General features: G+C 43.4%; 1 protein-coding gene and 1 long non-coding RNA gene across 2 annotated transcripts; one reads left to right on the top strand and one right to left on the bottom strand.

The window, feature by feature from the left end:
- Nucleotides 1–74,887: 74,887 nt before the first annotated feature.
- LOC119920816 lies at nt 74,888–121,904 on the bottom strand. Its single transcript, XM_038741039.1, has 6 exons — nt 121,882–121,904; nt 121,569–121,766; nt 119,786–119,965; nt 98,459–98,656; nt 96,660–96,839; nt 74,888–75,161 (listed from the first exon to the last, which is right to left on the bottom strand). The coding sequence occupies exons 1-6, from the start codon at nt 121,902–121,904 to the stop codon at nt 74,888–74,890; spliced, it is 1,053 nt and encodes a 350-aa protein (XP_038596967.1).
- Nucleotides 121,905–128,971: 7,067 nt separating this feature from the next.
- Nucleotides 128,972–130,152, top strand: LOC119920916. Its single transcript, XR_005448443.1, has 3 exons — nt 128,972–129,159; nt 129,623–129,679; nt 129,973–130,152. It is a non-coding gene; the product is annotated as an uncharacterized LOC119920916 (long non-coding RNA).
- The last annotated feature ends 14,027 nt before the right edge of the window (nt 130,153–144,179 follow it).

Below are 144,179 nucleotides of genomic sequence, written 5' to 3'. Positions count from 1 at the left end.
AAGAGAAGTGACTTACCTAAGGTCACATAGCAGACAAATGGAAGAGTGGGATTAGAACCTAGATCCTTCTGACTCCCAGGTCCGTGCTCTGTCCACTAAGCATTGCCACTTTCATTCGTTCATTCAATTGTATTTATTGAGCGCTTACTGTGTGCAGAGCACTGTACTAAGCGCTTGGGAAGTACAAGTTGGCAACATATAGAGACAGTCCCTACCCAACAGTGGGCTCACAGTCTAGAAGGGGGAGACAGAGAACAAAAAACATATTAACAAAATAAAATAAATAGAATAAATATGTAAAAATGAAATAAATAAATAAATAGAGTTAGAAATACATACAAACATATATACAGGTGCTGTGGGGAGGGGAAGGAGGTAGGGCGGGGGATGGAGAGGGGGAGGAGGGGGAGAGGAAGGAGGGGGCTCAGTCTGGGAAGGCCTCCTGGAGGAGGTGAGCTCTCAGTAGGGCCTTGAAGGGAGGAAGAGAGCTAGCTTGGCATTCCAGGCCAGGGGGATGACGTGGGCTGGGGGTCGACGGCGGGACAGGCGAGAATGAGGCACGGTGAGGAGATTAGCGGCAGAGGAGCAGAGGGTGCAGGCTGGGCTGTAGAAGGAGAGAAGGGAGGTGAGGTAGGAGGGGGCGAGGTGATGGAGAGCCTTGAAGTCAAGGGTGAGGAGTTTCTGCCTGATGCGTAGGTTGATTGGTAGCCACTGGAGGTTTTTGAGGAGGGGAGTAACATGCCCAGAGCACTTCTGGACAAAGACAATCCAGGCAGCGGCGTGAATCAATCAATCAATTGTATTTATTGAGCGCTTACTGTGTGCAGAGCACTGTACTAAGCGCTTGGGAAATACAAGTTGGCAACACACAGAGACGGTCCCTACCCAACAGTGGGCTCACAGTCTAGAAGACTGGAGTATGAAGTATGAAGTGAAGTATGGATTGAAGAGGGGAGAGACAGGAGGATGGGAGATCGGAGAGGAGGCTGATACAGTAATCCAGACGGGATAGGATGAGAGCTTGAATGAGCAGGGTAGCAGTTTGGGTGGAGAGGAAAGGGCAGATCTTGGCAATGTTGCGGAGGTGAGACCGACAGGTTTTGGTGACGGTTTGGATGTGAGGGGTGAACAAGAGAGCGGAGTCGAGGATGACACCAAGGTTGCAGGCTTGTGAGACGGGAAGGATGGAAGTGCCGTCAACAGTGACTTGGTGTGCTGTTGCCTTGGCATTAGGGTAGAGAAAAATATAGGTGCACAATGATTCCTCCATAAAGCTTCTGAAAACCTGTTGCATGTGTTTTTGACCATGAACTCTTTGGTAGGATCATGTAAAGCAAGCAAACATCAGGGGTATGAACTGCTCTGCTCTGAGAAGATGATGAAATAAAATGTCTGCTGGCCTGGGGTAGGGGAAGAGGGTGGAGTGTGTGTATGTGTGGCTGTGTTAGAGTCAGAAGAGATTTCCCACTCTAATTAGTTGAGCAAGTGTATTTTCCCTGAGTACCAAGATTTCTTTGTTTGAGATAATAGACTTTAATTAATCATATTCCAGCAGATTTTTTTTTAAATTCTGCAGCCCAATTTAATTTGAAAAGCCATGATGGGATTGAAGGAGAGAAAGAGTGAATGCCAAACACAGTTTATTGTTTATGACAGTGTTGAATGGCCGTGCAAAGCAGTCTGAGAGTTTCAGTATGTCTCCTGTCTGTACCATTTTATGGTTGGTTAAAGCTGTCACAGAAACGTTCAAATTAAATGCTGTAGGAGGTTATTCAGCAATTGAGGAGTCTATGCAGTCAGCCACTATACAATACTGCAGCAGAAGGCGGGGGTGCTAGTTATTTTAACCCCGATAAAACTTACAAAATTCTTTTAGAATTGGTCTTTCTGAATAAGTTAATCTTTTAAAACCACAATATAAACCCAATTGAAACATTTTTTGTATGTGAAACATTCTTCCATATGTTAACATGCACCTATTAATTTAAGAAATCCAGCCTAGATCAGGAAAGGTGAATTTATTCAATCATTCTGATTTTTATCATTACTTTTCAAGACAATACAAGTAATACTGCTTCACAATAAAATAACTTTTCTGGCAATTTCAAGTTAAGTAGAAGAAAATTTGATTGTAACAAAATGACCACATTTTACAACCATCCTTTCATTTTGAACAATAATACACTCATTCAGTCTTGTACATTAATTCAATAGTCTCTCTTTAAACCAAATTAAGACTCGATGAATAAATCTTCCATTGTCTCATATTCAGAAAGGTTTCTTTCTTCCTACTCTTCACTCTCTCCTAGATGTCTTTCAACCATTATGATTTTGTATTGTTCTGGAACCAAGAAGACTGCAGATATTCCAGAAGAGGGCAATAATAATTTTAACTAGCAAATCATACATATAATATCTGCCATCCTTCACTCTTACATTGTGAGCCCCAGGATGGAAAGGAACTGTGTCTGATTAGCACAGTGCTTGGCACATGGTACACTCTAATAAATACCATTATCATCTTTATTATTACTTCCTCTGTGCTTATGCATTTCACTGTAGTTGTCACGTACCATTCCAGAGGCAACGATTATTGGCTAGGTGCCTTATTCATCTTTATAATACAAATCCATTTTCATCAAATAAGATTTCCCCAAACACATCCAAGGAGGCTCTGAGTAATTTTCAGGACAGCCAGGGATGAATTTGAAAATCTGAGAATCTTAGTTAAGCCATGTTATAGATAAAAATACTTCTTTATAATTCTGTCTATATTTTTCTTTAATGTATAATTTACTTCATGAAGCAGCTATTTGTCTAGCTGGCAAAATGAGAGGGAGGTAGAGAAAAAAATCTAAATTGATGCTTTTATAATAAAATATGAAAAGTTGTGCAGAAACATCATTAAGTCTGACGAATTTAAGAACATTCCATTTTCAACAACATTCTTTTTGGTAACATGGTGGAAAAGGAAGAGAAGAGCCTGTGAGAAACAGCAGAATTGTGGGATAATAAAAGAAAATTTTGGACACTTGGCCTGGCTATGTTCTATGCCAAATTTGTTCCAGTAGCAAGCACAGTGATATATTTGCAGTCAGATCCCGAGCAGTAATATCTTTGTGAAATCCCAAAACAGTTCTAGCATTTCACATCAGGAATATGAAGAATATTTCCTGCTCAGAGTTATCAGTAGAAAGTAGATCCAAATGAGAGGAATTAATCACCTGAAGGTCTGTACATAAGTGAAAGGTATGGATACACATGTGCACACCCATAAGCACATACTCACATACATATCTCTCCTTCTGCAGAATCACAGGCGACAAAAAAAATCTGGTGCTAGCACTGTTTTCAATACCCCTAATTTGTTTATATTATATATTCTGTCTCCGGCTCTAGACTTTAAACTCCTTATAGTCAGGGAATGCGTCTACCAATTCTCCCAAGCTCTTGGTACCATACTCTACATGCAATTAAGCACTCAAAAATAGCATTGATTGATTGCTTCTGAAAAAAGACCTTTAAAATAAGAGAAGTGGACTGTAGAAGTTGTGCACTTCAATAACAATTGTATAACATGGTGCACCAAAAACTGAAGATAAGTACTGTTTTCCTTTAATTTCCATGCAGTTCTTTGAAACAGCACAGGGCCCTCCAATTTGGGTCTCTAGCAATTTTCAAAGCCCTTCACCTCTGTACCTGCATGTTTCTACAAATTGTGCACTTCTGTAAGTCAGGTGATGGGAATGCACCCTTGGTTTGAGCTGAGACTCTAGACTGTAAGCTTATTGTGGGCAGGGAATATGTCTGTCATATTGCTATATTGTACTCTCCCAAGCGCTTAGTACATTGCTCTGCACAAAGTAAACATTCAAAAAGTACAATTGACAGAGAAATTACAGATTGCTCAGCCCCATGGTAATTTGCCAAAATCCTTGTATACTTTGCCTGTTTGGGGAAGGGCCTCCAGAACTGAGTCTCCTTTATGTGTGGGTGTGCCATTTCTGACTTTGTGAACCTGTCATTTCTTGAATGCTACTAATGCCTTTATCTTCAGTTGCTGGAAAAAGGAACCAGGGAAGATTCAATTGCTCTCAGCTCTCAGAAGTGGGACCTAGAAATAGCCCCATTGCTGGTCAGAGTGAGAGTGGAGCACTGAAGCATCAGGAGGGAAAGTAAAGCAACCACCTAATATAGCTGACAAGTTGCCAGCTTATTACAGTGCTTCACACGTAATTGCTCAGTAAATACTATGGAAATGATCTAGCAGCTACAATCCAGCTTTATAAAATAGCACTGCTTAGATGTGAGGGCAAGAAAAAAAAAGTATTCCAGGCAAGGAGAAAGGAATATCCAACTTCCCCTTACCCAATAAAAGGCAATGGAGCCAAAAACAATTTCTTGTCTCTGTAGTAAAACATCTCTTTTTCCAGTGTGTGACTTCTGGTGCACATTTTCTTTACAATGTCCCATTGACTATTTGAGGTACTTCCCCAGGTTTAAACCATCACTAATCTCCTACAAATTCTATTATATTGAACTTTCCCAAGCACGTAGTACAGTCCTGTGAACAATATAAGCACTCAGTTAATAAGATTGATTGATAGTCCTTCTCCTTCAACCATGAGAATTAGCATGGCATAGTGGATAGAGCACGGGCCTGGGAGTCAGAAGGTCGAGGGTTCTAATCCTGACACTGCTACTTGTCCACTGGGTGACCTTGGGTGTCACTTCACTTCTCTGTGCCTCAGTTACCTTATCTGTAAAATGGGTATTGAAACTGTGAGCCTCACACGGAACAAGGACTGTGTCCAACCTGATTTGCTTGTATCTACCCCAGTGCTTAGTACCGTGCTTTGCACATAGTAAGCATTTAACAAATACCATAATTATCATTATTATTAACCATCTTCTCAGAAGCCAGAATTGTTCATTCCATTCTGACTAGTTCTGGGATGGAAGAACTCTGAATTATCAGCTGTATGCAGACGTGCAGAATAATCCCAAGTATGATTCACTGAGGTAAATGAGGCATAACTTTGCAGATATTGCACCTGATACCCAATCATATCAGCCCAGTCAGAGGTTAAAACAAACCATTACAAAATTTCCAGCCTGTCTTCTGTTCTCTTCCTTTGGAATGGTTTTAGAAATGATAAGCCTCTCAATGTTCCATAGCTCTAATGAAGGTTGTATTGGCAGGTACACACATTCCTGGCACCTTTAAGGGAAGAAAGGTCTTGCTTTCAACTCATATTTTTTAATGGTATTTATTAAGTGCTTACTATATTCCAGGCACTGTATTAAGCCCTGGGGTAGATTCAAGATAATCAGGTTGGGCACAGTCCATGTCCCCACATGGGACTCAGAGTGTTAATCCCCATTTCACAGATGAAGTAACTGAGGCACAGAGAAGTGAAGTGACTTGCCCAAGGTCACACAGCAGACAGTGGTGGAGCTGGGATTATAACCCAGGTCCTTCTGACTCCCAGGCCTGTGTTTTATCCACTAAGCCATGCTGTTTAGGGCAAGCGCTTGTCAGAAAGCCCACATGGAAGACACTGAGAAGGAATTATTTGATCAACTTTGATCCCTTGAGCAATTTGCTATTCACCCCAGTCCCCCATTACTTAAGTAAATGTAGTTATACTCTACTATTTCCATTATCCCTAATCTATTTTAACATCTCTCTCCCCTATAAATTGTAAGCTCCTTGTGGGCAGGGATTGCATCTATCACTCCTTTATATCATGCTTTCTCAAGAGCTTAGTACAGTGCTCTGACAACAGTAAGCACTCAATAAATACCATTGATTGATTGATAGACTAACTTTAAGGCAAATCTGTTACAATGAACAACACCCTCAGAAAAGATTTCATCTGCTTGTAGAAAAATATTACAGTGGCTATTTCTGGTTATTTTTTTTTACCTCAAGCAATGAAGAGAAGAACACAGCAAAACATGCCTCCAGGATAGGAGGGCTTTCTTATGGTTGTTGAATGTTGAAATAAAATTACTCTGGGAAAAATGGGAGCATCTTAGGCAGCGATCCTAGACAGCACCAAGGGGAATGTCTTCTCCTGAGAGAAACAACCTGACCTAGTGGAAAGAACACAGATTTGGAGTCAGGGGACCTGAGATATAATTCCAGCTCTATCATTTGCCTACTGTGTGACCTTGGAGAAATAAAAATTTCTCTGGGCCTCAGTTTACTCTCATGTACAATAGGGATTCAAAACCTGTTACCCTCCTCTTTAGATTGTGGGTCCCATGTGAAACAGGGACTGTGATTAATCAGATTATATCATATCTACTTTGGGACTTGTTGCTTATGACTATCAGAAGGAGGGGATGTCCTGTACAATTTCTTTCTCCAGTTTTGTTCCCTTGGGCCTTCGTAGTCATGAAAAATGTGGCATATGCTGTGCTACTTTGCAACTTTTGGTACACCAAAGTTTCACCAAAGGTAACTGATTTTTGCTTGCAAAACATTCAGGCTTGCAAAGGCTATTTTACACTCAAGAAACAGGATGATCTAGAGGAACGAGCAAGGGCCTGGGAATCAGAGGACCTGGGTTCTAATCCCAGCTCTGCAACTTTCCTGCTGTGTAACCTGGTCAAGTCACTTATCTTCCCTGGGCCTCAGTTTCTGCATGTGTAAAATGGGGATTCCCTCCTACCTAGACTGTGAGCCCCTTATGGGACAGGGACTGTGTCTAACCTAATTACCTACCTCAGTGCTTAGAAGGGTGCCTGACACATAGAAGATGCTTAACAAATACTATAATTATTATTATAATTATGAGTTGTAAATACTGGAGTATTTGGAGATAATGTTCTAATCCTGCCTCATCAGGGACCAACCAGAGTCTTCATTTGCAAATGATAGTGTATCAGAAATAATGCAGCCAGTTCTATAATTACTGCTTCTTAGGCTGCCAAAGGAATTTTTCTCTAGGTCAGTTTGAATTATCATTAGCAGCGGTGAGGAAAACAGCTTACACCTCAATAGATCCAGCAAAGAGAGAGATTATTCTTCAGTCTCAGGCCAAGGAGCAAAAGGCAGGCAAGGGAAAGTTTTACCCTTTGCTGTGTTTCATTTTTGATAGGATTTTCTTGGTTCATGGATTCATCATACCTTACTGGACTGAAGGGGGCACCACAACAGAAGAGATTTCTGCATTTATTCATTTAATCATATTTGTTGAGCACTTGCTATGTGCAGAGCACTGTACTAAGTGCTTGGGAGAGTACAACAATAAACAGACACATTCCCTGCCCATAATGAGCTTACTGTCTAGAGGGAGGGAGACAGACATCAATATAAATAAATTATAGATATGTACATAAGTGCTGTGGGGCTGGGAGGGGGGATGAACAAAGGAAGCAAGTCAGGGTGATGCAAAAGAGAGTGTGAGAAGAGGAAAGGGGGGCTTAGTCAGGGAAGCTCTCTTGGAGGAGATGTGCCTTTTGCATCTTCCCCCAGCTGTGTGTTTGCAACTCCACAAAGAGGTTTTGAAGAACTATGGTAAATAAGTATAGTCTTTTCCCTCCATTCTTTATTAAATTATCTAAGGAGTTGGAGATTGACTTCTGTACTTGAAATTAACAACGTAAAACCTGGTGTTATCAAACATCATTATCATCAACGGTATTTACTAAGTGTTTGCTGTGTGAAGAACATCTACTAAGCGCTTGGGAGAGTACGATGCAACAGAGTTGCTAAACACATTCCCTGCCCACAACGACCTTATCAATAAAGAAGCATTCAGAATTCTGAGAGAATTTCCAAGTTTAAGATTCTGATTCCACTTCCCTGCTCATGAGGTAATAGCTCCATAGGGGTAAATGTGTTGGCATTTTAGGTCACTGACTGCCTCAAAGAATTTTGAAAATATTGAAGGTTTGAAAAATAGACGGCACATTTTTCCCTTCTGTTCATTACCCCAACAAATGTGTACTTCTAGATCATTAAAAATAGTGCAAGTCTAATTCAATGCATTAAAGTTCATTTCTAGGGGCCGTTTGTTGTGGAAGGGAGCTTTGGAGTTTCTTAATAATTATGGTATTTTTTAAATGATTACTTTGAGCTGAGCACTGGAAGAGATTCAAGATAATCAGATCTGACATGGTCCCTGACCCACACAGGGCTCACAGTCCAAGGGAGAGGGGGAAAGGGCATTTTATATCCATCATTCAAATTCTGCCATCACCTGGAGAGGAAGAAAAAACTGAAAAAGATTTTACAGAAACGGAGGGTGAGACTTAGTCCTCGGGGGACAAGGAGTTTCCAAATTAATGCCACAGCTCTGGGGGAGTCTCAAGGGAGCAAAAATGTCTGAAGTGACCTATGTCTGCTGCCCAGTGGAAAGCAGAATGTTAGTAATTCATTCATTCAATCGTATTTAATTGAGCACTTACTTTGTGCAGAGCACTGTACTAAGCACTTGGGAAGTACAAGTTGGCAACATATAGAGATGTCCCTACCCAACAGCGGGCTCACAGTCTAGAAATCATTTTTTAAAACAACCAAAAAACATTCAGGAGGTATTATCTTTTTCTTATTCCAAATGAGGAGGTAGTATGGCTGTGTGGGTTTAGATAATAATAATGTTGGTATTTGTTAAGCGCTTACTATGTGCAAAGCACTGTTCTAAGTGCTGGGAGGATACAAGGTAATCAAGGTTGTCCCACGTGGGGCTCACAATCTTAATCCCCATTTTACGGATGAGGGAACTGAGGCACAGAGAAGTGAAGTGATTTGCCCAAAGTCACACAGCTGAGAAGTAGCAGAGCCGGAATTAGAACCTACGACCTCTGATTCCCAAGCCTGGGCTCTTTCCATTGAGCCACGCTGAATAGGTGATGTGGATGTAGAGAAGCAGCATGGCCTAATGGAAAGAGCACGGGCCTGGGAGTCAGAGGACATGGATTCAAATCCTAACTCCACCACTTGTCTGCTGTGGGACTTTGGTCAAGTCACTTAACATTTCTGTGCTTCAGTTCCCTCATCTGTAAAATGGGGATTAAGACTGTGAGCCCCATGTGGGACAGGGACTGTATCCAACCTGATTAGCTTGTATCTACCCCAGCGTCTAGAACAGTGCTCGACACATAGTAAATGCTTAACGAATAACATCATTATCATTATTAGTGGTGATGACTGCTCTTCCCAGTTTCTGGGAGCTCAACCCAGAGCTAGCCATAATCAAGCCAGCTGCAAGGGTCAGAGAAGCAATAGAGGGGAATCTAGTAAGCTCCTTGAATCAATCATATCTATTGAGTGCTTATTGTGTGCAGAGTGCTTGTGGGCTTGTAGGCAGGGAATATGTCTGTTATTTTTGTGTTGTACTCTCTCGTGTTTAGTATAGTGCTTTGCTCACAGTAAGCACTCATTAAATACGATTGAATGAATGAACTCTGTTATAGTCTACTTTCCCAAAAGTTCAGTACAGTGCTTTGCATACAGTAAATGCTTAATAAATACCATTGATTGATAGATTCATTCATTCATTTATTCAATCGTATTTATTGAGCGCTTGCTGTGAGCAGAGCACTGTACTAAGCGCTTGGGAAGTACAAGTTGGCAACATATAGAGACGGTCCCTACCCAATTGGACTCTTACTATGGAAGCTCTCGGGGGAGTTGAAAGCAGTAGACAGGGATTGAAGAAGAAAAACATTTCACATGCCTCCATCAGCAATCACTTAATCCAGTTAATGCCATTTGAGTTCAAACAAGCTGTCTACTTGCCGAGAAAAGCTATGGAATCCTTCAGTCTCTGCAGACCCAGCTAATCACTCTGCTGCAGAGTTAGGTTATAATTTTTAGGCCACCTTAAAATTTAACACACTTTACCTAATCGTCTCGTTGTTCTCTCCAGGATTTGGAAGAGTGCCTCCAAAATATTTCCTAGGTCAACCCCTTCTTCTCCACTCAAACAACCACTCTAGTAATTATGGCATTTATTAAGCACCTGTTCTGTGCCAAGCATTGACCTATGTGCTTGGATCTGTACCCTTTAAGCACTTGATATTGTCCCCACCCTCAGATCCTCAGCACTCATGTATATATCCATTTTTTGTTTCAATTCCTGTCTGCCTGACTATACTGTAAGCTTTTTGTGGGCAGTGATTGTCAACCAACCACAGTCAACCAACTCTGTGGAACTGCATTGTACACTCCCAGGCACTTAGTACAGTGCAGTGCTCTGCACACACTAAGCGCTCAGTAAATACCATTGATTGATTGATAAACAGGTCAGATGTAGTTCCTGTCCCACACAATGCTCACTGCCTGAGAGGGGAAGGGTACATGTATTTTATTTCAATTTTAAGGAAGAGGAAACTGAGGCTTGGAGAAGGAAATAACATGACCAAGGTCTTACAAGCAGACAAGTAAAAAATATTGAACTCAAGTCCCTGGTCTCCCAGGCCGACACTCTCCCCACTAGATCAAACTGACTTTCTGGCTCGAGTTCTCATCCTACCATGGTTTGACTATTACCCTCTTCACTGATTTCCTAGCCTCCAACCTCTCCCTACTTCCAGGCGATCCCTGAATCTGCATCCTAGATCATTATTCTGAAACTTGGCTTGGTACACATCTCTCCACTCCTTTAAAAAATTCCAGACACCCAAAATGCCTTATCAGTGACTTCAAGGCTGTCCATTAGCTTTCTCCATCATAGTACAAAGCTCTTCATTGCCGTAGTTGATCAAAAGGCAATGATGATGATGATGACAATGATGAAGAATGGAGGTGGGGCAAGGAGGCAGCACACCTCCATATTTCTGACTTTTGTGCATTTCTCAAATGAATCCAGAAGGATTACCACTATGGTATGCATGAGGAAGATATTTTGCCAGTATCTAAGTATGCTCCTAGCTCTATGGAGAATATAGATGATTTCCCAGATCTCAGATGATTTCCCAGAATCCTCCCAGGCATAAAGGCAGGATTGAGTACAGAAATCAATGTGTTAATTGAGTGGCTTTCATGTCTAAAACAAATAAAACAAAACCAGAAGAAAATGCTCCATGAATGCATTTTGTTGGAAGTGACTGCTACCTTTTCATTTCTTAGTGAACTACAGTACATGATAGATATCTGGAGCTTCAAAGAAATTAATTTGAATGATCTGTAAATCATCACAAATTAACAATTGGGGCACAGGACTGATGTGAACTTGGAATGAAAGCAATAGTTCAGAAAACATTAGGTGACACTGGGACCCTGTAAAATATTCTACTCTTCAAACAGATGTTATCAGTCTTTGGTCTCCCACATCTTTGGAGAGCATCAAATCCAGGGGTTCAAGTGGACTGGCGTATTCTAAGTGGCCACTGGGCACCTGTATTTGGACAACTTTCTGGCCAGAATCTGGGTGGAACTGTAAAATCATTGTGGGTAGGAAACACCTACCAACTCTGCTGTATCATACTCTCCCAAGCACTTTGTACAGTGCTCTGCACACAGTAAGTGCCCAATAAATACCTTTAATTGATTGATTTATGGGGGCAGGGGGTGCAGAGTTTTCCTGGATCCCTTGGGTGGGACCTCACTGCGTAGGCAACAGGCTCAAGATCTACCCTGCATGCTGAAACATGTCAGGATTAACATGGTTCTTTGGACAAGAAACAGAACTGAGTGCCAAATGGAGAAGCAGCATGGCTGGAGAAGCAGCATGGCTCAGTGGAAAGAGCCCAGGCTTTGGAGTCAAAGGTCATGGGTTCAAATCCCAGCTCCGCCACTTATCAGCTGTGTGACTTTGGTCAAGTCACTTCACTTCTCTGGGCCTCAGTTACCTCATCTGTAAAATAGGGATGAAGACTGTGAGCCCCCCGTGGGACAATCTGATCACCTTGTTAACCTCCCCAGTGCTTAGAACAGTGCTTTGCACATAGTAAGCGCTTAATAAATGCTATCATTATTATTATCATTATTAATAAATAAAATGGGTACTATGAATTTCATTGGGTATTTCCCAAGGGAAAGAGAATGAGGCTGGGGGTGGGAGACTTGCATTCAAACTTCAGTTCTGACCGACTTACTGTGTGGCCTTTGGCAGGTCTCTTTATCTCTCAGGGTCTCAGTTTACTCATCTATGTAATTGGAAGTAAAATGGATTGTGAGTTGCATGGGGGAAAGGGAGTATGTCCAATCCCATAACATTGCATCTACCCCAGGTTTTTGCACCTGGTAGGAGCTTAACTAATGCTCTAATTATTAATTATTGATTCATGTCTGCAAATTTAGACTGTGACTCCGATCCTGACATAGTTTGACCTGTTTAGCACAAAGTAGTAAGAATGACACTGTTTTGCTTTTAATCCAAAAGTATTGCAGCTTCATCTGGCTTCAGAAATTTTTTACTAATGATGCTTTCAAAACCCAAAAGCATCCAAACCTAACATCCCATATCAAAAATTACTTTTAAAAAACTGTCCAATCTACTTCCGTAGACATTCCGAACTGCACTCTCCTGGGATTAGATGTGTGAAATGATGTTACCACATATTTTCGCACCTAGTTTATTACTTAACCATCTGTTCTTCAGATAACTCAAGCTATGATGGGGTAGGGAGAGGATCATTAGACTCTCTGAGAAAATGAAATCGTTATGGTGATGTTTTTAGTCTACCTCCTAATTTGTGCCTTGGCCCATAAATCCAGAAGTGATTTTCAACGCAATAGCATGTGTGTGATGTGCTGACTGACTGAGGGTCAGTGCTTTCTGGGATTTTTTTTTTTCACCGCTGGGATAATGGAAATGTTCCATGGCACTTCTCACTGCTATCTGAACACTGAAATAATGATTTCACTGGGGAGGTGTAGAGTGGAAATATTGCAAGTGGAGTTTCGTGTCCAATAGATAAAAACAGTTATAAAATAGCTCTTATTTTCATTCAATTGTATTTACTGAGCACTTTGTGCAGAGCACTGTATTAAGCACTTGGAAAGTACAATTTGGGCTTGGAAAGTACAGTTTGGATATTCACATCTAATATAATTCCCACCAGCTTGGAAAAATTGGCCCCCAAAGTTCTGTGATGGTAAACACATTTATCTCTAAAGACAGGTGTCACAAGGTAAATTCTCAAATTATTCTTTTATTGCTAAATGAATTTTGTTTTGCAACACATAATAATAATAATAATAATAATAATAATAATAATGGTGATGGTATTTGTTAAGCGTTTACTATGTGCCAAGCACTGTTCTAAGCGCTGGGGATAGAAAGTAGTCAGGTTGGCCCACGTGGGGCTCACAATCTTAATCTCCATTTTACAGGTGAGGTAACCTAGGCACAGAGAGGGAGTGCACAATGGGAGTGCACAGTAGGCATCTAGGATGGGCCCCACCAAAATTATTATTATTACTGATAATGTTATATCTTAAACATTTACTATGTGCCAATTGCTGTATTAAGCACTGGGATAAATATAAGGAAATCAGGTCCCACAGAGGGCTTACAGTCTAAGTAGGAGGGAATCCCCATTTTTTAGGGAACTGAGGAACAGAGAAGTTATGTGACTTGCCCAAGGTCATATAGAAGGTAAGTGGTGGTCAGGATTAGAATCCGGGTCCTCTGGCTCCCAGACCTGAGCTCTTTTCCACTAGGCCATGTTATTCTTAGGGGGAAGTAGAACCGGGGACCTCTAAGTCTCTCTCCACAGGGCAAGATTGGCTGTGGATGCCTGGATTAAAGGTTTATGAAAGTGAAGGGATCAATCACTTTGAGGTACTTCCTTCACTGGCTGTTTTGTCTTGTATTCACTGATGAAGTTCTCTTGATGGGTCTGATCTCTCTCTGCCTCTGTGGCTGGGAGCCAGGTTGGGGAGAAGGGGGGCAAGCCAGGGTAAACCAAAGGGCTGTTATGTGGGGAGAGGGAGTTGGCAGAGAACTATACTGCCAGGAGCAACCAGTATGCCTACTGGGCTTTCTTTCTTCACAGTGCCTAGCCCCTACCCAGTCCAGCCTATCCACCTGGAATCAGAAGAGGAACCCATTTGATGGGTAGGGGAAGTCGGATTAGGAAACTGGAAGCAAGGGAGATGGTGGAAGCGAAAGGTAGGCTGCTAGAGTGGCAGTTCTGGTGGGGTGAAATCTCAGATAAAACAACCTTAAACAGAAAACCATCATTTCCCTCCTCCATCTTCCCCCACACAAACCCTGTGGGGAACAAGCACAGTCAATCCATCACACAGGATGCAATGTGGGTATTTTCATGAAATAGGGTAAAGGAAGCAATTCCGATGATAACTCCATAGTGTTCCCTCCCTATCACTTTATTTTTCATCAATTAACCTCTTTAGCAGAAACTAAGCCACTCAATTAGGAACAGTTTTATCTTAAGGAGAGCTGCTCCCTACAAACTTTACAAAGAATGCCATTCCTCTTGGGGTGAGCTTGGGTAATCACTGAGAGGTTTTCCTTTTCCTTTTTTTTTTAATCCTAAAATATTCCCTTCATCATAACATTGTCAGTTCCTTGAACATTCATGTCTTTGTAGATTCGATTCACTTTACAGATTTGACATTTGCCTGAAGAAGGACTTCAAACGCTATCAAAGGAGAGAGTGCAAGTGGGGAAGAACACACATAACTTACTGTTTGTTTCTTATTGCTTTCAACTCAAAGCATCAGCGCATGTTTTCATGGCCTGGCTGACTTTAGTGCTCTAAGGCTGAGAAGGCAATATAGAAAGTGCATCAGTCCACCTTCCTCAAAATTGTGATAACTCTTACATGGGTGTCACGTTTCTCAATTTCTTGCTTCTTGTTTCTTGCTGAGCCATTTTGGGAAAAATATTCTACTTCATATTTAAGGCTGTGCAAATAACTGAGGCATCTTTGTCTATCTCTCAGTTGATTGACCATGGGGCTGACAGGAGAATACCTGCTGGCAGGATTCCTGTATCCTCTGTGGATGCTGAAATAGGGTATATGCTACCATGCTCTGTGGATGCTGAAATAGGGTATATGCTAGCAGGGAAGGCAGAACAAGCGTTTTAAAGACCAAGTGAAATACAATCTAGAGCAATCACATAGATCAATGGACTGTAGTGAGAGAACAGCATAAATCCAACCAACCTAGGAGCAAGAGTCATGAAAAGAGTTGTTCTTGAGCAGAGGTTTCTGAAGATGTCAGTCAGTCAATGAATTGTATTTAAGGAGAGCTTACTATATGCAAAGCACTGTACCAAGCACTGTACCAAGTGCTTGGGAGAGTACAATATAACAGACACATTCTCTGTCCACAATGAGCTTACATTCTAGATCAGGAGACCAAAAGGCAGATTAGAAAACAGAGGCAGGCACTTGCAAGTGAGGGGTACATGAGCATATCAAAGGGCAAACATTATGGGCACACAGTGTGGAGTGTTGGATGGGCATCAGACTATACAGCCTTCTCCCATAAGAAAGATTTCCCCATCAGTAGTATCATTGTCTAATGCAAGTAATACAATTATGTTCCCTACTTCATAACATTGTCAGTTCCTTGAAAATTATTCTACCATTGATTTTAGCCTTTTCTCCCTTGCTACAAATGAGTGGGACTCGATGGGCCGATTTTTTCTCCTGTTGGAGAAAATTACCAATATAATTTTAATGCTGTCTTTTCATGAGGATCACTGCAGCATCCCCAAAGGAGTCCTTAGAGAATTGCTGTCATGGAGTTTAGTCCATTGTATTTAGGGGCCACTGTGGGGTATTCTCAATAGTCTGCATAAGTACTCCCATTGCAGCTTAAATGGCCTAAAATTCATTATTACACAGAAACTTGTAGCAAAAATATAGGGCAGAGTCTCTCTGGTTGAGGGCAGATATTACTGACTGCAAGACGAAATGATAAAAAATGAGATACGACAACCCTTCCTTTAACTGCACAATTACTGGTATCATAGCAATTCTGGAACAAGAGACCTAACAAGAAAAGCATTTTGATCTAGAGTTTTGGAAGAATGATCAGAGTTGAGATGTGCACCATTTCACATTTCACCATTTCATTTGCTATCGTAAGACTAAAGCGAGTGACTTTGAAATGGACAATAGTAGAACTATGTTGCTCTATTATGATCCTGGAATAGGAAATTGAGTCAACAGAATCACTTATTACAAGGGGTTTTATTAGATCACTTCAGTGGCCTAGGAGCACTGCTTCCATCCACAAAAAAAATCTTTAAAAAGACAGAGAATTGTTAGGATCAGAGAGTCAGAGTTGTCTAGTGGTTCTGGTGTGGGGCTGGGAGTCAGGAGACATGGGTTCCAGTTCCAAGTCCAGTTCCTCCATAGACCTCCTAGGTGGGTGACCTTGGATGGGTCTCCTTACCCTCAGTGGCTTCTTTTTAAAACGGGATTAATGATACCTCCATTTCCCTACCTTATGGGGATGTGACAATAAATTAGTATTGATAGGAATGCATTTTGGAACAATACAATAATCTATTCAAGTTATCATTATTATTTTCATCAGGGTGGAAAATACAGGACCAGGAATGGCATTTTTCTCAAAGCTCTCTTTCTTATTATATCTCCAAACCATAACAAAACATCAGCTCTATGGTAATAATAATAATTAACAATAATAATTATGGTTCCTGTGTGTACACTCATACACTCATACACTCATACACTCACTATGTGTAGAGCACTGTTCTAAGAGCTGGGGTAGATATAAGTTAATCAGGTTGGACACAGTCTCTATCCCACATGAGGCTCACACTCTTAATCCTCATTTTACAGATAAGGGAACTGAGGCCCAGAAAATATAAGTGACTTGCCCAAGGTCACACAGCAGACATGCGGTGGAGCTGGGATTAGAACCCATGACTTTCTGACCCCCAGCCCGTTGCTGTAAGCCATGCTAAAACCATAGGCAACATAGGTGGTGGGTCAATCCAATGATCGATCCATCCCTCAGTATGCTGCCAACTGACTCACTGTACCTCGATTTCATCTATCTCGCTGCCAACCTCTCACCCATGTCCTGTCTATGACCTGAAACACCCTCCCTTCATATCTGACAGAGGATTACTCTCCCCACCTTCAAAGCCATACTGAAGGCATATCTTCTCCAAGTGGCCTTCCCTAAGCTCTCAGTTCCTCTTCTGCATCACTCTTACAATTGGATTTGCTTCCTTTTATTAGCCCCTCCCTGGACCCCTTGGCACTTTTGTATATATTTGTAATTTACTTATCTATGTAAATGTCTGTCTCCCTCTCCAGACTGTAAGCTTGTTGTGGTTGGGGAATGTGGTATTGTACTCCCCCAAGTGCTTCGTACAGTGCTCTGCACACAATAAGTGCTCAATAAATACAATTGTTTGATCATATCTCCTCCAAGAAGCCTTCCATGACTCAACCCTCATTTCCCCTACCCTCTTCACCCTCCCTTTTGTGTTGCCTATGCATTTGGGTCTGTTCCCCTTAAGCACTTGATACTCACCCCACCAGCACTCTGTCCATATCCTCATACTCTGCCATTTCTCCTATGTGCAATTTATTATATTGTGTATGCCCAACTAGATTGCAAGTTTCTTGTAGGCAGGGGTAGTACCTACCAACTCCGTTATATTGTACTCTCCCAAGAGCTCTGTACAGTGCCCTGAAGAGTAAGTGCTCAATAAATACCACTGTTTGATTGACTTGTCTCCACTAACCCATTATGGACCACTTGTCTATGTCTTTATCACAAATCCTTCTTGAACCTACTGAGACCAAGGCCTAGATTTTGGGGTCCTTACTTTATTCAACACCTGTTCTGAGGGGAATTGAAATATGTCAGGGCAGGTGCCCTTAAGGAGCATGCAATCAAGTGGGGAAACAAGAAAACATAAAAACATGAACATAAAAATAAATGAAGTGTCAGTGTTGACAGGATTTTATCAGTGCTTGTGGCTCAGTCTTTCATGAGCCTGTTCCTTCTTCCCCAGTATATTAACTGCAGAAGAAATGGTGGGTTATATTGGGGATGTTGAAAGGCAGGAGGTAGGGAACAAACTATTAAGTTTTTACTATTAGCTCAAAGGGGAAAAAAAAATTATTTTAATGAAGCCCATTCCCTAAAAAGCCATAACCTTGTTGTTTATGACTCTGAAGAGAAGAGTAAAACAATCTCTGGTCTTTCTTTTGCACTCTATCCGGTAACTAAAGATGGTGGGTCTGTATGAAATTGTTGGGATATTCAGAGTGAATGGATGATAATATTGCTTCAGATAAAGTGTCAAACTGGCCTATAAGATCTATTACCAGAGAGGTTCAAGATTATTACTTCTGGTTTTGTAAAGTTGGCTTCAGAGTTCTATGAACAACACATACATTTGTTCATTAGTTTCTAAAATGAATGAAGACTCCGGCTTTAGGGTGGAAACTGATGTCAAAAAAATTACATAATGATAATAGTGGTATTTGTTAAACATTTATTATGTGCCAAGCACTGTGGTACCATGATAACCAGCTCAGAAATTGTCCCTGTCCCACATAAGGTTTAAAATCTAGAGGGCAGGGAAAATAGGTATTTTATCCCCATTTTTCAGATGAGGAGTCTTAGGCAAGTCTGATGTTAAGTCACGTGCCCAAGGTCACCCAGCAGGCAAGAAGGAGAACTAGGACTCCTAAACCCATGTTCTTTCCACTAGACAATTCTGCTTCCCAGTGAAGATTCAGGGGCCATGAAACAATAGTGTTTAAAGCGTTGACCCTTTATTAAAGAAAAACTCTAGAATTAGTAGCCAACTTTTATGAAAAATATCTGCCTTTGACATTCCAGTAATATCAAGGGTTCCACTCACTCTAACATTTGATATGATGATAATCTTAGTATTATTGCAGGCCCTTCAGGTATTCAGTTGCTCTGGAAACTAATCGCCTGGCATTGAGTGACAGAATAAAAAGATACACACAGGGGATCTAAATTGTACTGTTAACATTTCAAGAGACACCACCTGCCCAGGTTCTTGCAAAGTAGAATAACTCTTAAACTTTTGAAAAATAATTCCAAGATCCAATTTTACTTGGTAGAACACTGGATAAGTACCAAAATACAACTGGAATCATTTAGGAACATTTAATTAAAGAGATTCATTGATCAGGCCTGAGATGAATGCCGAAAATAAGGTAGGCCTTCCAATCTCTAGAAATAATGTGAAGGTAGTCCATAAATTTTGTTTCTCAGTTGAATACAGTGGATCATTTCAAAGCTCCCCATTTTAAGGCAATAAGGCTATAATGGGATGCAGTTTTAAATGAAGCATGCTATAAAATACTTAGACTCTGATAAAGTTGGGAAAGAAAAATTATAGATTCTGAGATAAATATTCAGAAGCTGAGTGGGAGTTGCAGACACAAATTCTGTTATATGCCACTGGGACTTTGAAGTTTATCTTCTGAACACTATGTGAAAGATTAATCCCTCTATCTCTGCATCTGGGCAGGGAACACTTCTACCAACTCTGTTGTATTTTTCCAAGTGTTTAGTATAGCACTCTGCACACGGTAAGTGCTCAATAAATACCACTGATTAATTAATTGATCTTTGGAATCCCAAGTGAAATATTAAATTAAAAATTAAGCAGGATCCGAAATAATTTGGGCAAAACAGTTTGAATCTCTTCACCATTTCACTTTTACACCCTCTATAACAACTATGTGGTGTGGGAAGCAGATTAACAAGCAAAGGGGTCAGCCTGTTGTTGGGTAGGGACCGTCTCTATATGTTGCTAACTTGTACTTCCCAAGCGCTTAGTACAGTGCTCTGCACACTGTAAGCACTCAATAAATACGATTGAATGAATGAATGAAAGGCAGCCTGAGTAGATGAAATCAGATTCGTGGCAAAGCTGCAATTCAATCAATCGGTTGGTATTTATTGAGTGCTTATTGTGTGCCAAGCACTGCACTAAGCTCTTGAGAGTGTACAATGTAACAGACTAGTTGGATGTGTTCCCACCCCGCATGAAGCATACAGGATGCATGGGGAGATAGGCATTAATATACATAAATTACTGATATATACATGAATTATGGTCGTCAATGATATTGATGAAATGAATATAGGTAATGAATTGCTGACCTACGACTATGTCCTTCCCTCCAAGAGGGTTATGGATGGGGATATAGTGTTCTGGCGGAGAAAAACTAACTTGGATTTCTTGCCCTGTGGGTAGTTTTGGACCAAGTGTCTGCTGCAGCAGAAGGAGGGAGAAAAGGAAGGATCCTGTGGTACAAATGGCCTTCCCATTTCCCTTGTAGGAGGTCCAGGTCCAGTGTTTGGGGAACACAGACATCCTTGCTATTCTTATGCCGAAAAGGCTCTGGAACAAAGAGTCTGGGCCTGGGTTCTAATCTTGATTCTGCCAATATCTGCTGTGTAACTCTGGGAAAGTCCCTTATTTTCTCCATGTTTCAGTTTTCTCATCTGTAAAATGGGGATTCAACATCAGTTTTCCCCTTTTTTAGACTCTGAGCTCTATGTGATACAGGGACTGGTTCCAACCCAATTGTATCTACTTCAGCATTTAGAACAGTGTTTGACATATAGTAAGTGCTTAATACCACAGTTATTATTATTATTATTACATCCTAATTGCTATATGTCTCACCCTTGGTCTTCCAGTAACTGGATACTTACAAAACAGTGTGAAGCAGTGTGGTCCAGTGGGTAGGGCATGAGCCTGGGATCAGAAGGACCTGGGTTATGGTCTCAGCTCTGCTACTTGTCTGCTGTGTGACCTTGGGCAAATCACTTAACTTCTTTGTGCCTCAGGTACCTCATCTGTAAAATGGGGATTAAGACTGTGAACTCCACTTGCAACATGGATTGTGTCCAACCTGATTACCTTGTCCCTACTCCTGTGCTTAGAGCAGTACCTGGCTGGTAGTAAACACTTAACAAATACCATAAAAGAACTGCTGCCTCCCAACAGCTAATTACCTCATTGTGAAGAGCAAGCACAGGTTATGTAAACTGATAATTCAGTCATTTGAGTACCCTGTCAAATATGAAGAAGGACACCAAGCCAAAACTGAAATCTGATCACAGAACTGTGTTGCTAGAGGTAATGTAATTGAGGTTAAAATGCTGGTCTTTAGCAGATCCAATATTACCCTGAACTCTTGGGGAATTAGCAATATTGTTCTAAGCTCTACTCTCTCTCTTGGTTCACAGAATTACATTTGAGCACATTGTGGGGCTCTGTTGGCAGAGGAGGAGAGTTCTGGGGTTCCCCTGAGGGAAACTAATTCAAGGTTTCTGTTTTGATTTTTTTTGGGGGGGGGGCAAGTGGGGAGAGGAGTCTCTGGGAAGAGGATTAGAGGAACTTCATATATAAATTATTAAGGCCAAATCCTATATTGGCCAGAGAAATGGATTGCCTTATCTGGAGCATCTTTTCCATTTTATTAACTGCATTTCTGGGGGCTTCCTGAGACACCAGGATTGTGGTGAGGCTCTAAAAATGATCTTATCATTGGTTTCTGCAGAGTGTAATATGTGATGGAAATTTCTTCCAAAAGGACACATCATTATGATTCACTGAGGCCAAAAATTAACGTTCCCCTCATGTACTTTGGAAAGCATTACCCATAGTGCCAGGGGAAGGCAGGTAGTGGTGAAGAAATAGATATTACAGTTGGGTGATTGGCCTTTTCCACTGAAATATTCAACCCCTACCCCCCCATTTAAAAACCATTAGACACTGAAGCTCTCTCTACTCTTAAGGAAGGAAATGTGATTGGGATTTAAATGGCTAGGAGCCAGAAAAATGCTGGTGAGCTTCAATTTTGTTTATTGCTCTTTTTCTAATGACAATTCTACATGCCTAAGATTGGAAAGGCTAACTTGGGGCTTCAGTGGGAATGATATCTAATTGCAAGGACTGTTCTGATGGGGAGAGTCTTAGGATCAGGTGAAAGGCCTAAGGCCAGAGGTTTTATTCTTCCCCCAAAAGGTGCATGGAAACCAAGCAGCTGGGGGTTGTAACTGGTTTGGTAATTGAGGGAGCAGCAAAACTATCAAACAAGATTAAAAATGCCTATGCCAACTAGAAAAGACTGTTACATTTTAGCATGAATGTCAGTGGCATTTTCACATTGACATAGGGAGATAGGGAGAGGTGGAGAGTTGACAGTAGTAGTCAGGGCTGGGGTATAGACATCATTGCTCCTTCTTGGTTTGGATGGTTGGGGCATAGGTGGGGAGCAGGTGCAGTGGTCGGGGATTGGGAAGGGCAATGTTACAGGTAGGAGCTTAGGGAAACACTGACTCTCTCATTCACTTCCCCTCTACACAACCCAAACCATAGCAGAAAAAATACTGGAGTAGATTCCAAACATTTTAAGACTGACAATCTAAATGTGGAACTCTAAGCCTAAGCAGCATCTTTCATGGTAAAATGAAGTTGGCCCCACCTGTTTTGGAGTACAGATCTAGAGATTCTTTTGAGGGAGAGCCCTGACTGTCCATTGACATGTTCTTTCTGAAAAGACTGGAGGAAAAAACAACTATTTGTAAGAATAATGATTATTGTGGAATCTGTTAAGCACTTACCATGTGCCGAGCACTCTGCTGGAAACAGGTTAATCAGGTCAGATACAGTCCCTGTTCTCACATGGAACTCACAAGAGGGAGAACAGGTATTGAATCCCCATTATACAGATGAGGAATCTGAGGCACAGAGAAGTTAAGTGCTGCTTGGCTGCTGTGTGGTCTTGGACAAGTCACTTAATCACATGAAGCAGCATGACCTAGTGGGAAGAGCCTGGTCTTGGGAGTAAGAGGATCTAGATTCTAATTCTGGCTCTTCCAATTGCTTACTGTGTGCCCCTGGGCATGCTATTTAACTTTGTGCCTCGGTTACCTCATTTGTAATGTGGGGATTAAATCCTCCTGCCTCCAATTTATCCTGTGAGCCCCATGTGGAACAAGGAAGCTATCCAACCTGATTAAGTTCCCAGCACTTAAAACAGACATGTAGTAAGTGCTTAACAAGTACCATTAAAAAAACCACTTCTCTGTGCTTCAGTTACCTCATAGGTAAAGTGGGGATTAAATCCTTCTCTCTCCTACTAAGACTGTGAGTCCTATGTGGGCAAGGGTCTGTGTTCACCTGATTATGTTGTATCTACCCCAGTGCTTATTACAGTGTTTGCCCAAGATCAAACAGCAGGCAAGTGGCAGAGCCAGGATTAAACCCAGGTCCTCTGACTCTCAGGCCTGGGTTCCTACCACTAGGCCACGTTGCTTCTCAAGGAACTAAAGGTACATATGGATTTAAACTTGGCTGGAAAAACACGAGGGTCATTTGGAGACAAAAGGGGAAGGAACAGTGGGAGTGCACCGGGGAGGGATCATGGATAATTTTCTGCTCTGAGATTCACCAAGTGCACTATTGGAGGTTAATAAATGCCAATGATAGTAGTTTGTGTTCCATTTGTGAAACTTTCAGCAAAACCAAGTCATGGTTGGTCCTGAATCTGAATAAAAATTCCAGCTTCTGAGCACAACATATAATTTACACTTGAACTTGTAATTTTGGGGTGGAATAATTTTAATAGACTTTGAACAATTATGGCTGCAAAGTAATGTCATTTCATGATTACTTAAGGAATGCAGGTGCTGAAAACTGTCAGTTAAAGTGGCAGTGAGATGACCAGCAGCTGTGAGGCCTGACCAAAAAAATGTGTTTTGCACCTGAAACAGTGATTTAGATTGGGAGTGATGCAGAGCTTTTGGGATCCAGCTGCCAAATAGAATACAGCACCATGGAAAAGCTAGAGCAACAGGGATGCAAACATGACATGAATTTGAGCAGAGCAATGTTACTCAACAAATATGAAGTAGAAGAGGGAGGACAACACCTTTTGGGAAATTGCTCAGGAGTTACTTTCAACAGTGCCTTCATAGCTAGCTGTCTTACCTAGCAGCAATAAAATAATATCCACAGAGTGTGTCACACCCAGCTCTGCAACCTCATATGAAACTCAACAATGCTTCAGAGAGGAAAATGGGAACCAGCGTAGCCTAGTGGAAAGTGCGTGGACCCAAGAGTCCGGAGACTTAAGTGTTAATCTGAGGGAAAATGTGTCTGCACAGTAGGTATCACCCCGAAATCTTCTTCATCCAATCCATCTTTGCTACCCTTCCACCCCCTTACCACATAGTCCTTTTAAAATTCACATGGGATACCGGGTAATGTCACCTAGGCTTCCAGGTCCACATCTGCTAATGGTTTCCCTATCTACTGCAATAACAATATGTGTTTCTAAGCACTAAGCACAGTCTTTAAGCACTAAGTGACCTCCATCAACTCAGAACTCTCGAAAGCAAGGGTCCTAAGCTGGTCTAATTATCCTCCTATCAATCAATCAGTCATATTTATTGAGCATTTACTGTGGCACAGCATTGTACTGAGTGCTTGGGGGAGTATAATGTACCTTGTATCTATCTTAGCGCTTAGAACAGTGCTTGGCACATAGTAAGCACTTAACAAGTACCATCATTATTAGAGAAGCAGCATGGCTCAGTGGAAAGATCATGGGTTTGGGAGTCAGAGGTCATGGGTTCAAATCCCAGCTCTGCCGCTTGTCAGCTGTGTGACTTTGGGCAAGTCACTTCACTTCTCTGTGCCTCAGTTACCTCATCTGTAAAATGGGGATTAAGACTGTAAGCCCCCCGTGGTACAACCTGATCACCTTGTATCCTTCCCAGTGCCTAGAACAGTGCTTTGCACATAGTAAGTGCTTAACAAATACCAACATTATTATTATTAATATAACAGACACATTTTCACCCATGACAAGCTTACGGTCTAGAGGGGGAGACAGACACTAATATAAATCAATTACAGATATGTACTTAAGTGCTGAGTGGGGCTAAGTGGGGGAAGGATGAATAGAGGGAGAAAATCAGTGTGACTCAGAAAGAAGTGGGAGAAAAGGAAAAGAGGGTTTAGTCAGGGAAGACTTCTTGGAGGAGATGTGTCTTCAATAAGCCTTTGAAGGTGGAGAGAGTAATTTAACTGTCACATATGAAGAGGGAGGGTGTTCCAGGCCAGAGGCAGGATGTGAGTGAGAGGCTGGTGGTGAGATAGACGAGACTGGGGTACAGTGAGTAAGTTGGTTTTAGAGGAGCATAGTGTGAGGACTGGGAAGGAGTAAGAGACTAGAGAGGTGAGGTTGGAGGGGGAAAGGTGATTAAGTGCTTTAAAGCCGATGGTAAGGAGTTTCTGTTTGAAGCAGAGGTGGGTGGGAAACCACCGGAGATTCTTGCATTTACCAGTTCATTGTAAACTTCCAGGAAGAAGCTCTGAAACAAATTTAGTAGTTTCGAAAATGCACATCGCTATCTATTCACACTCCTCATCCCAAGGGGAAGTTAATGGACCGCACACCTACTTTTAACTTTAATGCAAGAAATAGTTAATGAGGAGAGCAATGGAACATGACCATTTCTAATCCTCCTTTTCGGGGCTGCCTCCTAGTGGGGTTACAAAGGAAAAGGCCAGAATGGCACCCCTAAGACTAACATTCCTCTTCCTTCCTCCATTTTTTTCTCCCTCGCTCCATCTCGTGAGCACAGTAAGCCCTGTCCCAGTACAATACATGCTGCTAAAGAAAGAAACTTTCTGAATAATCCTGAAACTCTGGGCATTGATGGTTTTGCACTACCTCCTTCACCATGCTGGAAGTCTGAACAGGAAGTGGGTACCTACCTATTCTAAAGCTTTCTGGGGTGAGTGGGGAATGAACAGAAAAGGATTGGGGTGTGGAAGATAGTCAGTCCATTGGATAGATGTGTTGACCCTGAGTCTCTGAACTGTACTGAAACGGTGAGCCCATGTGGGACAGGGGCTTTGTCCTACCTGGTGAACTTGTATCTACCCCAGCACTTAGAACAGTGCTTGATAAACAGTAAATGCTTAAAAATACTATAGTAATAAGTGGCTTTAAAATCACGAGCCCAACCTGCAGTTAGCCTTGTGCTGAGTCAGGCCAAAAATGCAACATTCCTTTCCAAAACCTCACTGGCTTCCAAGAGACATGATATAGATTTTATTCCTTAGAGTCACAGCCTGGGAACGTACTATAAAAATGAACAGTTTTATGGTGAGATTCTAAGACATCTCACTCATTGACTCCAGTATCACTTGGGAGCTGTGCTGTGTTTGCCTGGTGGAAGAGAATCATATCTTGTTTGGAATTCTTAATGAAAATATAAATCCCCACTTGCAACTCATCCCACACTAGCTCTCCAGTGAGTGCTAAAGAATTCCTTCTAGATCTCTATAGTGGAAAGAGCACAGGCTTGGGAGTCAGAGGTCGTGGGTTCTAATCCCAGCTTCGCTACTTGTCAGCTGTGTGACCTTGGGCAAGTCACTTCACTTCCCTGTGCCTCAGTTCCCTCATCTGTAAAATGGGGATGAAGACTGTGAGCCCTACGTGGGACAACCTGATTACCTTGTGTCTACCCCAGCACTTAGAACAGTTTTTGACACATAATTAGTGCTTAAATATCAACATTATTATCATCTCTGCCATGATTTTTTGATTAGAAGGAGTTGGAAAGTAAAACTTCACAGAACTCAGGGCATATCCGAAAAATCAATCAATCAGTGGTAATTATTGAGCCCTTACTGTGTGCAAAGCATTGCACTCCAGTTCAGAGAGAGGCCATAGAGTAGCCATTGGCCAAATTTTCATGACCATTTACCCAATCTAGATTACCTCGTTAATTCAGGGATGTTTTATGTTCCCTAAACAATTCCTGGTTGAAGAAAAATGTGTAGGTATGGATTTGGTAGGAGTAATGAGAAAATCACCCCAATGCCCTCAATTATCAAAGCTTTCTTTTGATTGTACTAGCCTTTTACAGTATCACTGAGCTGGCACTGCACAGGGCAAATCTTGTCCCTTAATAGCTCGCTGCAAACTGGAACTGGAGTGCACTGTACTAAGTGCCTGTGAGAATTAGAACCCAATCCCCCTTATTTCTGGGCCTGGGCTATTTCTACTAGACTTTGCTGCTTCTCTAAGACTTCATTTTTGTAAGGAAATTGCAGGTTTCAGATCACTTAAAAATCAGTGAGGAATCACTGAGAGTAATATATGCATTCTTGCATTACCAGTGTAATGGACTAGAACGTGTTTTCCCAGAGAAGCCTAGATCCTAGAAGAAAATGCTAGGGCACCTGGCAAATATACTGAAAGAAATGTAGAGTTGGTGAGAGAACCTGTGTGGTTATATGACAAGTAAATGATAAAAAAGACCATCAGAAAGAGTTTGGGGTTAGAGAAGGGCCAGATACATGACCCATATTTATGAGAGGCCTAGTTTATGTATTTTTAGCTGTTACAGTTGGTACTTCTTTAAAGGGAAGGACAAATCTTTCAATATGATCTGAGAAAATTGAAATTGAATCTGTGGGTAGCTATTATAGACCAGGCTGTTGGTGATTAATACCATTCACCTGACTCACAATTTTCTAATTGAGTAGTATCCAGGCAGGATTAATAAGATGATATCCCAAAAGGCTCTGATGCCTTCAGAGGAGAGGTGGAGGCATTTCAAAGTCGCACTGCCAGCTCTCCATGTTTCCTTTCATTGACGAGATGAGAGGAACTGTGGGCCTCTGGCTGTAGATCAAATTGCATATGGAGGAGCAGTGTGGCCTGCTGGAAAGAGCACAGGACTGGGAGTCAGAAGCCCTAGGTTCTAATACCAGCTCTGCCAGTTGCCTGTCTTGTGACCTTGAACAAGTCACTTAACTTCTCTGGACCTCAGTTTCCTCTTCTTAAAATGTGATTTGTGTATCTCTTCACCCTCTTACTTGGACTGTGAGCCCCATGTGGGAAAGGAGTTGTATCCAACCTGATTGTCTTAGAGCTATCTACCCCAGTACTTAGAAGACTACCTGACATATAAATGCTTAACAAATATAATAATAATGATAATAATCAGGGAAGGTTCTCACACTGGCAATGGCCCTCAGCCACGGGTGAAGAGAATTGGCATGGGCAACTGCCCTGGGAGTCAGAGGACATAGGTTCTAGCCCTAGGTTCACCCCTTGCCTAATGTGGACCTTTAAGCAAGTCACTTAATTTCTCTGTGCCTCAGTTTCCTCATCTGTAAAGTGGGATCAATACCTGTTCTCTCCCTGTAAACTCCATGTGGAACAGAGACAGTGTTTGACCTAATTATCTGGTATCACAATGCTTGGCATGTAGGAAGCACTTAAGAAATACCATTATTATTATTATCCTAATGATGAGGCATCGTATGTGTGGGATAGGGTGGTGGTTTGCTTTGATAAGTCAGAATCTAAGTTAGTTTAGTTTTATGAGCATGTAGATGTTCTAAAATCCAAAGGCTCTGAAATCTTCCTCCCAAAACATTTAACGCATCTCGACTCACCCCCAAACTGACAACTCAAAAGACTCCAATTTACCTAGCTGCATTTTGAAGTCATCAATTAATTTCTAATTTATCCCCTTCTATTATGAAAAGATTATGAAACAACATTAGGGAAACAGCAGAGGGCCATTGTGAGAAGCAGATAATCTGTGATGGCAACTGTATGATATCAAGGAGGTAATTTACTCATATGTATGCACATGACAATGATGAATTAAGCACCATAAGCCTTCAAGTGTCTTTATAGGACATTCATTACTTGGTGAAATTCAAAGGGTTTTTTATGGACAAAGAAAATGCCTAAACAGGTAAAATGCTTATAAAACTGTGGCTGTTGAGATATACATTTCAAAGCTGTTGTATTTGTTTTTTGAAAGAATTAAGCCAACTCATTATTTTAAGCCAACTCATTAAGTAGTATTTCAACCTACTCATTCTACCTCTTTCTCCCACCCCAACATTATCGAGGAAAGGAAAAAGAAACAAAAAGTCATTTCATATGTCAGAATATTGCATAGTTGTGGTTCATATACACCAAAATAATTGTGTTGTACTTTGCTATGTTATGGGACAGTGAGAAGGGGCTGGGTGGGGAGAGAGGGGGATTTTCCCCCTGCAGTAGAGGACAACAACATCTACTCTGATGTTCCTGCCCATTCCTCAAGTGAAGCAGTGTGGGTAGTGTTGGCTAGAGCACTGAACAACCAGTCTAATCCCAGTTCCAGTGCTTGCCTACTTTGTGACCATGGACAAGCTACTGAACTTTTCTATTCCTCAGTTTCCTTAACTGTAAAATTGATAAAATACCTATTCTCCCTGATCTTTAGACTGAGCCTTATATCAAACCTTGTCCTCCTAAACCCTGTCCTCTCCCTGACTTTCCCGTCACTGTGGATGACACAATCATCCTTCCCGTCTCACAGGCTCGCAACCTTGGTGTTATCCTTGACTCCACTCTCTCGTTCACCCCACATATCCCATCAGTCACTAAAGCCTGCCGGTCTCACCTTCACAATATCGCCAAGATCCGCCTTTTTCCTCTCCATCCAAACTGCTACCACCTTAGTAAAATCACTCATTCTATCCTGACTGGATTACTGCATCAGCCTCCTTTCAGACCTCCCAGCCTCCTGTCTCTCCCTACTTAAGTCCATACTTCATTTTGCTGCCTAGATTATCTTCCTACAGAAACATTCTGGGCATGTCAAAAATCTCCAGTGGTTGCCTAACAACCTCCATATCAAGCAAAAACTCACTATTGGCTTCAAAGCTCTCCATCACCTTGCCCCCTCTTACCTCACCTCCCTTCTCCCCCTCCTCCATCCCAGCCCGCACACTCTACTGCTTTTGTGCTAACCTTCTTACTGTGCCTCATTCTCACCTGTCCTGCCATCGATCCCTGGCCCACATCCTACCTCTGGCCTGGAATATCCTCCCTCCTCAAATCCACCAAACAATCACTCTTTCCCCCTTCAAAGCCCTACTGAAGGTTCACCTCTTCCAAGAGGCCTTCCCAGACTAAGCCCTTCTTTTCCTCAGCTCCCCCTCCCCTCCACGTCACTCTGACTCACTCCCTTTGCTCTACTCCCCTCCCCACCCCACAGCACTTGTATATACATAGGTACATATCTATAATGCTATTTATTTATATTAATGCCTTTTTGTTTTGATATGTATAGATCTATAATTATTTATTTATACTGATTCTATTGATGCCTATTCACTTGTTTTGATGTCTGTCTCCCTCCTAGAATGTAAGCCCATTATGGGCAGGGATTGTCTCTTGCTGAATTGTACTTTCCAAGAGCTTAATACAGTCCTCTGTACATAGCAAGCACTCAATAAATACTACTGAATGAATGAAACAGGGACTGTCAGCTTATTTCTTGTATCTACCTCAGTCCTTGGTAATTACCACATTTATTTTTACTATTATTATTCCAACACACCAAGAGGGAATAGACAGAGGAGGAATTACTCAGATTCATTCATTATTTATGAGACATAGGGTGATCTAGTGGAAAGAACCCAGGATTGGTAGTCAGAGGACCTGTGTTCCAATAGCAGTTGTGCCAATCATTTGCTATATGACTTTAGGCAGGTCACAACTTCTGCATGCCTCAGTTTCTTCAACTATGAAATGAGGATTAAATGTCTATTCTCCCTCCTACTTAGACTGTAAGACTCAAGAGGGACAAGGACTGTGTCCAACTTAATGATCTTGGATTTACCCCAGAGCTTAAAACAGTGCCTAGTAAGTTCTTACTAAATGTAATAATGAAATTAATAATAATAATGAAACTAATACCTTACTGAATACCAGGGCATCTAGGCACTGAGTGAGAGTCCGTTTTGAGATAGAAAGACCTACTGAACCTTTCATCCATCAGCTGTTTTGAGTCTCCTGCTTCTTAATGATTTCCATCTGCAGGTGCTCAATTAGCCAGCAGGGAACTCATTTGTAACCTCATAAATGCCCCAGGAACACATTGAAAATGACAAAAGAAAAAGTAAATTGAATTCAAGTAAATGGTATAGAATTTAAAGTACACTCTTCAGATCATAGCCACCTCTATCTGTAGTTACCATTTCAGGAAATCAAAACGTTCACCTTCCCAGAGAAGATGCTACATGGACAAAGGTGCTTTACTTTTAATATAATCCAGAATAATTTTGCAAAATGAACTCTCCTGCATTTAAATACAGCATATTCTTTCTAGAGTTGTACATCAGGACACCCAGATCATGATTGTTTTTATTAACCTGTGTTCTAAATTAATGGCTTAAAGAAACAGTTAGGGATGAAATCTGTTTCATTGCTCCTATCTTCCTTAGGTGTTTCAAGTTAAGCATGTTGTTATACTGCAGTGATGCCTGCTGCTGTTTGCTGATCTTTTCAGTAATTAGTTTCTGAAGGTTAATCCCATTAGGCATTTTCAACATTTAATACTGAGGCAGATGAATTTTTGAATTTCAAAAAGTGATTATAGAGAGGGAGGATTGGACTTATTCCATAAATCTAATATGGAAGGAAAAAATTTTACTCCTAGATTTCCTTCAATTGTATTTATTGAGCACTTATGTGCAAATCACAAATCACTGTATTAAGTGTTTGGGAGAGTACAATATAACAATAGACACATTCCCTCCCCACAAGTTTACAGTCTAAGGGAGAGGCAGATATTAATATTTATGTAAACAAATTACTTGTAAATTATTATAAATTTAAGTATTTGTTAAGCACATACTATGTGTCAAGCACTGTTACAAGTGCTGAACCATCCAATGAATACTGGCTTTTGTTGACATTGTTGGTCATATTATCTGGTAGGGTAGTATTGAAAAGAATATGTAAAGATAGCCTGCATTATTAATAAATAGTATTTAGGTTTTCTCATTTCTCAATAGGAATGCAGTGTGCCTAGTGGAAAGAGCATAGGCCAGGGAATTGGGAGGCCTAAGGTCTAATCCCAGCTGCACCTCATGCCTGTTGTGTGACCTTGGCCTAGTCATTTACCCTCTGTGTGTTTCAGTTTCCATGTTTGTGAAGTAGGGATAAAATATCTATTCTCCCTCCCTCTTAAACTTTGAAAATTGAGTAGGACAATTTAAGTCCCATCTGATTATCACGAATCTATTACAGCATTTGACACACAGTAAGTGCTTAAAATGTAGTCATTATTATGATTTATTTATATTTTCTGAAAATGACTGACCTCTTCCCTTCCTTTTGCCTCCTCTAATTTGCTGCTCAAGGCTGAGGCTTCTATTTTAAGCACTGCTTTTGGCTCAGGTGTGTCACGTCTCCTCAGAAATTCAAAGAAGGAGGCATATTGGGAGGCAAGATAAAGCATGGGCATCACTGTGCATAAAAAATGCCAAGAATAAAAAATAAGCTTCTTCTTCCATCATTTTGCACAAGATATGATTGGGGGAGGGAGTTTTGCTTGCTAAAGCAGATCAGAATAATGTATTTTATGCTCCTTTATAATAATAAAGTTCTAAAGATCCTTTAAATCAGGACTTCAGTTTGTTAGAAATGCTGACCAAACATTCTCAGCCCAGCACAACCTGACACTTTTCTCCATAAAGAAAATGCATATATAATAAAAACCAGACTTTTTTTAACAAAAGAAAAGTACACTTTGAAGAAATACAGGATTTTTGCAAGCCAACTGTCACTATACCAGACCATGCATGAGCCAAATCACTTCTTTCCAGAATAAAATAATAGAAATCAATGAATTTAGGTCTATTTTGGTTAAATCAAATAAACAACTGTTAAATTTACACTTCCAGATAAGCTCCTCCAACAAGTCATTACGTTTTAATTAAACTAGCTTGGTTTTCCACTGAATGGATATTCTAGTTGATTTTTTTTTGTTATTTTTAGAATTGAATAAAGATGCTAATTGGGCATTAACTCTTAACAGCTGAGAAGCTCAGAGGATCATTCTGAAAAGGGATTGCATATGAATGTGGGCTAAACCATATGCCACTATTGAAAGTTGATATTTGTCACCCAAAAGGCTAGGCTTCACACGAAAGAGTATGATGGCCTAAAAATCTCAAAGTTTCTGCTGTGAACCAGTTATTGTTCAGTGACCTCAAGCTATGTTGCAAATGAATACCAGCCATTCAATTCATTTCTTATGAGATGTGTGTATATGTAGAAAGACGGAGAAAGAGCATGAGAGAGAGAGAGAGAGAGGGAGGAGGGAGAAACACATAGAGAAAGAGAATGAATCAGAGATGAGGCAGAAACAGAAGACAGAGAGAGAACAGAAAATGGTATTTTTTAAACTCGCTGCAGTCAGGGAACTTGTCTACAAACTCTGTTGTACTCTTCCAAATGCTTAGTATAGTGCTCTGTATATACTAAGCACTCAATAAATACCATTGATTGATTACTGAGTACAGTGTCCTGTATTAAGCACTTGGAAGGCACAACTCTAAACAAGTGCTTAATATAGTGCTTAAACTGTAAGCTTGTTGTGGGCGAGGAATGTGTCTACCAACTCAACTGTATTGTACTCTTCCAAGTGCTTAGTTCAGTGCTCTGCACACAATAAATGCTCAATAAATAGCATTGATTCATGTGAAGACACATTCTCTGCCCACAAAGGAACCTAGAATCTAATGGGGGAGGCAGAAGTAAAAAACATTTATAAAGAGTGAAGGAAAGAGAGAGAGGGAAAGGAGATGAGTAATATACAAAATCTGAGTCAACATACAATCCAAAAGTATTGCAAAATAGAAGCATTAAAAACAAAACTTTAAAGATCATCAAGTAAATAAACCAGGCCTCATTTTTATCACTACTAATTCCCTATGCATGTACCTTTTTATTCAATGGATACCTTGTGCTTAATTCTAGACAACAGTGGGCTTCTAAAACTGTTTCTAAGGGATTTCAGGTCATCTACAGATAACACTTCAAAGAAAGCTATTCTGAACCCTTTTAGATACTGAGTAATTAATAACTGAGCCCCCAGAGAGTAATTCATACTCTAAAGACATTGACAAGATACATCCCTCTGGCAAATGGTAATCTACTGCTTTAAAGTGAATAATTGAAAATTCCTTGAAGGAAGAAATAATCTTTATGGCATTATACATTGGCCACATCATTATTGCCATTATCAGATTTTGTGTCCACCTGAGGGCAAATTCGAGGAGTCCCAAGACAGATGTCTTTCTACTGCTCTGCCTGATCCTCTCCATTTTATTTTCTCATTCTAAGGTTTCTTTTCAAGGTAACTCTTCATTGTACTCTGGGAAAGGTGATTTGGCTCTACTTCCACTATTGTTGGTTGTGTCATTCTAACAATCTCACATAGTAGTAGAAGGAAGAGTAATAACATTTCGTATGCAACTATTTGGTGCAGTCCACTGTACTAAGCACTTGGGAAGTACAGGATAATGAAGTAACACATTCCCTGACCACAAAGAGCTTTCACTCTAATGGGGCAGGCAAATATAACATACAGAGCACATCTTAGAGCCCCATTTGCAACAGGGACTGTGTCTGATATGACTGCATTGTATCTACCCCAGTGTTTAGTACAATGCTTGGCACATAGTTAAGTGTTTAACAAATACCACACTTACTGTTATTATTTGGTTTATAATTACGGTCCTTGTTATACACTTACTATGTGCCAAGCACTGTTCTAAGCACTGGGGTAGATTCTAATTAGTCCCAAATAGGGCATAGACTCTTACTCTCCATTTTACAGACGAGATAACTGAGGCGCAGGGAAATGAAGTGACTTGCCCAAGGTCACACTGCAGACACGTGGTGGAACTGGGATTAGAACCCATGATCTTCTGACTCCCAATCCCATGCTCTATCCACTAAGCCACACTGCTTCTCCAGTATATCAGTTTATAAACTCCCTATAACTATTCACTTAGTTATTCTTTTTTTTTTTTCACTTTCCCATACTGCTGCTATTCCAGTTACATTTGGGTTTTCCTTCTGCTCCCATTTTAAGTAGCAATTTATATCAACCTATCCTACTCATTAGATCATAAACTCCTTGAGGGCAGAAACTGTCTTTTACCTATACTGTATTATATCGTGGTGTCTAAAGCACACTCATTAAATATTATTAAATGTTTGAATGAACGAATGTACTCTGATCAGATGAGAAATCAATTTACCTCAGATTCTTAATGATCAGCCATAATCTACTGCAGCCCTCCCAGATCAATGCTGCTTTCTCTAGTTTCAGTTTTCATATGGTTGTATTCCCCTGAATCCAGGCATTTCCTTTCATCCCTTTGAAAGTGTAACTTTCCAGGTTTCTGAAGCTCATTGCTTTTTTTTCTTTCTTTCTTTCTTGGCCCTGCTGGAAGCCCTAGAAAATTTCTGATGCGTTGATAGAACAATTAGCACTGGATTACTTGACTGTTTAATTTCTTGGCTTATTTCCCATCACTTGGGTATACGGAGCTGGGCATTTTTATCTTCTCTAATTATTTTATTTTATTTCTGTCCTAGATTTGTGTCTAGAAACAAACAATTGAGAGTTCAACTTTATTAATGCGGATACTCAGGCAAAAGATCACTAAACATAAAATGCCCCATCAGATACTTCTGAACTTATCTTTTTAAATTTCCTAATGAAACAAATTTAATGAGAAAGTATTCAAAGTTTGTGAGCTCATAGTGGGAGAGGATCCATGTTTAATTTTGCAAATTCAACCACTATTCTGGGGACCATCATTCACTTAAAAATAAGGAGGGTTACGTGCTATTTCTCTTATTTTGACTGATAATGTACCCAATATATGAGGAGAAGAGGAACTGAAGGCTGAAATAGTGGTGAGATGCCTCATCCTTGAAAGGTGTACGATTGGTTAGCGGCTTTCTAATCTACAATTCCCTAAACAAATGATACAGTTTTGTTCCGATTCCATCACTTTGTTAGAGGTGCTGAAGCAGGACCTTGATACATTTAAGAAAGGGTATAATCACTTTGATAACATGCCTTGAAAATGCTCGATCAATGGAGAATATACCAAACAGGAGGATCACTGACCATAAGGTTGCCTTGGCTTCATAGTGCCATCCTTTTCAGAGCTGGAAGAATTCTCCCAGAGTTTGCCAATTTGCCTGGAGCTACAGAGAATCTCAGTCTCAATCTCCTTGGCACTTGGTAAAGGGCCTTATATAAGAAAATCATGTAATAAATAGGAGGAGAAAGAGGGTGTTGATGGTAAATCCAATGGCTTTTTCCATCTTTCTGACCTGCCAGATTCACAGATTTAGTAACTACTTTGAATTTTTATGTGTCATTTTCAGAATTCCTAGTCCTTGACCACATCTTATACAATTACAACCTTCTCTATGTCTTCTTGGAATCTAAAAATATCTTATATGCATTTTTGTCAAACTCTCAGTGCTAACTAAATGATTATTATTAAGTAGCATAATAATAGTAATCATCATCATCCGGTTGTGAGCTATACATCACCACCTGGCAAAGCACTAGATAGTTTAGAAAACCAGGATTAAAAATAGACTTTTACAAGGAATTTTTTTCAATTATGACATTATTGAAGGTCCATTATGAAAGTACGATTTAGTTCACTTTGCATTTTTACTGCATTTTATTAAAATTTGACCCATAGATGAATGACACATTTGAGTTGTGCTATTCATGGTTGTTTATTGGTAATGGAAAGGAGCTAAATGAAGTGCATAGATTTTCTAATCATTATTTTTCATGGGCTTACTGTTTGACTTTCAAGATGCCACACTAGAGTATTCTTGGCTTTAGTAGCCTCTTAGCTTGATTTTTCTCAGTGATACCCACTGCCCCCTCAGTCTGACAAATTCCTCTTTAAAATATTTTATAAAACTAATGGTGGCATTTTGTTAGGCACATAGTAATAATAATAATAATAATAATGGCATTTGTTAAACATTTACTTTGTGCCAGGCACTGTTCTAGGTACTTGGGTGAATACAAGCAAATTGGTTTGGACATAATCCCTGTCCATGGCGCTCACAGTCTCAATCCCCCTTTTACAGATGAAGTAACTGAGACCCGAGAAGTGAAATGACTTTCTCAAGGTCACACAGCAGACAGATGGGGGAGCCAGAATTAGAACCCATGACCTTCTGACTCCCAAACCCGTGGTCTAGCCCCTATGCCATGCTGCTTCTTACTATGCACCAAGCACTGGGATAGTTACAAGACAATCAGGTCCCTGTCCCACATGGAGGTCAGAGTCTATGTAGGAAGGAAAACAGAGTATTAACAGAATTCCCATTTTACAGCTGAGGAAACAGAGACACAGTCAATCCATTAATCAATGGTATTTATTGAGCACTTATTATGAGCAGAGCACTGTACTAAGTACTAGATGAAGTCCAAAATAGCAGTGTTGGAAGACACAGTCCCTGTCTTCATCAATGGTATTTACTGAGCGCTTACTCTGTACAGAACACTGTACTAAGCACTGGGGAGAGAACAATACAATATAATTAGCAGAAATGTTCCCTAGACTTTCCTAAAACCAAATAGCAGGTAAATGGCAGAGCTGGGATTAGAACTTCTGGTTCCCAGGTCTGTGCTTTTTCTACTTCACCACGTTGCTTCTCATAGTAGTTGTCAATTTCCCTTTCTTTTCCTCCTTAGACCCTAAGTAAAACAGTCATATTCTTTAAACAATTAACAAAGGAAATTTCTCTATCAGCAGTATTGGAACATCTCTCCTGGGAATAACCTATGGCGAACTTGTTCCTTCAGGTTCACTTATCCTTCTCTTCGAAAACATTTTAACTCCTAGAATTGCTTACAGATCAACCTTAGTCCCTAAAGCATCAAGGGAGTTACAGGATAAGTTAAAGGAAATTTTGTATGGTAACTGTTTCAACCTCACCTCCACTATGCATAAAAACAAAAATGGGAAGAACTCTCCAGAAAACACAGGATGATGCCTTCTACCCAAACTCCACTAATGCTAATTTTCCCTTCCCTATTACTTGCCAACTAGCCCCCACTGGATCTTTACAGGAGAGGGATCTGAAGATTCTGAAGCCGTTTTTCTCCATAGCTTTCTGTGAGGAAGCTTCTCACAGAGAACCGTACATGCAGTTCAAGCATGTCGGTTCAAGGTAGACTGCAGATTGTTTTTCACATGTTATTGGTCTGTTGACTACATAGCAGTATACCTATTTTTCCCATTTTGAAGGCAATGAGATTCCATTATATGGGATGTGGTGGAAAAACCTCAGAGTGATCATGCCACATTCTGTGCTCATAAAGAGATGCCATGTGGTTTAGTGGATTACAGCACGGGCCTGGGAGTCAGAAAGACCTGGCTTCTAATCCCGGCTCTGCTGCATGTCTGCTGTGTGACCTTGGGCAAGTCATTTCATTTCTCTGGGCCTCAGTTACCTCATCTGTAAAATGGGGATAAGAGTGTGAGCCCCATATGGGACAGGGACTGTGTCCAAACTGATTAACTTGTATCTACCCCAGTGCTTAGAACAATGCTTGGCACATAGTAAGTGCTTAACAAGTGCTAGTATTATTATTATTATTATCATTATTATTATTATCCCTGAACTTCAGCATTGACCACTTGCTGTGCCTGTCACTTTCAAGACTACCCCATGGTAACCCAATCTTTGCAAAGCTTTGGCTGAAGAAAAGCCACCCCTCTATCAATGCATACCATATTCACAGTAGTAGTGGGAGTAATGGTATTCATTCATTTATTTATTCTCTCCCACCAGACTGTAAGCTCCCTAAGGGTAGGGATCTCATCTATCAATTCTGTTGTATTCTCTCAAGCCCTTAGTACAGTGCTGTGAACACAATAAGCACTCTCAAGAAATACCACTAATTGATCAATTGCATTTCTTTACTTATTACATCTCCTCCAAGAAACCTTCTCTGACCATTCTCTACCTCTCCAACCTATTTTTCTTGACCACTGAATCACCCATGCACTTGAATCCAAATTCCCTAAGCACTTAGGCACTCACCCATTCCCATCGCCACAGCACTCAAGTTCAATCTTTATACTTGGTTGATTCTCCCTACCTTTAATTTATTTTAATATGTTCCCCCAACTAGTTTAACAGCCCCTTGAGTTCTCAGGTCAGGTCAGTTCTTAATCTCAGCCCAGACTAAGCACTCATTAAATATCATGGATTGATTATTGAGTTCCCATTGGTTGTAATGCATTATACTGAGCACTTAGGAAAGTACAGTAGAAGCACAAGATGTTCTCTGCCTTCAAGGAGTTTACACTCTAACCAGAATAAGAATATTAAATAATTATTAAAAATCAAAGTAAATGACTGCACAATCCATTATGCATTTATATACAAGTACAGAGGAAGAGCACAAACAAATATACAAGTGCTAGAGTTGGCCACCTGGCTGATATGACTCAGGAGATTGGAATTCATTGGAAAAGTCCAGTTGAAGGAGGAAGGATTTTAAAAAGGCTTTGACTATTAGGGGAACTGTGGTCTGAAGGATTTTGAGATGGGAGAGAGTTCCAGGCTGGGGAAATAGAGTGGTCAAGGAGATGGAAGCCAAGATTAAGGAGAGTTGGGAGAATTAAAGAACTGAGGATTAGCAGGTGAAGAGAGCTGATATATGATGGAGAGAGATGTTGGAGTGCTTTGACACAGATTGTGAGAAGTCTTTGATACAGCGGAAAAAGGAAGCCAAAGGAAATTCTTGAGGAGTGGAGTGAAATGTGCCCAACTATTTGAGGCTGTGATTCAGTGTGTCTAAAAGGTTTGTTCTCCTCTCCCCGTTTGGTTGTGCACATTTCAGTCCACCATCCAGGGGCTGCTTGGGAATCATGCTGTGACTGGTTTATTTTTGAAATCTCTGGCGGGAGATATCTTGACTCAGGATTCAGTCTCATGACAAGGGGAGCACTGACATCACTTCCTGGCTATCTCACTGTCATGCCAGTGAAAGGAAAACATATACAGAAAATGGGTGAGAGGGTTGTGTCCAAGGGTTGAAAAGTGTCTGCTTTAGAATGGATGTCTTTCCTGAAAAGTCTCTCCCTTAGAACTGTTGAGTTACTTGCAAAATACTCTCTTTGCCTTTGTGGAAGAACTAGCCAAACACTGGATTGAATGTCTGGGCTTTGGACCACGGTGTTCATAATTTCTCCAGGTGAATCCGGTAGTTAAAAAAAAATGAATATTGGGATGATACCCTGAGTTCAAGAAAATTGTAATTTTCTTGCTCATGGCACATTCAATCCCCACTGAACACTTAAGCAAAGTATCTTTCTGTTGTGCAGTTTTATTGGTGGAGTCGCTAAGACAGTTATGTCTTATCAAGTTGAGGTAATTGGGTGTCCTGGGAATGCTATCATGGAAAGAAGAGTCAACTTGCTAAGAAGGCATTAGGCATGTTTTCATCTAAGATCCTCATAAGACTTAATTCATTTCTACAAATCAAGACTCATATTCTTCATTCAAAGGCCAGAACAGCTCTAGAATCGGAAAGAACACTTAGCATCTGCTGTCTATCAAGTACATTATATTTAATTAGGTTGAAATTAGTAGTGAGATTTTTTCCCCTGGAAAACAAAAAATAAATCCTCTAGATAGTTATCTACATATCAACAAGAGAACTGGTAACCAATGCAGTGTTTTCTTTACAAGCTTTCTGTCAGTCAGAAATGGGTCCACCCTTCCAATATTGCTGTTGGGGGAGATTTAAGAGCTCAGTATTCCCAATAACATATTTACTATTAGAGAAGCAGCACAGCCTAGTGGCAAGAACACCGGCTTGGGAGTCAGAAGTCGTGGGCTCTAAGCCCAGCTCCTCCACTTCTCTGCTGTGTGACCTTGGACAAGCCACTTAACTTCTCTGTGCCTCAGTTACCTCATCTGTAAAAACGAGGATTAAGACTGTGAACCCCACATGGGACAACCTGATTACCTTGTACCTACCCCAGTGCTTAACAAACGCCATTATTATTATTATTATTAGGTGAGGTATTCAAGCATGGAGGGGATACCTTGTTTTAGGACTTTCAGAAACACTTCCACAACATATGGACCACTGAGGAAATGTCACAGATCACAACGAACCCCTCATCATCACGAAGAAAGATGGAGGGTCAGATCCTGGCAAAAATTGAGGCACCTAATTGGTCTCCATTGCAGGTAAGATCCTAGCCGGGTACTCCTGGATCAGCTGCTAAAGTATATCTCTAACCAAATGCTCCCAGAATCATGGTGTTGGGCAGCATAATATTGAGCTCGAGATTAAATTAAGAGTCAACCTGTTGGATTATCCAACCTTCTCTATGGCTTTAGGGTCAGATGTCACATAAAACCCTCTATTTGGGGTTATATGGATCCTCAAATGGCAAGACAGTGGTTAAGGGATTAGGGTAGAATAATCATAATGATAATGGCATTTATTAACCACTTACTATGTGCAAAGCACTGTTCTAAGTGCTGGGGAGGATACAAGGTGATCAGATTGTCCCACGGGGGGCTCACAGTCTTCACCCCCATCTTACAGATGAAGTAACTGAAGCACAGAGAAGTTAAGTGACTTGCCCAAAGTCACACATCTGACAATTGGCGGAGCCAGCATTTGAACCCATGACCTCTGACTCCAAAGCTAGTGCTCTTTCCACTGAGACAACCTGCTTCTCTAGAAATGAAACCATCTTGTAATCTGGTGATCTTTGAAGGTTCTCTTTAAAAATAATTTATGATCCAGTTTCTGCTGCAGAAAATGAAATGACAGTTTGATGATTATATGGTGAATTTTAGCAATGTGAATAGTTTCAACCCAGAACCTGGCTTTGCCTTTCATCTTTGAGTGGCTCAGGCAAATATGGGATTGCTTATTTTTTAACCTAAATGGTATATAATTCCAGGCCTGGAAAGGGTATTATAAAGGTTATTGAATACGTATCCCTGCCACCAATCAGAAGCCAGGATCATTCCTAAATCATTCAGCTGATAGGAATCTTGGTGTAACCCATACAGGATCCATTTTGCAGTATAGTAAAACACTAGAATAACTGATAGCCCCAGGCTATGGGGATGTTTGATATAACATAAAAAATTTGGGGGAATTTAAAAAATCAACTTAATATGCAATATGAAAGAATAATAGCATTAATACACCATGTGTGGCACACATTATGATTCTTTTGTTCCAAACACAAAAGCTTTTTCAAGCATAAGCCCTCAGAGGAAAAACAAACACAAATGAGGAAAGAATGCAAAAGAGTAGAAGGGATCAGACTAGAATAAGGCTGCATTGTTTGGAGTATTTAGAGAAATTGGAAAGGGAATAGCAGTAAGAATGAGTTACTACCTTCTTATCAAAGGAATAGGTTAGCTATAGACAGGATGGATTTTTTTACAAATATTTCATGGAAGATGACTTTGAGAAAGATAAGCCTGTTACTAAATGAGCATCCCTGTTACAATTAACCAAAGCTAAAAATGACTATGTTAATGGCTTCCTTTTTAAAGTCTGTCTTCCAGAAGCAAAATGAAGGAATTTAGACAATTACGTAGTAATGGAAACATTACAAAAACAGCTTTTGAGAAAATTAAGTGCAGTTAAAGGGACATTCGACATCCTGAAAATATACATGTTATGGCTCCCTTGCCCCGAGGACATTGTGGGAATTGGCTAATAAACACAGAATGAGCATTGCAGAGGCACTAACCATTAGGAAGATAAAGAGTCATGTATAAAGCACAGGAGGCAGGAGGCATATTCTCACAAGAAAGAGTGAGCATGGAAGTTTCTAGGTGAAAATGAAAATGAAAGAAATGTTGATAGATACATTTTGTAAACATCTACTGGCTCATAAAATCGTGGGGTACCAAGAAAATAATCATAACCTCACTTCAAAGAGACTCAGATAACTCCTCCCAGATCCTTTTAGTCTTTTTCCCAATAATACACAGAAATTGTAGGTGCCCAGACAACAGCTGAAAAACACCTGCTCTCAGGGTTATACTTTTATAGTGAACAAACTACTCTTCTTCTTTTATAAGAATGGGGCTAGAAACTATGAACAGGCAACATGTTCTGTGCTCGTGATATACCTTTCCAAGTGCTTTGTACAGTGAATTACACCCAGAGGGTGCTCAATAAAAACCTGCACTACTGCTGACACCTAAAAAACATAGCCTTCTTTCATATTTCCTTTCAACCTACAGACAATGAACACAGAGTCCCAAAGAGGACATATCCTGCCAAAACTATACGCTTTCTTGATGTAGACGTAGTCTGAGGACAGTTACTTACTGAATGTTCCATATTGATAATAATAACAATGTTGACATTTAATAAACACATGTGCTAAATACTGGATGGATACAAGCTTAGGAGATTGGACCCAGTTCCTCTCCAACATAGGGCCCTCAGTCTTTTTTATTCCTATTTAACATGTGAGGAAACTGAGACCCAGAAAGGTTAAATGACTTGTCCAGGGTTATACAGATAGCCAAAGGAAGAGCTGTGATTCTAACCTGGGTCTCCTGTCTCCCAAGTGTTCTTCCCCAAATCCTCCCATAGCCTGAAGTAAAAAGGAGAAAGGCAAGACTTTAACTAACTAAAAAACCCAACAAAAATACCCCCCCAAATTCCAAATAAAATATAATCTCAACCAAATTTTCTTCACCTCAATGATACCTGAGAATGACTTCTCAGCCATCATCTCAACATGCTACCAGTGGATTCTTAGAGCTGTTCCCTAACCCCAGCTCCCAAATGAGCCCTAGATCAGACGAAGATGATCCAACAGTTGGGTATAGTCTCCAGTGTTGTTTTCAAAATTCAGACTCACTTCAAATGTCAGGAGATTTTAAACTTAAATAAAACAAAATGTCAGTGCTCTCATTCCAGCTGGGAGTTGTTTTTATTTCCTCAGAGCCGTCTGGTTTTGACCAGGAATAGATGTGCAAATTTCAATATAGCAGAGAAGAAAATGGAACCAACAAAACTAAGAGCACCTTGCCCAAACAGTGTGAACCGCATCAGCATGGAGGATCTCCTGAAAGGTAAAATCCCTGTGAGAATTCTGGCTGGCTGGTCTGAGTGGGGAGATCAAATTAGGAAAATCACCAAAACCCAGTAAACACACTTGGAGCTTTGCTTTCTATACACTGTTTATTTATTTAAAGCTATAAATGGGGATTTTTTTACACACCATGTCTCTCAGTAATTGTCTTCTGGAATTTTGTACTAAAAATGAATAAATACCCCAGAAAAGGGTGTGGGACAAGAAGGCCACATCTGTAAGAGGGAAATAATGGTGATGAAAGCCTTTTTTGGAAATAGATTTGACTCTGTTCACAACTGAAAACTCATGGTGCGCTTGGGATGTGCCGCTCAACTCTTTCAAATTGTATTCTCTCAAGTGCTTAGTACAGTGCTCTGCACACAGTAAGCACTCAATAAATATGATTGGAGCTATGGTTTTTACATTTTCATTTTTGTTGATTTGTAAACAAATTGGTCTAATTTTACATAGTTTCTGCTTCTAACAGGTGTTTACACTACATCATCATCACCATCAATGATATTAACTGAGTGCTTACTGTGTGAAGAGCACCGTACTAAGTGCTTGGGAGAGTATAATACAACAGAGTTGTTAGACATATTCCCTGCTGAAACAAAGTCAGAAGGACCTGAATTCTTATCCCAGCTTCACCATGTGTCTGCTGCTTGACCTTAGGAAAGTCACTTCACTTTTTTGGGTCTGTTACCTCACCTGTAAAATAGGGATTAAGACTGTGAGCCTCATGTGGGACTTGGATTGTATATAAATTGATCAGCTTGTTTCCACCCCAGCATTTAGAACAGTGCCTGGCACATCACTTAACAAACACCATATAAAAAAACAAAAACATAAAAACTAACATCATCCTCATTATCATTGGTATTTACTGAGCACTTATTGTGTGCAGAGCACTGTAGTAAATGCTTGGGAGAGTATAGTACAATATAATTGGTAAACACGTTTCCTGCCCACAATGAGCTTTCAGCTTAGTGGGAGAGGTAGACATGAATATAAATAAATAATTTAAATAAATAATTCATAATACCAATCAATCAATGGTATTTATCAAGCACTGTTCAGAACACTGTACTAAGCACCTGAGAGAGCATGATTTAGGCAGGATGAGGTGGAAGACTAGGGGAACGTAGATATCATAATGTCTAATTTACCACTATTGATTAGCTGTCAATATATGTTTGCTATCTATCCCACTAGACTGTAAGCTCCAAAGTCTAAGGATTCATGGCTTGTTGCTTCCCAAGAGTCTAGTACAGTGCTCTGCATATAGTTAGTGCTCATTCAATACATCTAGTACTAACACTGATCTACTCCTCAAAACACACATTTGGAAGAAGGGACTTTCCTATATTGTGCTTTTTCTGATCATTTGAACCTTTGTATAACCTGGAAAGCTTGTGTCTACCTGAGTGCTTAGTATGTGCCTGGCACATAGTAAGCTCTTAACAATACCATAAAAAGTGCCTTGTAGATTGTGTGAGAATAAGGCTCAGTGCCTATGCCATAGATTTCCAAAAGATGTTTGGGGAACTATCTTTTCCTTCATTAACTGATAAATGTTATTTTCCTCAGTGTGTAGATTCCAAGGCAATAAAATAATTCACAGACACTAAAATAATTTATCCATACCCCATGGGCTTAGGCAGCAAAACTGAAGACTATGACTTCATTTTTAACTATAACCTGGAAAGACGAACTTAGATAATAATAGCTTACATGCATGTTCTTAATTTAATTTACAATTTTATCATTTTCCATGTACTCTACTGTGGCAAATTCTGATCCATAATGAGATAATACTCAGTCCCTATTTCCTATTATTAGGTTATCACTGCACCTTATTGGATCCTCAATAAAATTCATCCCAAACTATTTTGGGATTGCTAAGTAATGATACCAGGAACACATTAGAGGTTCCAAGGACACACCATCAATTTGTCAGAAGTAATGACATTAGTAGCTTTTAATCAATCAGTCCTTGAGCAAATTATCTTCTCAGGAACTTCAAAAGCAATAGGCACTTTCTCTTTCATACAGAGTTTAGCAACAACCAGGAGCAGCATCACAGAGCAACATATGGCAACTTTTAAACTTTTTTATGTCTGTTTTTCAAACTGCAGATGTTCTTTTCTACTATCTATACAGTTAACGCTAACAGAAAATCAAATAAAGGCCCATCTGCTTAACTAACTAGCTCTCTGTGTTGTTTATGTCTGTTCAATCTACAGCCGATAAAGGCAATATGATTCACTTAACCACATCCCCAAATCCAGTTTATGCTTCTTAAACACTACAGTTTTCAATTTTCTAGTCCAGGCTCCACTCAGAAGTGATAATTAGGCACTAAAAACTAACCATATTCCACAAAGCTCTCTGACAGGCATTTTACACATATGAAAAGCACACAAATTATGTATCTTTTCATCAGCATGCAGGCTCTCAGCTCTAATTCAGCTTGAATTTATTGGTTTGCTTTTGCAACTTGACAATACAAACAAGTTCAGCTTTATCTTATCTTTTTCAATGTCCCCTTCCTTCTTCCTCTTTCCTCTTCTATACTCCATATAACCTTTTATTAGCTGACTCAAATTGAGTGCCCAAATTCTTGAAACCTCTGAGCCAGTTCAAACAATGATGCACTATACCAAGTGCTTTATAAAATGTACTTTAAACACTTATTTCCATACTTCTTCACTGGACTAACTTAAGACATTTTGGTACCGTAGGTAAAAGAAAGGAGACACAGAAAACCCCTCAATCACCTGTATAGTTCAGAATCTAGACTGTAAGCTCATTGTGGGCAGGAAACGTCTACCAACTCTTATATTGTATTCTCCAAAGCACTTAGTAGAGTGCTCTTCGGACTGTAAGCACTCAATAAATAAAATTGATTGATTTTTTGATTGGAATCAGAACAAGAAAATAGGTGTCTCCACCCAGATAGTATCCTCAGCAATTGCCATCTTTTCCTATATGTTGAGGTTAGCCCTGCCCCATATTTAAGCATAGGTTTCTCAATGTGACAGTTTGCTGTTTCCCTGGAAAGTGACTGTCTTTTGAGTCTATATCTTTCTTTAAAACAGAGGCTCTGTTTTCAGTGAATCTTCAGTGAATTCAGAATCTTCAGTGAATATGCCCTCACCATGACTGTAAAGAATGAGAAGAAACAAATATTTGAGAATGACCTAGATGGTTCTATCACAGCTGGACCAGTATTTGTCTAAGCAGATTGACACATTTCTCAAGGGTTGCTGAAATGTAGAGAAAACTCTTTTATTAATGGGCTTAGAAAGACAAGCAGCAATGGTCTCTCCTGTTCAGAGAATGTACTAAAATGATCTCCAATCACCAATCAGTATTTCAGGATCCACCTTTTGCCCTCCACCTTGAGAAGATGGGACAGAGCACTGAGAGGCAAGGATAAAATGAATCTGGTGGGGAAATTGGGGCTGAGGATGGGGAAGGACACAATTTGATTTTTCAGAAATATTCTCTTGGTGTCTGTGCCCTACTATGACGGGACAGGGAGGGATACTTATTTTAATTTTCAGAAACATTATCTCCATCTCTCTCTAGGTCTTTGCATTCCCCTATGATTTAATGGTGCCAGAAGATTGCAGGTCTTCCATTCAATCAGATCCTCATGAGAATATGAATGCCACTTTGAGTGGTGGAGGGTCAGATGTGGTTGCTAAGGGATGACTGTAATCCAAAATAAAAATTAGGATCCCTGAAGGGGGGAAAAGATGCCCCACAGAAGTGAAGTTCTCTTTCTACCGCTTAAGCAATATATACTAACAATATAGTTAATGTTCAAAATTCCCAGGACCAAGGGTAGTCTAGCTAAGTGACTATTCTGGATAACTGGGCTTTTCCATTCTTGACTGAAGTATGGTTACATTTTTTTATTGCTGTAAGGAAGCAAAATATATATGCCAAAGAAAGGAAATGCTTTTAGAAAAGAGATTTGGTTACTTGTTCACATTCAAAGGTGCTAGTATGGTCTAGTAGAAAATAAATCAGTCAATAAATGGAATTTATTGAGTACTTACTCTGTGCAGAGCATTGTACTAAGCACTTGGGAGAGTACAACTAGAGTTAGTAGATGTGATTCCTGTCCTCAAGGAGCTAGAGGTGAGAAGCAGCATGCCTAATGGATAGAGAAAGGGCCTGGGAGTCAGAAATAACTGGGTTCTAATCCGGGCTCTGCTACTTGTCTGCTAGGTGACCTTGGGCAAGTCACTTTATTTCTCTGCACTTCAGTTACCTTATTTGTAAAGTAGAGATTAAGACTGTGATCCCCATGTGGGACACGGTCTATGTCCAACCTAATTACCTTGTATTCATTCATTCAGTCAGTCGTATTTATTGAGTGCTTACTGTGTGCAGAGCACTGTACTAAGCGCTTGGGAAGTACAAGTCGGCAACATATAGAGGCGGTTCCTACCCAGCAATGGGCTCACAGTCTAGAATCTACCCTAACGCTTAGAATAGTGCCTGGCATATATCGAGTGCTTAACAAATAACATAAAAAAAGACTTGGGATCTATTCCCAGTCTGCCCCTGACCTGCTGTTGCTAGAAGTTGCCATTTTCCTATGAGACTTTTAGATTACCTATGAGACTCTAGGTCACATTAAGCTTCTTCAGTAATCTTATTTTTTTCAGGTATTTGTTAAGTGCTTACAATGTGCCAGGCACCTTACTAAGTACTGGGGTAGATACAAGCTAATCAGGTGGGACACAATCTATGTACCACATGGGGTTCATAGTCTTAATCTCCGTTTTACAGATGAGGTAACTGAGGCACAGAAATGTTAAGTGACTTGCCCTGAGTCACACAGCTGACAAGTGGCAGAGCTGGGATTAGAACCCAGGTTTTTCTGACTCCCTGGCCTGTGCCCTATCTACTAGGCAATGCTATTTCTCAGTGTTAATGGATGATTTCTGCATATTTTTGGGTTTTTTTCATCCTTTAGAATATTGTATGGACCCAGGTAGGGTGACAGCCTCCCACCCAAACAACTAAAATCACCCATCTCTGTTGTAAGCTTTTCTCTCAGCTACAATAGCCTAAAGGGGTCCAGAAAGAGCTTACAGTCTGGAGATGTACATTAATGTAAATAAATAAATTATGGATATATACATAAGTGCTGTGGGGATGACGGTGGGGTAAATAAAGGGTGAAAATCCAAGTGCAGGGATGATGGAGAAGGGAGTGGGAGAAGAGGAAATGAGGACTTAGAAAAAGCCTCTTGGAGGAAATGTGCTTTGAATAAGGCTTTCAAAGTGGGGAGAGTGATCATCTGTAAGATAGGAAGAGGGAGGCAATTCCAGGCCAGAGGCAGGCCATTGATGAGAGGTTAGTAGCTAAGTCTCTGACATTTGTACTCTCCTAAGCACATAGTATAGAGTTCTGCTTACTAGCACTCAGTATTTACCACTGATTAATATATATTATATATAAATATATATATATATATATATATATCTTTACTCTAAAAACAGGTATATTCATCCACATGCCAATGCTTGTCCATTAACCTATTCCTGTCTCAGACAGTGGTCACAGGATCCTTAGAGAAATTTTATGATGATTGCCCTCATCCTCCTTGACATCTATATGCACTAACGTCTCTAAATCTTTCCCTCTACAGTCTTAATTTTGCGTCTAGTATAAGCATAGAAAAAATACTATGAGATTAGCTTTAGTTATGTAATTTGCGGTGGCAGGGAATTCCATTGTATTGTGTTCTTCCAAGTTCTAAGTACAATGCTCCATATACAGTAAGCACTCAGTAAATGCCATTCATTGATTATTGATTTATTTATTCATTCATTATATTTATTAAGTGCTTAATATTATCCATGCACTGTGCCAAAGGATAAATGTAAAGTAATCAGATCAGACCCAGTTTCCTGTTTCATCTGAGGGGTAGCAAATATTTCCCCCATTTTACAGATGAGAAAACTGCAGCTCAGAGAGGATAAGTAATTTGCCCCAGGCCACCTGTGAAGTTGGTGGCAAAACTGGAATTCAAACATAATCTCCTAATTCCTAACTCCCAGGCCAGGGAAAACTTTCTACAATCATTTCAATATTGACTACAGGCAGTCTTACGTTTGGAAGGATGGTTGTGCAAATCACGCATTTTCTTGAGAAAGCATTTCTCTAAAACAGAGATCCTAAGTAAGAGCCTTGGCTTAACCCTTTTGAGTGCTCCTTACAGTTAACTGAGGTTGGCCAAACTCATCTAAAGGCCTCAGGCCCTACCTTAATACCATATTTTTCATTTTGCAGCTCTAACTTTGAGCTATCTACTCCCTGATTCTCAAAGGCTAACACCAATCATCAAAAGCAGAGATTACAATCAACAGTGCCCAATTTTCCCTACTTTACTGGGGTGTTCAAGCTTAAATGAGATAGACCAATCATTCCTCAATGGATTTCACTTAACACCCAGGAAAGTCCTAGATGCCAAATGACCTGTCATTCAACTGTTGAAGATAAAAGCAACTCGCAAGCCCCAGTTTACCCAATCATCTCAACGTTTTTCCTCCATTAAATCTGAACTGCCAGTGAGTTTCAAAATAGATTTAATTGAATTTATCCCCTTTCCCATCTGACTGTCCCTCTGAAGAGACTCAATTAAACTATGCAGAGGCATGACACGGATTCCCTATTTTCTTGGGTTTCCAAAATAGTCTCACACACCCTTAATTGCTGGGGAGTTCAGCCAAAATAATCTGGAGGGCTCTGAACATGAATAAAGGAAGGTTAATTGCTGAAATCAGAAGAGAGTAATGTTGGACTGAAAGACCTGCTACTGCATCTCTGTGGGCAAAGGCCCAAGTGACTAGTGAGCTTCACTGGATTAACAAACCTCTATGGCAAATGAGGTAGAGAAAGCCACAGCATTCCCATGGTGACGACAAGCTGCCTAGGAGCTGATTTTCTGATTGGAAAAGAGAAGAAATAATTCCTCTATCTCACATTATTAAATAATTGGGATTGTGCCTTTTTCTCAATAATAATTACAAAAAAATCATGCTGTTTGCTAAACGCCCACTATGTGCCAAGACTGGTATTAAGCACTGAGGTAGATACAAGAAAATCAAGTTAGACACAGTCCCTCACAGTCTAAGTGGGAAGGAGAACAGGAATGAATCCCCATTTTACAGATGAGGAAGCCAAGGCCCTGAGAAGTTCAGTGATTTACCCAAGGTCATACAGCATGCAAGGGGTAGAATTGGGATTAGAATCCAGGTCTCTAACTCCCAGGCCCGTGTTCTTTCCACTAGGCCAGACTGCTTCTCAAACATCATTCTCACCAAGAAAACAGAGATGAGAATTGATCACAACATTAGCCCAGAACAACTTGTTTTTAAAGCAACGGGCTACCGCTTTCTTGAAGAAATCTAGAAATTTAGTCACTATGTATTCTGACCTTTACATAAATTTGAGTAAAAAGGAAAGAGCCTGAAAAGAGCACAGTATAGAGTTCACTCTAGTTCCAGATTAAAAATAAGATGCATTTAGAGCATTTGATGAACATTTTTATTTCCTTTTTACCTTGCCCAATGGTATACCTATCTACTATACAATAAACATTTAAGATAAATATTTTGCTGAAAGTCCCAGAGTAGGGGTGACAGTGGTCCATGCCCTGACTTTTCTTTCTGTTGGTGGTACTGTATAAGTCACTTTCATTCCCCGTAGGCATTGTAACACCCTCATTTTGCTGAGGCATTGGCTTATCTGGATGAACTGCTGCATTTTGCCCACCTGTGAAATTACATAAATAATTCATAATCAGGAATTAACCTTGTAAAAGGAATACTATGGCTCAGCAGAGGCAGGGCTTCCTTCAGGCACTTTATAAATCTTCTCCTTATTAGATTTATACATCCTCTCTTTTCCTCCTTGGAAATACCTACTTTCTAATTAGCACAAGGAAATGCTTCCACAGGGCAGGGGACTGACAGTCGAGAGGCACCTTTACTCAACGTCCTCTCCTTCTATCTCATTTGCAAGATTAGAACAGCACTTTCTGACAAACTGACCTCTCAGTGGATCATGGGTTTCATCTGGATGAAACTTTGACTTTGAGAATATCAAAGGAATAATGAGGCTAGCGAATGTCAAAAGAGCAAGAAATTTAGAGGAAACCCAAAAGGAGAATCAGTAATGGGTGGTGGAAAGAAGGTAGTTAGTTCAGTGTGATAAGTGAGTGGAAGAATCATAAAAGGCTCATCAAAATGGGGATGTGGGTGAACAACATAAAGAACAGAATAGAGTAAAACCTGGTAAGGCTTGGGGTGTTTATCTGAATTGGAATTCTAAGTGGGCTGGAATGCTGTCCAAGACACTTAATCTCTCTGATTCTTGCCTTTTCCATCTCTAACCTGGGGATAATGGAGTCATGTTGCCCTACACGGTATCCAACTTGATTATCTTGTATCTAACCCAGTGCTTAGTACAGTGCTTGGCCCAAAGTAAGCATTTAACAAATACCATAATTATTAGGAGGGAGGAAAGGATGCCTATCATCTATGAATTCAGAGAGCTGGGAATGAACTAATCTGGATTACTCAGGACCATGAAGAGAATTCCCTAAATTACTGTATTGGAAGTGTCCCAAAATTCCACTTTACATTCTATTACAGTTTGGTTATACCCACAGTCCAAATTCACCAGATAACTGTCAGTCTGCTAAATAGATCCAGATTAATACTGACTGGCTCAAAGGAATGCTGGTAAATGATTAGAAACATTAAGGCCAAGTATTTGAAAAACCTAGGACATTATTCTAGTAAATGCTTAAACAGTATATTCAGCCAAAGTTTCTCTTTTTAAAATTATTATTATTATTATTGCATTTTAAGTGCTTAATATGTGTCAAACATTGTTCTAAATGCTGGGGTAGATAGAAGTTAATCAGGGTGGACACAGTCCCTGACCCACATGGGACTCACAGTCTAAGTAGGAGGGAAAACAAGTATTCATTCCCCATTTTACAGTTGAAGAAACGGAGGCCAGTTGTCACCCAGCAAGCAATTGGCAGAGCCAGGATTAGAACCTTGGTCCTCTGACTCCCAGGCCCAAGCTCTTTCTAAGAGTTTTCTATTTTCTAAGAATTAAGAGGAGTTTTTCAACAAAATGAAATACAGCACATCTAACAGACTTTATACATATTTCTGGACTCTTGAAGTCTCACACCAAGGCAATTGAGAAAATAATGGTGAGAACCAACAATCAGAACTTCAGAAGCAGAGAGGCACGGGGGAGTGACTTCCAATGGAATCAATCAATCAGTCAGGCAATCAATAGTATTTATAGAACATTTACTGTGGGCAAAGCACTGTTCTAAGCATTAGGGAGAGTACAACAGAGTTGGTAGGTATGTTCTGTGTCCACAGTAAGCTTTCAGTCTAGAGAACAGCCTTGAGGAATAAATACATAGTAATATGGAAAACAGCTGTGCAAAGTTCTTTAGCTACAGCATAAATTGTAAGCTGGTTGTGGGCAAACAGTGTGTCTACAAGTGCTGTTGTAGCGTTCTCTCAAGAACTAAGTTCAGTGCTCTGCACACAGTAAATACGGTTGATTGATTGATTTAGATGCTTTCATAATGGAAGAACAGCTTGCCACCCAACATTTAGCCCTCCCTCATTCTTTCTATCTTTATAGCAGGTTTGCTGTTTGACATTCTCATTTTATCATTCTCTCCTTGAAAGCCAATAAGCATTCATTGGAGAGCTAGTTAAGAAGAAATGATAGAATTAATAATCTGCTAATGTGAAGAGCATCAGATTCACATTTGTACACTCAGAACAATAAACTGTTCCCATCTTTGCTTAGCTCTTCTTTCTCTCTCAAGGTGAGTTCCCTTGAGACTCTTCTTCGTCTGAAACATTTCACCAAGCATTCAAGTCACGGAGGGGAAAATCATATGCTGTATTAGGTTTAGAGATGTTTGTACCATCTGAATGTGTCAGAGAGATGAAGATGGGAAGAGAGGCAGTGGGAGGGAGGAAGAAATTTTGGGAATTCCTTAAATCTTAGTCAGTCCTGGTGACTGACTTTGCTGGTGAATGGAGAGTGGTCACACAGTGTTAAGAAATATTTTTTTTATTATCTTGTTCCTAAGTGGAAGAAGAAATCGTCCAATAGATGAAACCATGAAATTCAGCGTGTCTGGTACCCAGAACGATAACAGCTTCAGGGTTAATGCTTCCCTCTTCCTTCAAGAGTTTTTTTTATTAAAATGGTATTTGTGTAGTGCTTACTATGTGCCAGGCACTGTACTAAGTGCTGGGGGTAGATACAAGCTAATCAGGATGGACACAGTCCGTCCCGCATGGGGCTCACAGTCTTAATCCTCATTTCACAGAAGAAAAAACTTAGGCACAGAGAAGTGAAGTGAGTTGCCCAAGGTCACACAGCAGACAAATGGCAGAGACTAGAACCTTAGTTCTTTTGACTCCCAGGCCTGTGTTCTATCCGCTAGGCTTGTTTTGGGGTTGCTGATAGTTGGACACTTTCTCTTAGCTCTATGACTGCCCTACCCAATAGCAGCTGCTACACTTTTAACCAAAGAGATCAGCATGTGAGATGGAGGGAGCTGCCTTACTCAGAAATTCTGACTTCAAGGCTTCAAAAGGCTCAGTGCTATCATTAATATTGCTGGAGCTGCAGCTGGCAGGATACACTCTGCTCTTCTCTCATCCTTTTCCATGATACCATCCTTCAAGTTTAAATAGGCTGGGAGTCTAATCCAAATGCCACACTCAGCAGCAGCTGTCTTCTTTTTCTTCAGAAAGCAGTTAAGAGCTGTCTCTCAGCTAAGTTGTTTCAGGGGGAAGAATAGAGCAGAAGGTGATGGGTCAAGCAGAGATTTGGATCTGGGAGAGAAATGGCCTTTGTGTTTTGGTTCTTCAATTTCTTTCATACTTCTTTCATCCTTTAGGCTTGAGAAGCAAGCTGAAAGGTACTTTCCTGAGCCACTAAAAATAACAATTTGGGTGATAGACTGATGGAAACCACAGACCTATGGCTTCTATAAACGAATATATCCATATACTTGTGAATGTTTAATTATATATATTTATGCTTATTTGCCTCATCTTCTTCCTCCTCATCCTCTTCATTAATCCAATTCATTCTGCCTTAGAGAAATTAGGTGATAATAATTTTTGCTTTCATAGTATCATTCTGCTTTCAAAATGCTTTAGCATTCCTTGCCTGAAGGTCATTAATGAGTCAGGGTTATTTTGACACGCTGATCAAAGAAAATTTCCCTCAGAGCTAATACTTTATATGCAGGAGTACTCTATTGTTTGAAAAGTTGTGGACTGTCTCTGAATTTAGTCAACTTCTTTCCCTAAGCAATGCAAAATGACGATTAAAAATGGCTTTAGTAGGCACTTTCTGAATAGCCCTCTTTTTCCCCATTTTTTCATGGGTTTTTGGTCCTAATCATGGCTCTGCCTCTAGCCTCCTGAGTGACACTGGGCAAGGCATTTAACTTCTTTGTGTCAGTTTCCTCATCTGTAAAATAATGATTCAATACCTGTTCTCCCTCCTACTTAAACTGTGAGCCTCCCTTGTGACAGGGGCTGCATCTGACCTGATTAACTTGTACCTACCCTAGCACTTGACACATAGTAAGCACTAAACAAATACTATTATTATTATTGTTATTATTATCATTCTCATTATTATTATTATTGCTACTACCAGAAGGCCAGGGTTGCGAAGAAGAATAGTTGGTGAAAAGCCAAACTTGCCAAATGGGTTGATGGTTGGGTGTTAGGGAAAAAAAACTGACCCCTGGAAGAAAGTGAATCACTGAATTAGGAGGCACAGAAGTAAGGGTGCACTACATGCCTCTAGTTCATTCATTCATTCATTCATTCTTATATATTGAGTGCTTTCTGTGTGCAGAGCACTGTAGTTGAAACTGTTTGAGGCCAGTTGAATGACGGCAAAGATCAATAAGGTTAGAGGGAGGGGGACCCAGCCATCCTTGAAGCTGTTTGCCTATCCACTTGGTACCTTTGGGAAGAATGGAAAAATTCTCAGAAAAATCCATGAAATGCCTCTGCCTTGGAAGAAGCAGACCTAGGGTTAGGACTGTAATAAATAATGAAATCATTCAACTTGCATTGAGTCTGTTCACCAGCAGGTTAATTAGTAGAGGAGCTCCCTTCATGGTACAGTCAAAGTAAGGGGGGAACACCATAATAAAGGTTATTCTTGTGCAAACTGTGGGACTCAGGTTCTTTGCAATAGAGGGGAATGCTTTAGAAGCTCTCAGACATTTGGTGGAGGTGATAGGAGGTTAGACCTTCAACTCCTGGACTACTGAACACTTTTGCAACACTTCTGTTTGGTAAGAAGCCTGAACATCTGACCATAGAGGTGATGGATTTAATCGATCAATCAATGGTATTTATTGAGTACTTGCTATGTGCAGAGCACTGTACTAAGCATTAGTAAGAGTACAATACAACAGAATTAGCAGACACATTTCCTGCCTAACAAGCTTACAGTCTAGAGGGGGAGACGGACATTAATATTAATAAATAATGTAATACTTGTGGTATTTTGTTAAGCACTTACTATGTGCCAGGCACTGTACTAAGCACTGGGGTGGATGTGAGCAAATTGGGTTGGACACAGTCCCTGTCCCACATGGGGATCATAGTCTCGATCCCCATTTTACAGATGAGGTAACAGGTACAGAGAAGTGAAGTGGCTTGCTCAAGGTCACATAGCAGACAAGTGGCAGGGCCAGAATTAGAAACCATGACCCATAAATAATTGACAATATATGATTTAAAGATATGTACATAAGTGCTGCAGTGCTGGGGGTGGGGTGAATTTCAAATGTCCGAAGGTCACAGATCCAAGTGCATAGATGACACAGAAGGGAGAGTGAGCCCAGGAAAAGAGGGCTTAATCAGGGAAGGCCTCTTGGAGAAGATATGATCTTAATAATGCTTTGAAGGTGAAAAGAGTGGTGGTCTGGCATACATAACAGGTGAATTTAATGCTGTCTGTGAATTGCTTTGAATTATCAGCAAAACAAACAATAAACCCTGCCCCTCATTCTTCTGGATCAGATCCCAGCAACTCTGCTCCCCTTTCTTCTGCCTGGCCCTATTTTAGCTTGGAGTCTCGGCATTCGCCATTTACGGACATGCTGTTGACAATCAGAAAAACTAGGGCAGCCAGCAAGGGAGGATAAGGAAATGTGGGGAAAGGGACAGGGAATGACTAAGAGAGGAATTTTGCTATTGGGAGAGAGAACATCCCTATTACGTTCACTCAAGTAGGCTTTAAGAGTAGTGATGCACAAGTGAAAATAAAACAATAAAATTCACATTTTTAAAACCTAAATGATATCATGCATGGATGTGATTAACTGTAGGGATAGATTCAGCTTGTTCCTAAAGGAACTTCATTTTGCATCATTCTATATTTTCTTCTAAAGTTCAATTTCCAGCCTGCAACATAATTAAAATCTGAATGGTTGCCAATAGCTTTGGCCTGATAAAATATGTGCCACAGCACTGAAAAATCTATATTTGATTACTAAAAACCATATGGTCTTGGGCTCATAAATAGAAGCTAGAAATTAAGGGTCATTGCTTCAAAGGTCCTGTTGAACAATGATCTGCAGATTGACTTTGGTTTCCTTTTTTAACTTAGTGAAAGTCCAGTGCAAAAGTTGAACGAATCAGGGCATAATGGCTGAGTAGAGTTCTCTTAAATCCCGGTCTAGAGTTACTTTTTATTATTTATAATTTGTCCTTATAGGACCCAACATGTACTAAACTGTGGTGTTCTTTCCCAGTCCCAGAAAATGTTTTTGATCTGCTAATAGAGAAAATGGAAGTGCTATGAGAATGTTGATGATTCTGATGTCCTGTAGAGACAACAGCTTTTGCCATGTGTTTCCTCACTTAATGTCATCCCATCTCAGGTGGTCAGAGGAAAAATCTCTAGCCAAATGAGCTCTTGTGGGTTTCTCTACCAGAGATGTGGTTATGGGCTTTGTGGCTGCTGCTACCTCAGCTTCTCAATCCCTCAGAATGCTGGATCAAACAGCTGTCAAGGCTCTGGGATCAATGGAGTCCTTCATATAAGAAAATTAATACATCTGGGGAGTCGAAAGTCTTGCTCTGAAACATCAAAATGAACATTCTGAATTTTAGTTTAATTTTGGGGACTAATGAAGCAACATCTTCAACAATAATAATAATACAAATTACGATGGTATAAGTGCTTACTCTATGCCAAGCAGTGTTGTGGCTACAAGATAATCAGGTTGTACACAATTCCTTCCCACATAGGGCTCACTGTCTAAATAGGAGAGAGTACGATTTAATCCCCATTTTATGGATGAGGAAGCTGAGGCATAGAGAAGTTTAGTCACTTGCCAAGGTCACACAGCTGATCAGTGGCAAAGCTGGCATTAGAACCCAGATCCTTTGACTGTACTCTTTCCACTAGATTTTGCTGCTTCCTGATAGATGGTATTTCTTGAGTGTTTAATGTGTGTAGAGCCCTGTACTAAGAAGCTGGGAGAGCTCTTGTTAAAATGGGCCATGTTATTGTTGTTGTTTAGTGTAGCATTTTGTATACATCACTGAGCTTCTCTCAGGCACACACCCTTCTGATCGAGTCTAAATTGCTACAAGAAACATCTTCAGAGATGCATCAAAGCAAATTTCCTTTTCCCCTTTTTTTTTGAATAACAAGATATCCATTTTAAATATCCTGGAAAGTAAATTGCTATCATCTTTTCTATGTTTCTAATTTTTGGATGTTGTGGGGCTTGGAGCCGTCAGAAAAGAACACAGTTATTTTCCTGTCATAAATCAGTACTTTGTCACATAAAATAATTGAGTTACATGGACTGAAAGACAAAATGTTAAGAAAATGATCACCAAAAACTTTAGTCTCAAGGAAGATTATATAGCCTGGACTAGGAAATACAGGGAAAAACTAGCACAAAAAGAGGAAATTGGGATAGGTTAAAAACAATGATGAGGTCTCATTTTCAACTGTAATACATTTGACCTTTTTCAAAGTTATCTTATTTAGGGGACAAATGGTTCAGGTTTTGAACTTCTGAAGGGTCCATTATTTTTCTCTATATGCTTCTCACTCTGTCCTAGAACTTTCATTTATTCCTTTGTAATATAGGCACAAGCTCAAGATTCTCTTTTAGAAAAATATCTGGCCACTATAGCAGTATGGCTTAGTGGATAGAGGTCAGGTCTGGGAGTCAGAAGCACCTGTGTTCTAATGCTGGCTCTGCCACCTGTCTGCTGTGTGACTGTGGGCAAGTCACTTAACTTCTCTGTGCCATAGTGTTTTCTCTCTCACTTTATTTAGCTGAATGTTCACACATCTATTTGTGAACATGCTGACATGCTTCCCCCCACTTCCCACTCAACTCAGGAATAGGAAACCAGTTAGAAGACACAGGGCTATGACCTAGCTGAGTGATTTGGGGATTTTAATTTCTCATCCCTTGGAAGCTGCTAAACGAGCAGCTATACCCTACAGCCCCAAAGCAAGTTCTGTAAAATTCCATTTGAATTTTTTTCAGCTGGGAGACCAAAGACTGCCACATGCTGATAGTGATAAACCTGAAGATGTAAACCTTTGAAAGGATTTTTTTTTTAATCTGAGGTAAAAGGATGCTGCCTCAGCATACCAGGAAGGAAAAAACTCTGGAGTTGAAGTTCACATTCTGTCACATATGGTAAGTTAGCTAAAGTTTTCATTGACTAGTGGATTTAGGATTGATACATTCTAGCCTTACTTTAAATTCTTCCAATTAAACTTTTTCTGTATTTGGATTCAGGACAAGAAATAGAAAATAGAAATTTATCTAGGTTTGTATTAGGTTTATCTTCTACAGAATTTTGCATAATAAAAAGTGGAATATTAAAGGAATGAGAAGTCAGCATTACCTGAATGGCGTCTTTAATGAAAATTTTCAGAAAAGTGCAGCAAGCTTTTTGCAGCGTGGTCTAGGTGGAAAGAGCACAGATTTGGAAGTCAGAGGACCTGGGTTCTAAACACAGTTCTGTCACTTGTCAGTTGTGTGACCTTGGCCAACTCATTTAACTTCACTATGCCTTGGTTCCCTCATCTGCAAAATGGGAATTCAATACCTGTTCTCTCTCCTACTTAGATTGTGAACCCCATGGGGGAACTGCTTATCTGGTATTCATTCCAGTGCATAGTACATTGCTTGCATATGGTAAGCACTTAACAAATACCACACAACAACTACAGAAATGTTCCCCCACTATTCCCACTCTCTGGGATGATCCTTTGGAATCCCTATAGATTGATGGAGTCCCCCTGCTACCTTTAGTGTAATGCCAGAAAGAGGACTACACAGGGAAGATGTGCAAAGAACTGGGGCCCATGTCCCTGTATTTTCATTAACTCTGGTTGGTCAAACATGTTCCTTCTTCTACAATCCCTGTAAAAATGGAATAGCAGTCTTTCACAGTTATGGGATGGAGAAGGGGATCAGGGAGCTGTCTAGATTTGATGATTGGAGGTCATGGGGGTTTGTGAGTGATAAGGCTGAATATACAAGGAAGGTATATTTAAGAGAATCTTAATTGCTCTTGGCACACTTTAAGCACTTTGCTACTCAACCCAACCTCACAATACAAATGTAGATATTCTTATATTCTACTATTTCCCCTATCCTTAATCTATTTTAATGTCTGTTTCCTTTTGTAGGCTGTAAGCTTCTTGTGGGCAGGAATCACATCTACCAACTCAGTTGTACTATAGTCTCCCAAGTGCTTAATTATAATGCTCTGTAAACAGTAAGCACTCAATAAATACCATAGATTGATTGATTGTTCCAGAAAAGAAAGTTTCTGGGCAGATATCTCCTTTAGGATCATTTGGGCCACTAAATTGTCAGCTTCTTGAGGACAGATACTGTGTTTATCAACTCTATTGTATTCTCTCAAGTGCTTAGTACAGTGCTCAGCCCACAAAAAATGCTCAATAATTACCACTGATTGATTAATGGATAAATTGATCTTGGGAGTTTTGGGAAACTTGGTGAAGATATGAGGATGATGGGTTAGAAAGGATGTAAGAGGGATAGAGAGGAGAGATTGGTGGGCTCAGAGCTTGTACCTGCAGGGGAGAGAGCAGATGGCAGTACACAGACAATGCTGTGGCTCTTCCTCACATAATACACTGAAAGCAGTAATTGCAAGGTGATTTAGCAAGAATTGAGACTCAGCATTCACAAAGTTGTAAGCCCCTTAATGGCGGGGATCATGTCTACTAACTCTATTGTACTCTCCCAAGTGCCTAATAGAGTGCTCTGCACAAAGTACTTAATAAATACCACTGATAGATTGATTCTTCCCCTCCAAAGAAGCAGCATGACCTAATGGATAAACCACAGGCCTGGGAGTCAGAAGGACAAGGATTAAAGCAGGAGGCTCTTCCACTTGTCTGTTATGTGACCTTAGGCAAGTCACTTCACATCTCTATGCCTCAGTTACCTCATCAATAAAATGAGGATTAAGGCTGAGAGCCCCATGTGGGACATGGACTATTTCCAACCTGATTAGTTTATATCTACCCCAGTGCTCAGTTCAGTGCCTGGCACATAGTAACCGTTTAACAAATGCCATTGAAAAAAAAGAAAAAAGAGACCCAGATTGTATTTGGGTATATTACTTGGGTTTCAAGGTGGGGGGCGTGTCCCATGAGGAGGAGGAGAATCTCAGATGTTCTTTCTGTCTCCCTTGTCAGCCTCTTGGATTCCAAAGCCATCTCAGTGGAATTGAATAGTGCTCCCACGGGCTTTTGATGAAAAGACACACTTCATTCTTTGATTACAGCCAAAAGATCATGCTGTGAGCTCTTGATATCACAGGCTGCTCATGGGCATAAACTAAGTGATCAAAGTAAGTTTTCACTAGTTCAGAACTATGTGGACTCTGTCCTTTAGCATATGCTTATTTCTCTGCTTTTGCCTGAGACAAAAGGACAGGAATTTGACACATAAACCTGCAACTCTTCAAAAGCCTAATGGAAAAGTTCCCTTACAGTTTATTTTCAACCTTAGAATGAGAAACCTTTACTTCTTTTATATCATATCTATAAAAATTGATTGAACATTTGTAGAAATAAGCCTGTTGAGCTTTTCTGAAGATAGCTTTTCGGAGATAGGGGCTGAAAGGATAAATGTAATTTTCTGTAGTTTGGTAGATTAGATGTGCTTTAAAATCCTTTACAACTTATCCCTAGACTCTTTCTCCCTTTTTCCTTATTCCCAAACTGGGACTGTAGATAACCACTAGCGGTTCCTCAGTATTCCAGGGCTTGAAACATTCTGGTTGTCAGGCAGATTCTTTTTTAATGAATAATTGTAGTATCTGTTATGTGCTTACTATGTGCCAGGCACTGAACTAAGTGCTAGGGTCGATAGGAGATAATCAGGTTGGACTCAGTCCATGTTCCACATAGGTCTCACAGTCTTAATCCCCATTTTAAAGATGAGGTACCTGAGGCACAGTGAAGATAAATGACTTTCCCAAGGCCACACAGCAGACAAGTGGCAGGGTCAGGATTAGAACTCAGGTCCTTCTGACTTCCAGTACCGTGCTCTTTCCATTAGGTCATGCTGTTTCTCAATTTCAGGCTAGCCACTCAAGTGAAATCCAACCAGTGCTTAGTCAGTTCCAATGCATAGGGAGTGTGTACCCTAAGCCTCAGGATTCTTTATCTGACTGGAAAGATTCGTCGTGCCAGTGAGAGTTAAAGGGAGGTTTGTAGGAAAGTGTTAATGCTATCAGAAGAGATCCTATTGAATGATAATAATAATAATAATATTTCTTAAGTGAGTATTTACTATGACCAAGCACTCTATTAAAAGCTGGGGCAGTTTTAAAATAACTGAGGCAGTCACAGTCCCTGCCTCACATGGGGCACATAGTCTAAGAGAAAGGGAGAATAGGTATTTAAACCTCATTTTATAAATGAAGAAACTGGGGCACAGAGAAGAAAGTGACTTGCTTAAGGTCACATAGCAGGCAAGTGGTGGAGCTGGGATTGGAACCCAGGTTTGCTGACTATCAAGTCTGTTCTCTTTCCATTAAGCCACATTGCTATCGTGTGGATAATAATAATAATAATAATAATAATGATAGAATGTATTAAGCACTTACTATGTGCAAAGCACTGTTCTAAGCACTGGGGAGGTTACATGGTGATCAGGTTGTCCCACGGGGGGCTCACAGTCTTCATCCCCATTTTACAGATGAGGGAACTGAGACCCAAAGAAGTTGAGTGACTTGCCCAAAGTCACACAGCTGACAAGCGTCGGAGCCGGGATTTGAACCCATGACCTCTGACTCCAAAGCCAGTGCTCTTTCCACGGAGTCATGCTGCTTCTTCATGAAGATGACAACACTCAATTAATGAATAAACAGTATTTCTTGTGTACTTCCTCTGTGCAGAGCACCGCACTAAACTCGTGAGAGAGTACAATACAGTAAGTATACATAATAATTATTATAATTATGGCATTTGTTAAGCACTTACCTTATGCCAAGCACTGTTCTAAGCACTGAGGTTGATATATGGTAATCACATTGGACATAGTCCCAGAGACTTTGTGGACTTATAGTCCACACTTCTTCACACATACTCATGTAACTTTCTTCCCATGCTGCACACAACTAAACACACAACCCCAAGCACATTCCTAGCACTTTCCACTCTGTCAACGGCAGCAGATTTCAGGAGTTACTCCTGGGATAGATGAGCCTACTTTACCATTGCAAAAAAATTATAATTGCTCTTTATTAATCAAGCCTTATCTCTTGACTTTCAAGTATCCCCACTTGTACTCTTATCTCCATTCAAAATTTAGGGACCTATAGAATAACCATAAAAAATTCAATCCTTATTCATATTGTGGAAACAATAATAGAACTTTTTATTTTTACAATTGAGCTTATGAAAGTTATGTGATGACTGTATGACAGTATAACATTTCAGATAAATGGTGTTTTTCATGCTGTTTTTAGCGAAGAGAAAGAATTCATAGTAAGGTTCTACCTCGAGGATTTCAGAAACCACGTTTACAGGAAACAAGTATCCGCTTTCTGATATAAATAAGATTGAATGAATGAATGAATGAATGATATTCTGATTAAATATCAGAAAACAATAATTGATTACTACTGTACTGGACATTCACCTGGTGACTGCTTGCTTTTCTTCAGGACAGTTTTCTGGTGCATGATCAAGATTAGCTCTCAGTTCTAAAATAACAATGATGGTGAGACTGCATCTATGAGGATCTCTAGTTTTGAGAGAGACTAATCGCACATTTTATTCCCACAAACATCGTCGAGCATCTCATCTGGCCCCTGAACTCTGGGGACATTGCTCAAATACCACTGGTTAAACATGGGAAAGGCACGTACTATTGTCAGCAGTTTAGGTGACAAAAATGCCTCATAAACATATCCCTATAATCCCTCATTCCCCTAATTCAATAATAGTAATAGTGATAATTATGGTATTTGTTATGCACTTGCTATGTGAGTAACAGCGCTTAGGTTGATACAAGGTAATCAGGTCAACACAGTCCCCTTTCAGAGATGGGGCTCACAGTCTTAAAACCGATTTGACAGATGAGGGAACTGAAGCCCAGAGAAGTTAAGTGACTTCCCAAGGTCACACCGCAGACAAGTGGCAGAGCAGGGATTAGAACTCACAAATTTCCTTACTCGCAAGCTTGTGCTCTTGCCACCAGGCCGTGCTGCTTCTTCCCCAAGTTTACTTTCATGTCTGGCTCCCCCCACTGTTTTCAAAGACCTTATGGGTAGGGAGCACTTCTATCAACTGTTCTGTAACCTTCCAAACACTTAGTAATGTGCCCTCAGTGGAAAGAGCCCGGGCTTGGGACTCAGAGGTAGTGGGTTCTAATCCTGCCTCCACCACTTGTCACCTGGGTGACTTTAACTTCTCTATGTCAGACCAGGGATTAGAACCCACACATTTACTGACTCGCAAGCTTGTGCTCTTTCCAGCAGACCGCGCTGCTTCCCCAAATTTACTTTCATGTCTGGCTCCCCCACTGTTTTCAAAGTCCTTATGGGTAGGGATCACTTCTGTGAACTGTTCTGTAACCTTCCAAACACTTAGTAATGTGACCTCAGTGGAAAGAGCCCAGGCTTGGGAGTCAGAGATCGTGGGTTCTAATCCTGGCTCCACCACTTGTCAGCTGGGTGACTACGGGCAAGTCACTTAACTTCTCTGTGCCTGTTACCTCATCTGCAAAATAGGGATGAAGACTGAGCCCCACGTGGGACAACCTGACAACCTTGTGTCTGCCCCAGTGCTTAGAACAGTGCTTGGCATGTAGTAAGCGCTTAACAGATCCCCTTATTATTATGAAGCAGCATGGCTCGATGGAAAGAGCATGGGCTTGGGAGTCAGAGGTCATGGGTTCAAATCCCACCTCCACCAAGTGTCAGCTGTGTGACCTTGGGTAAATCACTTCACTTCTTTCTCTGTGTTTCAGTTACTTCATCTGTTAAATGGGGATTAAGACTGTGAGCCCCACGTAGGTCAACCTGATCACCTTAAATCCTCCCCAGCGCTTAGAACAATGCTTTGCACATAGGAAGTGCTGAACAAATGCCATCATTATTAAATCCAGTTGCTGAGGTGACACAGAAGGGAAAGGAATGGGGGAAAGGCAGAAAAGTCCAGGGCATAAAAAAAAGGCCATTTCATTCGTGGGTTTTTTTTTAAGTACGATCATTGGTTTGATTTAAGTTTTCATAATAGAAATCTCCTAAAACTGTCTGTGGTGGACCACCGACGAATAGGTTCCAGAATCTGCCACATATTAGCCATTTGTGTGTGTGTGTGGGGGGGGCAGTATTTTGATATCTAGAGGCAGAATTCATCTGGCTTAAAAGAACAGGCAGGCACCTCCAGTTTCTTTATTTTCAGTTGAGGTAATCTGTGGGGAAGGGGAATACACGAGTGAGAAAGACACTGTTGATTCCGCCCACTGAGTCACCGCCCTGACATCCCGGTGACCCCTCGGGTCACTCGGGCACCGCCCTGACCACCTCCCGGTGACTCCTCGGGTCACTCGGTAACGACTCCTGTGTCGCTGCCCCATTGGGCCAGTGAGCCACTGACTAGCCGGCCGAGGGGTTTCAGCGAGGGGTGAACAGGGCCTCCACCCTGCAGCAGGAGCAGAGGGCACAGGGCAGGAGAAGGGGGAAGGGGCTTTGTCACGAAAGGGAGTCTGAGGAAAAGAAGTTCGAATAGTATATTCCCCTAAAATAATTCCAGAGAAACAAAAAATGCTAGCTCGATCACTGTAGCCTCTCTCCTTGAGGCATTTGTCAGGATTTGCCTTTCGAAAACGCCAGCCGGGTTTTGGACTCTAAGGTGGCCACCTTTCCCTCACAGAGGCCCGACCTGCTGACTGAAAAGTGATCAAAAGTTCAGCGCTTTTCAATCAATCAATCAATCAATCGTATTTATTGAGCGCTTACTGTGTGCAGAGCACTGTACTAAGCGCTTGGGAAGTACAAGTTGCTCGGTCCGCTCCGGGTCCTTGGATGTGTGAGAAAATACACATGGAGGAAAAATAGGGACTGTCTGAACAATTTTCCAAAGAAATATTGTCTAACTTTTTGACCTCTAGGTAAGTCATTTTGGGGGACACTTGTTTTTAAGCCTGTCTGGCATTTGTCGTTTTTCTGTTACTAGAAGAACGGCCTCATTTTTCTCACAGAACTTTACCGAATCCTAATCACATTTTTCTCTTTTGTTTCATTTTAACCCTAAGGAAAACGATCTCGCACAAAGGCAGATTGATATAGTCCCACAAGGGGCTCAAAATTACGTCCACTGCAATGGAAAATCCCAGAATTACGAATTCGTGGGTAGGCATGCCCTTTAGAAAACCTGAGGCGATTTGGGGTTTCTTTTTTCTCCCCCAGACTAGAAGTGGGCGCGGAAGGCGACGAGGAGACGTTCGCCCCCAGACCGAGCCAAAGCGCGGGAAATGCTTGGCTCCGCCCCCCGCTTCCCTCAGGCCCCTATTACAAGAGGCTGCAGCGGAGGTTTTCGGGGTGAAGCGGCCTGCCGGAGCTCAGAGGCGCGGCTGAGGCGCGGCTGAGGCGCGGCTGAGGCGCGGCTGAGGCGCGGCTGAGGCGCGGCTGAGGCGCGCAAACCGCGCAAACCGCGCAAACCGCGCTCCCTCCGAACTAGTCTGAGGGAGGACGGCAGGTCCAGGAAGACGGGGGAAAAAAAAAACCCCAAGCCATTAGGCCACAGGAACTAAAAGCTGTGTGGCTCAGTGGAGTCGGTGGTCATGGGTTCAAGTCCCGACTCCGCCAATTGTAAGCTGTGTGACTTTAGGTAAGTCACTTCACTTCTCTGAGCCTCAGTTCCCTCACACACTGACTGTGAGCCCCCCGTGGGACAACCTGCTCACCTTGTAACCTACCCAGCGCTTAGAACAGTGCTTTGCACATAGTAGGCGCTTCCTAAATGCCATTAAAAAAACAAACCTGAAAGATATCAGCACCAACTCTCCTTGCCCTCAACTAATCGGTTTGACTCGTTTGGCTTTTCAAAGATTCGAAGTGACTTTAAGGAATTCTGCGGCTCTAAAACGGTATTCAAAGTGATTCCCTCACAGTGCCCCTCAGACCTTGGGTGTGTGGGTGTGTGTATGTGGGGGGGGGGGGGGTTGTTTCGTCCATAAGTGTGAATAGCCACCTCAAGAAGGACGAACTGCCACGGCTGCCCCACCCGATTTTAGGAAAAAAATGTAGAAATAGGGAACTCTTAGGAAGCAAGACCCGATTTTTTCGGAAGGGACGAACCTACTGAAGTGATGCCTGGCGGGTGGAGTTTGTTTCCCAAAGCCATTAATTCCAACTATTCTTATGGGTCACCCGGATAGCTCTATCCTGAGGGATTCAAATCAGAGAGAGCTGGGCCGGAGGAGAGGATGAGGGCTTGAGGCAGGTTGTGGACCCCGGGACTCTTTGAGGAGAAAAAGGGGAGGTGGCCGTCTCTAAAAGAAAAAAAAAATTGCCTCAAGCCCTGGCCCGCGAGGAAGTTGCCCGCGAGGAAGTTTTAATAGCCTGTGAGCCAGATCTTCATTTGAAAAGTGTATTTCTAGGCCCTGGGAATTTCACCGCACCCCAGGAATGGGAAATCAAAGTTGGTAAAACGGGACTTCAGTGTCAATTTCTTTACTTCATATGTACTTAGAAAGCAAGTACAGTGTCTTATTCAATGGCTCCCCGGCGTTTATTGCCTCTAACTCCCTCCTGACTCCTGGCATCGGGATCCTTGTCCCTGTGAAGCTTTGTACCATAGAAAGAGAGAGTCAGTAATTGACTTACATATCTTGTAGTGGTATGAATTAATAATGGTTTTGGAAAAGGAATTCCTGCTGTTGCCCAGGAAAGCCCTGATGTCAGTTTGTGTTCAAACCAAGGTTTGGCCTCCTTTCAGAAATTGGAAGTGCCCCCTCCACCCAAGGCTACAGGAGATGAGGAGAAGCAGCAGAGGAGAGAGGAGGAGACTTGAATGTCCTGCCCACCCCTGCACCAACGAAACCGGAGCCTAAAGCAAGCCCAACAGGGAGATCAGGGTGGCAATGGTGACAAGTAAAATGGTAGGAGAAATTCTTCATTTTGTTGGGGAATTATTATATGAAGCCTCTCAGGGAGACTGAAGGCACATCCTGAGTGGGAGGGATTGACTGTCCACTTGGGTATCCAGGAAATTTGAATGACTAAGGAATCTTTTAGGTTTCTTATTTTCTGGGAGAACAGATGAAGAAAGAATTAAGGTGAATACCTGCAAGGCATCCAAAACGAAGGCCAGAAGCCACTGTATTATGTCTCATACTCTGCTATTGAGTTGCCTTTTAGATACCTCCTGGAGGGACTTAGTCCCGAGAGCTGCACCAGTGAGGAAGAGGACAAGGGAGAAGTGCCTGGGGATCAAGCCAACATGTGGAGACCAGGACACCCTGAGAGAACTTGGGAGTCAACTGGTCCATCTGAAAAAAAAATAAGTATCTAATCATACACAAACCAAAACAAACTTTGGAAACATATACTGCTCATATCAAATGATCTGAACTCTGATGAATCTCTCTCACGGTTTTCTATTGAAGATGAAAAAGATGTTAGGACTTTTCCTCACAGAATATTTTCCCAATCCATTTTCAGGGGCAAGAGCTCGGGTTAGGATGTTCCTTTTCCTCCCTAAAATTCAATTAGGGTAAAGATAGGAGGTCCGGCGAGCCATTAATTAGGAAGAAATAGTAAGGAAAACAGAAGAGAGAATAAATACCTAGTACCGTCAGGGTATTTAAAAGTTGATTAAAAAACCGAACCTTACTGTAAATTTCCTCTTATCTCTCTGGTCATTCTTTCTCAGTCTCTTTTGCAGGCTCCTCCTCCCCCTCCCATCCACTTACTGTGGGGGTTCCCCAAGGTCCAGTGCTTGGTCCCCTTCTGTTCTCAATCTACACGCACTCCCTTGGTGACCTCATTCGCTCCCACGGCTTCAACTATCATCTCTATGCTGATGACACCCAGATCTACATCTCTGCCCCTGCTCTCTCCCCCTCTCTCGAGGCTCGCATCTCCTCCTGCCCTCAGGACATCTCCATCTGGATGTCTGCCCGCCACCTAAAGCTCAACATGTCGAAGACTGAACTCCTTGTCTTCCCTCCCAAACCTTGCCCTCTCCCTGACTTTCCCATCTCTGTTGATGGCACTACCATCCTTCCCGTCTCACAAGCCCGCAACCTTGGTGTCATCATCGACTCCGCTCTCTCATTCACCCCTCACATCCAAGCCGTCACCAAAACCTGCCGGTCTCAGCTCCGCAACATTGCCAAGATCCGCCCTTTCCTCTCCATCCATACCACTACCCTGCTCATTCAAGCTCTCATCCTATCCCGTCTGGACTACTGCATCAGCCTTCTCTCTGATCTCCCATCCTCGTGTCTCTCTCCTCTTCAATCCATACTTCATGCTGCTGCTGTGGTGGTGGTTCTCGGTTACAGTTACAGCAACTGGCTGGCTGATCTTGACTCTGTAGCCAACGCAATTTACAGGTAGCACTCTTCCTAGACCTCCCGTGGCATCACCCTTCCATAGATAGCCCTGGGGCTAGCTCCACAAGGCAGTCCTTCTAGGGTCATAAATTCTGAGACCAGAAACCACCTCCCACTCCCCCCAGAGGGGCAAGAGGTTGCTCCTGTTTGGGGAGTCTCCATCTGCGGTATTCACAATCACGGTCTATCAATCAATCAATCAGTCATATTTACTGAGCCCCTACTGTGTTTCTGAGCACTGTACTAAGCTCTGGAAAAAATGCACTAGATGAAGAGGAAAGAGTCCAATCTAGTGGATCAGGCTAGCCTCTGGATTTTCTGGTAGTCAGTTCTGTCTGATCCGCTCTCTCATTCACCCCTCACATCCAAGGTGTCACCAAAACCTGCCGGTCTCAGCTCCGCAATATTGCCAAGATCCACCCTTTCCTCTCCATCCATAAGACTACCCTGCTCGTTCAAGCTCTCATCCTATCCCGTCTGGACTACTGCATCAGCCTTCTCTCTGATCTCCCATCCTCGTGTCTCTCCCCACTTCAATCCATACTTCATGCTGCTGCCCGGATTGTCTTTGTCCAGAAACGCTCTGAGCATGTTACTCCCCTCCTCAAAAATCTCTAGTGGCTACCAATCAATATGCGCATCAGGCAGAAACTCCTCACCCTGGGACCCTGGGCTTCAAGGCTGTCCATCCCCTCGCCCCCTCCTACCTCACCTCCCTTCTCTCCTTCTACAGCCCAGCCCGCACCCTCCGCTCCTCCGGCGCTAACCTCCTCACCGTACCTCGTTCTCGCCTGTCCCGCCATCGACCCCCGGCCCACGTCATCTCCCGGGCCTGGAATGCCCTCCCTCTGCCCATCCGCCAAGCTAGCTCTCTTCCTCCCTTCAAGGCCCTGCTGAGAGCTCACCTCCTCCAGGAGGCCTTCCCAGACTGAGCCCCTTCCTTCCTCTCCCCTCGTCCCCCCTCCATCCCCCCATCTTACCTTCTTCCCTTCCCCACAGCACCTGTATATATGTATACATGTTTGTACATATTTATTACTCTATTTATTTATTTATTTTACTTGTACATATCTATTCTATTTATTTTATTTTGTTAGTATGTTTGGTTTTGTTCTCTGTCTCCCCCTTTTAGACTGTGAGCCCACTGTTGGGTAGGGACTGTCTCTATATTTTGCCAATTTGTACTTCCCAAGCGCTTAGTACAGTGCTCTGCACACAGTAAGCGCTCAATAAATACGATTGATGATGATGATGATTTCTGACAGAAAACTTACCTCGTGTCTCCTTAAAAAGAATGACTAAACTGTCTTAAGACAAGGCTCCCTGATTTAGAGGAAGTCACTCTCCTGACTATTGAGATTGGGTTTATATTCCATGTGAGGCTTGGATTAGTTGAAGTAGAGAGAAAAAATTCATGTACATCTACTAATGGTGTGATTCTGAATGAAATCTGGAAAAGGATTCATGCCGTACCTTATGAAAACGTTGGTATAGTCCGTGCTGAAACCCAGGTTGATATATTTCAGAGAACTTCACCTGCCTCCTTCTGGGAGCGTCCCATCCAGCGAGCATCTGCACCACTGGCAGAGCTGCAGTCTCAGACGTTAGCAGAAGCCAACCAACTGGAGGGTGAGGAGGGTTCGATGAGAAGCTGCTGGTAGCCACAAAGGTATCTGAAACAAGAAGAGAAGGATATGGGGCTGGGGCGCGTGAGTGGTAGAGCTGTCTCCAGGCCTGCCAGAGGGAAGAGAAATCTCAGCCATTGTCAGAAATGGGGTCGATGCTCACAGTCACATGGCGCAGGGTGGAATCCTTGCCCGGGTAACAGCCCTTTATCCCTGGGTATGACAATCCATAAAAATGAAAGGCCAGAGAGTCATGCAGGCTCCACATATTCAGGGCCATGAGAGATTCACTGAATCGTCATTAGGAATATTTGACAAAGGATGCCAGGCTAATTGTGTATGGACCAGCTTTACAGATAACACTACTGAAGAGATTTTCTTTTTTCAACACAGGTCAGCAGGCTGAATTTCAAAACCTCTAATTGGTGCAGCTTCTCCAAGAATATTGAAAGAATGAAGACTGCAGTGAGAGAATACCTTTTCTCCCTTCCTGCAGGGCCAGCCAGCACCACTCAAGAACCGTTCACCTCTACACGAATAGAGGCTGAGGGAAAATCAGATGACTGTTGGGTTTGGAGGAAAAAATCCAGCTACTAGTTAAGAGGAAACGGTGCTGGACCCGAGGCTCAAGACTGAGCCTCGGGTCCAGAATTCTGGGGGTTGGAGGAGATTTAAAGAAAATTAGGGGTGGAGGAGGAGGGATTTTGCATCATGCCAAATCATGGAAAAACATAGCTTCATGTAAGACAGCCTTTCCTCCGATGATCTCCTGCCTTGTGTCTTCCAGGCTCAGTGGCGAGGAAGAAGGAAGTAGCATCATGTCAACAATCTCATTTGACCCATCATCTCCCATCCTGGCTATTCTGGTCTTTGTGGAGGGTGGTTGGGAGTGGGGGAAACGCCAAAGAAACTCTGCCGGGGAAAATGGGAGTTTCTTGTTTTGCAGTCTCCAGAAAAACATAGTCCAGCTGTCCAAGAAATCCCCAGTTGGCCTTTATCCTGCACTTCTGGACCAAGAGGTTATCCTCAGACAATTTGGGATGTCTCTCTTGTGAGCCTTTTAGTTTTCAGAGGGGTTAGAGCTGCTTCAATTTGACCATGTAGGCTAATTTTCCATGTGAATCAATTATCCAGGTTTATCGGGAAATACCTTTTAAAATTCTATATTGTTTTGTAAGGATTACAATTTCAAACCTGTATGATGAAACCACAACAGAGAGAACTCCTTGTCCTTCTCTGAATCCTGACTGACCAACTCCATGTTCAGTGGAATGTTATTTTTTATTATTCATCTGATACAAAACAACTAAAACATTTATGCAGTCCTTCACACCAACATTTAAAAAGTCAACAAAATGGCTAAATAAAATAAACAATAAACGTAGACAAGTGTTGGACAATCAAATACAATAAAATAGTTTAAAATGAAAGTTAATATTAAAATCACTGACATAAAATAATTGACATGTAAATATATACAACACTCATTCCATTGAACGTAGATGTCTGGGATATTTTAGGATTAAAAGAACCCCATGCATTTGAAGACCCAAAACTGCACGGTTAATATCTCTGCCTTTTCTAATGTGATTAGACTTACGGCTTTATGAACGTGAACTGATTATAACACTATAGACCCACCCAGAAAATTGAAGGGAAAAAGTCCAGTTTCAAAGAATTTTATGTCATGTGATCTGTTTAAGAATGTCTGATTAGTTGAGTATTCTGTTCTTAAGGTTTTGAATCTGCACAGATTTGGGGGGCTGCTACTCCGGACCGGATCTTGCCTGTTGGTGGCCTGCGAAGGTAGGAACAGAGGTAAGTGCAAACTGAGCTGAAAGGGCGAAATCAACTAATTCTCTTTAATTATTGGTTCAAGGGATATCCTCAGGGTGGCCGTGGGAGCTGGCAAATGTTTTCTAGATGTACCTCAGTGGATTTACACATGTTTGAGCTTTTCGACCTTAAAATCTGCTGGTAGGATTTTTGTTGCCCATATACAGCAAGGAGAGAAGGAGTTTTCCTAGATCCGAGGAAAAAAATGAGGTGAAGGTACAGCGGTCCAAGAAGGAGAAGTCACACGATGGTGTCAGCCTTCGGAGGCACGGCCACTGTCCCTGCGCCCCAGTCTTGCAGGGGGGCAAGCAGGGGCAGCCTGGTGAGAGGGAACCGGAGGAGGAGGGAGGTGAGGAACCAGGCCTGAGGAGGTGGGATGGAAGGCCTAAGCCCAGTGCAGCACTGCCACTAGGTGCCCCCTGATCCTCAGTGGGTGGCCCACTGCAGGGGGGACAGTTGCAGTGCAGGGGAGGGAGCGGCAGGGAAGAGGGTGGTGCTGGGGACCACTTCTTTATCTTTTCCTCCTCTTTGCTTCCCCTCCTTTTTCCCCAGCCACTTCCATTTCCCCTCCTTTCCTTCTTTTCCTAGAATAAAAGTAAAAAATCTTTCCACGGCACCCTCACATTTGAGGACCACAGCCCATTCGAGGACCACAGCCCACCAGCCAGGCCAGCTGCAGCTTCTTCCTGGACTCTCAATGGCCCGAGGGAAGCCATCCTGCAGCCCTCCTCACAGCACCGTAAGGACCACAGCCCACCAGCCAAGCCAGCGCCAACTCCATCCTGGACTCTCAGTGGCCAAACGTTAGAAACATATACTTCTGATATCAAATGATTTGAACTCTGATAAATCTCTCTCACAGTTTTCGATTCAAGATGTAAAAGATACGAGGATTTTTCCTCACAGAATATTTTCCCAATCCATTTTCAGGGGAAAGAACTCTAGTTAGGATGTTCCATTTCCTCACTAAAACTCAATCGGGGTAGAGATAGGAGGTTCAGGGAGCCTTTACTTGGGAAGAAATATAAGGAAAATACAAGACAGAGTTTAAATACCTAGTACTGTAAGATTTTAAAGTAGATTAAAAAACTGAATGTTATGGTAAATTTTTGAGGGAAATTTACCTCATGTCTCCATAAAAAGAATGAATAAAATGTCTTAAGACAAGGCTCCCTGATTTAGAGCAGTTCACTCTCCTGACTATTGGGAATGGGTTTACATTCTGTGTGAGGCTTGGATTAGTTGAAGCAGAGAGAAAACATTCTTGTCCATCCTCTGGATGGACGGAAATCAGGAAAAGGATTCCCGCTGTACCTTATGAAAATGTTGGTATCGTCTGTGCTGAAACCCAGGTTGCTATATTTCAGAGACTTCACTGCCTCCGTCCGGGAGCGCCCCATCCAGCAAGCATCCTCACCTCTGGCAGAGCTGCAATCTCGGACGTCAGCAGAAGCCGACCAACTGGAGGGTGAGGAGGGTTCGATGAAAAGATGCTGGTAACAGCAAAGGTATCTGAAACAAGGAGGGAAGGATTTGGGGCTGGGGTGAGTGAGTGGTAGAGCTATCTCCAGGCCTGCCAAAGGGAAGAGTAATCTCAGCCATTGTCAGAAGTGGGGTCGATGCTTACAGTCCCACAGCGCAGGGTGGCATCCTTGCCTGGGTAACAGCGCTTTGTCCCTGGGCATTACAATCCATACAAAAGAAAGGCCAGAGGGTCACACATGCTCCACACGTTCAGGGCCGTATGAGATTCACTGAATCGTCTTTAGGGATATTTGACTACAAAGGATGCCAGGTTAATTGTGTATAGCAACACCTTTACAGATAATACTAACGAAGAGATTTTCTTTTTCCAACACAGGTCGGCGGGCTGAATTTCAAAACCTCCAATTGGCTCGGCTTCTCCAAGGATATTAGAAGAATGAAGAGTGCAGTGAGAGAAGACCTCTTCTTCAGGTCCTGCTAGCACCACTCAAGTAAGGCTCCATAGAATGCTCACATCTGGTGGAATAGAGGATGAAGGAAAATCAGATGACTTGGGATTGGAGGAAAAAATCCAGCTACTAGTTAAGATGAAACGGTGCTGGAGCCAAGGCTCAGTCTCGAGCCTCTTGTCCAGGATTTTGGGGGTTGGTGGGAGGTTAAAGAAAATCTGGGAGGAGGAGGGATTTTGCATCTCGCAAAATTTTTGAAAAAACGTAGGTTCACGTAAGACAGCCTCTCTTCCGATGATCTCCTACCTTGGGTCTTGAAGGCCCAGGGGCGCGGAACAAGAAAGTAGCTTCATGTCAAAAATCTCTTGTTTGACCCATCATCTCCCATCCTGGCTACTCTGGTCTTTGTGGTGGGTGGTTGGGAGGGGGGATCCCCAAGGAAACTGCCGGGGAAAATGGGAGATTCTCATCTTGCAGAATCTGGTGAAAAGCATGGTCCAGCTGTCCCCAGTTGGCCTTTATGGCTGCACTTCTGGACCAAGAAGTTCTGGACCAAGAAGTTATCCCCCGACAATTTGGGATGTCTCTCTTGTGAGCCTTCTAGTTTTCAGAGGGGTTAGAGCTGCTGCAGTTTGACCATGTAGGCTCATTTTCCATGTGAATCAAGGAAGTACCTTTCAAAATTCTATAGTGTTTTCTCAGGCTTACAATTTCCAACCTGTATGATGAAAGCACAACAGAGAGAACTCCTTGTCTTTCTCTGAATCCTGGTTGACCAACTCCATGTTTAATGGAATGTTATTTTTCTCTCATTCAGCTGATACAAAACAATGAAAACATCTATGTAGTCCATCACAGCAACATTTAAAAAGTCAATAAAATAACTAAATAAAATAAAAAATAAACGTAGTTAAATGTAGGTCAATCAAGTACAATAACATAGTTTAAAATGAAAATTAATATTAAAACCACTGACCAAATAGTTGACATCTAAATATATACAACACTCATTCCATTGAACATAGACGTGTGGGATATCTTAAGATTAAAAATAACCCATGCATTTGGAGACCAAAAACCACAAGGTTAATATCCCTGCCTTTTCTAACGTGATTAGACAAACGGTTTTACAAACGCAAACTAACACTATAGACCCACCCAAAATATTCAAGGGAAAATTCAGTCCAATTTCAAAGCAGTTTTACTTCAGATGATTGTTTAAGAATGTCTGACTAGTTGAGTCTTTTGTTCTTAAGGGTTTGAATCTGCACAGATTTGTGGGTCTGCTAATCTGGACTGGATCTTGCCTTTCTGTGGTAAGCACTAGTAGGAACAGAGGTAAGTGCCAACTGAGCTGGTGAGGAGAAATCTACTAATTCCCCCAAAGGATTTGTTCAAGGGATAGGCTCAGGGTGGCCCTGGGAGCTGGCAAGTGTTGCCCAAATGAATGTCAGTGCATTTACACCTGCCTTAGCTTTTCCACCTTCAAATCTGCCCGTAGGATTTTTGTTCCCCATATACAGTGATGAGAGAATAGGTTTTCCAAGATCTGAGGAAAAAGTGAGGTGACGGTGCATCGGTCCAAGAAAGAGAGTTCACACGATCGTGTCTGCCTTCGGAGGCATGGCCACTGTTCCTGCAGCCCCGTCTTGCAGCAGGGGGAAGCAGGGGCAGCCTGGTGAGAGGGAACCGGGGGAGGAGGGAGGTGAGGAACCAGGCCTGAGGAGGTGGGACGGAGGGCCTAAGGCCACTGCAGCACTGCCACTAAGTGCCCCCTGATCCTCAGTGGGTGGCCCACTGCAGGGGGGACAGTGGCAGTGCAGGGGAGGGAGCGGCAGGGAAGAGGGTGTTGCTGGGGACCACTTCTCTATCTTTTTCCCATCTTTGCCTCCCCTCCTTTTTCACCAGCCACTACCATTTCTCCTCTTTCCCTTCCTTCCCTACAATAAAATCAAAAAATGTTTCCACAGCACACTGACATTCGAGGACAACAGCTCATTTGAGGACCACAGCTCACCAGCCAAGCCAGCAGCAGCTTCTTCCTGGACTCTCAACGGGCCGAGGGAAGCCATCCTGCAGCCCTCCTCACAGCACCCTAAGGACCACAGCCCACCAGCCAAGCCAGCGCCAAGTCCATCCTGGACTCTCAGTGGCCAAACTTTAGAAACATCTACTTCTGATATCAAATGATTTGAACACTGATAAATCTCTCTCACAATTTTCTATTCGATAAGAAAAAGATACGTGGATTTTTCCTCACGGAATATTTTCCCAATCCATTTTCAGGGGAAAGAACTCTGGTTAGGATGTTCCTTTTCCTCCCTAAAATTCAATCGGGGTAGAGATAGGAGGTCCGGGGAGCCTTTAATTAGGAAGAAATAATAAGGAAAATAGAAGACAGAGTTTAAATACCTAGTAGTGTAAGGGTATTTTAAAGTAGATTAAAAAACTGAACGTTACTGTAAATTTCCGAGGGAAATTTACCTCATGTTTCCTTAAAAAGAATGAATAAAATGTCTGAAGACAAGGCTCCCTGATTTAGAGCAGTTCACTCTCCTGACTATTGGGATTGGGTTTATATTCCATGTGAGGCTTGGATTAGTTGAAGCAGAGAGAAAAAATTCTTGCCCATCTACTAACTTTGTGATTCTGAATGAAATCTGGAAAAGGATTCCCACTGCACCTTATGAAAACGTTGGTATAGTCCGTGCTGAAACCCAGTTTGTGATGTTTCAGAGACTTCACCCGCCTCCTTCCGGGAATGCCCCATCCAGCGAGCATCCTCACCACTGGCACAGCTGCGGTCTCAGACGTCAGCAGAAGCCGACCAACTGGAGGATGAGGAGGGTTAGGTGAAAAGATGCTGGTAGCAGCAAAGGTATCTGAAACAAGGAGGGAAGGATTTGGGGCTGCGGCGAGTGAGTGGTAGAGCTATCTCCAGGCATGCCAAAGAGAAGAGTAATCTCAGCCATTGTCAGAAGTGGGGTTGGTTCTCAAAATCACATGGCTCAGGGTGGAATCCTTGCCCGGGCAACAACGCTTTATCCCTGGGCATGAGAATCCATAAAACTGAAACGCCAGAGAGTCATGCATGCTCCAAACGTTCAGGGCCGTGAGAGATTCACTGAATCCTCTTTAGGGATATTTGACCAATGATGCCAGGCAAATTGTGTATCGCTCCACATTTACAGATAACACTAATGAAGGGATTTTCTTTTTCCAACACAGGTCGGCAGGCTACATTTCAAAACCTCCAATTGGCCCGGCTTCTCCAAGAATATTGGAAGCATGAAGAGTGCAGTGAGAGAAGACCTTAACTCCGGAATTGGCTTGGCTTCTCCAAGAATATTGGAAGCATGAAGAGTGCAGTGAGAGAAGACCTTCACTCCGGATCATGCTGCAAGAGATGGATAAAGGGAAAACTCTTTTAGGCCCTAAACGAATCCCCAGTGCTGTAGCCTAGGTCTTTATGGCTGGGAAGATGGAGGAGGAAAAAAAAAATTTTCTTGATTCACACAGTCTCCTGCTTTCATTTATCTACCTACGGTCTTCATGGCCTGAAAAGATCCTATGGGGTTAAAAAAGGAGAATTTTGCTTTATGCAGAAACTCTGCTACTTACTGGTCTACCTGAGGACTTAAAGGACTTTAAAGAAAATATCTGAGGAGGCAAAGGAGAGATCTGCTCTATGTCGAGGCCTCTCCTGTGCATTAGCCCACCTCAGGTCTCGAAGGCCGTTCATTGAAGAACAAAATGGGTGTCTTTGAGGTGCCAGAGGAGAAATATGCTTCATGCCAAAATTCTCCCGATTTCATTTCCCTACTGAAGGTCTTCATGGCCTACAAGAGAAGGTCTTCAAGGCCTTTTGGGTGAAAAGGGAGAAATTTGCTTCATGCAAACAATCTCCGGGTTCACTTTTTCTATCCAATGTCTTCTATGGCCGAAGAGAGAATATTTGCCATGCCTAAGGAGAAATTTGCCTCAAGGAAATAATCTCATTTTCTTTCTCTATCTAAGGCCTTCAAGGCCACAAAAAGGCCTTTTTGAGATGAAAAAGAGGAAATTTGCTTTATACAAGAAATCTCTTGCTTAACTGTTCTCTACCTAAAGTCTCCAGGGCATGAAAAGACAATACATTGGGTTAAAAGAAGGAGAATTTTGCTTCATGCAAAACCTCTTCTGCTTATTGAACCACCTGAGGTCTCTAAGGCCTCAAAAGTGAATACTTGAGTGGCGAAAGGAGAAATGGGCTTCTTGCAGATCCTGTTCATTACTCCACCTCAGGCCTTCTAATTGAGAATGAAAACGAATAGTTGAGGGAAATCTTGCTTCATGCAAAAATCTCCAGCTTTTGTTTCTCTACCCAAGGTCTTCAAGGCCAGAAAAGAGAATATTTTAGGAACAAAAGGAGAAAATGGCTTCATGTAAACATGGGCCAGAAAGAGTAATATATAGGATTAAAAAAAGAGTTATTTTCCTCAGAAAAACTCACCTCATCATATTTCTCCCTAAGGTCTTCAAGACCTGAAGAGAAAGTGTATGAACCGGAAAAGAAGACATTTGCTTCATGCAGAAACATCTCCTGTGAATTACTCCACCTGTGGCCTTCAAGGCCTTTTAATTGACAATGAATAGAGAACCTTGGTGGTTGGTGAAAAGGCAAAATTTGCTTCATGCAAACAAACCTGCTTTTCTTTCTCTACCTAAGGTCTTCAGGGCCTTATGAAAGAGAATATTTGAGGTGAAAAAGGAGAAATGTGCTTCATGCAGAAACATCTCCTGTTCATTCCTCCACTGGAGGCCTTCAAGGCCTTTGAAAAGATAATGAATAGAGAATCTTGGTGGTGAAAAGGAGAAACTTGCTTCATGCAAAGAAGTCTGCTTTTCTTTCTCTACTGAGGTCTTCAGGGCCTGAGAAGAGAATATCTGAGGTGAGAAAGGAGAAGTTTGCTTCACGCAAAAACATCTCCTGTTCATTACTCTAGTTCAGGCCTTCAGGGCCTTATAATGGAGAATCTTTCAGGTGAAAAAAAGGAGAAATTTGCTTCATGCAATCTTCTGTTTTTGTATCTCTCTGCCAAAAAGGTCTTCAAGGCCTGAAAAGAGAATGTTTGTGTTGAACAAGGAGTTTTCTTGGTTGAATCTCCTGCTTTTGTTTCTCCACCTAAGGTCTTCAGGGCCTTAGAAGAGGCTATTTCCAGTGGAAAAAAGGGCTAATTTGCTTCATGCAGATATACCTCCTGTGCATTACTTCACCTCAGGCCATCAAGGCCTTTGAACTGAGAATGGATAGAGACTATCTGAGGTGCGAAAGGAGGAATTTGCTTCATGCAAACCATCCCCAGCTTCTCCTTCTCTGTGCAAGGTCTTCAAGGCCTCCAAAGAGAATATCTGAGGGGGAAAAGGAGAACTTTGCTTCATGCAAACTATTTTCTGCTTCTGTGTCTTTCTAAGGTGTTCAAGGCAATAAAAGAGAACATTTGTGGTGGAGATGGAGAAATTTGCTTTATGCATAGAGTCTCCAGGTTTTAGTCCTCTAAGGCCTTCATGCAAAAACTCTCCTGTCATTGTATCCACCTAAGATCTACAAGACCTGAAGGGAAAATATATGAGCTGACAAAGAAGAAATTTTCTTCATACACAAATGTCTCCTAAACATAAGCCTATACCTGCAGCCTTCAAGGCCTTTTAATTGTGAAAAGCCCGAGGAATATTTGAGGTGGAAAAGGAGAAATTTGTTTCACGCAAGAGAATCTCCTGCTCTGATTTCGCTACCTAAGGTCTTCAAGGCCTTCAGGAGAAGATCTGAGATGAAAAGGGAGAAATGTGCTTTATGCAAAGTATCTCCTACTTTCATTTCTCCTTGACAAGCCTTCAAGGCCTTTTAGTTGAGGGTAAGTCGAGACGATTTGAAGTGAAAAAGGATAAATTTCCAACCGAGCAAAAACACTCCGGGTTTTATTTCACTACCTCAGGTCTACACTTCCTGGAAAGAGAAGCTCTGAAGTGAAAAAGGAGAAATTTGCTTCATGCAAAAATTCTCCAGTTAATCTGTCTACCTAAGGTCTTCAAGACCTGAAAGCAAAATAGATGAGTTGGAAAAGGAGCAATTTGCTTTATGCAAAATTCTCCTGCTTTTCTCTTAGCTAAGGACTTCAGTGCCCAAAAAGAGAATACTTGGAGGTAGAAAAGGAGACATTTGCTTCATGCAAAAAATTGCTAGGCTTGATTGTCTCTAACCTAAGCTCTGTAAAATCTGCCTAGACAATATATGAGGTGGAAAAGGCATAATTTACTTCATGCAAAAAAGTTCTCCTATGTATTGCTCTACCCATGGCCTCTAAGGCCTGCAAAGAGAATATTTAAGGAGTTAAAGGAGACATGACCCACATGCAAATTTCCTCCTTTCTTTTAAGCTCATCCTTAAAGGCCTTGTGCTTTTCGATAGAGAAAATGTAATATACTTGGGGTGAAAAGGAGAAATTTTCTTCCTGCACAATGTCCCCCTTTATTTTGCCACCAAAGGCTTTGCCTTCCAAGGCCTTTTTGTTAGGAGAGACAAGAAAATATCTGGGATGAAAGAAAATGGTAAAACTTGCTTCATGCGAACAAACCTCCGGCTTAGTACATCACCTCAGGACTTCAAGGCCCTGTAATTTAGAGTTGAGTTGAAAAAGGAAGCATGTGCTTTATGTCAGTAAGTCAGCTATTTATTTCTCCACCTTAGGTCTTCAAGGCCTTTCACTTGATAGTGGAGATAGCCTAACTGGAGTGGAGAAAAGAGAGAATAGCTTCATAAATAGTCTAACTTGCTCCATGCAAAAATCTACCTCTGCATCTCCTAAGGCCCCAGCCCAGGTCTTTAGGGCTTGGGCTGTTGGGGAAAGAGAGAGAGAGAGAGATTAGAGGTAGAAATGGGGTGAAGAGCTTCATGCTAATTCCCCCTAAGAATCCCTTGAAGAGTTTTCACTCTTATCCTTCCACTCTGCCTGCTCTGCCATCTCCACCTGAGACAAAGTCATCGAACCACTCTGTGCTGCTTAAGCAGGTAAGAAATTGGAAGGCAAATGGGAGAGGGCCAGATTTGTGGTTCTTTGCAATGCTAGTTAAGGATGCTTTTGAGACCCAATCACTCCCTGGGTGCTTGACGATGCGTAAAAAAATTTCTATTAAGATATGCCTTAGCATTCTTCCAAATCACCAAACATTTGTTTCAATGTTTTGCTCTAGTTGAAATATCATTCAGACCTATGTCAGAAGGTTAGAGTGTCCAGTCAACATTTCTCTTGGCTTCCAGTGGAGGTGGGCTACATTTCATGTCTAGGGAATCTCCCCGTCAGCGTGTCCTAGAGCGCAAATGAGGTGGTTTTTAGTTGGGCTCAATTGATTAGTTTACTTTGTGCTCCGGAATCAATGACTTGGCCATCATCCTTTCCTGGATTGAGCCTGGTGTTTTGTAGCCTCCTCTGAGACCAGATTTTCACATAGTCACTTTCCTGCCTTTTCTCTAGATCCTGCCTCCCAAGAGCTGCACTCGTTTAGTGTGGAAATAGTGGAGAAAGAAAGAGGTAAGCAGCCCTGGCAGAGTATCTGGGTAATCATGAAAGCGAGTGATATGCGGATTAACAGTTGGGATTCTGCTTCTTCCGGTTGATTTCCCTTTCCTGTTTGGTGTGTATGGTGAAATATTGGGGCAAGAACCAAATCTGGCTGCTCTCCTCGCTGCCCAAACGTTAACCAAGGTTTACAAAGGAAAATGGGTTATCAAAGTGAAGCTAACTGTAACTCCTTAATGTATGTACTAGCCTTTCGTGGAGATACACGAATAACTCCTTGATGTATGTACTAGACTTTTGTGGAGATACATGAACAAGAATGGAACTGTATTTCTCCCTTCCTGCAGGGCCGGCCAGCACCACTCAAGAAAGGCTCCATAGGATGTTCAACTCTAGAGGAATAGAGGATGACGGACAATCAGATGACTGTTGGGTTTGGAGGGAAAAAAATCCAGCTACTAGTTAAGAGGAAACGGTGCTGGATCCAAGGCTCAGTCTCGAGCCTTCTGGTCCAGGATTTTGGGGGTGGGGGGCAGATTAAAGAAAATTTTGGGGGGAGGAGGAGGGATTTTGCATCATGCCAAATTGTTGAAAAACGTAGGTTCCTGTAAGACAGTTCATGTAAGACTCTGATGATCTCCTGCCTTGGGTCTTGAAGGCCCAGGGGTGAGGATGAAGAAAGTAACTACATGTCAAAAATCTCCTGTTTGACCCGTCATCTCCCATCCTGGCTATTCTGGTCTTTGTGGTGGGTGGTTGGGAGGGGGGAATCCCCAGAGAAACTCTGCTGGGCAAAATGGGAGATTCTCTTCTTGGAGAATCTCCGGCAAAACATGGTCCAAGAAATCCCCAGTTGGTCTTTATGGCTGCACTTCTGGACCAAGAGGTTATCCTCAGACAATTTGGGATGTGTCTCTTGTGAGCCTGCTAGTTTTCAGAGGGGTTAGAGCTGCTGCAATTTGACCCTGTAGGCTCATTTTCCATGTGAATCAATTATCCAGGTTTATCGGGAAATACCTTTTAAAATTCTATAGTGTTTTGTCAGGATTCCAATTTCAAACCTGTATGATGAAAGCATAACAGAGAGTACTCCTTGACTTTCTCTGAATCCTGGTTGACCAACTCTACTGTTCAATGGAGTGTTATTTTTCTGTCATTCAGCTGATACAAAACAACTAAAACATGTACGCAGTCCATCACACCAACATTTAAAAAGTCAATAAAATAGCTAAATAAAATAAAAAATAAATGTAGGACAATCAAATAGCTTTAAATAAAAATTAATATTAACATCAGTGACATATAAACTGACATATAAATATATACAACACTCATTCCATTGAACGTAGACGTCTGGGATATCTTAGGATTAAAAGAACCCCATCCATTTGGAGACCAAAAACCGCAAGGTTAATATCTGTGCCTTTTTCAACGTAATTAGACGAAAGGCTTTATGAACGCAAACTGACTGTAACACTATAGACCCACCGAAAAACTTCAAGGGAAAATTCAGCCTAATTTCAAAGCTATTTTACGTCATAGGATTTTTTGAAGAATGTCTGACTATTTGAGTGCTTTGTCCTTAAGGTTTTGAATCTGCGCAGACTTGGGGGGCTGCTTCTCTGGACTGGATCTTGCCTGTCTGTGGTAAGCACTAGTAGGAACAGAGGTAAGTGTGAACTGAGCTGGTGGGGAGAAATCTACTAAGTCCCCTGAAGGATTGGTTCAAGGGATATCCTCAGGGTGGCCCTGGGGGCTGGCAATCGTTGCCTGGATGAATTTCAGTGCATTTACACGTGCCTTAGCTTTTCCACCTTAAAATCTGCCTGTAGGATTTTTGTTCCCCATATACAGCTAGGAGAGAATGAGATCCGGGGAAAAACTGAGGTGAAAGTGCAGCGGTCCAAGAAGAAGAATTCACACGCTCGAGTCAGCCATAGGAGGCATGGCCACTGTCCCTACGGCCCCGTCTTGCAGCGGGGGGAAGCAGGGACAGCCTGGTGAGAGGGAACTGGGGGAGGAGGGAGGTGAGGAACCAGGCCTGAGGAGGTGGGACGGAGGGCCTATGCCCACTGCAGCACTGCCACTAGGTGCCCCCTGATTCTCAGTGGGTGCCCCGCTGCAGGGGGGACAGTGGCAGTGCAGGGGAGGGAGCTGCAGGGAAGAGGGTGTTGCTGGGGACCACTTCTCTATTCTCTATCTTTTTCCCCAGTCCATCACACCAACATTTAAAAGTCAATAAAATAGGTAAATAAAATAAAAAATAAACGTATAAATAAACTGACTGTAACACTATAGACCCACCCAAAAACTTCCAGGGAAAATTCAGTCTAATTTCAAAGCTATTTTACGTCATACGATTTGTTGAAGAATGTCTGACTATTCGAGTGTTTTGTCCTTAAGGGTTTGAATCTGTGCAGACTTGGGGGGCTGCTACTCTGGACTGGATCTTCCCTGTCTGTGGTAAGCAGTAGTAGGTACAGAGGTAAGTGCGAACTGAGCTGGTGGGGAGAAATCTACTAAGTCCCCTGAAGGATTGGTTCAAGGGATATCCTCAGGGTGGCCCTGGGGGCTGGCAAGCGTTGCCTAGATGAATGTCAGTGCATTTACACGTGCCTTAGCTTTTCTACCTTAAAATCTTCTGGTAGGATTTTTGTTCCCCATATACGGCAAGGTGAGAATGAGTTTTCCTAGATCCGGGGAAAAAAGTGAGGTGAAAGTGCAGCGGTCCAAGAAGGAGAATTCACACGATCGTGTCAGCCATAGGAGGCCTGGCCACTGTCCCTGCAGCCCCGTCTTGCAGCGGGGGCAAGCAGGGACAGCCTGGTGAGAGGGAACCGGGGGAGGAGGGAGGTGAGGAACCAGGCCTGAGGAGGTGGGATGGAGGGCCTACACCCACTGCAGCACTGCCACTAGGTGCCCCCTGATCCTCAGTGGGTGGCCCACTGCAGGGGGGACAGTGGCAGTGCCGGGGAGGGAGCGGCAGGGAAGAGGGTGGTGCTGGGGGCCCCTTCTCTGTCTTTTTCCTCTCCGTGCCTCCCTTCCTGTTTCCACAGCACCCTGACATTCGAGGACCACAGCCCATTCGAGGACCACAACCCACCAGCCAAGCCAGCAGCAGCTTCTTCCTGGACTCTCAATGGCCCGAGGGAAGCCATCCTGAAGCCCTCCTGGGAAGTCATCCTGAAGCCCTCCTCACAGCACCACAGACCACCAGCCAAGACAGTGCCAACTTCTTCCTCGACTCTCAATGGCCCAGGGGAAATAATCCTGAAGAACTCCTGCCTGCATCCTAAAGACCACAGCCATCCAGAACAGCCAGCTCCAACTTTTCCAGACTCTCATCAGCCCAAGGGAAACAATCCTGAAGCACTGCTGACTGCACCCTGCCCCAGATCCCTTAGGATGCCTTCTGGGGCTTGGACTTGTGTCTGACCCCACCACCCCATCCCCACTCTAGATCCACCATTCCCCCCCTCCAGATATTCCAAGAAAACCTGTTCTTCCCCTCAAACCCCATGTTAATGAATTAAAGTTGTTAAAATTCCAGCTCACACCAGATGGTCTTCCTGTGTTTGTGGATCGGGTCTCTGTATGGTTCTTAGAGGTGGTGTCTTCACAGAATAATCATGACTGATGTTGATTAGCCCCCCTCACCGCACCCTAAGGACCACAGCCCACCAGCCAAGCCAGCGCCAACTTCTTCCTGGACTCTCAATGGCCCAAGGGAAGCCATCCTGAAGCTCTCCTCACAGCACCCTAAAGACTACAGCCCCTCCGGCCTAGCCAGCTCCAACTTCTCTGGACTCTCATCAGCCCGAGGGAAACAATCCTGAAGCACTACTGACTGCACCCAGTACCAAATCCCTTAGGATGTCTTCTGGGGCTTGGACTTGTGTCTGAGCCCACCACTAGACCACCATTCCCCCCTTCCAGATATTCCAAGAAAACCTGTTCTTCCCCCAAACCCTACGTTAATGAATAAAAGTTGTTAAAATTCCACCTCACACCAAATGGTCTTCCTTTGTTTGTGGATTGGGTCTCTGTATGGTTCAAAGAGATGGTGTCTTCACAGAATAATCAAGACTGTTGTTCAGTGCTGACTAAAACTCCTCTTTGTAGAAAGGAAAGTGAAGGTGGCAGCCTTGCCTAAGGGCTTTATACTAAAACAGTTGGGTGGGAACTCCTCAGCCAGCTGAAAGTGTGATAGTGTGACAAAGGAGCGGTGTGGCTTAGTGGAAAGAGCCCGGGCTTGGGAATCAGAGGTCAAGGGTTCAAATCCCCACTCCCCTGCTTGTCAGCTATGTGACTTTGGGCAAGTCACTTAACTTCTCTGTGCCACAGTTACCTCATCTGTAAAATGGGGATTAAGATCGTGAGCCCCACATCGGACGACCTGATCACCTTGTATCCTCCCCAGCCTTAGAACAGTGCTTGGCACATAGTAAGCCCTTAACAAATACCAAATTTCAAGCACTTAGTACAGTGCTCTGCACACAGTAAGCGCTCAATTAATAGGACTGAATGAACAGTTCTGTGGGGAAAGTGGAAGGGTGATCTATGGCACTAGATGCCCCCTCTTTAGAAGTCTTTTTTGTCCTCTGCTACACAGTGAGCTCTGAAAACTACGACTGATTAATCGAGAGAGGGCTCTTTCCTGAGATAGTAAGCATCCCATCCTGCAGGGAGAATGATGGGAGCTGCCTGGTGAAGGGAAGAGCCAGACAACTGATGGTTAGAAGATCACTCTTCTACCATGTCTGCTTTGGTAAGAGGAAAGGACTGGAGAAGTGCCCCTCAGGCGGTCATTATACTGTAGAGTTGCAAAGATTTCCTTAAAAATATTTGTTAAGCCCTTACCCTTTGCCAAGCACTGTGCTAAGTGCTGGGGTAAATACAAGTTAATCAGGTTGGACACAGACCCTGTCCCACAGATGACACAGTCTTAATCCACATTTTGCACACGAGGTAATTGAGGCACAGAGCTCTTGGGTGATTTGCCCAAGGTCACACGGCAATCAATTCTAAATGACACTTTTGCCCAGACCCTTGTCTATGGGATGAATACAACTTTTAGATTACTCTGGTGTATATTTAGTGCTCTCTTTCTGTCCTAGAATTGTTTATTTTCTTTCAGATGTCCTTTGCTTTGAAAATCCTAATTACTTTAAATGTTTTTACTTTTCATTCCAAGCTTCACAACCTCTTTGGCCTTTTCTCTCCCATTATTAACTCCCAATTCCCTTTTTTACGCAGTCATTTTTCAGGCACCGAGAATGACAGCCCTCTTTTTTTAGCAAGCGAGGCATAATATCCAGTGCTGGTTGCCACCAGGAGAAGGTAGTTTTCAAATTCTGGCCTTATAAATCCATAATTTTACTTATTCTGTAGAGGAATCGGGAGAATGAGGCCCACGACCACCCTCTCAGGAGTGTTTCTTCCGAATAAACACTGGGCAACTCAGCTTTATGGGTTAAGTGGAAAATGACACCCTGCAGTGTCAGTTCCCAGGAAACAGCAACCATCCAACTCAGCATCTCCAAAAGGCAGTTCAACACTGGTTATTCAGTCCTCGGTTTTAAATAGTAAATACATTTATTATTTTAAGGGTGACCCCCTGAGATACGGTTTCCATGTTCAGCATTTCTCCTCATGTAACAATGTTGAAAGAACCACCCTACATCCCAAAACTTCAGTGTTACCTGCACTGCAGAGTTTCATTTTTCGATTCATCGGAAACAAAAAAATCACCGTTGGGTTTTACTGTCTTTTCTTTGGATTTATTCCCAGAGAAGGAGCAATTTTTACCACTAAAGTTTTTTTCTGTTCATTTTTGAGAGGATTTGCAATAGAAATTTGGACCAACTATCACGTTAGTTGTGGATAGGTAGTCTGGGCTGTGATGGGAATGAAGTTCACAGCTCCTTTCTGTCAGAAATTCTCAATCTAGATCATATATTACTGGATTAAGATCAGGGCTTTAATCCCAGATGAAGAGAAGGTGCAATATTTATAAGCAATCTTGGAGTGCGGGAAGGACAACAAGGGAGTGAAAGGTTTAAGGAGAGTGGTCTTCCTTCTCCCCGCTAGGGAGTAAGCTCCCTGTGAGCAGGGTATGGGACTTATGTTTCCCAAGATCTTACGTCAATCAGTGAATTGCCCTGAGTAAAGGGTAAAGAAAGCAATGAGAAGCAGTGTGGCCTAATAGAAAGAGCCTGGATATGGGAGTCAGGGGACCTGAGTTCTTAACCGAGTTCCACCACTTGTCTGCTCTGTGACTTTGGGCAACTCACTTAACGTCTCTGTATCTCAGTTCCCTCATCTGTACAATGAGGATAGGGGCTGTGAGCCCCATGTGGCATTAGGACTGTATCCACCCTGTTTATCTTCTATCTACCCAGTGCTTACTACAGATCTTGATACAGATCTTGACATGTAGTAAGCACTTAACAAATACCATAATTATCCCTTGTGCTTCCAGTACTCAGAGAGAGTTCACGTCTACCTTGGGTAATCGGTTCTCTATCCATTAGGCCATGTTGCTACCGTGTTGATATCTTCACAAAGATGACAACACTCAATTAATAAATCAGTAGTATTTCTTGTCTACTTCCTCTGCGCAGAGCATCGCACTAAATTCGTGAAGGTACCATACGGTAAGTACACATAATAATTAGGATAATTATGGCATTTGTTTAGCACTTACTTTGTGTCAAGCACTGTTCTAAGCACCGAGGTTGATATACGGTAATCAGGTTGGGCATAGTCCCAGAGACTATGTGGACTTATAGTCCACACTTCTTCGCACATACTCATGTAATTATCTTCCCATGCTGCACATTACTAAACACACAACCCCAAGCACATTCCTAGCCCTTCCCACTCTGTCAACAGCAGCAGATCTCAGGAGTTACTCCTGGGCCTGGATGAGCGTACTTTACCATGGCAAAAAAATACTAATTGGTCTTTATTAATCAAGCCTTCTCTCTCGACTTTCAAGTATCCCCACTTGAACTCTTGGCTCCATTCAAAATTTACGGACCTATAGAATAACCATAAAAAATGAAATCCTTATTCCTATTGTGGAAACAATCATAGAACTTCTTATTTTTATAATTGAGCCCATGAAACTTATGTGACTACTGTATGACAGTATAACATTTCAGATAAATGGTGTTTTCCATTCTGCTTTTAATGAAGAGAAAGAATTCACCATAAGGTTCCACCCCAAGGATTTCAGAAACCAGACTTAAGGGGAAACATGAAAACAGGTTTCCATTCTGTGATATTCTGTGATTAAATATCAGAGAATTTGAGAAGCAGCGGGGCTCAGTGGAAAGAGAACAGGCTTTGGAGTCAGAGGTCATGGGTTCAAATCCCAGCTCCGCCAATTTTTAACTGTGTGGCCTTGGGCAAATCACTCATCTTCTCTGTGCCCCAGTTAACCTCATCTGTAAAAAGGGGATTATTACTGTGAGCCCCCATGGAACAACCTGATCACCCTGTGACCTCCCCAGGCCTTAGAACAGTGCTTTGCACATACTAAGCGCTTACTAAATGCCATAAAAAATGAAAAATATCAGCGAACAGTCACTGATTACTACTGGACTGGATGTTCACCTGGTGACAACTTGCTTTTCTCCTGGATAGCTTTCTGGTGCATGATCAAGGTTGGCTCTCAGTTCTAAGGTAACAACGATGGTGAGACTGCATCCCTGAGGATCTCTAGCTTTGAGAGAGACTAATTGCACATTTTATTTCCACAAACATAGTCGGGCATCTCATCTGGCCCCTGAACTCTGGGGGACATTGCTCCAACTCCACTGGTTCACTATGGGAAAGGGACATCCTATTATCAGTAGTTTAGGTGACAAAAATGCCTCATAAACATATCCCTATACTCCTTCATTCATCTAATTCACTAATAGTAATAATGATAATTATGGTAGTTATGCACTTGCTATGTGTCAAGCACTGTTCTAAGCGCTTAGGTTGATATGAGGTAATCAGGTCAACACAGTCCCCATTCACAGATGGGTTCACACAGTCTTAATCCCGATTTGACAGACGAGGGAACTGAAGCCCAGAGAAGTTAAGTGACTTCCCAAGGTCACACCCCAGACAAGTGGCAGAGCAGGGATTAGAACTCACGCATTTCCTTACATGCAAGCTTGTGCTCTTGCTACCAGTCCGCACTGCTTTTTCGCCAAGTTGACTTTGATGTCTGGCTCCCCCGACTGTTTTCAAAGTCCTTATGGGTCGGGAGCACTTCCATCAGCTGTTCTGTACCCTTCCAAACCCTTAGTAATGTGCCCTGAGTGGAAAGAGCCCGGGCTTGGGAGTCAGAGGTCGTGGGTTTTAATCCTGCCTCCACCACTTTTCAGGTGGGTGACTTTAACTTCTCAGGGCCAGACCAGGGATTAGAAAAACCCACACATTTACTGACTCGCAAGCTTGTGCTCTTGCCACCAGGCCGCGCTGCTTCTTCCCCAAGTTGACTTTCATGTCTGGCTCCTCCCACTGTTTTCAAAGTCCTTATGGGTAGGGAGCACTTCTATCAACTGTTCTGTAACCTTCCAAATACTTAGTAATGTGCCCTGAGTGGAAAGAGCCCAGGCTTGGGAGTCAGAGCTCGTGGGTTCTAATCCTGCCTCCACCGCTTGTGGGCTGGGTGACTTTAACTTCTCTGGGCCAGACCAGGGACTAGAACCCACACATTTATTGACTTGCAAGCTTGTGCTCTTGCCACCAGGCCGCGCTGCTTCGCCAAGTTTACTTTCATGTCTGGCTCCCCCACTGTTTTCAAAGTCCTTATGGGTAGGGATCACTCCTATGAACTGTTCTGTACCCTTTCAAACACTTAGTAATGTGCCCTCAGTGGAAAGAGCCCGGGCTTGGGAGTCAGAGGTCGTGGGTTCTAATCCTGCCTCCACCACTTGTCAGCTGGGTGACTTTGGGCAAGTTACTTAACTTCTCTGTGCCTGTTACCTCATCTCTCCCCCTACTCCCACTCCCCACCCACCACCTTACCTCCTTCCCCTCCCCACAGCATCTCTATATATGCATATATGTTTGTCCATATTTATTACTCTATTTATTTTACTTGTCCATATTTATTCTATTTATTTTATTTGGTTGATGTGTCTGGTTTTGTTGTCTGTCTCCCCTTTCTAGACTGTGAGCCCGCTGTTGGGTAGGGACCGCCTCTATATGGTGCCAGCTTGTACTTCCCAAGCGCTTAGTACAATGCTCTGCACACAGTAAGTGCTCAATAAATACGACTGAATGAAGGAATGAATCTGTAAAATTGGGATGAAGACTGAGCCCCACGCGGGACAACCAGAAAACCTTGTGTCTCCCCCTGTGCTTAGAACAGTGCTTGGCATGTAGTAAGAGCTTAACAGATCCCCTGATTATTACGAAGCAGTGTGGCTTGATGGAAAGAGCACGGGCTTGGGAGTCAGAGGTCATGGGTTCAAATCCCACCTCCACCAATTGTCAGCTGTGTGACTTTGGGTAAGTCTCTTCACTTCTCTGTTACCTCATCTGTCAAATGGGGATTAAGACTGTGAGCCCCACGTGGGACAACCTGATCACCTTGTATCCTCCCCAGCGCTTAGAACAGTGCTTTGCACATAGTAAGTGCTGAACAAATGCCATCATTATTAAATCCAGTTGCTGAGGTGACACAGAAAGGAAAGGAATGGGGGAAAGGCAGGAAAAAAGCCCTTTTCGTTCGTGGTTTTTTTTATTTTTAACTATGATCATTGGTTTGATTAAAGATTTCATAACAGAAATCTCCTAAAACTGTCTGTGGTGGAACAGCAATGAATAGGTTTCAGAATATGCAATATACTAGCCATTTGCGGGGGGGGAGGGGGTATTTTGATATCTAGGGACAGAATTCACCGGTTTAAAAGAACAGGCAGGAACCGAGATTCTTTTTTTTTCTTTCAGTTGAGGTACTCCGTGGGGAAGGGGAACACAGGAGTCAGAGAGACGGCGTTGAATCCGCCCACTGAGTCACTGAGGCACCGACCTTCCCTCCCGGTGACCTCTCGGGTAAGTCGGGCACGGACCTCCCGTGTGGCTGCCCCACTGGGCCAGTGAGCCACCGACTAGCCGGCCGAGGGGTTTCAGCGAGGGGCGAGCAGAGTCTCCAGCTTGAGGCAGGAGCAGAGGGCACGGGGCAGGAGAAGGGGGAAGGGGCTTTGTCACGAAAGGGAGTCTGAGGGAAAGAAGAAGTTCGAATAGTATATTCCCCTAAAATAACTCCAGAGAAACAAAAAATGCTAGCTCGATCACTGTAGCCTCTCTCCCTGAGGCATTTGTCAGGATTTGCCTTTCAAAAAGGCCAGCCGGGTTTTGGACTCTTAGGTGGCCACCCTTCCCTCCCAGAAGCCCGACCTGATGATTGAAAAGTGATCAAAAGTTCAGCGCTTTTCCTCACAGTTCACTCGGCCCGCTCCGGGTCCTTGGAAGTGTGAGGAGAAAATACGCGTGGAGGACAAATAGGGACTTCCTGAACAATTTTCTAAAGAAATATTTTCTAGCTTTTTGACCTCTAGGTAAGTTGTTTTAGGGGAGACTTGTTTTTAAGCCTATCTGGCATTTTTCGTTTTTCTGTTATTAGAAGAACGGCCTCATTCTTCTCACAGACCTTTACAGAACCCTAATCACATTCTTCTTTTTTGTTTCGTTTAACCCTAAGGAAAACGATCTCGCCCAAAGGCAGATAGATATAGTCCCACAACGGGCTCAAAATTTCGTGCACTGTAATGGAAAATCCCAGAATTTCGAATTCGTGGCTAGGCACGCCCTTTAGAAAACCTGAGGCGATTTGGGTTTTTTTTTTCTCCCCCCGACTAGAAGTGGGCGCGGAAGGCGACGAGGAGACGTTCGCCCCCAGGCCGAGCCAAAGCGCGGGAAATGCTTGGCTCCGCCCCCCTCTTCCCTCAGGCCCCCATTACAAGAGGCCGAGGCGGAGGTTTTCGGGGTGAAGCGGCCGGCCGGAACTCAGAGGCGGCTGAGGCGGCTGAGGCGGCTGAGGCGGCTGAGGCGGCTGAGGCGGCTGAGGCGGCTGAGGCGAGAGAAGGCAAACCGCGCTCCCTCCGAACTAGTCTGAGGGAGGACGGCAGGTCCAGGAAGACGAGGAAAAAAAAAACCCAAACCATTAGGCCACAGGAACAAAAAGCTGCGTGGCTCAGTGGGAAGAGCACGGGCTTTGGAGTCGGAGGTCATGGGTTCAAGTCCCGACTCCGCCAATTGTAAGCTATGTGACTTTAGGTAAGTCACTTCACTGTGCCTCAGTTCCCTCACTCACTGACCGTGAGCCCCCCGTGGGACAACCTGCTCACCTTGTAACCTCTCCAGCGCTTAGAACAGTGCTTTGCACATAGTAGGCACTTCCTAAATGCCATTAAAAAAACAAACCTGAAAGATAATCAGCACCAACTCTCCTTACCCTCAACTTAATCGGTTTGACTCGTTTGGCTTTTCAATGATTCGAAGTGACTTTAAGGAATTCTGCGGCTCTAAAACGGTATTCAGAGTGATTCCCTCACAGTGCCCCTCTGACCTTGGGTGTGTGTGTGGGGGGGGCGGGGGGGGTTGTTTCGTCCATAAGTGTGAATAACCACCTCAAGAAGGACGAACTGCCACGGCTGCCCCACCCGATTTTAGGAAAAAAATGACGCAGAAATAGGGAACTCTTAGGAAGCAAGACCCGATTTTTTCGGAAGGGACGAACCTACTGTAAGACCGGTTCTGAAGTGATGCCTGGCAGGTGCAGTTTGTTTCCCAAAGCCATTAAGTCCAACTATTCTTATGGGTCACCGGGATAGCTCTATCCTGCAGGGATTCATTTCAGAGAGAGCTGGGCCCGAGGAGAGGACGAGGGCTCGAGTCAGGTTGTGGACCCCGGGACTCTTTGAGGAGAAAAAGGGGAGGTGGCCGTCTCTAAAAGAAAAAAAAATCATTGCCTCAAGCCCTGGCCCGCGAGGAAGTTTTAATCGCCCGTGAGCCATATCTTCATTTGAAAAGTGTATTTCTAGCCCCTGGGAATTTCGCCGCACCCCAGGAATGGGAAATCAAAGTTGGTAAAACGGAACTTTAGTGTCAATTTCCTTACTTCCTATGTACTTAGAAAGCAAAGACAATGTCTTATTCAGTGGCTCCCCGGCGTTTGATGCCTCTCACTCCCTCCTGCCTCCTGGCATCGGGATCCTTGTCCCTGTGATGCTTTGTACCATATAAAGAGAGAGTCAATAATTGACTTACATATCTTGTAGTGGTATGAATTAATAATGGTTTTGGAAAAGGAATTCCTGCTGTTGCCCAGGAAAGCCCTGATGTCAGTTTGTGTTCAAACCAAGGTTTGGCCTCCTTTCAGAAATTGGAAGTGCCCCCTCCACCCAAGGCTACAGGGGATGAGGAGAAGCAGCAGAAGAGAGAGGAGGAGACTTGAACGTTCTGCCCACCCCTGCACCAACAAAACCGGAGCCTAAAGCAAGCCAAACGGGGAGATCAGGGTGGCAGCGGTGACAAGTAAAATGGTAGGAGAAATTCTTCATTTTGGAGGGGAATTGTTATACGAAGCCTCTCAGGGAGACTGAAGGCACATCCTGGGTGGGAGGGATTGACTGTCCACTTGGGTATCCAGGAGATTTGAATGACTTTAGGACCTAAAGAAACCTTTAGGTTTCTTATTTTCTGGGAGAACAAATGAAGAAAGAATTAAGGTGAATACCTGCAAGGCATCCAAATCGAAGGCCAGAAGCCACTGTATTATTTCTCATACTCTGCTATCGAGTTGCCTTTTAGCTACCTCCTGGAGGGACTTAGTCCCGAGAGCTGCAGCAGTGAGGAAGAGGACAAGGGAGAAGTGCCCGGGGATCAAGCCAACATGTGGAGACCAGGATGCCCTGAGAGAACTTGGGAGTCTACCGGTCCATCTGAAGAACAATAAGTATCTAATCATACATGAACCAAAACAAACTTTCAGACATATACTCCTCATATCAAATGATTTGAACTCTGATAAATCTCTCTCACAGTTTTCTGTTCTAGATGAAAAAGACGTTAGGACTTTTCCTCACAGAATATTTTCCCAATCCATTTTCAGGGGCAAGAGCTCGGGTTAGGATGTTCCTTTTCCTTCCTAAAATTCAATCGGGGTATAGATGGGAGGTCCAGGGAGCCCTTAATTAGGAAGAAATAATAAGGGAAACAGAAGAGAGATTAAATACCTAGTACCGTGAGAGTATTTAAAAGTCAATTAAAAAACCCGAGCCTTACTGTAAATTTCCAAGGAAAATTTACCTCGGGTCTCCTTAAAACGAATGACTAAAATGTCTTAAGACAAGGCTCCCTGATTTACAGCAGTTCACTCTCCTGACTATTGAGATTGGGTTTATATTCCATGTGAGGCTTGGATTAGTTGAAGTAGAGAGGAAAAAATTCATGTACGTCTACTAATGGTGTGATTCTGCATGAAATCTGGAAAAGGGTTCGTGCCGTACCTTATGAAAACGTAGGTATAGTCCGTGCTGAAACCCAGGTTGATATATTTCAGAGACTTCACCTGCCTCCTTCCGGGAGCGCCCCATCCAGCGAGCATCCTCACCACTGGCAGAGCTGCAGTCTCGGACATCAGCAGAAACCAACCAACTGGAGGGTGAGGAGGGTTCGATGAAAAGGTGCTGGAGATCATAAACCACAAGGTTAATATCTCTGCCTTTTCTAATGTGATTAGACTTACAGCTTGCTTTATGAACGCTAACTGACAGTCACACTATAGACCCACCCAGAAAATTGAAGGGAAAAGGCAGTCCAGTTTCACGGAATTTTATGTCATGTGATCTGTTTAAGAATGTCTGCCTAGTTGAGTATTTTGTTCTTAAGGTTTTGAATCTGCACAGATTTGGGGGGCTGCTACTCTGGACTGGATCTTGCCTGTTGGTGGCCGGCAAAGGTAGGAACAGAGGTAAGTGCAGACTGTGCTGAAAGGGCAAAATCTACTAATTCTCTTGAAGGATTGGTTCAAGGGATATCCTCAGGGTGGCCCTGGGAGCTGGCAAATGTTTCCTAGATGAACCTCAGTGGATTTACACGTGTCTAAGCTTTTTGACCTTAAAATCTGCTGGTAGGATTTTTGTTGCCCATATACAGCAAGGAGAGAAGGAGTTTTCCTAGATCCGAGGAAAAAAACGAGGTGAAGGTACAGCGGTCCAAGAAGGAGAATTCACACGATGGTGTCAGCCTTCGGAGGCACGGCCACTGTCCCTGCGCCCCAGTCTTGCAGGGGGGCAAGCAGGGGCAGCCTGGTGAGAGGGAACCGGGGGAGGAGGGAGGTGAGGAACCAGGCCCGAGGAGGTGGGATGGAAGGCCTAAGCCCAGTGCAGCACTGCCACTAGGTGCCCCCTGATCCTCAGTGGGTGGCCCACTGCAGGGGGGACAGTTGCAGTGCAGGGGAGGGAGCGGCAGGGAAGAGGGTGGTGCTGGGGACCACTTCTCTGTCTTTTCCCCCTCTTTGCTTCCCCTCCTTTTTCCCCAGTCACTTCCATTTCTCCTCCTTCCCTTCCTTTCCTAGAATGAAAGTAAAAAATGTTTCCACGGCACCCTGACATTCGAGGACCACAGCCCATTCGAGGACCACAGCCCACCAGCCAAGCCAGCTGCGGCTTCTTCCTGGACTCTCAACGACCCGAGGGAGGCCATCTTGCAGCCCTCCTCACAGCACCGTAAGGACCACAGCCCACCAGCCAAGCCAGCAACAACTCCATCCTGGACTCTCAGTGGCCAAACTTTAGAAACATATATTTCTGATACCAAATGATTTGAACTCTGATAAATCTCTCTCACGGTTTTCTATTCAAGATGTAAGAGAGGCGAGGATTTTTCCTCAAAGAATATTTTCCCAATCCATTTTCAGGGGAAAGAACTCGGGTTAGGATGTTCCTTTTCCTCACTAAAACTCAATCGGGGTAGAGATAGGAGGTTCGGGGAGCCTTTACTTGGGAAGAAATATAAGGAAAATAGAAGACAGAGTTTAAATACCTAGTACTGTAAGGGTATTTTAAAGTAGATTAAAAAACTGAATGTTACGGTAAATTTCTGAGGGAAATTTACTTCATGTCCCCTTAAAAAGAATGACTAAAATGTCTTAAGACAAGACTCCCTGATTTAGAGCAGTTCACTCTCCTGACTATTGGGATTGGGTTTACATTCCATGTGATGCTTGGATTAGTTGAAGCAGAGAGAAAAAATTCTTGTCCATCCTCTGGATGGACGGAAATCTGGAAAAGGATTCCCGCTGTACCTTATGAAAATGTTGGTGTCGTCTGTGCTGAAACTCAGGTTGCTATATTTCAGAGACTTCACTGCCTCCTTCCGGGAGCGCCCCATCCAGCAAGCTTCCTCAGCACTGGCAGAGCAGCAGTCTCGGACGTCAGCCGAAGCCGACCAACTGGAGGGTGAGGAGGGTTCGATGAAAAGATGCTGGTAGCAGCAAAGGTATCTGAAACAAGGAGGGAAGGATTTGGGGCTGGGGTGACTGAGTGGTAGAGCTATCTCCAGGCCTGCCAAAGGGAAGAGTAATCTCAGCCATTGTCTGAAGTGGGGTCGATGCTTACAGTCCCACGGCACAGGGTGGCATCCTTGCCCGGGTAACAGCGCTTTATCCCTGGGCATGACAATCCATAAAAAAAAAAAGGCCAGAGAGTCATGCATGTTCCACACGTTCAGGGCCGTATGAGATTCACTGAATCATCTTTAGGGATATCTGATTACAAAGGATGCCAGGTGAATTGTGTATCGCACCGCCTTTACAGATAATACTAATGAAGAGATTTTCTTTTTCCAACACAGGTCGGCAGGCTGAATTTCAAAACCTCCAATGGGCTCGGCTTCTCCAAGGATATTGGAAGAATGAAGAGTGCAGTGAGAGAAGACCTCTTCTGCAGGTCCAGCTAGCACCACTCAAGTAAGGCTCCATAGAATGCTCATCTCTAATAGAATAGAGGATGAAGGAAAATCAGGTGACTTGGGATTGGAGGAAAAAATCCAGCTACTAGTTAAGATGAAACGGTGCTGGAGCCAAGGCTCAGTCTCGAGCCTCTTGTCCAGGATTTTGGGGGTTGGAGGAAGGTTAAAGAAAATCTGGGAGGAGGAGGGATTTTGCATCTCGCCAAATTTTGGAAAAAGCCTAGGTTCATGTTAGACAGCCTCTCTTCCAATGATCTCCTACCTTGGGTCTTGAAGGCCCAGAGGCGCGGAAGAAGAAAGTAGCTTCATATCAAAAATCTCTTGTTTGACCCATCATCTCCCATCCTGGCTACTCTGGTCTTTCTGGTGAGTGGTAGGGAGGGGGGAACCCCAAGGAAACTGCCGGGAAAAATGGGAGATTCTCGTCTTGCAGAATCTGGTGAAAAGCATGGTCCAGCTGTCCAAGAAATCCCCAGTTGGCCTTTATGCCTGCACTTCTGGACCAAGAGGTTATCCCCCGACAATTTGGGATGTCTCTCTTGTGAGCCTTCTAGTTTTCAGAGGGGTTAGAGCTGCTGCAGTTTGACCATGTAGGCTCATTTTCCATATGAATCAAGGAAGTACCTTTCAAAATTCTATAGTGTTTTGTCAGGCTTACAATTTCCAACCTGTATGATGAAAGCACAACAGAGAGAACTGCTTGTCTTTCTCTGAATCCTGGTTGACCAACTCCATGTTTAATGGAATGTTATTTTTCTCTCATTCAGCTGATACAAAACAACGAAAACATCTATGTAGTCCAGCACAGCAACATTTAAAAAGTGAATAAAATAGCTGAAGTAAAAAGTAAATGTAGTTAAATGTAGGACAATCAAATACAATAACATAGTTTAAAATAAAAGTTAATATTAAAACCACTGACAAAATAGTTGACATCTAAATATATACGACACTCATTCCATTGAACATAGACGTGTGGGATATTTTAGGATTAAAAATAACCCATGCAATTGGAGACCAAAAACCAAAAGGTTAATATCCCTGCCTTTTCTAACATGATTGGACAAAAGGTTTTACGAACGCAAACTGCCTAACACTACAGACCCACCCAAAACATTCAAGGGAAAATTCAGTCCTATTTCAAAGCAGTTTTACTTCAGATGATTGTGTAAGAATGTCTGACTAGTTGAGTGTTTTGTTCTTAAGGGTTTGAATCTGCACAGATTTGTGGGTCTGCTAATCTGGACTGGATCTTGCCTTTCTGTGGTAAGCATTAGTAGGAACAGAGGTAAGTGCCAACTGAGCTGGTGAGGAGAAATCTACTAATTCCCCCAAAGGATTTGTTCAAGAGATATCCTCAGGGTGGCCCTGGGAGCTGGCAAGTGTTGCCCAAATGAATGTCAGGGCATTTACACCTGCCTTAGCTTTTCCACCTTCAAATCTGCCCGTAGGATTTTTGTTCCCCATATACAGTGATGAGAGAATAGGTTTTCCAAGATCTGAGGAAAAAGTGAGGTGAAGGTGCATCGGTCCAAGAAAGAGAGTTCACACGATCGTGTCTGCCGTCGGAGGCATGGCCACTGTTCCTGCAGCCCCGTCTTGCAGCAGGGGCAGCCTGGTGAGAGGGAAGCGGGGGAGGAGGGAGGTGAGGAACCAGGCCTGAGGAGGTGGGACGGAGGGCCTAAGGCCACTGCAGCACTGCCACTAAGTGCCCCCTGATCCTCAGTGGGTGGCCCACTGCAGGGGGGACAGTGGCAGTGCAGGGGAGGGAGCGGCAGGGAAGAGGGTGTTGCTGGGGACCACTTCTCTATCTTTTTCCCATCTTTGCCTCCCCTCCTTTTTCACCAGCCACTTCCATTTCTTCTCTTTCCCTTCCTTCCCTACAATAAAAGCAAAAAATGTTTCCACAGCACACTGACATTCGAGGACCACAGCCCATTCGAGGACCACAGCTCACCAGCCAAGCCAGCAGCAGCTTCTTCCTGGACTCTCAATGGGCCGAGGGAAGCCATCCTGCAGCCCTCCTCACAGCACCCTAAGGACCACAGCCCACCAGCCAAGCCAGCGCCGAGTCCATCCTGAACTCTCAGTGGCCAAACTTTAGAAACATATACTTCTGATATCAAATGATTTGAACACTGATAAATCTCTCTCACAATTTTCTATTCAATATGAAAAAGATATGTGGATTTTTCCTCACGGAATATTTTCCCAATCCATTTTCAGGGGAAAGAACTCTGGTTAGGATGTTCCTTTTCCTCCCTAAAATTCAATCAGGGTAGAGATAGGAGGTCCGGGGAGCCTTTAATTAGGAAGAAATAATAAGGAAAATAGAAGACAGAGTTTAAATACCTAGTAGTGTAAGGGCATTTTAAAGTAGATTAAAAAACTGAACGTTACTGTAAATTTCCGAGGGAAATTTACCTCATGTCTCCTTAAAAAGAATGAATAAAATGTCTGAAGACAAGGCTCCCTGATTTAGAGCAGTTCACTCTCCTGACTATTGGGATTGGGTTTATATTCCACATGAGGCTTGGATTAGTTGAAGCAGAGAGAAAAAATTCTTGTCCATCTACTAACTTTGTGATTCTGAATGAAATCTGGAAAAGGATTCCCGCTGTACCTTATGAAAACGTTGGTATAGTCCGTGCTGAAACCCAGTTTGTGATGTTTCAGAGACTTCACCCGCCTCCTTCCGGGAATGCCCCATCCAGCGAGCATCCTCACCACTGGCACAGCTGCGGTCTCAGACGTCAGCAGAAGCCGACCAACTGGAGTGTGAGGAGGGTTAGGTGAAAAGATGCTGGTAGCAGCAAAGGTATCTGAAACAAGGAGGGAAGGATTTGGGGCTGCGGCGAGTGAGTGGTAGAGTTACCTCCAGGCCTGCCAAAGGGAAGAGTAATCTCAGCCATGGTCAGAAGTAGGGTTGGTTCTCAAAATCACATGGCTCAGGGTGGAATCCTTGCCCGGGCAACAACGCTTTATCCCTGGGCATGAGAATCCATAAAACTGAAAGGCCAGAGAGTCATGCATGCTCCAAACGTTCAGGGCCGTGAGAGATTCACTGAATCCTCTTTAGGGATATTTGACCAATGATGCCAGGCAAATTGTGTATCGCTGCACATTTACAGATAACACTAATGAAGGGATTTTCTTTTTCCAACACAGGTCGGCAGGCTGCATTTCAAAACCTCCAATTGGCTCGGCTTCTCCAAGAATATTGGAAGAATGAAGAGTGCAGTGAGAGAAGACCTTCACTCCGGATCATGCGGCAAGAGATGGATATAGGGAAAACTCTTTTAGGCCCTAAACAAATCCCCAGTGCTGTAGCCCAGGTCTTTATGGCTGGGAAGATGGAGGAGGAAAAAAAATAGTTTTCTTGATGCACACAGTCTCCTGCTTTCATTTATCTAGCTACGGTCTTCATGGCCTGAAAAGATCCTATGGGGTTAAAAAAGGAGAATTTTGCTTTATGCAGAAACTCTGCTACTTACTGGTCTACCTGAGGACTTAAAGGACTTTAAAGAAAATATCTGAGGAGGAAAAGGAGAGATCTGCTCTATGTCGAGGCCTCTCCTATGCATTAGCCCACCTCAGGTCTCGATGGCCGTTCATTGAAGAACAAAATGGGTGTCTTTGAGGTGCCAGAGGAGAAATATGCTTCATGCCAAAATTCTCCCGATTTCATTTCCCTACTGAAGGTCTTCATGGCCTACAAGAGAAGGTCTTCAAGGCCTTTTGGGTGAAAAGGGAGAAATTTGCTTCATGCAAAGAATCTCCGGGTTCACTTTTTCTATCCAATGTCTTCTATGGCCTAAGAGAGAATATTTGCCATGCCTAAGGAGAAATTTGCCTCAAGGAAATAATCTCATTTTCTTTCTCTATCTAAGGCCTTCAAGGCCACAAAAAGGCCTTTTTGAGATGAAAAAGAGGAAATTTGCTTTATACAAGAAATCTCTTGCTTAACTGTTCTCTACCTAAAGTCTCCAGGGCATGAAAAGGCAATACATTTGGTTAAAAGAAGGAGAATTTTGCTTCATGCAAAAACTCTCCTGCTTATTGAACCACCTGAGGTCTCTAAGGCCTCAAAAGTGAATACTTGAGTGGCGAAAGGAGAAATGGGCTTCTTGCAGATCCTGTTCATTACTCCACCTCAGGCCTTCTAATTGAGAATGAAAACGAATAGTTGAGGGAAATCTTGCTTCATGCAAAAATCTCCAGCTTTTGTTTCTCTCCCCAAGGTCTTCAAGGCCAGAAAAGAGAATATTTTAGGTACAAAAGGAGAAAATGGCTTCATGTAAACATGGGCCAGAAAGAGTAATATATAGGATTAAAAAAAGAGTTATTTTCCTCAGAAAAACTCACCTCATCATATTTCTCCCTAAGGTCTTCAAGACCTGAAGAGAAAGTGTATGAACCGGAAAAGAAGACATTTGCTTCATGCAGAAACATCTCCTGTGAATTACTCCACCTGTGGCCTTCAAGGCCTTTTAATTGACAATGAATAGAGAACCTTGGTGGTTGGTGAAAAGGCAAAATTTGCTTCATGCAAACAAACCTGCTTTTCTTTCTCTACCTAAGGTCTTCAGGGCCTTATGAAAGAGAATATTTGAGGTGAAAAAGGAGAAATGTGCTTCATGCAGAAACATCTCCTGTTCATTCCTCCACTGGAGGCCTTCAAGGCCTTTGAAAAGATAATGAATAGAGAATCTTGGTGGTGAAAAGGAGAAACTTGCTTCATGCAAAGAAGTCTGCTTTTCTTTCTCTACTGAGGTCTTCAGGGCCTGAGAAGAGAATATCTGAGGTGAGAAAGGAGAAGTTTGCTTCACGCAAAAACATCTCCTGTTCATTACTCTAGTTCAGGCCTTCAGGGCCTTATAATGGAGAATCTTTCAGGTGAAAAAAAGGAGAAATTTGCTTCATGCAATCTTCTGTTTTTGTATCTCTCTGCCAAAAAGGTCTTCAAGGCCTGAAAAGAGAATGTTTGTGTTGAACAAGGAGTTTTCTTGGTTGAATCTCCTGCTTTTGTTTCTCCACCTAAGGTCTTCAGGGCCTTAGAAGAGGCTATTTCCAGTGGAAAAAAGGGCTAATTTGCTTCATGCAGATATACCTCCTGTGCATTACTTCACCTCAGGCCATCAAGGCCTTTGAACTGAGAATGGATAGAGACTATCTGAGGTGCGAGAGGAGGAATTTGCTTCATGCAAACCATCCCCAGCTTCTCCTTCTCTGTGCAAGGTCTTCAAGGCCTCCAAAGAGAATATCTGAGGGGGAAAAGGAGAACTTTGCTTCATGCAAACTATTTTCTGCTTCTGTGTCTTTCTAAGGTGTTCAAGGCAATAAAAGAGAACATTTGTGGTGGAGATGGAGAAATTTGCTTTATGCATAGAGTCTCCAGGTTTTAGTCCTCTAAGGCCTTCATGCAAAAACTCTCCTGTCATTGTATCCACCTAAGATCTACAAGACCTGAAGGGAAAATATATGAGCTGACAAAGAAGAAATTTTCTTCATACACAAATGTCTCCTAAACATAAGCCTATACCTGCAGCCTTCAAGGCCTTTTAATTGTGAAAAGCCCGAGGAATATTTGAGGTGGAAAAGGAGAAATTTGTTTCACGCAAGAGAATCTCCTGCTCTGATTTCGCTACCTAAGGTCTTCAAGGCCTTCAGGAGAAGATCTGAGATGAAAAGGGAGAAATGTGCTTTATGCAAAGTATCTCCTACTTTCATTTCTCCTTGACAAGCCTTCAAGGCCTTTTAGTTGAGGGTAAGTCGAGACGATTTGAAGTGAAAAAGGATAAATTTCCAACCGAGCAAAAACACTCCGGGTTTTATTTCACTACCTCAGGTCTACACTTCCTGGAAAGAGAAGCTCTGAAGTGAAAAAGGAGAAATTTGCTTCATGCAAAAATTCTCCAGTTAATCTGTCTACCTAAGGTCTTCAAGACCTGAAAGCAAAATAGATGAGTTGGAAAAGGAGCAATTTGCTTTATGCAAAATTCTCCTGCTTTTCTCTTAGCTAAGGACTTCAGTGCCCAAAAAGAGAATACTTGGAGGTAGAAAAGGAGACATTTGCTTCATGCAAAAAATTGCTAGGCTTGATTGTCTCTAACCTAAGCTCTGTAAAATCTGCCTAGACAATATATGAGGTGGAAAAGGCATAATTTACTTCATGCAAAAAAGTTCTCCTATGTATTGCTCTACCCATGGCCTCTAAGGCCTGCAAAGAGAATATTTAAGGAGTTAAAGGAGACATGACCCACATGCAAATTTCCTCCTTTCTTTTAAGCTCATCCTTAAAGGCCTTGTGCTTTTCGATAGAGAAAATGTAATATACTTGGGGTGAAAAGGAGAAATTTTCTTCCTGCACAATGTCCCCCTTTATTTTGCCACCAAAGGCTTTGCCTTCCAAGGCCTTTTTGTTAGGAGAGACAAGAAAATATCTGGGATGAAAGAAAATGGTAAAACTTGCTTCATGCGAACAAACCTCCGGCTTAGTACATCACCTCAGGACTTCAAGGCCCTGTAATTTAGAGTTGAGTTGAAAAAGGAAGCATGTGCTTTATGTCAGTAAGTCAGCTATTTATTTCTCCACCTTAGGTCTTCAAGGCCTTTCACTTGATAGTGGAGATAGCCTAACTGGAGTGGAGAAAAGAGAGAATAGCTTCATAAATAGTCTAACTTGCTCCATGCAAAAATCTACCTCTGCATCTCCTAAGGCCCCAGCCCAGGTCTTTAGGGCTTGGGCTGTTGGGGAAAGAGAGAGAGAGAGAGATTAGAGGTAGAAATGGGGTGAAGAGCTTCATGCTAATTCCCCCTAAGAATCCCTTGAAGAGTTTTCACTCTTATCCTTCCACTCTGCCTGCTCTGCCATCTCCACCTGAGACAAAGTCATCGAACCACTCTGTGCTGCTTAAGCAGGTAAGAAATTGGAAGGCAAATGGGAGAGGGCCAGATTTGTGGTTCTTTGGAATGCTAGTTAAGGATGCTTTTGAGACCCAATCACTCCCTGGGTGCTTGACGATGCGTAAAAAAATTTCTATTAAGATATGCCTTAGCATTCTTCCAAATCACCAAACATTTGTTTCAATGTTTTGCTCTAGTTGAAATATCATTCAGACCTATGTCAGAAGGTTAGAGTGTCCAGTCAACATTTCTCTTGGCTTCCAGTGGAGGTGGGCTACATTTCATGTCTAGGGAATCTCCCCGTCAGCGTGTCCTAGAGCGCAAATGAGGTGGTTTTTAGTTGGGCTCAATTGATTAGTTTACTTTGTGCTCCGGAATCAATGACTTGGCCATCATCCTTTCCTGGATTGAGCCTGGTGTTTTGTAGCCTCCTCTGAGACCAGATTTTCACATAGTCACTTTCCTGCCTTTTCTCTAGATCCTGCCTCCCAAGAGCTGCACTCGTTTAGTGTGGAAATAGTGGAGAAAGAAAGAGGTAAGCAGCCCTGGCAGAGTATCTGGGTAATCATGAAAGCGAGTGATATGCGGATTAACAGTTGGGATTCTGCTTCTTCCGGTTGATTTCCCTTTCCTGTTTGGTGTGTATGGTGAAATATTGGGGCAAGAACCAAATCTGGCTGCTCTCCTCGCTGCCCAAACGTTAACCAAGGTTTACAAAGGAAAATGGGTTATCAAAGTGAAGCTAACTGTAACTCCTTAATGTATGTACTAGCCTTTCGTGGAGATACACGAATAACTCCTTGATGTATGTACTAGACTTTTGTGGAGATACATGAACAAGAATGGAACTGTATTTCTCCCTTCCTGCAGGGCCGGCCAGCACCACTCAAGAAAGGCTCCATAGGATGTTCAACTCTAGAGGAATAGAGGATGACGGACAATCAGATGACTGTTGGGTTTGGAGGGAAAAAAATCCAGCTACTAGTTAAGAGGAAACGGTGCTGGATCCAAGGCTCAGTCTCGAGCCTTCTGGTCCAGGATTTTGGGGGTGGGGGGCAGATTAAAGAAAATTTTGGGGGGAGGAGGAGGGATTTTGCATCATGCCAAATTGTTGAAAAACGTAGGTTCCTGTAAGACAGTTCATGTAAGACTCTGATGATCTCCTGCCTTGGGTCTTGAAGGCCCAGGGGTGAGGATGAAGAAAGTAACTACATGTCAAAAATCTCCTGTTTGACCCGTCATCTCCCATCCTGGCTATTCTGGTCTTTGTGGTGGGTGGTTGGGAGGGGGGAATCCCCAGAGAAACTCTGCTGGGCAAAATGGGAGATTCTCTTCTTGGAGAATCTCCGGCAAAACATGGTCCAAGAAATCCCCAGTTGGTCTTTATGGCTGCACTTCTGGACCAAGAGGTTATCCTCAGACAATTTGGGATGTGTCTCTTGTGAGCCTGCTAGTTTTCAGAGGGGTTAGAGCTGCTGCAATTTGACCCTGTAGGCTCATTTTCCATGTGAATCAATTATCCAGGTTTATCGGGAAATACCTTTTAAAATTCTATAGTGTTTTGTCAGGATTCCAATTTCAAACCTGTATGATGAAAGCATAACAGAGAGTACTCCTTGACTTTCTCTGAATCCTGGTTGACCAACTCTACTGTTCAATGGAGTGTTATTTTTCTGTCATTCAGCTGATACAAAACAACTAAAACATGTACGCAGTCCATCACACCAACATTTAAAAAGTCAATAAAATAGCTAAATAAAATAAAAAATAAATGTAGGACAATCAAATAGCTTTAAATAAAAATTAATATTAACATCAGTGACATATAAACTGACATATAAATATATACAACACTCATTCCATTGAACGTAGACGTCTGGGATATCTTAGGATTAAAAGAACCCCATCCATTTGGAGACCAAAAACCGCAAGGTTAATATCTGTGCCTTTTTCAACGTAATTAGACGAAAGGCTTTATGAACGCAAACTGACTGTAACACTATAGACCCACCGAAAAACTTCAAGGGAAAATTCAGCCTAATTTCAAAGCTATTTTACGTCATAGGATTTTTTGAAGAATGTCTGACTATTTGAGTGCTTTGTCCTTAAGGTTTTGAATCTGCGCAGACTTGGGGGGCTGCTTCTCTGGACTGGATCTTGCCTGTCTGTGGTAAGCACTAGTAGGAACAGAGGTAAGTGTGAACTGAGCTGGTGGGGAGAAATCTACTAAGTCCCCTGAAGGATTGGTTCAAGGGATATCCTCAGGGTGGCCCTGGGGGCTGGCAATCGTTGCCTGGATGAATTTCAGTGCATTTACACGTGCCTTAGCTTTTCCACCTTAAAATCTGCCTGTAGGATTTTTGTTCCCCATATACAGCTAGGAGAGAATGAGATCCGGGGAAAAACTGAGGTGAAAGTGCAGCGGTCCAAGAAGAAGAATTCACACGCTCGAGTCAGCCATAGGAGGCATGGCCACTGTCCCTACGGCCCCGTCTTGCAGCGGGGGGAAGCAGGGACAGCCTGGTGAGAGGGAACTGGGGGAGGAGGGAGGTGAGGAACCAGGCCTGAGGAGGTGGGACGGAGGGCCTATGCCCACTGCAGCACTGCCACTAGGTGCCCCCTGATTCTCAGTGGGTGCCCCGCTGCAGGGGGGACAGTGGCAGTGCAGGGGAGGGAGCTGCAGGGAAGAGGGTGTTGCTGGGGACCACTTCTCTATTCTCTATCTTTTTCCCCAGTCCATCACACCAACATTTAAAAGTCAATAAAATAGGTAAATAAAATAAAAAATAAACGTATAAATAAACTGACTGTAACACTATAGACCCACCCAAAAACTTCCAGGGAAAATTCAGTCTAATTTCAAAGCTATTTTACGTCATACGATTTGTTGAAGAATGTCTGACTATTCGAGTGTTTTGTCCTTAAGGGTTTGAATCTGTGCAGACTTGGGGGGCTGCTACTCTGGACTGGATCTTCCCTGTCTGTGGTAAGCAGTAGTAGGTACAGAGGTAAGTGCGAACTGAGCTGGTGGGGAGAAATCTACTAAGTCCCCTGAAGGATTGGTTCAAGGGATATCCTCAGGGTGGCCCTGGGGGCTGGCAAGCGTTGCCTAGATGAATGTCAGTGCATTTACACGTGCCTTAGCTTTTCTACCTTAAAATCTTCTGGTAGGATTTTTGTTCCCCATATACGGCAAGGTGAGAATGAGTTTTCCTAGATCCGGGGAAAAAAGTGAGGTGAAAGTGCAGCGGTCCAAGAAGGAGAATTCACACGATCGTGTCAGCCATAGGAGGCCTGGCCACTGTCCCTGCAGCCCCGTCTTGCAGCGGGGGCAAGCAGGGACAGCCTGGTGAGAGGGAACCGGGGGAGGAGGGAGGTGAGGAACCAGGCCTGAGGAGGTGGGATGGAGGGCCTACACCCACTGCAGCACTGCCACTAGGTGCCCCCTGATCCTCAGTGGGTGGCCCACTGCAGGGGGGACAGTGGCAGTGCCGGGGAGGGAGCGGCAGGGAAGAGGGTGGTGCTGGGGGCCCCTTCTCTGTCTTTTTCCTCTCCGTGCCTCCCTTCCTGTTTCCACAGCACCCTGACATTCGAGGACCACAGCCCATTCGAGGACCACAACCCACCAGCCAAGCCAGCAGCAGCTTCTTCCTGGACTCTCAATGGCCCGAGGGAAGCCATCCTGAAGCCCTCCTGGGAAGTCATCCTGAAGCCCTCCTCACAGCACCACAGACCACCAGCCAAGACAGTGCCAACTTCTTCCTCGACTCTCAATGGCCCAGGGGAAATAATCCTGAAGAACTCCTGCCTGCATCCTAAAGACCACAGCCATCCAGAACAGCCAGCTCCAACTTTTCCAGACTCTCATCAGCCCAAGGGAAACAATCCTGAAGCACTGCTGACTGCACCCTGCCCCAGATCCCTTAGGATGCCTTCTGGGGCTTGGACTTGTGTCTGACCCCACCACCCCATCCCCACTCTAGATCCACCATTCCCCCCCTCCAGATATTCCAAGAAAACCTGTTCTTCCCCTCAAACCCCATGTTAATGAATTAAAGTTGTTAAAATTCCAGCTCACACCAGATGGTCTTCCTGTGTTTGTGGATCGGGTCTCTGTATGGTTCTTAGAGGTGGTGTCTTCACAGAATAATCATGACTGATGTTGATTAGCCCCCCTCACCGCACCCTAAGGACCACAGCCCACCAGCCAAGCCAGCGCCAACTTCTTCCTGGACTCTCAATGGCCCAAGGGAAGCCATCCTGAAGCTCTCCTCACAGCACCCTAAAGACTACAGCCCCTCCGGCCTAGCCAGCTCCAACTTCTCTGGACTCTCATCAGCCCGAGGGAAACAATCCTGAAGCACTACTGACTGCACCCAGTACCAAATCCCTTAGGATGTCTTCTGGGGCTTGGACTTGTGTCTGAGCCCACCACTAGACCACCATTCCCCCCTTCCAGATATTCCAAGAAAACCTGTTCTTCCCCCAAACCCTACGTTAATGAATAAAAGTTGTTAAAATTCCACCTCACACCAAATGGTCTTCCTTTGTTTGTGGATTGGGTCTCTGTATGGTTCAAAGAGATGGTGTCTTCACAGAATAATCAAGACTGTTGTTCAGTGCTGACTAAAACTCCTCTTTGTAGAAAGGAAAGTGAAGGTGGCAGCCTTGCCTAAGGGCTTTATACTAAAACAGTTGGGTGGGAACTCCTCAGCCAGCTGAAAGTGTGATAGTGTGACAAAGGAGCGGTGTGGCTTAGTGGAAAGAGCCCGGGCTTGGGAATCAGAGGTCAAGGGTTCAAATCCCCACTCCCCTGCTTGTCAGCTATGTGACTTTGGGCAAGTCACTTAACTTCTCTGTGCCACAGTTACCTCATCTGTAAAATGGGGATTAAGATCGTGAGCCCCACATCGGACGACCTGATCACCTTGTATCCTCCCCAGCCTTAGAACAGTGCTTGGCACATAGTAAGCCCTTAACAAATACCAAATTTCAAGCACTTAGTACAGTGCTCTGCACACAGTAAGCGCTCAATTAATAGGACTGAATGAACAGTTCTGTGGGGAAAGTGGAAGGGTGATCTATGGCACTAGATGCCCCCTCTTTAGAAGTCTTTTTTGTCCTCTGCTACACAGTGAGCTCTGAAAACTACGACTGATTAATCGAGAGAGGGCTCTTTCCTGAGATAGTAAGCATCCCATCCTGCAGGGAGAATGATGGGAGCTGCCTGGTGAAGGGAAGAGCCAGACAACTGATGGTTAGAAGATCACTCTTCTACCATGTCTGCTTTGGTAAGAGGAAAGGACTGGAGAAGTGCCCCTCAGGCGGTCATTATACTGTAGAGTTGCAAAGATTTCCTTAAAAATATTTGTTAAGCCCTTACCCTTTGCCAAGCACTGTGCTAAGTGCTGGGGTAAATACAAGTTAATCAGGTTGGACACAGACCCTGTCCCACAGATGACACAGTCTTAATCCACATTTTGCACACGAGGTAATTGAGGCACAGAGCTCTTGGGTGATTTGCCCAAGGTCACACGGCAATCAATTCTAAATGACACTTTTGCCCAGACCCTTGTCTATGGGATGAATACAACTTTTAGATTACTCTGGTGTATATTTAGTGCTCTCTTTCTGTCCTAGAATTGTTTATTTTCTTTCAGATGTCCTTTGCTTTGAAAATCCTAATTACTTTAAATGTTTTTACTTTTCATTCCAAGCTTCACAACCTCTTTGGCCTTTTCTCTCCCATTATTAACTCCCAATTCCCTTTTTTACGCAGTCATTTTTCAGGCACCGAGAATGACAGCCCTCTTTTTTTAGCAAGCGAGGCATAATATCCAGTGCTGGTTGCCACCAGGAGAAGGTAGTTTTCAAATTCTGGCCTTATAAATCCATAATTTTACTTATTCTGTAGAGGAATCGGGAGAATGAGGCCCACGACCACCCTCTCAGGAGTGTTTCTTCCGAATAAACACTGGGCAACTCAGCTTTATGGGTTAAGTGGAAAATGACACCCTGCAGTGTCAGTTCCCAGGAAACAGCAACCATCCAACTCAGCATCTCCAAAAGGCAGTTCAACACTGGTTATTCAGTCCTCGGTTTTAAATAGTAAATACATTTATTATTTTAAGGGTGACCCCCTGAGATACGGTTTCCATGTTCAGCATTTCTCCTCATGTAACAATGTTGAAAGAACCACCCTACATCCCAAAACTTCAGTGTTACCTGCACTGCAGAGTTTCATTTTTCGATTCATCGGAAACAAAAAAATCACCGTTGGGTTTTACTGTCTTTTCTTTGGATTTATTCCCAGAGAAGGAGCAATTTTTACCACTAAAGTTTTTTTCTGTTCATTTTTGAGAGGATTTGCAATAGAAATTTGGACCAACTATCACGTTAGTTGTGGATAGGTAGTCTGGGCTGTGATGGGAATGAAGTTCACAGCTCCTTTCTGTCAGAAATTCTCAATCTAGATCATATATTACTGGATTAAGATCAGGGCTTTAATCCCAGATGAAGAGAAGGTGCAATATTTATAAGCAATCTTGGAGTGCGGGAAGGACAACAAGGGAGTGAAAGGTTTAAGGAGAGTGGTCTTCCTTCTCCCCGCTAGGGAGTAAGCTCCCTGTGAGCAGGGTATGGGACTTATGTTTCCCAAGATCTTACGTCAATCAGTGAATTGCCCTGAGTAAAGGGTAAAGAAAGCAATGAGAAGCAGTGTGGCCTAATAGAAAGAGCCTGGATATGGGAGTCAGGGGACCTGAGTTCTTAACCGAGTTCCACCACTTGTCTGCTCTGTGACTTTGGGCAACTCACTTAACGTCTCTGTATCTCAGTTCCCTCATCTGTACAATGAGGATAGGGGCTGTGAGCCCCATGTGGCATTAGGACTGTATCCACCCTGTTTATCTTCTATCTACCCAGTGCTTACTACAGATCTTGATACAGATCTTGACATGTAGTAAGCACTTAACAAATACCATAATTATCCCTTGTGCTTCCAGTACTCAGAGAGAGTTCACGTCTACCTTGGGTAATCGGTTCTCTATCCATTAGGCCATGTTGCTACCGTGTTGATATCTTCACAAAGATGACAACACTCAATTAATAAATCAGTAGTATTTCTTGTCTACTTCCTCTGCGCAGAGCATCGCACTAAATTCGTGAAGGTACCATACGGTAAGTACACATAATAATTAGGATAATTATGGCATTTGTTTAGCACTTACTTTGTGTCAAGCACTGTTCTAAGCACCGAGGTTGATATACGGTAATCAGGTTGGGCATAGTCCCAGAGACTATGTGGACTTATAGTCCACACTTCTTCGCACATACTCATGTAATTATCTTCCCATGCTGCACATTACTAAACACACAACCCCAAGCACATTCCTAGCCCTTCCCACTCTGTCAACAGCAGCAGATCTCAGGAGTTACTCCTGGGCCTGGATGAGCGTACTTTACCATGGCAAAAAAATACTAATTGGTCTTTATTAATCAAGCCTTCTCTCTCGACTTTCAAGTATCCCCACTTGAACTCTTGGCTCCATTCAAAATTTACGGACCTATAGAATAACCATAAAAAATGAAATCCTTATTCCTATTGTGGAAACAATCATAGAACTTCTTATTTTTATAATTGAGCCCATGAAACTTATGTGACTACTGTATGACAGTATAACATTTCAGATAAATGGTGTTTTCCATTCTGCTTTTAATGAAGAGAAAGAATTCACCATAAGGTTCCACCCCAAGGATTTCAGAAACCAGACTTAAGGGGAAACATGAAAACAGGTTTCCATTCTGTGATATTCTGTGATTAAATATCAGAGAATTTGAGAAGCAGCGGGGCTCAGTGGAAAGAGAACAGGCTTTGGAGTCAGAGGTCATGGGTTCAAATCCCAGCTCCGCCAATTTTTAACTGTGTGGCCTTGGGCAAATCACTCATCTTCTCTGTGCCCCAGTTAACCTCATCTGTAAAAAGGGGATTATTACTGTGAGCCCCCATGGAACAACCTGATCACCCTGTGACCTCCCCAGGCCTTAGAACAGTGCTTTGCACATACTAAGCGCTTACTAAATGCCATAAAAAATGAAAAATATCAGCGAACAGTCACTGATTACTACTGGACTGGATGTTCACCTGGTGACAACTTGCTTTTCTCCTGGATAGCTTTCTGGTGCATGATCAAGGTTGGCTCTCAGTTCTAAGGTAACAACGATGGTGAGACTGCATCCCTGAGGATCTCTAGCTTTGAGAGAGACTAATTGCACATTTTATTTCCACAAACATAGTCGGGCATCTCATCTGGCCCCTGAACTCTGGGGGACATTGCTCCAACTCCACTGGTTCACTATGGGAAAGGGACATCCTATTATCAGTAGTTTAGGTGACAAAAATGCCTCATAAACATATCCCTATACTCCTTCATTCATCTAATTCACTAATAGTAATAATGATAATTATGGTAGTTATGCACTTGCTATGTGTCAAGCACTGTTCTAAGCGCTTAGGTTGATATGAGGTAATCAGGTCAACACAGTCCCCATTCACAGATGGGTTCACACAGTCTTAATCCCGATTTGACAGACGAGGGAACTGAAGCCCAGAGAAGTTAAGTGACTTCCCAAGGTCACACCCCAGACAAGTGGCAGAGCAGGGATTAGAACTCACGCATTTCCTTACATGCAAGCTTGTGCTCTTGCTACCAGTCCGCACTGCTTTTTCGCCAAGTTGACTTTGATGTCTGGCTCCCCCGACTGTTTTCAAAGTCCTTATGGGTCGGGAGCACTTCCATCAGCTGTTCTGTACCCTTCCAAACCCTTAGTAATGTGCCCTGAGTGGAAAGAGCCCGGGCTTGGGAGTCAGAGGTCGTGGGTTTTAATCCTGCCTCCACCACTTTTCAGGTGGGTGACTTTTCTCAGGGCCAGACCAGGGATTAGAAAAACCCACACATTTACTGACTCGCAAGCTTGTGCTCTTGCCACCAGGCCGCGCTGCTTCTTCCCCAAGTTGACTTTCATGTCTGGCTCCTCCCACTGTTTTCAAAGTCCTTATGGGTAGGGAGCACTTCTATCAACTGTTCTGTAACCTTCCAAATACTTAGTAATGTGCCCTGAGTGGAAAGAGCCCGGGCTTGGCAGTCAGAGGTCATGGGTTCTAATCCTGCCTCCACCACTTGTCAGCTGGGTGACTTTGGGCAAGTTACTTAACTTCTCTGTGCCTGTTACCTCATCTCTCCCCCTACTCCCGCTCCCCACCCACCACCTTACCTCCTTCCCCTCCCCACAGCATCTCTATATATGCATATATGTTTGTCCATATTTATTACTCTATTTATTTTACTTGTCCATATTTATTCTATTTATTTTATTTGGTTGATGTGTCTGGTTTTGTTGTCTGTCTCCCCTTTCTAGACTGTGAGCCCGCTGTTGGGTAGGGACCGCCTCTATATGGTGCCAGCTTGTACTTCCCAAGCGCTTAGTACAATGCTCTGCACACAGTAAGTGCTCAATAAATACGACTGAATGAAGGAATGAATCTGTAAAATTGGGATGAAGACTGAGCCCCACGCGGGACAACCAGAAAACCTTGTGTCTCCCCCAGTGCTTAGAACAGTGCTTGGCATGTAGTAAGAGCTTAACAGATCCCCTGATTATTACGAAGCAGTGTGGCTTGATGGAAAGAGCACGGGCTTGGGAGTCAGAGGTCATGGGTTCAAATCCCACCTCCACCAATTGTCAGCTGTGTGACTGGGTAAGTCTCTTCACTTCTCTGTTACCTCATCTGTCAAATGGGGATTAAGACTGTGAGCCCCACGTGGGACAACCTGATCACCTTGTATCCTCCCCAGCGCTTAAAACAGTGCTTTGCACATAGTAAGTGCTGAACAAATGCCATCATTATTAAATCCAGTTGCTGAGGTGACACAGAAAGGAAAGGAATGGGGGAAAGGCAGGAAAAAAGCCCTTTTCGTTCGTGGTTTTTTTAATTTTTAACTATGATCATTGGTTTGATTAAAGATTTCATAACAGAAATCTCCTAAAACTGTCTGTGGTGGAACAGCAATGAATAGGTTTCAGAATATGCAATATACTAGCCATTTGCGGGGGGGAGGGGGTATTTTGATATCTAGGGACAGAATTCACCGGTTTAAAAGAACAGGCAGGAACCGAGATTCTTTTTTTTTCTTTCAGTTGAGGTACTCCGTGGGGAAGGGGAACACAGGAGTCAGAGAGACGGCGTTGAATCCGCCCACTGAGTCACTGAGGCACCGACCTTCCCTCCCGGTGACCTCCCGGTAAGTCGGGCACGGACCTCCCGTGTGGCTGCCCCACTGGGCCAGTGAGCCACCGACTAGCCGGCCGAGGGGTTTCAGCGAGGGGCGAGCAGAGTCTCCAGCTTGAGGCAGGAGCAGAGGGCACGGGGCAGGAGAAGGGGGAAGGGGCTTTGTCACGAAAGGGAGTCTGAGGGAAAGAAGTTCGAATAGTATATTCCCCTAAAATAACTCCAGAGAAACAAAAAATGCTAGCTCGATCACTGTAGCCTCTCTCCCTGAGGCATTTGTCAGGATTTGCCTTTCAAAAAGGCCAGCCGGGTTTTGGACTCTTAGGTGGCCACCCTTACCTCCCAGAAGCCCGACCGATGATTGAAAAGTGATCAAAAGTTCAGCGCTTTTCCTCACAGTTCACTCGGCCCGCTCCGGGTCCTTGGAAGTGTGAGGAGAAAATACGCGTGGAGGACAAATAGGGACTTCCTGAACAATTTTCTAAAGAAATATTTTCTAGCTTTTTGACCTCTAGGTAAGTTGTTTTAGGGGAGACTTGTTTTTAAGCCTATCTGGCATTTTTCGTTTTTCTGTTATTAGAAGAACGGCCTCATTCTTCTCACAGACCTTTACAGAACCCTAATCACATTCTTCTTTTTTGTTTCGTTTAACCCTAAGGAAAACGATCTCGCCCAAAGGCAGACAGATATAGTCCCACAACGGGCTCAAAATTTCGTGCACTGTAATGGAAAATCCCAGAATTTCGAATTCGTGGCTAGGCACGCCCTTTAGAAAACCTGAGGCGATTTGGGGGTTTTTTTTCTCCCCCCGACTAGAAGTGGGCGCGGAAGGCGACGAGGAGACGTTCGCCCCCAGGCCGAGCCAAAGCGCGGGAAATGCTTGGCTCCGCCCCCCTCTTCCCTCAGGCCCCCATTACAAGAGGCCGAGGCGGAGGTTTTCGGGGTGAAGCGGCCGGCCGGAACTCAGAGGCGGCTGAGGCGGCTGAGGCGGCTGAGGCGGCTGAGGCGGCTGAGGCGGCTGAGGCGGCTGAGGCGAGAGAAGGCAAACCGCGCTCCCTCCGAACTAGTCTGAGGGAGGACGGCAGGTCCAGGAAGACGAGGAAAAAAAAAACCCAAACCATTAGGCCACAGGAACAAAAAGCTGCGTGGCTCAGTGGGAAGAGCACGGGCTTTGGAGTCGGAGGTCATGGGTTCAAGTCCCGACTCCGCCAATTGTAAGCTATGTGACTTTAGGTAAGTCACTTCACTGTGCCTCAGTTCCCTCACTCACTGACCGTGAGCCCCCCGTGGGACAACCTGCTCACCTTGTAACCTCTCCAGCGCTTAGAACAGTGCTTTGCACATAGTAGGCACTTCCTAAATGCCATTAAAAAAACAAACCTGAAAGATAATCAGCACCAACTCTCCTTACCCTCAACTTAATCGGTTTGACTCGTTTGGCTTTTCAATGATTCGAAGTGACTTTAAGGAATTCTGCGGCTCTAAAACGGTATTCAGAGTGATTCCCTCACAGTGCCCCTCTGACCTTGGGTGTGTGTGTGGGGGGGGGCGGGGGGGGTTGTTTCGTCCATAAGTGTGAATAACCACCTCAAGAAGGACGAACTGCCACGGCTGCCCCACCCGATTTTAGGAAAAAAATGACTTAGAAATAGGGAACTCTTAGGAAGCAAGACCCGATTTTTTCGGAAGGGACGAACCTACTGTAAGACCGGTTCTGAAGTGATGCCTGGCAGGTGCAGTTTGTTTCCCAAAGCCATTAAGTCCAACTATTCTTATGGGTCACCGGGATAGCTCTATCCTGAAGGGATTCATTTCAGAGAGAGCTGGGCCCGAGGAGAGGACGAGGGCTCGAGTCAGGTTGTGGACCCCGGGACTCTTTGAGGAGAAAAAGGGGAGGTGGCCGTCTCTAAAAGAAAAAAAAATCATTGCCTCAAGCCCTGGCCCGCGAGGAAGTTTTAATCGCCCGTGAGCCATATCTTCATTTGAAAAGTGTATTTCTAGCCCCTGGTAATTTCGCCGCACCCCAGGAATGGGAAATCAAAGTTGGTAAAACGGAACTTTAGTGTCAATTTCCTTACTTCCTATGTACTTAGAAAGCAAAGACAATGTCTTATTCAGTGGCTCCCCGGCGTTTGATGCCTCTCACTCCCTCCTGCCTCCTGGCATCGGGATCCTTGTCCCTGTGATGCTTTGTACCATATAAAGAGAGAATCAATAATTGACTTACATATCTTGTAGTGGTATGAATTAATAATGGTTTTGGAGAAGGAATTCCTGCTGTTGCCCAGGAAAGCCCTGATGTCAGTTTGTGTTCAAACCAAGGTTTGGCCTCCTTTCAGAAATTGGAAGTGCCCCCTCCACCCAAGGCTACAGGGGATGAGGAGAAGCAGCAGAAGAGAGAGGAGGAGACTTGAACGTTCTGCCCACCCCTGCACCAACAAAACCGGAGCCTAAAGCAAGCCAAACAGGGAGATCAGGGTGGCAGCGGTGACAAGTAAAATGGTAGGAGAAATTCTTCATTTTGGAGGGGAATTGTTATACGAAGCCTCTCAGGGAGACTGAAGGCACATCCTGGGTGGGAGGGATTGACTGTCCACTTGGGTATCCAGGAGATTTGAATGACTTTAGGACCTAAAGAAACCTTTAGGTTTCTTATTTTCTGGGAGAACAAATGAAGAAAGAATTAAGGTGAATACCTGCAAGGCATCCAAATCGAAGGCCAGAAGCCACTGTATTATTTCTCATACTCTGCTATCGAGTTGCCTTTTAGCTACCTCCTGGAGGGACTTAGTCCCGAGAGCTGCAGCAGTGAGGAAGAGGACAAGGGAGAAGTGCCCGGGGATCAAGCCAACATGTGGAGACCAGGATGCCCTGAGAGAACTTGGGAGTCTACCGGTCCATCTGAAGAACAATAAGTATCTAATCATACATGAACCAAAACAAACTTTCAGACATATACTCCTCATATCAAATGATTTGAACTCTGATAAATCTCTCTCACAGTTTTCTGTTCTAGATGAAAAAGACGTTAGGACTTTTCCTCACAGAATATTTTCCCAATCCATTTTCAGGGGCAAGAGCTCGGGTTAGGATGTTCCTTTTCCTTCCTAAAATTCAATCGGGGTATAGATGGGAGGTCCAGGGAGCCCTTAATTAGGAAGAAATAATAAGGGAAACAGAAGAGAGATTAAATACCTAGTACCGTGAGAGTATTTAAAAGTCAATTAAAAAACCCGAGCCTTACTGTAAATTTCCAAGGAAAATTTACCTCGGGTCTCCTTAAAACGAATGACTAAAATGTCTTAAGACAAGGCTCCCTGATTTACAGCAGTTCACTCTCCTGACTATTGAGATTGGGTTTATATTCCATGTGAGGCTTGGATTAGTTGAAGTAGAGAGGAAAAAATTCATGTACGTCTACTAATGGTGTGATTCTGCATGAAATCTGGAAAAGGGTTCGTGCCGTACCTTATGAAAACGTAGGTATAGTCCGTGCTGAAACCCAGGTTGATATATTTCAGAGACTTCACCTGCCTCCTTCCGGGAGCGCCCCATCCAGCGAGCATCCTCACCACTGGCAGAGCTGCAGTCTCGGACATCAGCAGAAACCAACCAACTGGAGGGTGAGGAGGGTTCGATGAAAAGGTGCTGGAGATCATAAACCACAAGGTTAGTATCTCTGCCTTTTCTAATGTGATTAGACTTACAGCTTGCTTTATGAACGCTAACTGACAGTCACACTATAGACCCACCCAGAAAATTGAAGGGAAAAGGCAGTCCAGTTTCACGGAATTTTATGTCATATGATCTGTTTAAGAATGTCTGACTAGTTGAGTATTTTGTTCTTAAGGTTTTGAATCTGCACAGATTTGGGGGGCTGCTACTCTGGACTGGATCTTGCCTGTTGGTGGCCGGCAAAGGTAGGAACAGAGGTAAGTGCAAACTGTGCTGAAAGGGCAAAATCTACTAATTCTCTTGAAGGATTGGTTCAAGGGATATCCTCAGGGTGGCCCTGGGAGCTGGCAAATGTTTCCTAGATGAACCTCAGTGGATTTACACGTGTCTAAGCTTTTTGACCTTAAAATCTGCTGGTAGGATTTTTGTTGCCCATATACAGCAAGGAGAGAAGGAGTTTTCCTAGATCCGAGGAAAAAAACGAGGTGAAGGTACAGCGGTCCAAGAAGGAGAATTCACACGATGGTGTCAGCCTTCGGAGGCACGGCCACTGTCCCTGCGCCCCAGTCTTGCAGGGGGGCAAGCAGGGGCAGCCTGGTGAGAGGGAACCGGGGGAGGAGGGAGGTGAGGAACCAGGCCTGAGGAGGTGGGATGGAAGGCCTAAGCCCACTGCAGCACTGCCACTAGGTGCCCCCTGATCCTCAGTGGGTGGCCCACTGCAGGGGGGGACAGTTGCAGTGCAGGGGAGGGAGCGGCAGGGAAGAGGGTGGTGCTGGGGACCCCTTGTCTATCTTTTCCCCCTCTTTGCTTCTCCTCCTTTTTCCCCAGTCACTTCCATTTCTCCTCCTTCCCTTCCTTTCCTAGAATAAAAGTAAAAAATGTTTCCATGGCACCCTGACATTCGAGGACCACAGCCCACCAGCCAAGCCAGCTGCGGCTTCTTCCTGGACTCTCAACGGGCCCGAGGGAGGCCATCTTGCAGCCCTCCTCACAGCACCGTAAGGACCACAGCCCACCAGCCAAGCCAGCAACAACTCCATCCTGGACTCTCAGTGGCCAAACTTTAGAAACATATATTTCTGATACCAAATGATTTGAACTCTGATAAATCTCTCTCACGGTTTTCTATTCAAGATGTAAGAGAGGCGAGGATTTTTCCTCAAAGAATATTTTCCCAATCCATTTTCAGGGGAAAGAACTCGGGTTAGGATGTTCCTTTTCCTCACTAAAACTCAATCGGGGTAGAGATAGGAGGTTCGGGGAGCCTTTACTTGGGAAGAAATATAAGGAAAATAGAAGACAGAGTTTAAATACCTAGTACTGTAAGGGTATTTTAAAGTAGATTAAAAAACTGAATGTTACGGTAAATTTCTGAGGGAAATTTACTTCATGTCTCCTTAAAAAGAATGACTAAAATGTCTTAAGACACGGCTCCCTGATTTAGAGCAGTTCACTCTCCTGACTATTGTGATTGGGTTTACATTCCATGTGAGGCTTGGATTAGTTGAAGCAGAGAGAAAAAATTCTTGTCCATCCTCTGGGTGGACGGAAATCTGGAAAAGGATTCCCGCTATACCTTATGAAAATGTTGGTGTCGTCTGTGCTGAAACCCAGGTTGCTATATTTCAGAGACTTCACTGCCTCCTTCCGGGAGCGCCCCATCCAGCAAGCATCCTCAGCACTGGAAGAGCTGCAGTCTCGGACGTCAGCAGAAGCCGACCAACTGGAGGGTGAGGAGGGTTCGATGGAAAGATGCTGGTAGCAGCAAAGGTATCTGAAACAAGGAGGGAAGGATTTGGGGCTGGGGTGAGTGAGTGGTAGAGCTATCTCCAGGCCTGCCAAAGGGAAGAGTAATCTCAGCCATTGTCAGAAGTGGGGTCGATGCTTACAGTCCCACGGCGCAGGGTGGCATCCTTGCCCGGGTAACAGCGCTTTATCCCTGGGCATGACAATCCATAAAAAAAAAAGGCCAGAGAGTCATGCATGTTCCACACGTTCAGGGCCGTATGAGATTCACTGAATCATCTTTAAGGATATCTGACTACAAAGGATGCCAGGTGAATTGTGTATCGCACCGCCTTTACAGATAATACTAATGAAGAGATTTTCTTTTTCCAACACAGGTCGGCAGGCTGAATTTCAAAACCTCCAATTGGCTCGGCTTCTCCAAGGATATTGGAAGAGTGAAGAGTGCAGTGAGAGACCTCTTCTGCAGGTCCAGCTAGCACCACTCAAGTAAGGCTCCATAGAATGCTCATCTCTAGTAGAATAGAGGATGAAGGAAAATCAGATGACTTGGGATTGGAGGAAAAATCCAGCTACTAGTTAAGATGAAACGGTGCTGGAGCCAAGGCTCAGTCTCGAGCCTCTTGTCCAGGATTTTGGGGGTTGGAGGAAGGTTAAAGAAAATCTGGGAGGAGGAGGGATTTTGCATCTCGCCAAATTTTGGAAAAAGCCTAGGTTCATGTTAGACAGCCTCTCTTCCAATGATCTCCTACCTTGGGTCTTGAAGGCCCAGAGGCGCGGAAGAAGAAAGTAGCTTCATATCAAAAATCTCTTGTTTGACCCATCATCTCCCATCCTGGCTACTCTGGTCTTTCTGGTGAGTGGTAGGGAGGGGGGAACCCCAAGGAAACTGCCGGGGAAAATGGGAGATTCTCATCTTGCAGAATCTGGTGAAAAGCATGGTCCAGCCGTCCAAGAAATCCCCAGTTGGCCTTTATGGCTGCACTTCTGGACCAAGAGGTTATCCCCCGACAATTTGGGATGTCTCTCTTGTGAGCCTTCTAGTTTTCAGAGGGGTTAGAGCTGCTGCAGTTTGACCATGTAGGCTCATTTTCCATGTGAATCAAGGAAGTACCTTTCAAAATTCTATAGTGTTTTGTCAGGCTTACAATTTCCAACCTGTATGATGAAAGCACAACAGAGAGAACTGCTTGTCTTTCTCTGAATCCTGGTTGACCAACTCCATGTTCAATGGAATGTTATTTTTCTCTCATTCAGCTGATACAAAACAACGAAAACATCTATGTAGTCCAGCACAGCAACATTTAAAAAGTCAATAAAATAGCTGAAGTAAAAAGTAAATGTAGTTAAATGTAGGACAATCAAATACAATAACATAGTTTAAAATAAAAGTTAATATTAAAACCACTGACAAAATAGTTGACATCTAAATATATACGACACTCATTCCATTGAACATAGACGTGTGGGATATTTTAGGATTAAAAATAACCCATGCAATTGGAGACCAAAAACCAAAAGGTTAATATCCCTGCCTTTTCTAACATGATTGGACAAAAGGTTTTACGAACGCAAACTGACTAACACTACAGACCCACCCAAAATATTCAAGGGAAAATTCAGTCCTATTTCAAAGCAGTTTTACTTCAGATGATTGTTTAAGAATGTCTGACTAGTTGAGTGTTTTGTTCTTAAGGGTTTGAATCTGCACAGATTTGTGGGTCTGCTAATCTGGACTGGATCTTGCCTTTCTGTGGTAAGCATTAGTAGGAACAGAGGTAAGTGCCAACTGAGCTGGTGAGGAGAAATCTACTAATTCCCCCAAAGGATTTGTTCAAGGGATAGCCTCAGGGTGGCCCTGGGAGCTGGCAAGTGTTGCCCAAATGAATGTCAGTGCATTTACACCTGCCTTAGCTTTTCCACCTTCAAATCTGCCCGTAGGATTTTTGTTCCCCATATACAGTGATGAGAGAATAGGTTTTCCAAGATCTGAGGAAAAAGTGAGGTGAAGGTGCATCGGTCCAAGAAACAGAGTTCACACGATCGTGTCTGCCGTCGGATGCATGGCCACTGTTCCTGCAGCCCCGTCTTGCCGCAGGGGGAAGCAGGGGCAGCCTGGTGAGAGGGAAGCGGGGGAGGAGGGAGGTGAGGAACCAGGCCTGAGGAGGTGGGACGGAGGGCCTAAGGCCACTGCAGCACTGCCACTAAGTGCCCCCTGATCCTCAGTGGGTGGCCCACTGCAGGGGGGACAGTGGCAGTGCAGGGGAGGGAGCGGCAGGGAAGAGGGTGTTGCTGGGGACCACTTCTCTATCTTTTTCCCATCTTTGCCTCCCCTCCTTTTTCACCAGCCACTTCCATTTCTTCTCTTTCCCTTCCTTCCCTACAATAAAAGCAAAAAATGTTTCCACAGCACACTGACATTCGAGGACCACAGCCCATTCGAGGACCACAGCTCATCAGCCAAGCCAGCAGCAGCTTCTTCCTGGACTCTCAATGGGCCGAGGGAAGCCATCCTGCAGCCCTCCTCACAGCACCCTAAGGACCACAGCCCACCAGCCAAGCCAGCGCCGAGTCCATCCTGAACTCTCAGTGGCCAAACTTTAGAAACATATACTTCTGATATCAAATGATTTGAACACTGATAAATCTCTCTCACAATTTTCTATTCAATATGAAAAAGATATGTGGATTTTTCCTCACGGAATATTTTCCCAATCCATTTTCAGGGGAAAGAACTCTGGTTAGGATGTTCCTTTTCCTCCCTAAAATTCAATCAGGGTAGAGATAGGAGGTCCGGGGAGCCTTTAATTAGGAAGAAATAATAAGGAAAATAGAAGACAGAGTTTAAATACCTAGTAGTGTAAGGGCATTTTAAAGTAGATTAAAAAACTGAACGTTACTGTAAATTTCCGAGGGAAATTTACCTCATGTCTCCTTAAAAAGAATGAATAAAATGTCTGAAGACAAGGCTCCCTGATTTAGAGCAGTTCACTCTCCTGACTATTGGGATTGGGTTTATATTCCACGTGAGGCTTGGATTAGTTGAAGCAGAGAGAAAAAATTCTTGTCCATCTACTAACTTTGTGATTCTGAATGAAATCTGGAAAAGGATTCCCGCTGTACCTTATGAAAATGTTGGTATAGTCCGTGCTGAAACCCAGTTTGTGATGTTTCAGAGACTTCACCCGCCTCCTTCCGGGAATGCCCCATCCAGCGAGCATCCTCACCACTGGCACAGCTGCGGTCTCAGACGTCAGCAGAAGCCGACCAACTGGAGTGTGAGGAGGGTTAGGTGAAAAGATGCTGGTAGCAGCAAAGGTATCTGAAACAAGGAGGGAAGGATTTGGGGCTGCGGCGAGTGAGTGGTAGAGTTACCTCCAGGCCTGCCAAAGGGAAGAGTAATCTCAGCCATGGTCAGAAGTAGGGTTGGTTCTCAAAATCACATGGCTCAGGGTGGAATCCTTGCCCGGGCAACAACGCTTTATCCCTGGGCATGAGAATCCATAAAACTGAAACGCCAGAGAGTCATGCATGCTCCAAACGTTCAGGGCCGTGAGAGATTCACTGAATCCTCTTTAGGGATATTTGACCAATGATGCCAGGCAAATTGTGTATCGCTGCACATTTACAGATAACACTAATGAAGGGATTTTCTTTTTCCAACACAGGTCGGCAGGCTGCATTTCAAAACCTCCAATTTGCTCGGCTTCTCCAAGAATATTGGAAGAATGAAGAGTGCAGTGAGAGAAGACCTTCACTCCGGATCACGCGGCAAGAGATGGATATAGGGAAAACTCTTTTAGGCCCTAAACGAATCCCCAGTGCTGTAGCCCAGGTCTTTATGGCTGGGAAGATGGAGGAGGAAAAAAAATAGTTTTCTTGATGCACACAGTCTCCTGCTTTCATTTATCTACCTACGGTCTTCATGGCCTGAAAAGATCCTATGGGGTTAAAAAAGGAGAATTTTGCTTTATGCAGAAACTCTGCTACTTACTGGTCTACCTGAGGACTTAAAGGACTTTAAAGAAAATATCTGAGGAGGAAAAGGAGAGATCTGCTCTATGTCGAGGCCTCTCCTATGCATTAGCCCACCTCAGGTCTCGATGGCCGTTCATTGAAGAACAAAATGGGTGTCTTTGAGGTGCCAGAGGAGAAATATGCTTCATGCCAAAATTCTCCCGATTTCATTTCCCTACTGAAGGTCTTCATGGCCTACAAGAGAAGGTCTTCAAGGCCTTTTGGGTGAAAAGGGAGAAATTTGCTTCATGCAAAGAATCTCCGGGTTCACTTTATCTATCCAATGTCTTCTATGGCCTAAGAGAGAATATTTGCCATGCCTAAGGAGAAATTTGCCTCAAGGAAATAATCTCATTTTCTTTCTCTATCTAAGGTCTTCAAGGCCACAAAAAGGCCTTTTTGAGATGAAAAAGAGGAAATTTGCTTTATACAAGAAATCTCTTGCTTAACTGTTCTCTACCTAAAGTCTCCAGGGCATGAAAAGGCAATACATTTGGTTAAAAGAAGGAGAATTTTGCTTCATGCAAAAACTCTCCTGCTTATTGAACCACCTGAGGTCTCTAAGGCCTCAAAAGTGAATACTTGAGTGGCGAAAGGAGAAATGGGCTTCTTGCAGATCCTGTTCATTACTCCACCTCAGGCCTTCTAATTGAGAATGAAAACGAATAGTTGAGGGAAATCTTGCTTCATGCAAAAATCTCCAGCTTTTGTTTCTCTCCCCAAGGTCTTCAAGGCCAGAAAAGAGAATATTTTAGGTACAAAAGGAGAAAATGGCTTCATGTAAACATGGGCCAGAAAGAGTAATATATAGGATTAAAAAAAGAGTTATTTTCCTCAGAAAAACTCACCTCATCATATTTCTCCCTAAGGTCTTCAAGACCTGAAGAGAAAGTGTATGAACTGGAAAAGAAGACATTTGCTTCATGCAGAAACATCTCCTGTGAATTACTCCACCTGTGGCCTTCAAGGCCTTTTAATTGACAATGAATAGAGAACCTTGGTGGTTGGTGAAAAGGCAAAATTTGCTTCATGCAAACAAACCTGCTTTTCTTTCTCTACCTAAGGTCTTCAGGGCCTTATGAAAGAGAATATTTGAGGTGAAAAAGGAGAAATGTGCTTCATGCAGAAACATCTCCTGTTCATTCCTCCACTGGAGGCCTTCAAGGCCTTTGAAAAGATAATGAATAGAGAATCTTGGTGGTGAAAAGGAGAAACTTGCTTCATGCAAAGAAGTCTGCTTTTCTTTCTCTACTGAGGTCTTCAGGGCCTGAGAAGAGAATATCTGAGGTGAGAAAGGAGAAGTTTGCTTCACGCAAAAACATCTCCTGTTCATTACTCTAGTTCAGGCCTTCAGGGCCTTATAATGGAGAATCTTTCAGGTGAAAAAAAGGAGAAATTTGCTTCATGCAATCTTCTGTTTTTGTATCTCTCTGCCAAAAAGGTCTTCAAGGCCTGAAAAGAGAATGTTTGTGTTGAACAAGGAGTTTTCTTGGTTGAATCTCCTGCTTTTGTTTCTCCACCTAAGGTCTTCAGGGCCTTAGAAGAGGCTATTTCCAGTGGAAAAAAGGGCTAATTTGCTTCATGCAGATATACCTCCTGTGCATTACTTCACCTCAGGCCATCAAGGCCTTTGAACTGAGAATGGATAGAGACTATCTGAGGTGCGAAAGGAGGAATTTGCTTCATGCAAACCATCCCCAGCTTCTCCTTCTCTGTGCAAGGTCTTCAAGGCCTCCAAAGAGAATATCTGAGGGGGAAAAGGAGAACTTTGCTTCATGCAAACTATTTTCTGCTTCTGTGTCTTTCTAAGGTGTTCAAGGCAATAAAAGAGAACATTTGTGGTGGAGATGGAGAAATTTGCTTTATGCATAGAGTCTCCAGGTTTTAGTCCTCTAAGGCCTTCATGCAAAAACTCTCCTGTCATTGTATCCACCTAAGATCTACAAGACCTGAAGGGAAAATATATGAGCTGGCAAAGAAGAAATTTTCTTCATACACAAATGTCTCCTAAACATAAGCCTATACCTGCAGCCTTCAAGGCCTTTTAATTGTGAAAAGCCCGAGGAATATTTGAGGTGGAAAAGGAGAAATTTGTTTCACGCAAGAGAATCTCCTGCTCTGATTTCTCTACCTAAGGTCTTCAAGGCCTTCAGGAGAAGATCTGAGATGAAAAGGGAGAAATGTGCTTTATGCAAAGTATCTCCTACTTTAATTTCTCCTTGACAAGCCTTCAAGGCCTTTTAGTTGAGGGTAAGTCGAGACGATTTGAAGTGAAAAAGGATAAATTTCCAACCAAGCAAAAACACTCCGGGTTTTATTTCACTACCTCAGGTCTACACTTCCTGGAAAGAGAAGCTCTGAAGTGAAAAAGGAGAAATTTGCTTCATGCAAAAATTCTCCAGTTAATCTGTCTACCTAAGGTCTTCAAGACCTGAAAGCAAAATAGATGAGTTGGAAAAGGAGCAATTTGCTTTATGCAAAATTCTCCTGCTTTTCTCTTAGCTAAGGACTTCAGTGCCCGAAAAGAGAATACTTGGAGGTAGAAAAGGAGACATTTGCTTCATGCAAAAAATTGCTAGGCTTGATTTTCTCTAACCTAAGCTCTGTAAAATCTGCCTAGACAATATATGAGGTGGAAAAGGCATAATTTACTTCATGCAAAAAAGTTCTCCTATGTATTGCTCTACCCATGGCCTCTAAGGCCTGCAAAGAGAATATTTAAGGAGTTAAAGGAGACATGACCCACATGCAAATTTCCTCCTTTCTTTTAAGCTCATCCTTAAAGGCCTTGTGCTTTTCAATAGAGAAAATGTAATATACTTGGGGTGAAAAGGAGAAATTTTCTTCCTGCACAATGTCCCCCTTTATTTTGCCACCAAAGGCTTTGCCTTCCAAGGCCTTTTTGTTAGGAGAGACAAGAAAATATCTGGGATGAAAGAAAATGGTAAAACTTGCTTCATGCGAACAAACCTCCGGCTTAGTACATCACCTCAGGACTTCAAGGCCCTGTAATTTAGAGTTGAGTTGAAAAAGGAAGCATGTGCTTTATGTCAGTAAGTCAGCTATTTATTTCTCCACCTTAGGTCTTCAAGGCCTTTCACTTGATAGTGGAGATAGCCTAACTGGAGTGGAGAAAAGAGAGAATAGCTTCATAAATAGTCTAACTTGCTCCATGCAAAAATCTACCTCTGCATCTCCTAAGTCCCCAGCCCAGGTCTTTAGGGCTTGGGCTGTTGGGGAAAGAGAGAGAGAGAGAGATTAGAGGTAGAAATGGGGTGAAGAGCTTCATGCTAATTCCCCCTAAGAATCCCTGGAAGAGTTTTCACTCTTATCCTTCCACTCTGCCTGCTCTGCCATCTCCACCTGAGACAAAGTCATCGAACCACTCTGTGCTGCTTAAGCAGGTAAGAAATTGGAAGGCAAATGGGAGAGGGCCAGATTTGTGGTTCTTTGGAATGCTAGTTAAGGATGCTTTTGAGACCCAATCACTCCCCGGGTGCTCGACGATGCGTAAAAAAATTTCTATTAAGATATGCCTTAGCATTCTTTCAAATCACCAAACATTTGTTTCAATGTTTTGCTACAGTTGAAATATCATTCAGACCTATGTCAGAAGGTTAGAGTGTCCAGTCAACATTTCTCTTGGCTTCCAGTGGAGGTGGGCTACATTTCATGTCTAGGGAATCTCCCCGTCAGCGTGTCCTAGAGCGCAAATGAGGTGGTTTTTAGTTGGGATCAATTGATTAGTTTACTTTGTGCTCCGGAATCAATGACTTGGCCATCATCCTTTCCTGGATTGAGCCTGGTGTTTTGTAGCCTCCTCTGAGACCAGATTTTCACCTAGTCACTTTCCTGCCTCTTCTCTAGATCCTGCCTCCCAAGAGCTGCACTTGTTTAGTGTGGAAATAGTGGAGAAAGAAAGAGGTAAGCAGCCCTGGCAGAGTGTCTGGGTCATCGTGAAAACGAGCGATATACGGATCAACAGTTGGGATTCTGTTTCTTCCTGTTGATTTTTCTCTTTCCTGTTTGGTATGTTCGGTGAAATATTGGGGCAGGAACCAAATGTGGTTGCTCTCCTCGCTGCCCAAACATTAACCAAGCTTTACATAGGAAAATGTGTTATCAAAATGAAGCTGACTGTAACTCCTTGATGTATGTACTAGACTTTCGTGGAGATACACGAACAAGAATGGAACTGTATTTCTCCCTTCCTGCAGGGCCAGCCAGCACCACTCAAGAAAGGCTCCATAGGATGTTCAACTCTAGAGGAACAGAGGATGAAGGACAATCAGATGACTGTTGGGTTTGGAGGGAAAAAATCCAGCTACTAGTTAAGAGGAAACGGTGCTGGATCCAAGGCTCAGTCTCGAGCCTTCTGGTCCAGGATTTTGGGGGTGGGGGGCAGATTAAAGAAAATTTGGGGGGGAGGAGGAGGGATTTTGCATCATGCCAAATTGTTGAAAAACGTAGGTTCCTGTTAGACAGTTCATGTAAGGCTCTGATGATCTCCTGCCTTGGGTCTTGAAGGCCCAGGGGTGAGGATGAAGAAAGTAACTTCATGTCAAAAATCTCCTGTTTGACCCGTCATCTCCCATCCTGGCTATTCTGGTCTTTGTGGTGGGTGGTTGGGAGGGGGGAATCCCCAGAGAAACTCTGCTGGGCAAAATGGGAGGTTCTCTTCTTGGAGAATCTCCGGCAAAACATGGTCCAAGAAATCCCCAGTTGGTCTTTATGGCTGCACTTCAGGACCAAGAGGTTATCCTCAGACAATTTGGGATGTGTCTCTTGTGAGCCGTGTAGTTTTCAGAGGGGTTAGAGCTGCTGCAATTTGACCCTGTAGGCTCATTTTCCATGTGAATCAATTATCCAGGTTTATCGGGAAATACCTTTTAAAATTCTATAGTGTTTTGTCAGGATTCCAATTTCAAACCGGTATGATGAAAGCATAACAGAGAGAACTCCTTGACTTTCTCTGAATCCTGGTTGACCAACTCTACTGTTCAATGGAGTGTTATTTTTCTGTCATTCAGCTGATACAAAACAACGAAAACATTTACGCAGTCCATCACACCAACATTTAAAAAGTCAATAAAATAGCTAAATAAAATAAAAAATAAATGTAGGACAATCAAATAGTTTAAAATAAAAATTAATATTAACATCAGTGACATATAAACTGACATATAAATATATACAACACTCATTCCATTGAACGTAGACGTCTGGGATATCTTAGGATTAAAAGAACCCCATCCATTTGGAGACCAAAAACCGCAAGGTTAATATCTGTGCCTTTTTCAACGTAATTAGACGAAAGGCTTTATGAAGGCAAACTGACTGTAACACTATGGACCCACCCAAAAACCTCAAGGGGAAATTCAGCCTAATTTCAAAGCTATTTTACGTCATAGGATTTTTTGAAGAATGTCTGACTATTTGAGTGCTTTGTCCTTAAGGTTTTGAATCTGCGCAGACTTGGGGGGCTGCTTCTCTGGACTGGATCTTGCCTGTCTGTGGTAAGCACTAGTAGGAACAGAGGTAAGTGTGAACTGAGCTGGTGGGGAGAAATCTACTAAGTCCCCTGAAGGATTGGTTCAAGGGATATCCTCAGGGTGGCCCTGGGGGCTGGCAATCGTTGCCTAGATGAAGGATTGGTTTAAGGGATATCCTCAGGGTGGCCCTGGGGGCTGGCAATCGTTGCCTAGATGAATGTCAGTGCATTTACACGTGCCTTAGCTTTTCCACCTTAAAATCTGCCTGTAGGATTTTTGTTCCCCATATACAGCTAGGAGAGAATGAGATCCGGGGGAAAAACTGAGGTGAAAGTGCAGCGGTCCAAGAAGAAGAATTCACACGATCGAGTCAGCCATAGGAGGCATGGCCACTGTCCCTGCGGCCCCGTCTTGCAGCGGGGGGAAGCAGGGACAGCCTGGTGAGAGGGAACCGGGGGAGGAGGGAGGTGAGGAACCAGGCCTGAGGAGGTGGGATGGAGGGCCTATGCCCACTGCAGCACTGCCACTAGGTGCCCCCTGATCCTCAGTGGGTGCCCCGCTGCAGGGGGGGCAGTGGCAGTGCAGGGGAGGGAGCGGCAGGGAAGAGGGTGTTGCTGGGGACCACTTCTCTATTCTCTATCTTTTTCCCCAGTCCATCACACCAAGATTTAAAAGTCAATAAAATAGGTAAATAAAATAAAAAATAAATGTATAAATAAACACTGTAACACTATAGACCCACCCAAAAACTTCCAGGGAAAATTCAGTCTAATTTCAAAGCTATTTTACGTCATACGATTTGTTGAAGAATGTCTGACTATTCGAGTGTTTTGTCCTTAAGGTTTTGAATCTGTGCAGACTTGGGGGGCTGCTACTCTGGACTGGATCTTCCCTGTCTGTGGTAAGCAGTAGTAGGTACAGAGGTAAGTGCGAACTGAGCTGGTGGGGAGAAATCTACTAAGTCCCCTGAAGGATTGGTTCAAGGGATATCCTCAGGGTGGCCCTGGGGGCTGGCAGTTGTTGCCTAGATGAATGTCAGTGCATTTACACGTGCCTTAGCTTTTCTACCTTAAAATCTGCTGGTAGGATTTTTGTTCCCCATATACGGCAAGGAGAGAATGAGTTTTCCTAGATCCGGGGAAAAAAGTGAGGTGACAGTGCAGCGGTCCAAGAAGAATTCACACGATCGTGTCAGCCATAGGAGGCCTGGCCACTGTCCCCTGCGGCCCCGTCTTGCAGCGGGGGGAAGCAGGGACAGCCTGGTGAGAGGGACCCGGGGGAGGAGGGAGGTGAGGAACCAGGCCTCAGGAGGTGGGATGGAGGGCCTACACCCACTGCAGCACTGCCACTAGGTGCCCCCTGATCCTCAGTGGGTGGCCCACTGCAGGGGGGACAGTGGCAGTGCCGGGGAGGGAACGGCAGGGAAGAGGGTGGTGCTGGGGACCCCTTCTCTGTCTTTTTCCCCTCCGTGCCTCCCTTCCTGTTTCCACAGCACCCTGACATTCGAGGACCACAGCCCATTCGAGGACCACATCCCACCAGCCAAGCCAGCAGCAGCAGCTTCTTCCTGGACTCCCAACGGCCCGAGGGAAGCCATCCTGAAGCCCTCCTGGGAAGCCATCCTGAAGCCCTCCTGGGAAGCCATCCTGAAGCCCTCCTCACAGCACCCTAAGGACCACAGACCACCAGCCAAGACAGTGCCAACTTCTTCCTCGACTCTCAATGGCCCAGGGGAAATAATCCTGAAGAACTCCTGCCTGCATCCTAAAGACCACAGCCATCCAGAACAGCCAGCTCCAACTTTTCCAGACTCTCATCAGCCCGAGAGAAACAATCCTGAAGCACTGCTGACTGCCCCCTGCCCCAGATCCCTTAGGATGCCTTCTGGGGCTTGGACTTGTGTCTGACCCCACCACCCCATCCCCACTCTAGATCCACCATTCCCCCCTTCCAGATATTCCAAGAAAACCTGTTCTTCCCCCCAAACCCCATGTTAATGAATTAAAGTTGTTAAAATTCCACCTCACACCAGATGGTCTTCCTGTGTTTGTGGATCGGGTCTCTGTATGGTTCTTAGAGATGGTGTCTTCACAGAATAATCATGACTGATGTTGATTAGCCCCCCTCACCGCACCCTAAAGACCACAGCCCACCAGCCAAGCCAGTGCCAACTTCTTCCTGGACTCTCAATGGCCCAAGGGAAGCCATCCTGAAGCTCTCCTCACAGCACCCTAAAGACCACAGCCCCTCCGGCCTAGCCAGCTCCAACTTCTCTGGACTCTCATCAGCCCGAGGGAAACAATCCTGAAGCACTGCTGACTGTACCCAGTCCCAAATCCCTTAGGATGTCTTCTGGGGCTTGGACTTGTGTCTGAGCCCACCACTAGACCACCATTCCCCCCCTTCCAGATATTCCAAGAAAACCTGTTCTTCCCCCAAACCCTGTGTTAATGAATAAAAGTTGTTAAAATTCCACCTCACACCAAATGGTCTTCCTTTGTTTGTGGATTGGGTCTCTGTATGGTTCAAAGAGATGGTGTCTTCACAGAATAATCAAGACTGTTGTTCAGTGCTGACTAAAACTCCTCTTTGTAGAAAGGAAAGTGAAGGTGGCAGCCTTGCCTAAGGGCTTTATACTAAAACAGTTGGGTGGGAACTCCTCAGCCAGCTGAAAGTGTGATAGTGTGACAGAGGAGCGGTGTGGCTTAGTGGAAAGAGCCCGGGCTTGGGAATCAGAGGTCAAGGGTTCAAATCCCCACTCCCCTGCTTGTCAGCTATGTGACTTTGGGCAAGTCACTTAACTTCTCTGTGCCACAGTTACCTCATCTGTAAAATGGGGATTAAGATCGTGAGCCCCACATGGGATCACCCGATCACCTTGTATCCTCCCCAGCCTTAGAACAGTGCTTTGCACATAGGAAGCTCTTAACAAATACCAAATTTCAAGCACTTAGTACAGTGCTCTGCATACAGTAAGCGCTCAATAAATAGGACTGAATGAACAGTTCTGTGGGGAAAGTGGAAGGGTGATCTATGGCACTAGATGCCCCCTCTTTAGAAGTCTTTTTTTCCCTCTGCTACACAGTGAGCTCTGAAAACTACGATTGATTAATCGAGAGAGGGCTCTTTCCTGAGATAGTAAACATCCCATCCTGCAGGGAGAATGATGGGAGCTGCCTGGTGAAGGGAAGAGCCAGACAAGTGATGGTTAGAAGATCACTCTTCTACCATGTCTGCTTTGGAAAGAGAAAGTACTGGAGAAGTGCCTCTCAGGCGGTCATTATACTGTAGAGTTGCAAAGATTTCCTTAAAAATATTTGTTAAGCCCTTACCCTGTGCCAAGAATTGTACTAAGTGCTGGGGTAAATACAAGTTAATCAGGTTGAACACAGACCCTGTCCCACAGAGGACACAGTCTTAATCCACATTTTGCACATGAGGTAATTGAGGCACAGAGCTCTTGGGTGATTTGCCCAAGGTCACACGGCAATCAATTCTAAATGACACTTTTGCCCAGACCCTTGCATCTAGGATGAATACAACTTTTAGATTATTCTGGTGTATATTTAGTGCTCTCTTTCTGTCCTAGAATTGTTTATTTTCTTTCAGATGTCCTTTGCTTTGAAAATCCTAATTATTTTCAATGTTTTTACTTTTCATTCCAACCTTCATAACCTCTTTGCTCGTTTCTCTCCCATTACTAACTCCCACTTTCCTTTTTTACGCAGTCATTTTTCAGGCACCGAGAAAGGCAGCCCTCTTTTTTTTAGCAAGCGAGGCATAATACCCCGTGCTGGTTGCCACCAGGAGAAGGCAGTTTACAAATTCTGCCCTTATAAATCCATAATTTTACTTATTCTGTAGAGGAATCTGGAGAATGAGGCCCACGACCACCCTTTCAGGAGTGTTTCTTCCAAGTAAACACTGGGCAATTCGGCTTTATGGGTTAAGTGGAAAATGACACCCTGCAGTGTCAGTTCCCAGGAAACAGCAACCATCCAACTCAGCATCTCCAAAAGGCAGTTCAACACTGGTTCTTCAGTCCTCGGTTTTAAATAGTAAATACATTTATTATTTTAAGGGTGACACCCTGAGATACGATTTCCATGTTTAGCATTTCTCCTCATGTTACAATGTTGAAAGAACCACCCTACATCCCAAAACTTCAATGTTACCTGCACTGCAGAGTTTCATTTTTCGATTCATCAGAAACAAAAAAATCACCGTTTTGGGTTTTACTGTCTTTTCTTTGGATTTATTCCCAGAGAAGGAGCAATTTTTACCTCTAAATTAGTTTTTTCTGTTTATTTTTGAGAGTAGTTGCAATAGAAATTTGTACCAACTATCACGTTCGTTGTGGATAGGTAGTCTGGGATACAGTATCCAATGGCTGTGATGGGAATGAAGTTCACAGCTCCTTTCTGTCAGAAATTCTCAATCTAGATCCAGGGCTTTAATCCCAGATGAAGAGGAGGTGCAATATTTATAAGCACTCTTGGAGTGCAGGAAGGACAACAAGGGAGTGAAAGGTTTAAGGAGAGTGGTCTTCCTTCTCCCCGCTAGGGTGTAAGCTCCCTGTGAGCAGGGTATGGGATTTATGTTTCCCAAGATCTTACGTCAATCAGTGAATTGCCCTGAGTGAAGGGTAAAGAAAGCAATGAGAAGCAATGTGGCCTAATAGAAAGAGCCTGGATATGGGAGTCAGGGGACCTGAGTTCTTATCCGAGTTCCCCCGCTTGCCTGCTGTGTGACTTTGGGCAACTCACTTAACGTCTCTGTATCTCAGTTCCCTCACCTGTAAAATGGGGATAGGGGCTGTGAGCCCCATGTGGCATTACGACTGTGTCCACCCTGTTTATCTTCTATCTACCTTCAGTGCTTAGTACAGATCTTGATACAGATCTTGACATGTAGTATGCACTTAACAAATACCATAATTATCCCTTGTGCTTCCAGTACTAAGAGAGAGTTCACGTCTACCTCGGGTAATCGGTTCTCTTTCCATTAGGCCACGTTGCTACCATGTTGATATCTTCACGAAGATGACATCACTCAATTAAGAAATCAGTAGTATTTCTTGTCTACTTCCTCTGTGCAGAGCACCGCACTAAATTCGTGAGAGTACCATACGGTAAGTACACATAATAATTATGATAATTATGGCATTTGTTTAGCACTTACTTTGTGCCAAGCACTGTTCTAAGCACCGAGGTTGATATATGGTAATCAGGTTGGGCATAGTCCCAGAGACTATGTGGATTTATAGTCCACACTTCTTCGCACATACTCATGTAATTATCTTCCCATGCTGCACATTACTAAACACACAACCCCAAGCACATTCCTAGCCCTTCCCACTCTGTCAACAGCAGCGGATCTCAGGAGTTACTCCTGGGCCTGGATGAGCCTACTTTACCATGGCAAAAAAATTCTAATTGGTCTTTATTAATCAAGCCTTCTCTCTCGACTTTCAAGTATCCCCACTTGAACTCTTGGCTCCATTCAAAATTTAGGGACCTATAGAATAACCATAAAAAATGAAATCCTCATTCCTATTGTGGAAACGATCATAGAACTTTTTATTTTTATAATTGAGCCCATGAAACTTATGTGACTACTGTATGACAGTATAACATTTCAGATAAATGGTGTTTTCCATTCTGCTTTTAATGAAGAGAAAGAATTCACCATAAGGTTCCACCCCAAGGATTTCAGAAACCAGACTTAAGGGGAAACATGAAAACAGGTTTCCATTTTGTGATATTCTGTGATTAAATATCAGAGAATTTGAGAAGCAGCGGGGCTCAATGGAAAGAGGACGGGCTTCGGAGTCAGAGGTCGTGGGTTCAAATCCCAGCTCCGCCAATTGTTAACTGTGTGGCCTTGGGAAAGTCACTCATCTTCTCTGTGCCCCAGTTAACCTCATCAGGTTGTGGGATAACCTGATCACCCTGTTACCTCCCCAGGCCTTAGAACAGTGCTTTGCACATACTAAGCGATTACTAAATGCCATAAAAAATAAAAAATATCAGCGAACAGTCACTGATTACTACTGGACTGGATGTTCACCTGGTGACTGCTTGGTTTTCTCCTGGACAGCTTTCTGGTGCATGATCAAGATTGGCTCTCAGTTCTAAGGTAACAACGATGGTGAGACTGCATCCCTGAGGATCTCTAGTTTTGAGAGAGACTAATTGCACATTTTATTCCCACAAACATAGTCGGGCATCTCATTTGGCCCCTGAACTCTGGGGGACATTGCTCCAACTCCACTGGTTCACTATGGGAAAGGGACATCCTATTATCAGTAGTTTAGGTGACAAAAATGCCTCATAAACATATCCCTATACTCCTTCATTCACCTAATTCATTAATAGTAATAATGATAATTATGGTAGTTACGCACTTGCTATGTGTCAAGCCCTGCTCTAAGTACTTAGGTTGATATGAGGTAATCAGGTCAACACAGTCCCCATTCAGAGATGGGCTCACACAGTCGTAATCCCTATTTGACAGACGAGGGAACTGAAGCCCAGAGAAGTTAAGTGACTTCCCAAGGTCGCAACCCAGACAAGTGGCAGAGCAGGGATTAGAACTTATGCATTTCCTTACTCGCAAGCTTGTGCTCTTGCCACCAGGCCACACTGCTTCTTCCCCAAGTTGACTTTCATGTCTGGCTCCCCCTACTGTTTTCAAAGTCCTTATGGGTAGGGAGCACTTCCATCAACTGTTCTGTACCCTTCCAAACACTTAGTAATGTGCCCTGAGTGGAAAGAGCCCATGCTTGGGAGACAGAGGTCATGGGTTCCAATCCTGCCTCCACCACTTGTCAGTTGGGTGACTTTAACTTCTCTGGGCCAGACCAGGGATTAGAAATAACCACACATTTACTGACTCGCTACCTTGTGCTCTTGCCACCAGGCCGCGCTGCTTCTTCCCCAAGTTGACTTTCTTGTCTGGCTCCCCCAACTGTTTTCAAAGTCCTTATGGGTAGCGAGCTCTTCCATCAACTGTTCTGTACCCTTCCAAACAGTAATGTGCCCTGAGTGGAAAGAGCCCGGGCTTGGGAGTCAGAGGTCGTGGGTTCTAATCCTGCCTCCGCCACTTCTCAGCTGGGTGACTTTAACTTCTCTGGGCCAGACCACGGATTAGAAATACCCACACATTTACTGACTCGCAAGCTTGTGCTCTTGCCACCAGGCTGCGCTGCTTCTTCCCCAAGTTGACTTTCATGTCTGGCTCCTCCCACTGTTTTCAAAGTCCTTATGGGTAGGGAGCACTTCTATCAACTGTTCTGCAACCTTCCAAACACTTAGTAATGTGCCCTGAGTGGAAAGAGGCCCGGGCTTGGGAGTTAGAGGTCGTGGGTTCTAATCCTGCCTCCACCACTTCTCAGCTGGGTGACTTTAACTTCTCTGGGCCAGACCAGGGACTAGAACCCACACATTTACTGACTCGCAAGCTTGTGCTCTTGCCACCAGGCCGCGCTTCTTCTTCCCCAAGTTGACTTTCATGTCTGGCTGCCCCCACTGTTTTCAAAGTCCTTATGGGTAGGGAGCACTACCATCAACTGTTCTGTACCCTTCCAAACACTTAGTAATGTGCCCTGAGTGGAAAGAGCCCAGGCTTGGGAGTCAGAGCTCGTGGGTTCTAATCCTGCCTCCACCACTTGTCAGCTGGGTGACTTTGGGCAAGTTACTTAACTTCTCTGTGCCTGTTACCTCATCTCTCCCCCTACTCCTGCTCCCCACCCACCCGCCTTACCTCCTTCCCCTCCCCACAGCACCTCTATATATGTATATATGTTTGTACATATTTATTGCTCTATTTATTTTACTTGTCCATATTTATTCTATTTATTTTATTGGGTTGATGTGTCTGGTTTTGTTGTCTGTCTCCCCCTTCTAGACTGTGAGCCCGCTGTTGGGTAGGGACCGCCTCTATATGGTGCCAACTTGTACTTCCCAAGCGCTTAGTACAATGCTCTGCACACAGTAGGCGCTAAATAAATACGATTGAATGAATGAATGAATCTGTAAAATTGGGGTGAAGACTGAGCCCCACGTGGGACAACCTGAAAACCTTGTGTCTCCCCCAGTGCTTAGAACAGTGCTTGGCATGTAGTAAGAGCTTAACAGATCCCCTGATTATTACGAAGCAGTGTGGCTCGATGGAAAGAGCACGGGCTTCGGAGTCAGAGGTCATGGGTTCAAATTTCCACCTCCACCAATGGTCAGTTGTATGACTTTGGGTAAGTCTCTTCACTTCTCTGTTACCTCTTCTGTCAAATGGGGATTAAGACTGTGAGCCCCACGTGGGACAACCTGATCACCTTGTATCCTCCCCAGTGCTTAGAACAGTACTTTGCACATAGTAAGTGCTGAACAAATGCCATCATTATCAAATCCAGTTGCTGAGGTGACACAGAAGGGAAAGTAATGGGGGAAAGGCAGGAAAAAAGCCCTTTTCATTCGTGTTTTTTTTTATTTTTAATTATGATCATTGGTTTGATTAAAGATTTCATAACAGAAATCTCCTAATACTGTCTGTGGTGGAAAAGCAATGAATAGGTTTCAGAATATGCAATATACTAGCCATGGTTGGGGGGGGCGGTTATTTTGATATCTAGGGACAGAAGTCATCGGTTTAAAAGAGGCAGGAACCGAGATTCTTTTTTTTTCTTTCAGTTGAGGTACTCTGTGGGGGAAGGGGAATACAGGAGTCAGAGAGACAGCGTTGTGAATCCGCCCACTGAGTCACTGAGGCACCGATCTTCCCTCCCGGTGACCCCTCGGGTCAGTCGGGCACGGACCTCCCGTGTGGCCCTCCCACTGGGCCAGTGAGCCACCGACTAGCCGGCCGAGGGGGTTCAGCGAGGGGAGACCAGAGTCTCCAGCTTGAGGCAGGAGCAGAGGGCACGGGGCAGGAGAAGCGGGAAGGGGCTTTGTCACGAAAGGGAGTCTGAGGAAAAGAAGAAGTTCAAATAGTATATTCCCCTAAAATAATTCCAGAGAAACAAAAAATGCTAGCTCGATCACTGTAGCCTCTCTCCTTGAGGCATTTGTCAGGATTTGCCTTTCAAAAACGCCAGCCGGGTTTTGGACTCTTAGGTGGCCACCCTTCCCTCCCAGAAGCCCGACCTGATGATTGCAAAGTGATCAAAAGTTCAGCGCTTTTCCTCACAGTTCACTCGGGCCCGCTCCGGGTCCTTGGAAGTGTGAGGAGAAAATACGCGTGGAGGACAAATAGGGACTTCCTGAACAATTTTCTAAAGAAATATTTTCTAGCTTTTTGACCTCTAGGTAAGTTGTTTTGGGGGAGACTTGTTTTTAAGCCTATCTGGCATTTTTCGTTTTTCTGTTACTAGAAGAACGGCCTCATTCTTCTCACAGACCTTTACTGAATCTTAATCACATTTTTCTTTTTTGTTTCGTTTACCCTAAGGAAAACAATCTCGCCCAAAGGCAGATAGATATAGTCCCACAACGGGCTCAAAATTACGTCCACTGTAAGGGAAAATCCCAGAATTTCGAATTCGTGGCTAGGCACGCCCTTTAGAAAACCTGAGGCGATTTGGGTTTTTTTTTCTTCCCCGGACTAGAAGTGGGCGCGGAAGGCGACGAGGAGACGTTCGTCCCCAGACCGAGCCAAAGCGCGGGAAATGCTTGGCTCCGCCCACCTCTTCCCTCAGGCCCCCATTACAAGAGGCCGAGGCGGAGGTTTTCGGGGTGAAGCGGCCGGCCGGAACTCAGAGGCGGCTGAGGCGGCTGAGGCGGCTGAGGCGGCTGAGGCGGCTGAGGCGGCTGAGGCGGCTGAGGCGCGAAAAGGCCAAGCGCGCTCCCTCCGAACTAGTCTGAGGGAGGACGGCAGGTCCAGGAAGACGAGGAAAAAAAAAACCAAACCATTAGGCCACAGGAACAAAAAGCTGCGTGGCTCAGTGGGAAGAGCACGGGCTTTGGAGTCGGAGGTCATGGGTTCACGTCCCGACTCCGCCAATTGTAAGCTATGTGACTTTAGGTAAGTCACTTCACTGTGCCTCAGTTCCCCCACTCACTGACCGTGAGCCCCCCCGGGACAACCTGCTCACCTTGTAACCTCCCCAGCGCTTAGAACAGTGCTTTGCACATAGTAGGCACTTCCTAAATGCCATTAAAAAAACAAACCTGAAAGATAGTCAGCACCAACTCTCCTTACCCTCAACTTAATCGGTTTGACTCGTTTGGCTTTTCAATGATTCGAAGTGACTTTAAGGAATTCTGCGGCTCTAAAACGGTATTCAAAGTGATTCCCTCACAGTGCCCCTCTGACCTTGAGGGTGTGGGGGTGTGGGTGTGGGTGTGGGGGGGTTGTTTCGTCCATAAGTGTGAATAACCACCTCAAGAAGGACGAACTGCCACGGCTGCCCCACCCGATTTTAGGAAAAAAAATGACGTAGAAATAGGGAACTCTTAGGAAGCAAGACCCGATTTTTTCGGAAGGGACGAACCTACTGTAAGACCGGTTCTGAAGTGATGCCTGGCAGGTGCAGTTTGTTTCCCAAAGCCATTAAGTCCAACTATTCTTATGGGTCACCGGGATAGCTCTATCCTGAAGGGATTCATTTCAGAGAGAGCTGGGCCCGAGGAGAGGACGAGGGCTCGAGTCAGGTTGTGGACCCCGGGACTCTTTGAGGAGAAAAAGGGGAGGTGGCCGTCTCTAAAAGAAAAAAAAATCATTGCCTCAAGCCCTGGCCCGCGAGGAAGTTTTAATCGCCCATGAGCCATATCTTCATTTGAAAAGTGTATTTCTAGCCCCTGGGAATTTCGCCGCACCCCAGGAATGGGAAATCAAAGTTGGTAAAACGGAACTTTAGTGTCAATTTCCTTACTTCCTATGTACTTAGAAAGCAAAGACAATGTCTTATTCAGTGGCTCCCCGGCGTTTGATGCCTCTCACTCCCTCCTGCCTCCTGGCATCGGGATCCTTGTCCCTGTGATGCTTTGTACCATATAAAGAGAGAGTCAATAATTGACTTACATATCTTGTAGTGGTATGAATTAATAATGGTTTTGGAAAAGGAATTCCTGCTGTTGCCCAGGAAAGCCCTGATGTCAGTTTGTGTTCAAACCAAGGTTTGGCCTCCTTTCAGAAATTGGAAGTGCCCCCCTCCACCCAAGGCTACAGTGGATGAGGAGAAGCAGCAGAAGAGAGAGGAGGGAGACTTGAACGTTCTGCCCACCCCTGCACCAACAAAACCGGAGCCTAAAGCGAGCCAAACGGGGAGATCAGGGTGGCAGCGGTGACAAGTAAAATGGTAGGAGAAATTCTTCATTTTGGAGGGGAATTGTTATACGAAGCCTCTCAGGGAGACTGAAGGCACATCCTGGGTGGGAGGGATTGACTGTCCACTTGGGTATCCAGGAAATTTGAATGACTTGAGGACCTAAAGTAACCTTTAGGTTTCTTATTTTCTGGGAGAACAAATGAAGAAAGAATTAAGGTGAATACCTGCAAGGCATCCAAAACGAAGGCCAGAAGCCACTGTATTATTTCTCATACTCTGCTATCGAGTTGCCTTTTAGCTACCTCCTGGAGGGACTTAGTCCCGAGAGCTGCACCAGTGAGGAAGAGGACAAGGGAGAAGTGCCTGGGGATCAAGCCAACATGTGGAGACCAGGATGCCCTGAGAGAACTTGGGAGTCTACCGGTCCATCTGAAGAACAATAAGTATCTAATCTTACATGAACCAAAACAAACTTTCAGACATATACTCCTCATATCAAATGATTTGAACTCTGATAAATCTCTCTCACAGTTTTCTGTTCTAGAGGAAAAAGACGTTAGGACTTTTCCCTCACAGAATATTTTCCCAATCCATTTTCAGGGGCAAGAGCTCGGGTTAGGATGGTCCTTTTCTTCCTAAAATTCAATCGGGGTATAGAGGGGAGGTCCAGGGAGCCCTTAATTAGGAAGAAATAATAAGGGAAACAGAAGAGAGATTAAATACCTAGTACCGTGAGAGTATTTAAAAGTCAATTAAAAAGCCCGAGCCTTACTGTAAATTTCCAAGGAAAATTTACCTCGGGTCTCCTTAAAACGAATGACTAAAATGTCTTAAGACAAGGCTCCCTGATTTACCGCAGTTCACTCTCCTGACTACTGAGATTGGGTTTATATTCCATGTGAGGCTTGGATTAGTTGAAGTAGAGAGGAAAAAATTCATGTACGTCTACTAATGGTGTGATTCTGCATGAAATCTGGAAAAGGGTTCGTGCCGTACCTTATGAAAACGTTGGTATAGTCCGTGCTGAAACCCAGGTTGATATATTTCAGAGACTTCACCTGCCTCCTTCCGGGAGCGCCCCATCCAGCGAGCATCCTCACCACTGGCAGAGCTGCAGCTCGGACGTCAGCAGAAACCAACCAACTGGAGGGTGAGGAGGGTTCGATGAAAAGGTGCTGGAGATCATAAACCGCGAGGTTAATATCTCTGCCTTTTCTAATGTGATTAGACTTACGGCTTGCTTTATGAACGCTAACTGACAGTCACACTATAGACCCACCCAGAAAATTGAAGGGAAAAGGCAGTCCAGTTTCACAGAATTTTATGTCATATGATCTGTTTAAGAATGTCTGACTAGTTGAGTATTTTGTTCTTAAGGTTTTGAATCTGCACAGATTTGGGGGGCTGCTACTCTGGACTGGATCTTGCCTGTTGGTGGCCGGCAAAGGTAGGAACAGAGGTAAGTGCAAACTGTGCTGAAAGGGCAAAATCTACTAATTCTCTGGAAGGATTGGTTCAAGGGATATCCTCAGGGTGGCCCTGGGAGCTGGCAAATGTTTCCTAGATGAACCTCAGTGGATTTACACGTGTCTAAGCTTTTTGACCTAAAATCTGCTAGTAGGATTTATGTTGCCCATATACAGTAAGGAGAGAAGGAGTTTTCCTAGAT

Source organism: Tachyglossus aculeatus, assembly GCF_015852505.1.
Source record: "Tachyglossus aculeatus isolate mTacAcu1 chromosome 12 unlocalized genomic scaffold, mTacAcu1.pri SUPER_6_unloc_1, whole genome shotgun sequence".
Lineage (NCBI taxonomy): Eukaryota > Metazoa > Chordata > Mammalia > Monotremata > Tachyglossidae > Tachyglossus > Tachyglossus aculeatus.
This window is presented reverse-complemented; position numbering and strand designations above follow the sequence as displayed.

Bases quoted from the DNA above. Each gene is read 5' to 3' on its own strand.
- LOC119920816 (XM_038741039.1), bottom strand. From the start codon at position 121,904: ATGCCACCCTGCGCCGTGGGACT. The intron at 121,767-121,881 runs GTAAGCATCGAC...TCCTTGTTTCAG, and splicing joins CCACCCTGCGCCGTGGGACT to ATACCTTTGCTGCTACCAGC. The intron at 75,162-96,659 runs GTACGGCACGAA...TCCTTGTTTCAG, and splicing joins TATACCTACGTTTTCATAAG to ATACCTTTGCTGTTACCAGC.